General features: G+C 40.2%; 1 protein-coding gene and 1 pseudogene across 1 annotated transcript; one reads left to right on the top strand and one right to left on the bottom strand.

The window, feature by feature from the left end:
• The first annotated feature begins 70,206 nt into the window (after positions 1–70,206).
• Positions 70,207–71,150, top strand: LOC112310813 (ras-related C3 botulinum toxin substrate 1 pseudogene; annotated as a pseudogene).
• Positions 71,151–89,817: 18,667 nt separating this feature from the next.
• NDFIP2 (Nedd4 family interacting protein 2) lies at positions 89,818–140,901 on the bottom strand. The gene is made up of 8 exons (XM_024568813.4): positions 140,548–140,901; positions 117,382–117,547; positions 111,711–111,844; positions 108,315–108,408; positions 103,855–103,979; positions 95,110–95,176; positions 92,420–92,525; positions 89,818–91,327 (listed from the first exon to the last, which is right to left on the bottom strand). The coding sequence occupies exons 1-7, from the start codon at positions 140,863–140,865 to the stop codon at positions 92,422–92,424; spliced, it is 1,008 nt and encodes a 335-aa protein (XP_024424581.1). The 5' UTR covers positions 140,866–140,901; the 3' UTR covers positions 89,818–91,327; positions 92,420–92,421.
• Positions 140,902–144,179: the final 3,278 nt, after the last annotated feature.

Below are 144,179 nucleotides of genomic sequence, written 5' to 3'. Positions count from 1 at the left end.
ATATGCCAGTGGAGGAAGAGAAAAAAACAGATTTGAAAATATAATAAGTAAATTACATAGTACGTTGGAATTATAGAGCTAAATGCGGTGGGAAAATAAGTGGAACGAGATAAGAAGGTCGCAGGTGGCAGGAAGAGAAGTTCACAATTTAAAACAGGGCAGCCAAGGCTGGCCTCATTAAGAGGCTGACTGACGCTTTTCTCCTAACTGTGCAGACAATCTGCCGGAAGCAGGCATTTCTCCACACCCAAAGTAGTACAGGTAAGTGTGAGAAAAGTGCAGTGAGTGAAGGGCCGGGCACAGGAGATCAGGTTAGAGCATCAAAGACCTTAGGTCTGTATTAAGGCGTTTGTCTCAGATTAAGAGTGAGACCAGGCACCACTGCAGAACCTTCAGCTAAGCAATGACACGAGTGGCCAGCCAGGATGACCAGCTGCAAGGCTGAGAAACAGACTTAAGGAAAGCTGTGGGCACTTCAAGGAGACCAGCTAATGGCAATTACAGTAATCCTGGTAAAAGATTAGAGCAGCTTGTCAAAAGTAGTAGCAACAAGTAGGTGGGAAATAATCAGACGCTGAATAGTTTGAAGATATAAGAAGGAAAAGCGTCTCTCTACTGGGCCAAGAGAAACGTGAGCAGTGAGTGATGGAGGCCTTTCAGGTGATGGCAGAAGGCAATCTAGACGACCCACAGAGGGTCGGGGCCACCCTGTGAGTGACCTCAGTGGGCACAAAACATGCAGTAGACCAGTGCAGCAGAGACTCCAGCAGGCGGAACAGAGAAACCACTCACACACAGCTTTTGAGAACCTTTATTCTAAGTGCCTGTTTGCTGAAATGAATTGCAGGATTTGAAGTCCAGTATGATGCTCTTTGTCTTGAATTCTATAGCAAAACTATTGATTCAGATTCCCCAGTGGCAAAACCTCTGAATCCCATGGTGTTTATTGCAATATTTTGTCTTTTCCACTTTTACTCCAACCAGAACAGTGAGAGTATAGAGAAAAAGAAAAAATAAAGACCATAATAATAATAATAATAATAAATTGCAAAGCAGAAATGAAAAGCTTCAGAATACATATCAGCACCATTAAGAGTGTTGTTTGTGCCCTGGTTGGGTGGCTCAGTTATTTGGACTGTTGTCCTGTGCACCAAAAGTTACAGGTTCGACTCCTGATCAGAGCACTTACCTAGGTTGCGGGTTCAATCCCCAGTCGAGGTGCATGCCAGAGAAAACCAATCAATGTTTCTCTCTCCCTCTCTCTCTCTCTCTCTCTCTCTAAAATCAATAAAATCATATCCTCGAGTGAGGTTTGAAAAAAAAAAGTGTTCGTCACAGTCTGGGTTTTAGGTTCTATCTTTTGGGCTTCTTTTAAAAGATTCAACAGTTTCAGCGGCTTAAGGTTCTGACACCGTGGGCTCCCCCCTCAGACACATTTAACAGGTGTTCATGTTTGCGAAGTCCGTTCTCTCATTACCCATCTTGTCATTAAGACGAGGTTGCAAGCTTCACGAAGTAACTGGACATGAGTAGTAACACAACAATTCCCTGAGGGGACGTCCTCTCACGACACAACTTTCCCCTGGCTTGTCCTCCGCGCAGCCGGAGAGGTAGAGTCAGGGCCTCGTTTCTCCACATATTCACCGCCTAATGAAGGAGAAAAGAAGGGGGAGCTAGAAAAGAGGGGCAGAGAACACATTTGCCTTCTTCTGATTCCTTTTCCTGAACTGTCCAGAGACTGAAGTTTCAAATATTCCAGAAAGTCTCTCAGACAGATGAAAATGTAAGAATATCCTCAAATCTTTGATAAATTTCATTAAAATGTAAAGGATAAAGGGAGAGATTGTCTGAATAGATTTATTTCTATTTTCAGAATATTCTCAAAGCAGAAAACTTGTACATTTTTTCCCTCCCTCTATATCCAATTTAGTTGTCCAGTCCTGAATTAACATTTCCTTTCTTAACGACGCCTGATTTCTTTTCCATCCATGGTCTCTATCTTGACACCCCTGCTGCCCCTCTTTGCTCTCAGGTCACAGCGGTAGTCCCAGATCTGACTTTCTGCGTCTGGTCTACTCCCCTTAGCCTGGCTGCCAAAATAATCTTCCTAATACACACGCTCACTAGGCCACTCTCCTGGTCTGAAACCTTCCATAATTCCCCAGTGCCAACAGCTTTAAGCCCAAAAGCTGTACATAGCTGCCCCCTGGTGGCCACCTGCTGATTCACTGTGGATTCCAGACACCACTAAGGCCGCAGAGAATGGTTCTCACGCAAGATGGAACCCCTTTTTACATTCTAAAGAGGAGCAAAGGTGGGAAATTAGGAAGGTAGAAAGAAGTCTTTATTTTCACATCTACGGAAAGAGCACCCAAGAGGAAGAGCCTCGTGCTCCCAGGAAACGTCAGTCTCCGTGGATGGCGCCTTGAGCTGGAGCTGCACTTGCCGGGAAGCGTTCTCCGCTGTCTCCACCTTTGGGTACTACAACAAGGGTGGAATTTTCTGGACAAAACATAAATAAGCACTCCCTGATTTATAGTCTAAATGGTTGCCCGACTTTAGACAAGGTGGAGCAAAAGTATGTTTATAGTTGTGAGTACATGGAACATAGAGTTTATTCTTATATTATTAATTATTGTATTATTTTCCATACAAACCTACTTTTGTAAAAACCTTTTGCCCCGCCCTGTGTCCCAATAGCACAATGCTGTAAAATTAAGATTCCATTCTTAGAATGTAACAGAATACTTAATCAGAAAATAAACTTTTTAAAAAATACACAAAATTTGCATTTTAATTTGTGTATTAAAAACATAAAACCAAACATTCAGTGTCATCTTTTAAGTGTTCCTTTTGGAGGGATATTTTTTCTTTGAGTGGTCTGGACAAGCTAATGCTTCTTAAAATGTAAACGTAAAAGGGTTTTAAATGGAACCATTTCAATCTTGATTTCAGCTGAGGTCTTAGTACAAGAAAGTGCCACCCACTCAAACATTCAAAAATATAATTCTGCATCACTTTTGTAGACTCAGCTAAGAAAAGTGGCTAAAAAACTGGTTTCAAACCTACTATAAGGTATAAGAAGTTTAAAATTGGAGAGCCAAGAGGAATCGGATGACAGAGAGATTTCCTTACAGTGAACTGTGGCTGCTGAGTCTCCATCCACCCCCATTTGAGAATGGAGTGGGAGTGGTATTGTCTTCTAACCTCCCGCTAAACGATAAGGACTTTGCGGAGCCCTGCAGAGAGCTTAAAATGTGTTTCCTGAAGTTGAAGGGACAGAATAAATGGGCGTGTCTCCTTCACTTGAGTAGTCTTCAAGGACAAGAGTGTGATTGAGGCTGCAGAGTACAAGCCATAGTTTTAAAAAAGCTGTCATCCCTATAGACAGAGTCGCTGATGTGCATTTCCCACACACGAATGCGGGTCATGAGCTAGGAAGTGGCAAAGTCACCTAAGATCCTATGCAAGAGAGCCTCCTGGAGGGGCAAAGACACAGCAGAAAGCTCCTGGGGGAACTGCTGCAGGCCTCAGGAAATGATGAATACTGTGTTTTACCATGTATAATGCTCACTTTTTGACCAAATTTTTGAGGAAAAAATAAGGATGTGCATTGTACATGGGTACTACTAATTCTGTACCTATGTAAATGTTTTTAATTCTTTTATTTATGCTTATGCATTAAAAGTGTAACTGTAGAAAGCAATAATATCCACATGCAAAATAATACCCTGGAATATGATAATCAGTTTTGTTGTACCAAATTTCTCGTGCCTTGTTTCTGTTCTTGTGTTTTGTAATTATTTGTTACATAAAATTACTTGTACCATAATATGTTCCATAATAAATGTTAAAGTTCCTCTATAATACAAAAAAACACAAATATCTAAACATTAATTAATTAATTAAAACTAAAGATTTTTTTCCTGAAAGTTTGGGCCAAAAACGTGGGTGCACGTTATACATGGCAAAATACTGTACATGGTGCCATCCGCACAGAAGGTGCGTCCGTCCACATCGAGGAAACTCACATGTAAGTTCTGATGTGATGGTGGGGGATGGAGGGATGTCCTCAAAGAACCCAGCACCCCTGAGGTCTGCCAACGAAAAGTAAATCTGTGCCGTGTCAGAGACAGTCAAGAAAGATCCTCTCTGCCCTTTCCACATTCCCACCCCTGCTACCTCCAGGGAAGCCAGCCCACAGGCCAGGAGAGAAGAGCAGAGGCCCTAGGCATGGACACAGAGAACACGGTAACCATGCCCCCTGATCCCACTCATTTGACCAGACGTATTTCTCAGCTTAGACTCTTAGTGACTAAAAGTGACCAAAAAGTTATGAGTCTACTCTAAATTTCATTTGGAAGCAGGAAAATAACCTTTGAACTACACGAAAAATTAGGACAAATTGTCTTGAAAGTTCGCCAAGTTCATAAATGGTAAATACTGGTCATAGGACAGTTTTCATGTAATTTAATCAAATTTTTCTACTTCAAAATTTCCATGTTCTTCTGTTTAAATAAGACCTACTCATTTCAAGAGCAAACATTTTATAGTTGCTTGTTAAGTTATAATTCCAGATATTTTATAAGACAGGAATATACGTACCATAAAAGTATGAAAAGAAGTTCTAGTCAACTGAAAATCTCACTTTAATATATCTTAATTATGACTCATGCAGTGAACTTAAGATTGAGAAGTTTATAAAAAGTTATTTTTCACTGTCTTGGAATATCAGGGGTTTTGTTTTTTTTTTCTGTGTAAGTCTGACATACAGGAACAAAATCTGCTCAATTTATCTATACTTTAAGAAAATTCTCCTCGAGTCTGAAAGCATAAATCTCAGAGACTGGATCACTGCCACCTAAAGCCCTCAGTTAACTCTTGAACTTAGAATGGACCTCGTCTTAATAGCCTTGTAATATGACTTAATATGAGTTACGGTAGATTCAGTATCCCAACTGTAAGAAACCCCAGTCACCATTCAGGCTAGACAGTACCCATGTATCAATGATACTCAGAAGGCCACAAGGAGTTCTGTGGTCATTCCCTTTGCTCCTGAAGTTGGTATAATATTTAGCAACCACCTAAATGATGACTGCTAGGAAATGAGGACATAGATGGGATATGGAGAGATGTAAGTGGTGGATATTAAAGAGAATTATATGTAGCAGTTTACTTTTCACTCCATATCCCTCCCTTTCATCTTACCAAGACAAAAAAAAAAAAAAAATGGTTTCAGTCTACACGTATTTTACAGGATAAATATGCTCTTTTCAAATACGACTACTACTACATCTAGAATTTGTACATTTGTTTATCTACTAGACTATATATCATCTGCAAGTGGAAGGGATGACCTTTATTTTTTCAGCCATCCGAAGATGTGGAATATTGATGATGCTAGGCTTAAGTGTAGGTGTGAATAAGAAAGCTCACCATAATATAATTCAAACCAACAAACGGTAAGAAATAAGGATAAATAGGTAAAATGTAGCCTAATTATACAGATATTGCCTTCCATTTCTGCTCATCTAATCAAGAGATTAATGGGGACTCTATTTTCCCACCCATTTTAATTTTAAAAAGAAGAACAAATGAACGAAATATATGAAACAACACTTTACAGACTTTGGACAGCAAGGAGAGCCGGATAGGGCTCTTTGAGAGAAGGTACACGGGGTGAGCTCCACAGCAACCCTGCTCAGTCCCGTCTCAGGCCTAGAGAGAGTTTCCCAGTGAGGCCAAGGGAGAAGGAACCCAAACAGAGCTCCGCAGCCTGTCTGAGTAGAAGACCCCGAGTTGAAAATCAGGAGGCCGTGGCAACTAGAACTGGCAGATCGGAGTACTGTAGAGAAGAGAGGTGCAGAGAGAGCAAGCAAGTTCGCAAATCTGCAGAGGGTCCCCTTGCTCCCCTGAGAACCTATCAGCGTGCGGAGACGCTGCTACGCTAGAGGAAAAACCACCTGGAATCTCCCTGGAGATTACTCAGGGCTATAGGAAGAGTTCCTACTTCCACCAGCCAGAGTGGAAAGACCTCATAATACCGGGAGCATCAAGAAGAGTCCTCAGAAGCGTATTGCCGTAATAATGGTGCCAAATTAGGCATAGACTACAAGCTACTCTGGACCTGCCTAAGAATGCTTAAAAGCAAGCCTCAAAGGATCAAACTATGCCAACCAACTAATTGCACCCTAGATCAAAGCCCAGAATATTTAAAGTATTAACCTCCCCCCAAAAAAACAAAACCCAGTACCCACTCTCGTAAAATTCACAATATTTAGCATTTAATCAAAAAGTATCAGGTGTGTAAAGAGCAAGAAAATACAACCTGAGACAAGGGAAAAATAAACCAAATTAATATAAAGAGTCTTCAACATCATTTGGGATAGTTTGTATGTTTCCTAAACTAGAAGAGGTGGGAAAAAAAAGAATTTTAATGAAAGATGCAAAAATAGAACCTTAGTCACAAGACTAGGGTAAAAATCTAGAAATGAGGTGATAATGTCCTACTCAAGAGCTTCTGCTCTTGAATAAAGAAGATAGGAAATCTGCTTTAAATGGATGAGCCACAGGGCTTGCAAACCATGATGAGAAATATGTTTTAAAGCACCATTGTTTTGTAATTGATGTAACTTGGAAACGAATGTTATCATAAAGCAACAAAGCATAGGTAGCAGATAAGATCAGCCTTGGATACATTGAGTGTGAGGTCCCTGCAGGGCATGTCCAGTTGAAGAGGGGCCGTGTGAGACTAGGAGAGGAAGGAAAGGATGCAGAGGGCGGTGCTGACAACTCTGCCACCAGCCCATGACTGCCTTTTGAGAGTCACAAGCCTCAGGGCATGTGGCTTTGTTGCTATCCTCTACATTGTTGAGTCACTCAAGTTAAATCCAAAGAGGAAACTCTATTCAATAGAACAACCTTTATCCAAAAACTAGATTTGTAAACTGAATAATCTGTAATGCCAAGGGGACTTCCCTCTAAAATCCCCCTTCCAGGAAAGCCTGGAGACTTCATCCTTCCCCACTTCATCCTTCTCTAGATGCCTGCAGGCACAGGGATTTCTCTGCTCCAGACAACAGTCCCGCCTCCACTCACCTGTGCCCTTCTGTAGCTTTGCCTCCTCTGAGAGGTTCTCTACAGACAAGGCCTCAGCAAGTCCCATCTGGCCTGGGGCTCACGACTCACTTCTCCTCACCCTGTGCCACAGGCATTACTTCCAGTGCAGCAATTCCCCTCCCAAGTGTGTACGTACCTCTTGCACTCAACTAGCTCCACACAGCTCGGCTGGAATACCAAACCAGTGAACGGGCGTTTCCTCTCCGGGCCTTCGTTTTGCCAACCTCATGACTTGTGTCCAGCCCCCCCTAATAGGTAAATCCAGAAAAGTGACTGGCCCTTTCCCCTAAATGTCAGTCAGAGCTTGCTTTAATCATTATTCTCAGTTCAATACAAATTGCAGAAATAAAAGGGATAATGACATCCAAAGCATAGTTTCTCATTCACAATACTTCCTACAGAGCACACTTACATCGTCTCCCAGCAATTATCAGCCTGGATCAGAGGACTGTGGACTGTATGTATGAGTTTCCAAAGTAGTCCTCTGTGCTTCGTTTTGTGCATATATAAAAATATTCTTGGAAGGTAACCAAGGCTTCGCCATACTAGCAAAAGCATCTATGGCACAAAAATGGTTAAGAAACATAAAAAATTCTCTCATTGCAGAACTTGTATTCTTGGATTCAGTAACATACTTGAAATACTAACTACCTGTAAAGTCATAAGGTAGTCTGTGGGAAAAATGAAGAACATCAAGGCGTGTTAAGGCGTCGTCCTAGGCAGCTCACAGCTACTTGGGGAGATTAAGCCATGAAACCCATATAAACGCTGGGCATGTCGCTTTCTGCCACATCCCCTGTTCTATTTTCTTCAGAGATCTAACAATATTTGACATTGTCTCATCTGTTTCCACTTTACTTGTCTGTTATTTATTGTCTGCCTCCCCCACCAGAATTCCTGTCTTATTCCTTCGAAATCTCCAGACCTAGAACAGTGCCTGGCTCATAACAGGAACTCAATAAATATGCGATTGGTGCATATAGAAATAGGCAAACAATGAACACAAACACTAGAGCAACTCTAAGACTAAACCAGACACTAGCTATGCACTTGGCATGCCGCAATGCAAACACTGTTCCCGCTCTTCATTTCTAGATATCCATTTATTCCTCTCCCCAAAAGCCCACACTGAGAGAATCCACTTAACTTCTCTTCCACTCTTTCCCCTCCAGAGAGTTCCCCTCACCCCATGCTGCGTTCCCAAGAGTGATCACGCTCATCAGGCAGCTGCTGGAAATGTCATTCTTCTCCTAAGCCACAGCAGCTTCCAGAATTTCCGGTGGACAAAATGCTTCATCTTGTTCCACATACTTACTTGAAAGGCTAAATTAGCAGTGCAACACCAACAAGCGCATGAGTTCAAAGGAAGAAGGACCAGCAGGCCCCGGAGTTGTCGAGAAAAACTTCATGGCAGGCGTGTGACTTGAGCTGGTGCTTAAAGGGTTGGGTTGCGAGGAGTTCATACCGGGCCCTGCCCCGGGACGGGGCCCCATGCAGTACAGATCGGCATTTGTAGCACTCACTGGCTGACATACAAAACTGTTCAGGAAGGGAATTGGAGCCACTGTTTAAACAGGCCCAGAAGGATCCTCAGCACTGTAGGTCCATTCACAGCTTCAGTTCAAATAAAACTGAACTCTAAATTCTCCAGTCAACTTCATCACCTCTCAAACACTTATCCCTTCAGCAAACCATGGCATATCCCCTGATTTATGAAATCTTTAGAAGGTGCTAAAGGGCCTGGAGGAAGATATTCAATTGCAAATTCCTCAGTGCCTCCCTGCCCCAGGAGTCTATGATGACAGGAATACTAATACTTGGCACTCGACTAGGACTTCCCATGTAAGGTACCCAGAAACTCTTCACACAGATTATCTTAGTAAAATTTGGTTAGAATTTTGCATTAAAGATGCTTCAGGAAGCTTTCCTGCCCCTGTATCATTTCCTTAGGTCCCTGTATCATTTCCTCAGAGTACCAACCTATTTAACCTCAAGATACCTGAGCCTACAAGGATTAGAGTCACTCCTTTATGTCTAATGGGCCATGTTTTAAACACCAGTCATGTTCTGAAATGGGTATTCACATTAAAATGATAAGAGTGCTTTTTCAGACCCAGACAGGTCTCTCGAAAAGTAGAGAATGAGATCCTAAAGAAGTAAAAAGAAAGTGAATAAATTAAGATCGTGAGTAGAGAGTAGGAAAAAAGAGCATAAAAATTCCAGACCATGAATCGGGGAGAGTGTGAGACTCTTGGGCAGCAAAGCAGCTCAGTGAAGCCAGTGGAAGCAGTGAGATAAATAACCAAAATGAAAGAGACAGATAGTCCCCAAACTCAAGCTCAGCATGTTGAATACTGGTGTAGATGGAACCAGCCTATACCAGATCTACTGTCCAAGAAGGGATGGAGCCAGAAGATGCTCTAGCACTCATGTTCTTAGTGATAATTCTAGCAGATGTATAAGAATCTTAGCTGTAAAACTGAAAGATGAAGTCTGATGCTTCTATTATCTCATCAAAGCTCTTCTACGTGTACAGAAGAGAGGGCAGCAAATTTGCATTCTGAAATTATTTCCAAGGATAATCCTTACAAGCATGCTCTCTCCACTGTTTCCAGTCCCCTCGTCCTTTCTGCCAGCGTCTTTCCTTTCAGCTGCCAGTAATTCACATCTGCTTCTACCCTTCTCTGTGGTCTCCGCGTGGTCCCACCCACTGCCTCCAGCCCCATCGTGCATCTCCAGGGCTCCCTTCGTCTAAGTCCTCCTCAAGAGCAGCAGCTGGCCCTGACCTGAATTCACTGTTCCTCTGCTCGCCCGTATAGCAACTGAGCTAGTGGCACTGAAATTCATCATTGTCCCAAATGTATGGGCTTTAAAATTAATGTTTAATCCCTAAACTGTACCTCCAAGATAGACTGTATCTTCCCTCATATAATCTGTATCTTTCTCCATTTAGTAAGGTGAGGTATACATATTCTGTTCAAAGAAACATTATTATCATTTAGAGTGATTATGTGCCTACCAAATTATTCTCATCTATAGTTGTTTTTGCTCTGAATAAAAGACTCTAAATTTTACCCCTTCCATTCCATGATGTGTACCCCCAACTCTGAGCATCTTCTTTGGAAAATAAGAATCTCAGTTCTCCTCTCCAGACTTTTTAATTCTATGTGTTTAAAATTTTCATGAGAATATGAACAAAAACTAGAGCTTCTTTCCCAAACTGAGGATTTTCCATCAAGTCACTTGCCTCAAACAGTGAGCCCAGAAGAATGAAACATGTGTTTGGCCCAGTTTCAAAAGAAACACTGCTTTCCTGTTCCTCTCACTGCCAGCCCCGCGGCCAAGCGCTGATCCCCGGGCATCTGGGAAGTTTCCACATCTCACTTACTTTAGAGCTTAAGAGAAGAAATCTTTCTAAATTACCAAGTACTAACTGATCAGTTTAAGTGAAGTGCTGTCATTTCTTCATTAGACTATTCTCTGGTACTGGAGTTATTGCTCTCTCCCATCCCCCTTCATATTTCTTGCGTGTAGGATGCAAAGATTAATACAATAATATGATCACCTCTGTGAAATTAAACAAACTGCTTTCTTTCTTTTTCCACCAATAAATCTCCTTGTCTTACTGAGTTACACTTTGTCACTAAAACTAAAGATTCTTTCCTTAGAAATCCATCCAATTAATAATACCATGCTGTGTGGTGGAAGGGCCATTCAACTAAGAGTCAAAACACTTTGATTCTATTCCAGAATCTGGCTCTAATTATGCAATTCTCCTAACTCCACTGGGTCTCAATTTCCTCATTAGTACAATGAGCAAGGCCAACTATATGATTATCACACCCTGCAAACTTTGCTAATCACTCTTTCAGCATTTATTGAACACCCACTGTATGCCTACTGTCAGGTACTGAATATATTAAAATGCCATGGCCTCCCGGAGCCCACAGAGTGGATGAGACTTAAATATAAACAATTTCCATACAGTAACAAGAACCTGAGGGATACACTTAGAGGAACTCCTAACTTTTTCTGAAGATGGGAGCAGGGGTGTGTAAAAAAGACGACACTTGGACGGGGACTCGTGGAACGAGAGGTGGTCCAGCAAACGAAAAGGGGGGAATGAGGGCTGAGGATGGGAGAGTGCTGAACGTAGAGGAGAGCATGTGTGACAAGACAATACGCTGTCAGTTCCTGAGCCTTTCCCACGGCACAGACGTGAAAGGGAAAGGCACTTGGGGGACGGGCGAGATGTTGGCACTGGCTGGAACTCAGTGCAGGGTGCGGAATGGCAGATGAGCCACAGAGAGGAGCTGGGGCCGCACTGAGTAGAAGGCCCTGTGAGCGTCGGGATTTAGGCTTCATCCCTGACCAGGGGAAGCAGCACAGGTTTTGAAACAGGGGATCATGTCGGCAGCGGGGTGGACAGGGACTGGTGGCAGCAAGTCTGGCAGGGGCCAGACCAGGTGGGATTCTGCAAGAATCTATGCAATGGTCCTTGCTCGCATGGCTCAGTTGGTTTAGCATTGTCCCGTACACCAAAAGGTTGGGGGTTTGATTCCAAGTCAAGACACATACCTAGGTTGCATATTCAATCCCCGGTAGGGGCCACATAGGGGAGGCAACTGATGGATGTTTCTCCCTCTCCCTCTCTCTCCACCCCCCCTTCCTCTCTATCTAAAATCAATGAACACATTTATAAATAAAAGAACCTAGGCAGTAGAAGAGGACCCAGAATAAGACAGTGGCAGTAGGGACGTGGAAGAAGAACCATATGTGACAGACATTTCTCAGGTATAATTGGCTGGCCCTGCTGACCATTACATGCGGGTGTAGAGCAAGAGGGAGGAATTGGGAGACCATTCTGAGGGGGGTCCTCCTCATTAAGATGGCAGCAGCAGGAGGAGTTATGAGAGGCAAGGTAAGAGTTTCACCTGGGGACACATAGGGCATGAAGTGTCCACCGACCATGCGGATGGAGGTATCCACTAGGTAGCGCACAGTCAGGCCTGGTGTTTGGAAAATATATCAAGGTTTGGCCCTTAAAATGAACATTGATGATAGCATAAACTGAATAGATTATAGAAGTGTGTTCTTTGTTTCTTCATCCCTTAATGTTTTTCTTACATCTGCTGCACAGCGCTGGTAGAATTAGGGGCTCCAGAAACGCTCCTCGCTTGACTGACTGAGGGCGTGGGTGCCTACATCTCAGGAAACTCACGGGACTGAAGGCTGCTTTCTCTCGCCATCTGAAGAGAGACCTGGACATACAAATGGAAGTAATTCTTATCCAATTGGGCCATTGAAAATCCCTAAACAAAGCATCCTTGTCTAATGTTACAGCACAAAACCGTTTCCTAGATTTTTTTTTTTTTTTTAGAGGAAAGTATCCTTAGTTAAGAATTTAGTGGATTGAGGAAAATGATAGAGCTGTAGGTGGGTCCAGGATAATATACCAATGAATTGTGGTCTGAAAGTGGGATACATCTCTTCACTCAAACGCAAAACCGGGCATGTAAAATTGGTGCTATTTGCAGTACACGCACGTGGGCAAGGGTTGGGAAAGTGCAGTGGTTTCCAGCCTCAGCGTGACAGGTGTGAGCAATGACAGGTGAGAGTACGGAGAGAAACCGGCAAGACAAAGTTCTAGTCTGTCTGTCCTTCCCGGTGGGAAAGTTGACGATAAAGGTAAGAGGAACACAAACCTCCATACCATAGTTATGCTTGGAAAAGACTGGCTTCCTTATCATTGAAAATGCATTTAAAACTATCATATGGCCCAGGATTTTGACAAGCAATATAAATTTCTGTCTGGGTTCTTCCCAGGCATCTATCCGCTGGTAGTTGAAATTGTAAAGCCACAAAAATAAACATTTTTCCAATGTAAATATTTTCCGATGAAATATATAGAGTGAGAAGGATGAAGGGGCAAGGATGGATGAAGTAGAACACGAAGATGATCTCTTCAACTGTTTTACGTAACAGACTGCTTGAGAATCTGATTGTAGCTCTGGACCATCTCCCCAGGGGATAAAAAATGTTCACAAAAGCAAATGTTAGCATGGAATTTAAGGGGGTTCATGACTTTGATTCAAGGATTCCCAAGTCAAAGAGAGGAAGAGGACACAGATAACCAAGTTCCACTTCACCATTTTGCTACTAAAAATGGTAATCTTTCCAAGAATGCTAATAGTCAGTGAATGAGACCTCGTCTGTTTTATTTTGAGTTACCTGTCACTAAGAGGCCATTCTAGTGTTTCTTTTTTAAAAGTATATTTTATTGATTATGCTATCGCCCTAATGTTTCTATGCATGGTGAGAGAGACTCTTGAGAACTGGGAAATGTGTATACAACAAGTTATATGGAAATTATGTCTTAATTTTTAAACTGTATGTACATTCCTTACATGAGACTCCATGCATACACAACTCAGTGACATGAAATACTATAAAGCAAAAGAATAAACAAATTGACACCAGCTAGATAACATGGAAGAATCTCAAAAATGTTCTGCTACATCAAAAAAGGCAGACACAGAAGACTACATGTTGTGTGCTTCCATTTATTTGAAATGTCCAGAAAAAGCAACTTTACAGCGACAAAAGCACACGAGTAGTTGCTTGGGGCTGGGACTGGGAGTACATCATTTCTATAGACAGACTTGAGGGAACTTTCTGAGGTGACGGAAATGTTCAAAACCCAAACTGTGGCAATAGTTCTATAAACTTACTAAACTTCATTGAGTTGTGCACTTACAATGGGTAAAAATTCTGTTTGTAAAATGTACCTCATTTAAGCTACTTTTAAAAAGGTGTCTCCGAAGGCAAACCAGCACCTCAGCATCTTCCTTAGGATTCGGAAATGGAGCGCTGCTATCTGAATGCATCGTTCCATGATACTTGGAACGGACATTATGAAACCCTTCTGTACCCAGTCACTGCCCATCTGATGGGCTGTGTCCAAGACGTCGGATTACATGAACCCACTGGACTATATTTGTAACGGGAAAGGAGATTAGTCTAACAACAATCTCCCGTTAACTATCGTATTTTTTGAACTATAAGACGCACTTTTCCCCCCCAAATTTGGGAGGAAAATGGGGTGTGTTTTACAGTCTGAATGTAGCTTACCTGGCTCACTGAGGGGTGTGGGGGGCGGCAGTGAAGCGGGGTTTTTTTTTTCCTATTTTCCTCCTCTAAAACCTAGGTATGTCTTATGGTCCGGTGCATCTTATAGTCTGAAAAATACGGTACTCCAGAAATTATTGTAGCAACTTCCTGTGGTCAGGAGGGAATGTACGACTGTGGAATTGATACACTCAACAGATATTCCATGAGGATCACTCAACTGTGTTACCCCATGGAGTGGTTTGGCTTACGATAAATCGTTTTTTGTCTTCAGTAAGTATTCACTTAAGCAGAACCATCATCATTATGCCATTAGGTTGAATTTTAGGACTTAGGCTTGTTTTGCTGGCTTTGGTACACTTACATTTGGCTTTCTTAGGAATGAACCACAGACCATTAGTGAAAACAATACAGAGGCCTAGAGAACCATACCGAAAGTCTAAGTGCCCCAGATTCTTGCCCAGGGTTCCCTAAATTCATTCACGAATATCTCTATTAAAACGCATTTAAAAAGAAAAATGTCTGGAACTATGTCCACAGGAATCCTCTGAACTCACCTCATCTCCTCCCCTCCGTCACCCCCTCCTCCTGACACATCACCCCACTTAGGCACACAGCAAAACACCAAGACTATAACAATGTTTAAAGTGAAGCGAGATTAAGTTGTTTTTGTTAAAGAGAGAGGAAAGATCTGGAAGCTCCTTTTTAGAATTTTATATAGGCTTGGGTCCGCTCCTTTCCTACCTCCAAAATTCCGGTAAGTGTAGTAGCGAGGGGTGTTAGGGATGTATTGGCAATAGGGAGGCTGGCCATGCAAGATTCCGGCCTAACCCTCAGGTGGGCGAGGGCGAATAAGGGGATTACAGGTGAGGGTGAGGGGTCCTTTGAGAAATGCACCCAGTGGGAGGTGGGCATGGCTGGAGTGGGGAGCAAATGGAGACAACTGTAGTTGAACATCAATTGAAAAAAAGAAAAAAACGTGCCCAGATGAGTTTGCCTGAAGGAGTTAGGCGTTTCCTCTTTAGTACCCCCGTCACTTGGAAATAACTATTTTTAGTGTTTATCCTAATGTATCACTGTCTTTCTCCCTCACTAGACTAAAATCCTCAAAGATACAATTTTATCTTACACATTGCTCTATCCACAGTTTCTGGTATATATTCTGCCTTTCACATAGTGTGTGTTCTTTACAAACATATAGGATGAGAGTGTCTAATAAAAGTTTAGAAAGGCTATTATAGAATTTTTAATTAATAAAAATAATTATGTAGCGAAATGAATTTATTGGGAAATTTACATTGATTAACAACACATTTTACCTAGGAAAAGAATGTTCTCATTGGAAGATTTTTCATCAGATTTTGTGTTCAATATCCACATATTTATTTTTGTGAGCCAGTTGCATGTGTTAGTGTGCAGCGTGCTACATGCCTCTAGCACCGAAAGAGAGTCATGTGACCCCTGGGAGTTTCTCTAATTACTGTCATGTCAAAGAAACTTCCAAGCATGCCTTAGTAATGCTTACGTAAAATTCCTCTCTGGTCATTCTATTATGTCAAGTCTCAATGTAGGACTTGCTGGATGCAGTGTTTTAATTCTTTGTACTGTTCCTTTTACCCATAACGGTTGCCACTTGTTCTGCACATCAGTCCATCTGTTACACTGATATCCATGAGTGAAGTTATAGAATAGTTTTTCTTTAAAGATTAAAGGCATCTTAATAATGTTAAATATTCAGATCTGACAGAATACTTTCTAATTAGATACAATGTACTTTTGGAAAACAAGTCTAATAAAATGTACCCAATAAATATAAGTTGACAAATCAAGCCTGTGATATCATCTCTTACTTTGTGTAACTCAACATCACAACTTTCACCGGAAAGTTGAACTCTCACCATTGAAGAGTCACTCAAGAGAAGAAAATGAAGGGAAATACACCCAAATCAGCTCCCCAAACTTTTTGAAGCTAGCTTCTATTACATTTAAAGTATATTAAGAGAAGAGAATGTATTGATTAAATAAGTTACCACTAGTTATCTCATCACTGTTAAACAACAGGAAGGCTAGACCTAAAGTCAACTGACAGAGCTCCGTGGATAAATACAGAGCAGGGGAAGTGGCTGCATTCCGGTGACTGCCATCTGGTGACACCGTATTGGAAAAACAGAGATAAGGAACAAGAGAAATTATTGTGATCTGTCTTTATCCTGGATAGTGAAGAGGATGTTTACATCCACTCACCTTAATGACCACACATCACGAGTTCCTCAATATCTGACCTAAAGTAAACAGATCTCTATGATTTATTTCACCATATTTTAGCTTTCCCTGAAGACTCCTTTGAGTCTGGAAAGATGTGAGTGATGCTTAAGCAAGATGGGAGCTCACACGCGCAAGCGCACACGCGCAGGTAGGAAGAGAGCTGGGCTTCTGGTTCAAATGCGTGTTCCCTAAGGGGTCCGCAGTTGACAGCAGGAGAGAAAACGATGTCTCTCAGAAAGAAATGAGTTGGCTAAAATTAAACTAGCTTTGATAGAGAGCATGAGAGAGAGGGACTTAAAAGAATGCCTGAAAAGAATGCCTGAAAAACTGCCCACGAGAAACTCAATAACCACTCTGCTTATTTGTGAGGTGTCTAGGAAGCAAAAAGTGGGAAAAGCCACATTTGGGAGTTCCTTTGAAACTTCTCACATAAAATGACAATCATAGGTTAACTGTAACTGGAAGTCTTTTATTAAAGTACTTCATTTTGAAATCTACATTTCAAGGTACATGTAATTTATATGCTTTTTTCCCCCTAAATGTAGTTTTCGAAGAATTTTTGATGTCATGGGGATGTGAATGAATTTTTATCAAATTTTTTTCCCTTAAGACTGAGTAGGTAATAGGTGTTTTGACTGGTAAAGATGAACCTAAATGTATTCTAAACTCATAATAAATTTAATTAAGTTGGATTCTGCTCACAGCCAAGTTACTTCCCCATCCTTTGAGCTGATATATATTATTTTAATTCTCTGAAAAAAGCTAGGATATTGAGAATCACTACGCTTCCATTCATCCAACATGCTACTACTTTAGCAGAAACTTCTCTCTGCCTCTCTGAAAAACCAGCTTCAGGGCATGAGGGACAAGCTGGGGGTCTGTCGGGCAGCCCTGGAGTGAAGCCCAGACTTGTGTCGGCTACTCATGGTGTGGCCTGGAAAACCACTCCACTCTGCGTGGACTCAGTTACCACCCCCGCCCCCCTAGGAAGAGGAAAATAAACGCCCCCTCAGAGATCACTATAAATATAGATTAAATAACACTTCGAGTGTCTGCCACCCTTTAGACCCTTAGTTAACATCTTGCTTTCTTTTTCTTGTAACAGTGAAAAATAATACATTTTAACATACTGATGGGTTTTTATGGTTCCGAGATTTTACTGAGACTATATTAGACAGCGGGCAAAGAGAAACTGCCTATCTTCAAGGAGCTTATACTTCTACGGAGATAAGGAGTTGTGAGAGGTGAGGCAAGGTTTTCTTCCCTCACCCCCATCACCGCCCCCCATTTTCATCCTCTCTACACCCTTGGTAGGAAAAGACACTTTCATAATAATAATTTATGGAAGCCATACCTTAAAAAATGTCGATATTAGACAGTGAAACAGAAGCGAAATGGGATTTATGCTCATCCCTCCACACAATCAGAAACAAAACAAAAGCCAGCCCCTTAGGGGAACAGTTAGAGTCTGCCACACACAGAACTAAAAGGTTGTTCTCTCCATTTTCACGTGAAATCTAGCAACAGTCTGATGCCCTCCAAGAGTACTGGCTTTGAAAGAACTGGAATGCGACCCTTTGGCACAGACTCTGGGCTTCTCATGATGGATCTCAGGCACTGTTAACCATAAAGATACTGTTAGCCATTTCAAGGGCAGAGGACATCAACAAAAAGAAGGCAGAAGGAGGACAAGAGAGGATATAGTACATACTGCTCATAGACAGGTTGGTTCCCCTTCGGGGAATACTTGAGTGCTGCGGGGTTTTTCAGGAAGGGCTTCAGTTCTCCAAGTCCTAGTAGGGGTGGAAACAAGTTACATTTGTGATACTAACACCAAATGCTTCCTGCCAGCCACCATTCCGCATGCTTTGCATTAACTCGCAACTACTTTGAGAGGTTGGCTCTATTATTAACCCCATCGTACAAATCAAGAAACCAAAACTCAGACTGGTTCAGTGACTTGACCAAGGACACGTAGCTAGTCAGCTGGAGAGCTGGCCCTTGTAGGCAGGCAGTGAGGGCCCCGGGCCAACATTCTTAGCCCCTGTGCTGTGCAGTAAAGATGGTTAAGCTTGGCACAAAAAGTTAGGGGTATATATAATATACCCCCAATTTTGTGAAATTGTGTAAAGGGTATATAAAGCAAATTGAAAACATGCAAATGTTTACAACACTTACCTCGGAGAGGTGTCTTCTAGGTGGGTTTAGGTTTTTTAAATATATGTTTTGAATATTACCCAACATTCCTATAGATAAGAATAATTGACATTGGAAGTCATTTTTAAAAGAAACTTTATAATGATTTTATATACTTTATCTTAAAGTTCTTTACTTTGTAGCACCTTATTAACATAATCCCCAAATCTTAAATTATAAATGTCAAGATGGAGGAAGGGATTAATTCTAACAGCTTTTTATAGCCCAGGAAGTTGGGACAAAGAAAACAAAGACAGAAATTATTTATTCAACAGTAAATAACATACTGATGGGTAAACATTTGGGATATGACCACTAGTTTCTGTCAAATACTTATCAGATTTTTAAACTAAATACCTAAAAAAAAAAAAACAGAAAAAGTGAAATAAATATCTGAAACACCATGAAACTTAATGCAGAATTCAAACTAAAACCTCGGCTTCAGGAGTGCTAACCTAACAATGCTGAGTCCTTCCCAGGGTGGCACGGTGGACGCCCCGAGCGAGGCAATGAGGACTCTTTCACTGGAATAGTCCTGGGTTTCAGTGGACTGGAATGTAGATGCTTGAAGAAGAGACACTGCTCCAGATTCTCCTACGGACGCACATCGTTAGGTGTTGCGAGGTGCCACACCACACCACTCACCACCCGGAGCAGAGCCGCCCAGTGCAAGGTCGTTTGGCGTCCCCCTGATCTAACACGGTAGCCTCGGGTTACAGGCGGCTACTGCGCACTTGCAATGCGACTAAGATGACTGAGCAACTGAACTCCTAAATGTATTCAGTTGTAGTCAATTTAAATACTATCAGCACTGATCTAGAGCTTTTCCACGTACTATTGGTTTTCGGCTTATTTCTCCTTTGTAGATATGACATAAATATTTAAAAGATCAGTTCCACTATACTAATAGTTTCTAACATTTCCCATCCCCTCTCTCTTTCCCACTTCCTATGCTGCAAACGTCTAGCCCTTAAAATATGTAACATGGGTAAGTGCCTCCAAAATTATTCCATTTAGAAACAAGATTTATTAGAAATTCAGAAGCAAGACTGTCTATTGAAGGAAGGCTCACTTAGGGTCCTCCCTCCCAGGAAGATGGTACATCACCTTGGCTAAGCTCGAACCGGTGTCTCTCTCGTTTTTATGACAGCTTTATTGAGATGCAGTCCATATTCCATACACTTCACCGCTTTAAAGTATACAATTAGGTGTGTTTTAGCACGGTCACAAAGTTGTATGACCACAACCACTGTCTAGCTTTTAGAGTATGTCCATCGCCCTAAAAAACCCCTCACCCCATTCTCAGCAACCCGGCTCCCCACAACCCCCAGCCTGTGGCAGTCGCTAGTCCACGTTTCGCTCGACCCCTTGTCAAAGTGCCTCCTCCTTCAAACAACAAATCTGTACAAAGTAATCTTTGTGTTCCTTCCTTCCTTTTTTTTTAAATTTTATTTATCATTTTAAATGTCTGCTTTGCCCTGAATTTCTCCTTGCCTGCCCTTCTTAGCTACTCTCATGCACCTGGGCTCTCTAATCCATCTGCATTCAATGTGTTTTAATTCTTTTAACTCTGAGGCTCAGAGGCAACAGCCATGGCATCATCAAAATATGACAAGTGAGGAAACTAGTATATGCTTATGAGTCTGGGATTTCAGGAGTCTGGGACTTTAAGGGTCTAGGATTGGTAGGGAAAGTACAGGTAGAATGAGAGTATCTCTCAACCTCACTTTAGTAACTAACTAAATAGTTGTATTCCCACCATCCCCTCCCCCATCGCCATCTGGTACTGTTGCAGTTCTCAGCATCTAAATTAATGCCTGGCATATAACGCCCCTGCCATAAATCAACGTTGAACGAAGGAAAGAATAAACGTGTTCCTCTGTGATATGTTTATAGGTTTTTCCCGCCCATAGATCCATCCAGCTAGAGCATTATTTATTTTCTTTCAAAAATTGCCTAATAAATGGCATCCTGGCACTGAAAAGACTATATATAATAATGTAAAGACATACATGTCATCTGCAGTGTTTTTTCTCTTTGGCTAATTCCAGTGAATTCCCTGAATTCTTCTCTAAGGTGAACACCAAATTCTGAGAAAGGCTCTCATTTAAGTCCCCAGAAAGGGACAGCCTTTCCCTTTTTCCTCACAAAACGTGAAACGATAAATACCTTCATTTGTAATGTGTATTTGTTCTTTCATTAGTGTTCCTTGGGCCCCCTTTTTCCTCGTGTCCCCCTCGCCCAGTCTCCTGCGGTGTACAGAGAGGATTTGAGAGTCTCATGATGTTCTTTAATGTGCAGACAGGTGAGGGGAAGGAGGAGAGGTGTAGGGAGGGAGCTGCAAGTCTCCACACAGACCTTCCTTTCCATTCAAGTATGAAAACGAAGATAAAAAGCCAAACTGCAGACATACTATACGCGGCAGGAGCCAAGAGCTACCTCTCAGATTGGCAGTTCCAAAAGGCATCAACAGGAGTCCTTTTGGTAATTACCAGTTGGGAAATGTCATCCCATTGATTGTGACAGACACGAAGCAGCTGTGCTTTGTTGAGGGCGGACAGAGGCTGGGCCAGAACAGTAACAAACAGCGGGCCAGCTGCAGCCTGCACTCCGACTTCCTCCCCACAAAACTCTCCCGTTCAAGACTTGCCAAACACTGAAGCAATTAATCACACGGTAGAAATGGATCTAAAATGTCTGAAACTGCCTGTTGAAGATTAACTGAATCTATCATATTTCTAGCCTGGTTTGGGGGCAGGGCCGGGAGGGGCGTGAAGAGTGTCTTTTTATTGTGAGAAGATTCTCCGTCAAATTAATGGCAAAGCTCTCAGGCTGGTCATTCCCACTGTGGCTGAAATGGAGAGACTCTTCTGGCCAGAAATTCTTATCCTTAAGTAAGAGACAGGAAAGGACAGAGATCTGCCTTTATGAATTCCTGGTATAGAATCAAAGGTAGAGAGCTCGAGCCAGCGCAGGGGTCCCTGTAGCCTAAACAGCCGTTTGAAGAGCAGCTTTTAATGTATTCTGCCTAGTGTTTGTATAAAACAGCTCCTCTGAACAAACACCCGTCCTCCCCCCCAGCCCCCTCCCCCAACTCCCAGCCCAGGGTGGAGACTCCTAGTGCCTGTCAGGCCTCAGGAGCCACCAGGCTCACCCTCAGGGGAAGGGGTCTCCGAGCTGGGCCTGCAGAGCTGCTCTCAGCTCTGGAAACAGTCACACTGCCCTGGGCTGGGCGACTGCTCAGGACACATGCTGGGAATCAGACAGCTGCCCTGTAGCTGTGTGGAGCAAGTCACCCCATACGCCTCAGGCAAAAGGCTTTTGGTGACTCCAGGCTTGGAGTCGGGGGAAACAGGTGATGGGCATCTCCCAGGGTATCACTGATCTCAGGTCTTCAGCAAACCCCTGGGTATTTTTATATCCTTATATAGTCATTGTCATTAAGTACCTCAGACCCAGGTCTCCAGGGAAGCCGAAGAGATAGTCACTTCATAGAGAAAAATAATGACGCCTCCCCTCTCTAACCCTGGCAGCGTGTCATTTGACTCTCATTCCTTTAAAAGAATCATCACCGCATGATCTAGAGGCAAGTTAACTTCCTTCTATTTTAAACCATTCATTTATATAACACTGACTTCTGCCCAAGATGCTGCTGGTATTTGCGTTAAAAAAGCTTTGTTTACACGAATATCTTCTTAATAACCTAAGCACTTCTAAATAAGGCACACATAAATGATTCCTAAAATAGAATGAAAGACCTTTAGGTTCTTGGGGGTGGGGGGGAAGAGGAGAAGGTGCAAATATATTGGAAAGTGAGAAAAGCAAGAACAGAATGTTTTCAATGAGTTCAGGTCCTAAAAAATAGTCATACGCAGAGAGAAAATAATTTGGAGGAATATGTGTTAAATTGTTGACAGCACTGTCTCTAGGAGGAAAGATTATTGAGAACTTTTGCTTCCTACAGTTTTATTTCTGTAATGTCTGAAATTTTTATAACAGATCTTGGAAACTGGAAAAGGAAATTAAAATGAATGTAGTTACCAGGCAAAGCCAATCATCCGCCATAATTTGAGGACAAAGAAAGCTTGAGGGCCTCGGCACTCACCATGTGAGCCCCGGAACGCCAACAGCACCATCACCGTAGTGCCCCTTCGGGAAGCAGAATCGTAGGCCCCATCCCATGGCCACATTCATACCAAAGCGGGAGACGCACTGACTGCCGACACTAACGATGACCTTATTCACCTGCTGCAAGTCATTCCTTTTTATAAGAAACAATCAAAATGTTTTCAAACTTGAAATCTATGGGTATTTTATTTCATCGCTTGAACTAAGAGATGAGCAGGTTTTTGTAAGAACGGATTTTCAGCCATTCAGTGCGTGCACAGGGCTCCCATGGAGAGGGCTGAGGGGCTCCTCCCTTCACTGCAATAGAAAGTCAAGACTGAGTCCGTGCCTCCAGGAGGCCCCATGGCCAAGTAAAAGAGACAAGGGAACAGCCAGATGAAATCATAGGCCAAACTAGTGTAAACACAAGGTAAAAAATAAAGAGCCACAGTTAATCAAAACTTCGCTAGTTGGGTTATTTGGCTCAGTGAAGCACATCCAATAGTGTCTCATCACGCAGATGTACAGGAAGGATGCTGGAGCAACAACAACTCAGCCTTAGTTGGGACCATCAGGGAAGAATCGATTGGTGATGTAGAAGTAAAGAGAAACTGGGTGTGGGAAACCAGCAGTCATTTGGAGACTATGATATTAACAACAACAAAAGAACAATGGGCACCTTTATATTTTAGACAAGCCACAATCGATCTGAAAGTCTAAAATGAATACAGTTTAATTGTAGTAGAATGTTCTGAAAATAAATCAGTTGGTCCACTCATCCGTCCACAGTCCAGACTGGAGGAGAAATACTTGCAGAGAAATGTGAATGGCTCTCATGGGAGCTTTCTGTGATTTAAGCATTTTAAAAGGTCATTACAAACAACAAATTGATGAGCAGACAATCACAGGGTGATGACACTCCTCTTCAATACACTCACATTTCCCTTGGGGGCTGTGCACATATGAAAATAATATTTGCAATTTTATTCATAAATCCATCTCTAGCCCAGTGAGCCGAAGATGTGACACTGTTCCAGAGAGGTTGATCTGTGTGCCCCCTTGGGAACGGGAGACTTGCACGGCGCCCGTAAGAGAAAATGATGCCCTATGCTGAAGGGAAAGAAAAGGCTGGGTAGAAAAGGTGCTTTGAAGTACCATTACATGCATGACTTTGGCGGACAGCCCTGCAGGCTGGGGAAAGAGAGGATGCCCTGACCATTGAGGAATCCGGGGCCAGTCGCGCCTACAATCCCAGAGTCGGCCACACATCTGGAACATTTCAATAAAGGCCTCGGAGATAAGATTGACAGCTTCATGTCAGACACAATTAGAGGAATCAGGGTTTCAATCTCTGATATACGAGATGAAAGTAAAAGAGGACAAAAGCAGAAATAATAGCAACTCTTTAGAGAAAAGTGGATAGGACGGACATATTTGTGAAATAAATAAGAGATCCACCGGAGTCAGCCTCCTTTGAACCAGGCAACGTCTGAACAACGCTGACATTCCAGCACTTGAGTCTGAAGAATTATCTTAGCAGACTCTTCCGCCCAGGATTCCAGTCTTTACTATCTCTTATCATTTCTAAAAGGGCATTATCATAGCTAGTTAGTTGATTTTCATTTAACTAAATGGAAATATATGGAGGTCATGTTTAAAATATGGTTCTAACACATAGCTAGCTCTTTTCTCACAGAAAAAGGAAGAAAAAGGAAGAGCTTCTGATTTACAGATAAAAGACGTTGCCTCGTTAGAGTTACTTAATATGTGGCCTATCTCTCTTGGATTTAACTTTCAACTTAAAAGCCTTCCAATTTCTGAAACCAGTGGTGACTGGCTAAAACAGTGCAATTAAATGCATTAGTTTAGGTTTCATCTTTTTCAAGTAAAGATTTGAGACAGCTTACAGACAAAAATTGCATAATAAAATTAATAGAATAGAAATTTAAAGGAAAAAAACAGAACACAAGGAAAAGAAAAGAGAACATATACCCACTCTGTGCATAACTGTTCTCGTTACCATGAAAAAAAAATATCAAACATCTTCCTATGAAATGAGGCAGGAGAAGCCCACGCTGCTTTCTTTCTTTTGTTACTATTATGAACAAGGCAGCATCCACATTCATCTCTGCCCTCTCTGAAATCCTGAAGCACTGATTGTGCTTCTCAACGTGCTCCCCAAGACCGGCAGCACTGGCATCACCTGGGAGCTTGTTGGAAAGCTAGGCTCTCAGGCCCCACCCAGACCTTGCTGAACCAGGAGCTGCATTTTAACAAGATCCCCAAAGGCTCTGCATACACTGAAGCCTGGGAAGTACAGGTCTGTAACACTAACAATCACATATTGTTTTGTTTTTACATAAATGTTTAGTATGTACATACCTGAAACTATCAATTCCTCGGGGCAGAAACTAGCCGGTTCCCTTCTTTTTCCCATGACACTAAGCACACCAATAACATTGCAGGAGTTGAATAAAAAGCATGCATGAAATAAGCTAAAACTGAACAATCATAAAAGGAAAAAAATTAGACCAAGAGGATTAAAATCAACTCATAAAATTCCAAATTGTATGATAGATTACACATTTTCATAACTTGATACTTTAAGTAACATTAAAAATAGTGACTAATATTTATTACTTATAAGGTACTAACAGGCACTGATTACCTTCCTCACAGATCTGTGAGGTAGTACCACCCTCATTTTGTAAATGGGGAAACTGAGATCTGCGATTAAACTGAGTCAACTGCTCCAAAGCTTGGAACTCTGATGTAAACACAGGCTGTGCGATTACAGAAACCATATCCTTAGCCACAGTTGTCTAATGAGAGATTCTGATCCCTGGGGTTCTGAAAGATATAAAACTCCAGGACCAAGTCCTCAGACAAGGAGCTAGGAAAGTTCACAATGGATCAAGTGATTGGTTCTGATCAAAGTTAGTGAGTAGCTCGCATTTTTGAACAATTTTCAGCATGCTTATATTTGTGTGATTCTGTAAACCACAAGCCTGCAAAACACTTCATGAACATTCATCCCTGGGGATGCTGCAGGTATAAATTGTCTATACTGGCTTAGTGACAACAGCAGTTGTCACATATAATTCATCCTCTCTACAGCGGGAGAAACAAAGGCTCCAATGGGTCAAGGGGAATCAGGCGTCTCTCCAGGTGACATGTGGCACATCATTAAGATACCTTTTTTATCACGACCCACTACAGTTTCTCTCTCCTACTGGTGGAAAATGTGAAGAAAGGAGATAGTAGGTGTTTGCATCTATTCGTGTGGGTGTAGAACCTGTATAATGAATGTTATCACAGGTGAAGGTGAATGTACAGGAAGAAAGACACACGAGAGGTGGAGGTGGTGACCTGCAAGGGAGAAGAGGGTACATTCCTCCCTAAGGGCTGGAATTTTTTTTGTGCCTCATAATATTCCCAGTACCCAGCACTATACCTGGTACTTAAAAGGTATTTGATACATTTTATTGGATGAGTATCTACTGTGTGCTTAGCTCATAAGTATTCAAAAATGACCTTTTGAGCCCTCACTGGCTGCCTCAGTTAGTTAGAGCATCACCCCAATATGCCAAGGTTGCGGGTTCATTCCCCAATCAGGGCACACACAAGAATCAACCAGTGAATGCATAAATAAGTGGAACAGCAAACTGATGTTCTCTCTCTCTCTCTTTCTCAAATCAATAAGTACACTTTAATTTTTTTTTAAATCCTGTTGAAACTTTGCAATTAGACATATCAGGTTTTGAGCACCCGTCTTCCTAGTTCCGTGATTTTAAGTTGTTTAACCTATCTACACCTCAATTTCCTCATCCGTAAAATGGGCACATGATGCTAACCTGATGAAGTTATGAAGATCTAGGTAAGTTGCTTCATATGGCCCATGGCACATTAAGTGTCCAGTACATGTAGTTAGCGATACCAGCTTTCCAGTGACGTTAGTTTAGCCTGTTTTCATCCATGACGTCTTAGCCACGCTGCTGATTTTTCAGATGTATAGCTCATCAAGAACCCTGTACTGCCTGCCTTTTACTGGCAGAGCCAGGACAACAACCGGGCCCTGGGTCCTGGGTCTAGTCCTCCTTAGTCACAATTCACAAGATAAGATGTCTTCTCCCAATAAGATGTGAGTTATCCGGGTATCTCTCCATCAGAAAGCACCTCTTCCAGCCATACATAGCCCCAATGGGTGGGTGAGTAGGTTTCCCACAGAAACAACAAGGAAGACCCTCCAATGGTAGTGTGACCACAAAGGTCAAAGCTGCCCTCTTCATTTGTGAGGAACTATGTATGCCACGGTCACTGTGTAAGTAGGCCACTCATCCTTCTATAGTCTGGGAAAATCACTCCAATCTACTGCCCTCAAATTCAGGCCTTCTTGAGACTGGGTCCTTGAGTTCTTTACATTCACTTATCCAGGCCCTAGAGGACACATCTGGTAGACAGACCACGTGGGAACTCACGCCTGGTTGCACACTTTCATGGATGATGGGAGCAAGCAGAAATGAATCCACGCATCCAAAGGAAAAATTAAGCCCTATCGGAGATCATTTGTTCTATAAAACCTCAGATATTAAATATCCACCCCTTAGCAGAAACAATGTCCAGATTCCTGTTTGGACATCGATTCTACACTGCCTGAGGTTAAGGCACATTAGAATATCTTCTTAAATGGCCACAGGCAAGTCACTTACCACTCTACAACTTAGTTTCTTCATCTCTAAGATGGGAAAATAGTTTTTACCTGGGCCTGGCACAGATAAGTCTCTGTAAGTGTTTCTTTCATTATTTATTTTGGGACAAAGGAAAAGAGATAAGTGAGGTCAGTTTAAATGTAATTTCTGATTCATTGTCTATTCTTATTCATCATTATAGGCCCAGCACCTGTCATAATACGGGGCACAAAATATATGTTTGATAAGTATTTATTCAGTTAACAAGTATTAGATTCTTTGATTTTTAATGCATTTTAATTTTTAACTTTTTAGTAAATCATGTTGTAAATTAAAAATATACCTGTTGGATAGGCAAATAGATGGAAGTTGCATTAAAAAGAACGTTTTAACATAGTTTTGTAAATATTGAAATGTGTATGATGTCTAGAATTTGTCAAGATAACATGGTTATAAATAAAGTAATTGAGTCAATTAAAGGGAGGAAAAGAGACCAATCTCCCATGCAGAAAAAATTCAAATATTTATTCAGATACTCCCTCAAGGAGAGGAGGGTAGCTCCCTTCTCCATAGGCAAGGGGCTGTGCAGTGACTTCCCCAGCATGGGGAAAGGATGAAGTCACTGAGAAGTGGGAAAATCTGACAAAGATTACCTGGGCCAGGTGACCAAAGCCAACATCAGCAGTCAGAAACCATGTGGGCAGTAGGTCTCCTGGCTGCGATGTAACGAAAACGGCACTCTACCCTGCGGCCTTGCTCCCAATAGCGCAGAAACCCCGTCGAGCCACGAGAAAAACGTCAGACAAATTCCAAACGAGGGTCATAGACACAATGCCCAACTAGTACTCCTCAGATCTCTCAAGATCATCAGCACCAGTGAAAGTCTGAGACACCATCACAGCCTAAGGAGACATGGCAACTAAATGTAATACGGCATCCCACATGGGATCCTGGGACAGAAAAAGGATATTAGGTAAAAACTATGGAAATCTAAATAATGAACTTTAGTAATAATAACCTAACAACATTGGTTCATTAGTTGTAAAAAGTGCATTATACTAATGTAAGCTGTCAGTAATGGGGAAACTGGATGTAGGGTATAGGAGAACTGGACTATCTTTTAAACATTTCTGTAAATAAAAAGTTCTAAAAAAGTAAGTAAATTATAAAACTTATGGGGAAATGTAATGGATGGGGAAATAAATGAAACAAGAGTGAACCTAGAATTAATCATTTTTTTAATTTATTGACTTCTTAAAGGAGGGGGACAGAGAGAGAGGGAGGGAGAAACATTGATTTGTTGTTCCACTTATGCATGCATTCATTGGCTGCTTCTTGTATACACCCCGACTAAAGACTGAACCCACAGCCTGGCATATCCAGACAATGCTCTAACCAACTGGACTACCCAGCCAGGGCCAGAATTAATTTTTGAAGCTGGTTATGGGCACAGAGAAATGTATTACACTGTTCTATCTACTAAATATGTTTGAAATTCTTCATTGAAAATATTTTTAAAAATAAAGAACTTTCAATAAGAAAATAAGGTTAAGAAATACTATCCTAGACTATATTATCCACCACTATTCTATTTAAACATAAGTAAAATTACCAGCTACTAAGAAACTTTAGAAATAAAAAGTTTTGTTTTCACATACCAATTCAATATAAAGAATCATTTATTTATTAAACACTTTTCTCATGATAGTTACAGTTACTGCAGACAGCTGTGATTTCTACTGAAACAGTTTTGTGTATGTGTATGAATTTGCCAATGATAGGCATCTGTTCCTAATTAAGTTGTCTCATATTAATAATCTTGAGTAGGTTTACTCTCTGCCTTTAAGATTATTCATATTACTTTGCTAACTCTATTCACTACGCTTAGGATCAAGGCTGTGCTAATAAGCTGGTGAGTGTCTACAATTCCATAATCACCATAGTCTCCCCAACTCACGTATTTCATATGACTTATTACATAATGGATAACATGTAACTTTTTGTTAAAGTGGAGTTAATATCAGAATAATGATACTTGATATGTTAAATATGTTTTTTTTAAATGATCATGAAACAAGTATCTGCAAGATACTTTACTCTCAAAAAACTAGTCAAATAACCTAAATGCAACAAAATAATAATTAGCATAAGTGTACCTTCTGATAATGGTAGAAGCAAGCAGTGCATTTTATACACACAGGGAAACTGCAGCAAGAGAGGTCGAATCCAAACTCACAGAACTGGTGAGTGACAAAGCCAGATCTGTAAACGCAAGTCTGAACAAGGTTAAAGCTCAGGGTTTGTGAATAATATCAGATGCCTTTCTTCTGAAAGATTCTACACAAAGACCCAAACTGAAAAATTTAAGTGCCTTCAGCAAACCGCTCTCTTCCCCAGACAGAGACCCCGTGGGTCAACCCTAGTGCTCTGGCAATTATACGCCAGCAAGTCAGAGGACATGTACATAGCCTGGGTACTTTTCTTCTTTTCCCTCCACTCCCCTGTGCAACTCATTTTTCATTGTATTTATCAAGGTATTAATATAGTCACCCCCATACACCCCCATAACAATGGCACAGTTATGGGGGTATATAGGGTCGAGCTCCTTTCTTACAGTACAAGGGAATTTTTCTATCATTTCTCAAATGTGCTAGACTGATGGTGCACAAAAATATTGGCATTTGAAAGCCAGGTTAACCATATTTAAGGAACTGCCTGCAGTAAGAATTAACAGGAATGGCACAGTCTGTTCTTTCTTAATATTAACAATAAAGTGTCTAGACAATAGGACTTCATGCACCAAAATTCACCCAGTCACTTTAAACCTCACCTCTTTGCTTCGCACATTGTCATTTATTTATTCACAGATATTTGTGAAGCATACTTAAGGCCCGACAACACAGAGAGTGTGGCTAAGGGAGTAACTTACAAGCATAATGGCCGACTCCTATTTACACAGCTCACTCGGGTAGATGAGACATGGCCTCAGCAAAGTGAAAGAAAACACTTGGATGCAAATAACACCTCCAGCAAACTTCCTCCACCACGTTTCTGAATGGATAACACTGAATGCTTCACACCCGTTCAATGCAGGGCTGATGAACAAATGAATGCAACCATGCCTGTAAGCCCGGGAAGCTTTCTGAACTAAGGTACCACATACAGATGTTAACAAGCTGTGTCATTTCTGTGGGCCACCAAGAAGACTCTTCCTTTTGCCCTGAAATTATTAGCATAGCTTCTAAGTGCAAAAGCCAGTATTTTGCCAGGAGCCTCAGTAGCATGGAGGAGAATTCTCAGGAATGCTGAATTTTAATGCCATTGTTAACCCTCAGCGATTTTTCTTTTTTTTTTTTTGAAACTCTGCATGCTTTAGCTTCACCTACAAAAGACCTAACAGAGATTTTCTACAGAACAAACATCAGCAGAGAGAATAATTGGAAGGTCCTTTACAAAAACAACTGTTAGGACTATTTGGAGAGAGCCAGCAATGTACAAACTTGTCCCCACTTGCTGAGAAACCCGGAGTTGTTCTGTCGAACCAGCCTTAGTCACACAGCAGAAAAGCCTCCCAGCCCGGCTCATGACGGGTCTTGTCATAATTCAGCTGGAGCCACTGGTAAATATCCACCTGTCTATTACTCATTAATAGAGAGAGACAGGATGTCAGCTGTTTCCTTGACTTGGAGAAACAAAGGCTTTTACCACCTTCTGGCTTACTCTCAAAGTAATATTGGAAACAATAAAGCAGACAAAGGTTTTAAAAGGACAGGAAGATGCCATGTCAAAAATAAAAATAAATCATCGCTCCCTGATGGAAACGAAGATTACAGCCTTCAACTTGCTTTATGGGTTTTGATAATTCAACTTTTGTCAGTTTGGTCATTTTCTTAGATGATGGGGAAAAACACAAGTCTCCAAAATGATTTACAAATTAGGAACAGACACTTCTCCAAGGAGGACATACAGATGGCCCGTAGATTGGGCATTATTAAAAAATGCTCAACATCACTAGCCATCAGAGAGATGCAAATTAAAACCACAATGAGATATCACCTCACACCTGTCAGAATGGCTATCATCAATAAATCAACAAACAACAAGTGCTGGCAAGGATGTGGAGAAAAGGGAAACCTAGTGCACTGTTGGTGGGAATGCAGACTAGTGCAGCCACTATGGAAAACAGTATGGAATTTTCTCAAAAAATCAAAAATGGAACTGCCTCTTGGCCAGCAATTCCACTGCTGCAAATATACCTTAAGAACCCCAAAACACCAACCCAAACGAATTTATACTCCCACATGTTCATAGCAGCACTCTTTACCTAGCCAAAATTTGGAAACAGATTAAGTGCCCATCAGCAGATGAGTGAATTAAAACTGGTACATTTACACAATGGAATACTATGCAGCAGAAGGAAAGAAGGAATTCCTACCTTTTGTGACAGCATGGATGGAACTGGAGAACATTATGCTAAGTGAAATAAGTAAGTCAGAGAAAGACAAATACCATATGATCTCACTTATAAGAGGAATCTAGTGAACAAAATAAACTAATGAAAAAAATAGAACCAGAGGCATAAAACAATGGAAGAGAGTGGCAGCTGTAAGAGGGGAGGGGATATATGGGGACAGATTAAAAGAGGGTGAAGGGATTAGTCAAAAAACATACATGAGGTCTGTCCAGGAAAAGTCCAGCCATTGTTAATACAGGGAGAACAGTTTGCACAACATGGATGTGAACTGGCCGCCAAAGAGGGTGGACTGGAATGTGCATGTGTGAACAATGATGACTTCACTGTAGTTGTCAGTGGGTGTGGTAGACGCCATTGATTGAGCATGTGTACTGTGTGGACGTCACATGCAAAATGACTGAGCAAGTAGAGCAACAAATCTGCATCAAATTTTGCATTAAGCTTGAACATTCCTCCATGGAAACTATTCGGATAATTCAGAAGTCCACAGCTATGGGCAACTGGTGATTGGCGGCTTCATCACAACAACACACCTGCTCATGCCTCGTGTCTTGTGCAGAGTCTTTTGGCGCAACCTCAAATCCCTCAGTTGACTCAGCCTCCCCTCAGCCTAGATTTGGTGCCCTGTGACTTCTGGCTTTTCCTAAAACTAAAATCACCTTTGAAGGGGAAGAGATTTCAGATTGTCAATGAGATTCAGAAAAATATGACAGGGCAGCTGATGGCAATTGGGAGAACTGTGTGAGGTCCCAAGGTGCCTACTTTGAAGGGGACTGAGGCATCATTGTCCTATGTACAATATTTTTTGCAGCTTGTATCTTCTTCAGTTACTGTCTCTATTTTTCATATTAAATGGCAGGATACCTTCTGGGCGGACCTCATCATGTGAAGAACCCATGGATGTGGACAACAGTGTGGAGACTGACTATGGAAGGGGGTCAGGCTGGGTGGAGGGGGGTGAAGAGGGAAAAAGTGGGACAACTGGAATACCATAAACAGTAAAATATTTATTTTTAAAAAATGAGGAAAAACAAAAGTCTCCAAACTGATTTACCTATTAGGCAATTTTATTCTGCTAAAGCTGATAGGTGTTTTGATCTTTGGTGGTTATTAACCCCCATCACTGATACTTAGATTACACAACTGGTCTTGACTTCTGTTTGGGCAGCAAATAATTTATGTCATAATATATTTAGTTATGATTAGAGATCTTCCAACTTAAATTTTAAGCAGAAGTGCTGGCTGTCTTCAATTTTAATCCCAGAATGCACTTCCTGTATCAATTACACTAGTGGGTATAATATACAAACACGAAAATTCAGTAGTTCAACCCAACAGTCCAGGATGTTCCAGGAGAACAGAGAGCTCTCCACTACAGTGAGTCAAGAACCTGGGCTCCGTCCTTGGTGAGGTTCCCCCATTGCTTAGAACCATGTCATTACCTGCATTCAGTGGTGGCAGGGGACAAGGAACAAAGGCACAGTGCTGATCAGTTCCTTGGCCTAGAAGTGCAACATCACAGATGTGGCCTGCCCTAGAGGCAAGGCGACTCAAACACATCTGTTAAAAGATGGTGTGTGTGCTGTGGGGAATAGAGGGAAAGAGGAACCAGCTGAATGCACGGTGGCACTGCTGTGGCCCAGGAACGAGTGGATGGTGTCTAGGAAAATGGAAGCAGCAGCAGGACAGAGCTAAGACGTGTTTCAGAGGTAGAATGATAGGACTTGCCAACAAACTAGCTTTGAAGGGTAAGAGAAAGGGGGACTTGCCCTTGCTGACATGGCTCAGTTGGTTGGGGTTATGGTCCTGCACGCCAAAAGGTCGCAGGCTCGATTCCCGGTCAGGACACATACCTAGGCTGTGGATTCACTCCCTGGTTGGGGCGCACCTATGTTTCTCTCCCTCTCTCTCTCTCATCAATACACATGTCCTTAGGTGAGGATTTAAAGAAAGACAGAGAGAGAGAGAGAGAGAAGGAGGGATTACTTTTTGTCTTTACAGGCTTCTGGCTTTTGTAACAAGCCTTTAGAGATGGTGTCCTTTTCAATTGCTCACCTCACCCAGGTGGGAAAACCTGGCCGTGCTTTTTGAATTAGGAAGGAATGGAACTTGACCCATTTTATAGTGGCCATATTGCTCAATGATAAGATGCATTTTTTTTTTACCATATTTTAATGTTTCTGAAGTCAGGATGCACCTTAACATCAACATGGAAGGAAAGCTCCAGAGAAGTCAGCTGTGACAACATTGTCACCGCTTGTAAGGATGCGTGCGACCTTAGCCTAGGGTAGAAGGCATCTGCTCGTCACATCAGCAAGTCACCGAGGTTATTTGCACCGATTGCACAACAAACGGTAGGTTTTAGCATGTTTCATTCAGCATGTTTACATAGGGATTACACTAGAAAGCAGTCTAGAAACAATAAGGTATTGTATATGCAGAACACCATGAAATAATATAAATAAATAAATAAATAAAGCTGGAGAACACAATTTACCACAAATGAAGCACATACTTGACTGTGGAAAACTGATTGTTTTAACCTAAAACAATGAGCTAGTGTTTTCCAGCCTCTAAAACCTCAAAGGAGCCACAAGCAGATAAACTGGGGCTGAGGCGGAAAGAAGGATCATTGGGTTACGTATAAATGTATAAATGCCTGTCAGTACAGCAGGTAAGCTGTTTTCTTTAAGTGTATTTTATTGATTATGCTATTACAGTTGTCCTGATTTTCCCCCTTTGCCCCACTCCGCCCAGTGCCCCCCTTCCTCCCATCAACCCCCTCCTTAGTTCATGACCATGGGTCGTGCATATGAGTTCTTTGGCTTCACCATTTCCTATACTGTTCTTAACATCACCCTCTTTTGTACCCACCAATTAAGCTTCTTAATCCCTGCACCTTTTCCCCCATTCTTCCTGTTCCCCTCCCAGCTTATAACCCTCCAAATGATCTCCATATTTATGATACTGTTCCTGTTCTGGTTGTTTTGTTTTGTTTTGTCTTGTTTTAGACTCAGTTGTTGATAGTTGTGAGTTTGTTGTCATTTTAATGTTCATAGTTTTGATCTTTTTCTTAAATAAGTCCCTTTAACATTTCATATAATAAGGGCTTAGTGATAATGAACTCCTTTAAGCTTTACCTCGTCTGGGAAGCACTTTATCTGCCCTTCCATTCTAAATGATAGCTTTGCTGGATAGAGTAATCTTGGTTGTAGTTCCTTGCTTTTGAAAACTTTGAATACTTCTTATTAGTCGCTTCTTATTTGCAAAGTTTCTTTTAAAAAATCAGATGATAGTCTTATGGAAACTCCTTTGTAGGTAACTCTCTGCTTTTCTCCTGCAGCTTTTAAGATTTTCTCCTTATCTTTAACCTTTGGCATTTTAATTATGATGTGTCTTGGTGTGGCCCTCTCTGGGTCCAACTTGTTTGGGACTCTGTGCTTCCTGGATTTGTATGTCTATTTCCTTTGCCAAATTAGGAAAGTTTTCTTTATTTTTTGAAATAAGTTTTCAATTTCCTGCTCTTGCTCTTCTCCTTCAGGCTCCCCTGTAATTCAGATGTTGGCACATTTGGAGAGGTCCCCAAGGCTTCTTACACCATTGTCATGTTTTTGGATTCTTGTTTCTTCTGTTCTGGTTGAGCTTATTTCTTCATGTTCCAAATCATCAATCTGAATCCCAGCTTCCTTCCCTTCACTGTTGATTCCCTGTGGATGTTTCTTTATTTCACTTAGTGTAACCTTCATTTCTTCCTTTATGCTGTTGGCATATTCAATGAGTTCTCTGAGCATCCTGATCACCAGTGTGTTGAATCTGCATCTGATAGGTTGGCTATCTCTGTTTTATTTAGTTCTTTTTCTGGGGTTTTACTCTGTTCTTCCATTTGGGCCATATTTCTTTGTCTCCTCAATTTGGCAGCCCCCCTGTGTTTGTTTCTGTGTATTAGGTAGAGATGCTTTAACTCCCTTAGTGCACGTGTTAAGCTGTATGGGGCGGAGCCTCAGGTATTTGCCTGGGCAGGGCAACACACTTCACCATTTTGTGGCTCTGTGTTGGAGCAGGTCTCAGAGAGGGGACAATGCTGATGTCTGGCTTCTAGAGGTTTGCCTGGCACTCGCTCCATTTCCAGTCACTTCACTCACTTCCTGGATGTGGCTGGCACCCTTCCAGCTGTTCCCCTGGTGGTGAATCCCAGTGTGGGTGGGTTTGCATATGTTCTAAGTCCATGCAGGTCCATTAAATGGACTCTCCTGAAAAACCAGCAGTTTCTTCTGCCACCCCAACCCACAATGGTTGTTACAGCCGAAAGTTATAGGGCTTTACCTTCCTGGCGCTGGAACCCTGGCCTGTGCGGTCTGGCCTGGGCCTGGGATCGCTGGCTCCCAAGGTATCCCTCCCAATTTTTACCCACCACATATGAATGTGGAACTGCCAGTTCTACCACTGCTGCTGCCTCTCTGCCCCTCCTACCCATCTGGATGAAAGTGGCTTCTTTACATTTTTGGTCGTCAGACTTCCACACAGTTCGATTTTCTGACCGTTCTGGGTGTTATTTGCTTTGAGGTTTAGTTGTAATTCTCCTTGTGATTGCACAAGGACAATCACAATCTCCTTGTGATTGTCCACCTATGCCTCCATCTTGACCAGATCCTGGAAAGGAAGGTATTAAAGGCAGTATCGATTGCTCAATCCTAATGATCTTATTATAGAATTTTCAATGCAATGAAAGGTTAATTTGAGCCATTTAGGTAGTGAACATCTATCTGACTAAAACATGTAGCTAACTTTCAAATAAACCATGTGACTTCTAGTAAAATGAAATTCAATTAAATGTAGTAAGATGATAAGTCCAACAGATCACTTATATTTCTTCTGTTTTAGCAAGGAAAAAAGGGGGGGGCCTTGACTGCCTTGTTGAGGGGAGGTCCCCTCCCACCCCACCACCTCCAGTCCCAAAGAAAGCTCGACAGACATGGGGCATCTAACATCTAAACCCTACCAAATAGGCCATCAAGCAGGACAATGAGAGAGAGAAGCAACTCTTTGTATTTCAGGGGGTTAACAGAGCCTGATCTCCAGGTGGGTGAGCAGAGCTGACTAGGAGCAACCACCCCGTGTACAGTAACACTGGGCTGAGGAGCCGAACACCTGGCACTGAGAAGTAGCACCTTTCATCAGGCATGGCACTGATGTAAGCAGCAGCTTCAACAAACCATGCTGCCCCATGCCAGGAGCTAGGTGTGGAAATAAACAAAGGCCAACCAAATGAGAAAAGGCACAGGCTATTTGTTCAGACTTGCTAGAGCAAAGGAGCCTGCCACTGTCCCTTGTATTTTAGCAGAGACTCAAAGCCAGGCATAGAGGTGGGAAAGCTTTATAGTGGAAAAGAAGGAAGGCTTTGCATGTGCCCAGTTTGGAGGCCATTGGTACAGAGAGTTGGATTTGGCTCACTGGATGCAGGGCATCCTGTGTGGGCATCCTGTGTGGGCGTCCTCTGGTTATGGATACTTACTAGCTTTCTCTGGTTGGTCCTAATTCAGAAGCAGAGGCAAAAATTAGGAAAGCTGTTAGTTATTAATCAAGTCCTGGCCATTCAGGACTGACTGTTCCAGAGTTGTTTGACCGGGGGTGGGAGGGCAGTTCTGGGCTGGATGTCAGAAATAGTGGTCTGACTTCCTACGAGTCTGACATAAATAGCAGTAGGCTGGTTACCAGAGATGATTGGGTTTCTGGGCGGGTTGCTACAGGCTGTGGGGCAGACTTCTATTTTATCTATGGTCTGACCATTATCCATTTGTATATTTCAGTTTCCCATAGGGCTCTGGAGACCTTTCCCCCGGTGGGACCAGCAGGGGCTCAGGCAGAGAAGGTCCGTGCTTGGCAGCAGCACCACCTGACTTAAAAAGCAGAAGTTTGTAGCAGCCCAGTCCTACAGGAGAACAATGTTCGTGGTGTCACAAGGTCACAGCAGGAGAAGACACCTGTTGTGGGATTTACCCAGATGAGTGCTGAGTAAGTATTTATTAGAGAAGTACTGAGGAAGCCTAGAAATGTAATGCAATGAAACGTGGGCCTGCGCTGGACCAGGAGTAGGGCAGATGGGAGGAGAACATAATTCAGCAAAACAACTAAATTTTCGATAGGACAAAACCCCTAAAATACCATTTTACCCATCAATTTCACTTTCATTGTAACTTATGATATACCTATCAGTGTAGTTAAGCAAGAGATCTTTATCATTAAAAATATATATTTGCTAACAGGACTAGATTTAATGCATGATAACCTCACATGCAGTGTTCTTGCATCATACCCCATGGTTCTTAAAGAAAGTAGCATAGCTGGTGTATGTAGCTCAGTGGATTGAGCGTGGGCTGTGAACCAAAGAAAGTAGCATAGATTTACATACGTACTCTATTGTAAGAAAAATAATTACAAAAATGCCAACTCGGGAAATAAAAATGCTATCAATATTGCAAGACAATGCAGATGGAATTGAGAATTTCCTTGAAGAATCTGTTTCTCCTTAACATTGTATTTTAGTTGAGGATACCATTGATAAAAAAATAATTCCTTTAACATATTTTTGATCAATGATTATTTGAAGATGCTCAACCATTGATCTGGGTTGACCTCCCATGACCCAACACCGCACTCATGGTTTGCCCATCCTGAGCAAGGCACTGTCCATGGTATTCACTCTTTTTAAAATATTTGAATTCCATCTGTTACAACCGCTCTGCTATCTCATGAAGTGTTTTCTAGTAAGTGTTAGGACGCCCCGACACGATAGATATGATTATTCCCACTTTACTGGAATGGAAACTGAGGCTTAGAGAGGCTCTGAGACGAAATCAAAGTCACACAGCTAGTGTGAGAGCCAGTCTCCACTTTGTCTTCCTCCTCAAAGTTCTGGCCCTTCCTCCTCTTGTTTTCAAGTGACAGTCTTCCTTAGAGGGGGAAATAATTTAATCAGACTCTTTTATCAGATACACTAGATCACATACAAAAATGGGTACTGCATTTCAAAGTATTTATGTCCGGGGCTGATTCCCTATTTCAACTTGGAACTCTTAGGAAAATGGCCTGTTTATAGCTGTAGAAGACGATGCATCTCAGGCTTGTGATCAGTCCCCCTCCCAGCTGCAGTAAGCAGCTGCCTCTGTCTGCACGTGAGTTTAGGGGCATGAAAAGCCTCAGTGTCTCCCCAGATAACTCCGTCACCCACTGGGTGAAGCCTGAAATCCCCCCAATAAGAGCTTAATCCTTTTAATGTAAAAGTTTGATCCTGTGTTCAAATGGAAAACCCTGAAAGAAGAATAACAAAGGATCTGAAAGGAAAGTAGCTAGCTGGTCGGCTCTCGCTGCAGTTTATACTAATTCTCTCTTACCCCATTGTAGAATGCTCATTTATTCACATTTTTTCCCCTCGCCCTGGCTCCTTAGAGGAAAAAATCCACGCTAAGTTGTTAATATACATGCCTATGCTTAATGTCTTACTGGACCAGGGTAATTTGTATTTTTAACAGTAGTTGTCTAGAAACATCCTGATTGGTAACATTTTCAAGCCAATAGTAGAAAATATTTTTTTTCAGAGGTATCTTTCTATCCTGATAATCACTTTTTTAATCTCTGGAATCCCACGTATGGAATTGGAGAACCAATCAGGTTTTACATGGATACTTGTTTTGTAGGTCAAAAATACCTAGGAAATTTCAATATATACGAATTTTTCAAAAGAAGAATAGTGGAATTATGATGAATTTATTTAGCATGGAAGGCTTTCAAAAAATAAGTATTAACACTTCACTTACTATTCACTTAGCAACCATGAAGGATTATTTATTTCACTACCTATAACAGAAATTCCAAAAAAATCTTATTTCCAAAACACAGAACAGGAAGTTTGTGAATTTAGAATGTGGATGGTCTTGTTTACTTACAGGACCAAACAGAGAGCCCTAAGCCCAACCATTCAATTTAGTGCCTAAACGGCCCTAAACCCTTGTTCAACGTGCCCTTCACTTTCTGCTGCACAGAAATGCAGGGCAGGTGTGAAAAGAAGAAACAGCCCCATTCGTGCGTGTGTGACTGAAGCCTCACACATCAAAACAGTGTCACATTTCCATTTGTCATTTCCTCAAGGTATGTCACTCACGTAACATGTCCTTAATGCTTACGAAAGCTATTTGATAGAAAGCTTTTTTCAAAGAGGCAGAAGGTAGGATATACGAGATGTATTTTGCTTACTCTGTTTCTCTCCTGATGCAAGTGGTAGTGAAAACAGATTTTTTCTCACACCCAGCCTGTCCTGACCAGTATTAGAAGCAAAAGGAAAAACAAAAACACAAATCCATAATCACTCTGCTTAATCTTTAATCTTGATGTTGTCCCTACCCAATGGGTCTACAACTAAGAATATTAAGAGATATTTTTTTTAAATGGAAAGAATAAAGCAAAGACAGAGGAAGGGAAAAAAGAAAGAAAACAACATAGGTGTTTTAGAAGAGGATTGCACCTGCTTCCAGTAAAGCAAAAAAATTGAAAGCAGACCCTCTTTGCCTTTCCTCCTTCAAGTACATGGTCAAATGATTTGCAAAATGATTTGCAAAGAATTTTTGCCTTTCTTTATATATTCTCCACTCTTAAAGACTCAATAGCCTAAGCAAGTTTTTTTGGTTCATAGACTCACCTCCTGAGATTCTCTTTGAAAGACATTAACATTTGCCCACTGGGAATAAGACTGATATTATCAACTTAACAAGGGCTGTGAAATTTGAGACAGGCTGTGGGAAAATGTTGTCTCAACGGATAGTACTATATTTCTGTTCCTCTTTTCTGGGCCAGAATGTCAGAGAGATAAGTCTCTGAATTCACACGAGTTCCTTTCCCTGCCCCGGCAGCACACTGCCTGGCAGATGGCCGAGTGTGGACTAATGTTCTTCAGTAACTTAAGTGTGGGATGGAACTGAAGCCAAGTTATTATCTTCACTTTTTTTCTTAATCAGAGAAACAGCCTTCAAACGCATGACCCCATTTTTAAACAGTAAAATGTTTTTTCCAAAATCCTGGGTCATTTTAAGTAACAAACCAGGGAGAGACTGTATGTATTTATCCCTAAGCTATGAAGAGCATTCTATAAGAGCAGAGATTATTGATAAACTAATAGATATTTTTCAAGCAATATTTTTCCTTCCTTAAAAAACGTTTTTATTCTGTCTCATACAAACCAAATAGTATATAAAATATTATATATTTTTTATGTGGAATGTGTATAAAGAAATAAGCAATACTAATATATTAGAGGGCCCCTGGGTGCCCCTCCATGATCAGCTCTTCCCTCTCTCCAAGGGTAATCACCATCCTGAATGTATAAATCATTCCTTCTTTTTAATAGAATTACTTCATATATGTGGATCAAAAAACAATTTATTGTTTACCTTTGTCCATTTTTTTAATTTTACATAAACAAAATCATGCAGTATGCATGCTTACATTCTTACAATACATGCATTGCTTCTTTCACCCAATTTTTATAGATTGTTTCACTCAATATCCCTGGCTGGTCTGGCTTAGTGGATTAAGTGCTGGCCTGAGAACCAAAGAGTGATCAGTTTGATTCCCAGTCAGGGCACATGCCTGGGTTGCACAGGTCAGGGCCCCAGTAGGTGGCATGTGAGAGGCAACCACACATTGATGTTTCTCTCCCTCCCTCTCTTTTAAAATAAATAAATTTTTAAAAGATTCTGTCACTCAATATTTAAGGTTTAAGATCTATGTTCACACTTGTAGCTTTCATTCAATTATGTGCAGAGCTACAAAGCATGGTATAAATTCACCAAACTGTATACATTCTATAGTTGATGAACATTAGGAGTTTTTCTGGTTCTTGATTTTTCAGAGCTATGCAACTATAAGCATTTTTTGTACATGTCTTATAATGGTCATATGCAAGAATTCTTCCAGGAGTCCTAAACATGAATTTTACCTTTACTGTATCAGGCTAACCTGTTTTTGCAGAGGCTCAGCCAGTGAACTCCCCTTACCAGTAAGTGAGATTTCCATTGATCGTTACCTTTTCCAACGCTTGTACAGCTAACTGCATTTTTGCCAGGCTGGTAAGTGTTAAATGTCACCATTGAAGTTTTATACTTCATCTGAGTTGTGACTAATGAAATTAAACATCTTTTTGTATCTCTATGAGTCAGTGATACATCCTAGTCTTTGAAAGTCTATTCAAGTCTTCTGCCTACTTTACTATTGAGTAAATTTGTGTGTATTTGACTCTAATGGTATTTTCCCCTCTGCAATTGATATGTATCTCGATAAAGGTACCTTGGACTGTACTAATGTCCTATTTCTCTTTAAACTTTTACCCACTGATTTTGGCATTTGTCTTGCAATAATTTTTACTGAGATGATTGCCTAATGTGCTGTTTATTCTTCCATCATTCCTTCTACATGTCAATCTAAAGTCTCATAAAAAAGGCTTATTATTTATTGATACTTATTATTTATTGATATCCATATGAACTCATGAATATTTAGTTTAATCTATGGACAATAATCCAACACTATTATTAAATATTTTGTTCCTAAAATTCATCCAGTTTTGGCTTTTCAAGCTTATTTACTTTGATTCTTGTGTCCTTTTGACATTTTTTTTCCCCACTTTCTTTTTTTCCAGGTACCACAGGGCAGTCCAGGATTATCTTGGGCATTTCCTGCTCCAATCCTGTAACCATCCATTTCACTGAGAATGCCTAGCTCCCCGTATTAGAGGATGGTATTTGGAAACCAACATCTGGGTGCTAGGTTTGCTTAATGCTACTAGGATGCAATTGCTCTTAGGCCTCTCGGCAGGCAGAACTAGGAATATATGTGTACTCACTCACACTTGCACACTCACAGAGACATCAGTTTGTCGTTCCATTTATTCATGCATTCATTGCTTGATTCTTACATACGCCCTAACTGGGGATCAAATTCACAACCTTGGCCTATTGGGACAATGCTCTGTAACCAACTGAGCTACCCGGCCAGGGCCATGTACCAAAGAATTTTAGTAATCAGCTTATCTCTGCCTTGAGGTGCAAAGGTTGCAAATTGCGGCTCTAGAGATTCCTCTAAAAGGTGATAAGAACTGAATTCCCAAAGTTCTTGTATGCTGAGAATTGTTTTCCTACAGCCTTAGTAGTTGACAGATACTTGGTTAAATGAAAAAATCCTTGCCCTTCACTCTTTTCACTGATTTTTTTTTTTTTAATGCGCTCTCTTGTTGCCTTTGCCTTACAGGTGAGTTTTTCAAAAGTCTGATGCCAATCTAATTGTTTTGCCTTTCCAAGTTATTTTGATGTTTTCCCTTGAAAAGTTTGTTAATTTTATTTTTGAAACCTAGTAAGTTATTGATCAGTTCTGTGGGGGGTTATTACAATTGTGTTATCTGAGATAAATATATCCAGCCCTCCTTTCCCTTTCTGTCTGTCTGTCTGACAGTGTTATTGCACGGGCAGGACCACCGTCTTCATTACAGCCCAGGTCAGTCCCACTGCCTGTGAATAATCCTCCAACTCCTGGCTCTACGGTGCTGCCCTCCCAGTCACCCTGTGAGTCCAAGGTTGCAGAAGAACAGATTTCCCAGTTCATCCCTATTGACAGTAATTTGAAAATCCGAAGTCCTCTCTTCACTTTGTGCTATCTCTGTCCCTTCAGCCCATGCTGGTGTAACAGATATTTAATTTGCCAGTATAAAATGCTAAGACAGAGGGCAATAAATTAAAAGTATACTAAACACTTAAAGAGGTCATTAAGAACATAAGCAGTTTTAGGCTCGGATGTATAACGCATAATTTGCCCTTTACTAGCTCTGCAGACATGGGCTCCTGTAAGTTCTCTTATAATGTGGATGAGAGATGTCAAGGAGTAAACATATAAAATACTTCCAGGGCCTGATATATGGTGAAAACTAAATACATTTTGGTTATGGCCAAGGGTTTGTTGTTTTTCCCCACATGGCATTTATATTCAGCATGAGCAAGTTAATAAGAAAAGATCAACAGCAAGAACTGACCAAAAAGAAAAGAACTCCCAGCTATTTAGCCATGTGGACCAACATTTTTAAAAATAAATGTAAGTAGTGGTAGAAGTTTTCTTGCAAAAATCATAGTTTTTAGGTAAAAATCATCACCCTCTAACGGGTAAAAAAACCCACAGAAAATGCTGTACCTTTAGTTAGAAGTCCTGGCTCCTAGACTAGCAGCCTCCTGATGGGAGTGTCACACACCCCTCCTGGGGCTTATGTTCCCTCTCTGCCAAAGAGCATTCTGTCCCTGCCCCATTCTCTCTCTACAGTTGTTGTCATTATCAAAACAGACAAGATGCCCACGATGGATCACAGAATTACACACCTGAAACCTATACAGTGTCACTAACCAGTGTCCCCCAATTAATTTAAAAAAGAAAGAAAAATAGATAATGAAGCCGTCCAGAGGGGAAGAGAACCATCACTGAGCACTCACTGTGTGTCAGGGGCTTGAGATGCAGCATCTCCTGTAAACCTCTCAGGAACCCAGCGAGGGAAGTCACTACTGTGACTTATACAGGGTGAAACTGGGACTCAGAAAGCTGAAGAAACTTGTTTTGGGCTACCTGCCAAATGGTCCAGCCTGATTTGAATCTAGATGTATCTCCAGCTGACACATTTTTCTCAGGACACTGCACTGGAAACTACCATCCTCCTGGAATTGTCATTTCCTGGACCCTGTTCGTTAGGCTGAATGGGGCCGACCCGGAGGGACTGTGCCCTCCAAGCTCATGTGCTCGCTGAGCTGCAGGATGGGGTGAGGGGGGCAAAGCCAGTGCTGGAGGGCAGCCAGGGAGCCAGAGCCAGGGAGGGCAACATGGCCAGGCAGATAAATGCAGATACCCTAAAAGAGAACATCTGGATGGAAGGGCATCTGCCAGGGACCCAGAGGCAAGGAGCCTCGATGCCCAGGCAGACAAATCCATTTCAGCATCAGGGAACCAGCAGCAGCAGGTAGTGGGACCTCGGCCTTCGGTTAGAGATCACAGGACGGGAGAGGTTGTTATTATTCCCTATGCCTATTAGATAGTAGGTGCTCGATGAATAGTTGTGAGATAAAAAATGGGGGTCTAAAAATAAAACAACAGCGTTTCAGAACATTACTAAGTTAGTGAAGCTCAGCTATCAGAAGTAAGAGAGCATGTCCACCTAATCAGCAAAAATGATTTAGTGCTGTGTCAAGAAACCCGGTTCCAGAGGGACATCTTCTTGAAAATCAAAAATGGACCTTAGAATTCAGGTGAGATTAGACCTCAGGTGGGAGTCAAGTGACCTGACTACAGCAGGGAAAAGTCTAGGGGAGGGGGCGAAAAAAAAAATCAAGTCCATACCTTCCCTCAAGTTCACCTCATATTGCTTCATGGAAGTCCTTACCTGTCCTAACCCCATTCTGGCCCCCTGTAATGATTTTCTACCTGCAACCTCCCTGCTAGATCAGGAAGCATCGGGCATCCTGGCATCTTTGCATAGGGACTCTGAAACCATCCTCTATCTTCAGGTATCCAAATCTTCGTTCTCAAAGTTCACTTTGGAGGCAAGATCCTGGCTCTCAATTCCAGCTGGCTCCCTTGGAATTCAATCTGTGTTCCTGTGGGCTCAAGTTTCTGGTGGCCCTTCTATTTGTCCAAACCCAAATTTCATAACCTGAATCCCTTTGGACACAAAGCATTGACATTACTGAAGAAATGATCGAGGCTGCACCATGACCTCCCCTGACAGATAAGAACTTCCATGTTGAGGCCTCCCTGGGACTGGACCCAAGTCTCTTCCCTAATGTGAACAGTATATCTATCTCCAAATACTGAGAATACCATGTACAAACTGAGGTGGACAAATGAGTTGGATAACAGTGCTCTGTAAGGACATTTAACCAACAGTTATCCTCAGGACAGCAGGAAAAGAACCATTATTAAGTTCAGAGATTTGTAATTGTTTCTTTTATAATCTGAGCTTAATCAGTATATCTACTGGACATGTATCTATCCAACAGAAAATAATGAGTAAAATCAAGCATCATCTCTTATTTTAGCACCTGATACAAAATGCAAAAACTCCTAAAATATCAAATCAATCATAGCAATTTCCCATATTAGCTCAGAATGTGTCATAGCAAAGCATAACAGAACACTGAATTACTATATATTCTAAAAAGTGGGTAAAAAGAACCACTAAATAGAGAGAGCATAAAAGACAGATGTCATCAGTACGATTATACTTTGAATTTTGTTTAATGTAAGGTTAAAAGCAGCTTTTCTTTTGCCCAACTGTATTTTTTCATAGAGGGCCCTGACACATTTTTGCCCCTCAGAAAACTATTGAATTTGGGAATAAAAACACTAATAAAATACCTTTCAGCTTCTTTTCAGTTTCTAATGCACACTCTTGAGTTCATGTTGTGGTTATCAGGGGAAGTCTGTGGGGGAAAAAAGCTGAACAAAAATGCAGACCAACTGGCTTAACCTTGTCAGGCAGGGTAAGACCGGAAGTGCCATGTGACAGGGACTGACAGAAACAAAAACTGATGAAGAAAACACACTGAAGAAAAGACAGTGACAAAGTTCATGAGCTCTATACTCTACCATGGCCAAGTCCAGAGAAAACCGATATACGCATTACATGTTTCAGCAAATGGGTAAGTTCCAGAGCCTCTTTCAACCTTTCCACAACCCTGTTTATATAATCTTGATGACAAGCAATGAGGGTCACTGGGAGTAATAGCATTTCTAATTGTAAAACAATTACATTCTTGATGTTATAATAACAAGGGTATTACAGTTAAAAAACTGTACAGTGGACCATGTGTGGTCATAATGTAGAGAAAAAATGTTGAGCCCCGGCTGGTGTGGCTCAGTGGATTGAGCGCCAGCCTGTGACCTGAAAGATTGCTGGTTCGATTCCTGGTCAGGGCATATGCCTCGGTTGTGAGTCAGGTCCCAGGCTGGGGGCTTGTGAGAGGCAACCAACTGCATATCAATGTTTTTATTCCTCTTTTTCTCCCTCTCCTCCCCTCTGTCTAAAAATAAATGAAAACCTTTAAAAAAAATTGAGGACTACAGTAAAACATCTTAAAATTACTGTCTTTCAAACAGCAGTAAAATATGCATAATATAAAGTTTACCACTTCAACCATTTTTAACTGTACAGTTTAGCATTAAGTACATTCACACTGATATGTGCCCAATCTCCAGGATTCTTTTCACCTTACTAAACTGGAACTATTTTGTACCCATTAAACAGCAACTCTGCAGCCTCCCTCCCCCCAGCCCCTGACAACCACCACTCCACTTCCCGTCTTCCTATCGCAGTTAATTTGAGTACTCCAGGTACTTCTTGTATAAGTAGAATCATACAGCATTTATCTTATTGTGACTAACTCATTTCGCTTTGCGTAATATCCTCAGTGTTAACCCATGTTGTACATGTGTCAGCATCTCCTTTTTTTAAGACTGCAGAGTACTGCACTGTATGTGTATATACGCCTATCATTCACCCATCAGTGGACACTTGGGCTGCTTCCACCACTTGGCTGTTGTGAATAATGCTGCCATGAACTGGTCTTTCTGTTCCAATCCTGTAGTTAACTATGCCTCAGATCCACGTTCATGAAAAAACTACATTAAGCCACTCACGTTCCTGTTGCAGGGGAAGACTAACCACAAAAATGTAACATAATTTAATATTTTAGCAGAAGATACATTTTGAAAAGGCAGTCTCCAGACATTATAGTCCATGCTCAGAATGTTTTCTTTTTTTATTTAAGTGAAAGCTGTTGTATTATTGAAGAACATTTTAAGCCACTCTTTGTTAATATACTCAGTATCCATTGGTTAATATGTCAGCACATGAGCTCTTGATTCCAAGCAGGAGAGAGAGCTAACTACCTGTGTTTCTGAAAGACGACAAATCTATCACAACAGTTACCATTGTATCCTAAGGTTAACTGAGAATAAAGAAATAGATTCAAAATGATTTTTTTTTAATATAAGGACACACAAGGAAAAAAGAAAAATACGTGATTGGAAAATTCTAGACATCCAAAGACTGAAATGTAACAGTATCAGAACATGGATAAGCATTTTTTTAAAGCAAATTACAAATTTAAAAAAAAGGAGAAAAGCAATTCCTATTAAAGCAGGTACTCATATTACACTAAATCACCAAGGCAACTGTTGCAACGGCACAGTCATTGTTTTCTGTGAAGATCCGTGAAAAGGATCCCTGAAACCCTGCGACAGGATTCAGAGTAATAACTCCTGACTATCACATTCCAGTTAGCTTTGAAATTACTCCAATTCTAACCAACCCAGTGTATTTTTGTGGGTCCTAAAATTGACATACAATAAAAGGTTTGTTAAGAATGACTGTTATTAACATATAAATCAAATAATTATATTTGGAGTCAAGAAACTATTTTCTAACTGAAATGGAGATGGAGTCTCGACACATTTGGAAGTAGAAATCTGACACTGTTATCTTCAGTTGCTCAAGGGTGTGTGAACGTCACAATTTTTATTTCACTGTAACAGTCTGATCAACACTGACCGATGTGTGTACAAACACAAAATGCCAAGAGGCCACTAAAGGAAAGGAAGAGAAACATTTATTCATAGCTTTTCTGTACGAGGCACAGTACTAGATGTCGTTATATGTTTTTCATGTAAACCTTTAACAACTCTGGGTGGAGGCAATGAGGCAAGATAGTAAGAAGCTAGGAAAATTCTTTAGCAGGTGCAGTGGGGAGACTGCGACATATGCTGATTCACACTGGCCTCACCCAGCACCCTCACTCATCTGCCTCCTTCTGCCTTGCTTGACCCCTCCCTTAAGCATTAAGCCCTTAGGACGATGAGGTTCTGACCAACATCAAATAATACTAAAGGCAAAGCCTTCGGTCTGTTGACCACAGAGACAGAGTTTTGGTCAAACTGGAGATATCTAAACCTCAGTTGTGCATCAGCTTCAGGCCGGGGGGAAAAAAAAAATCAGCAAAACCAAACAAAGCAACACTGTGACTGGCCTCAGGACCAGGTGCGACGACCAATGACAACTTACCCTAGTGCCAACCAATCAGCAGAGACCACAACCCTGACACTAAAAGCTCATTTTGATGAAGCAGCATATTAGACACACCTGGAAAGCTTATGAATATTCTCCTGAAATCATCCCCTGAGACATCCTCTGAAATTCCTGCCTTTAGAACAGGTAAAAACCCTTAAGACAAAGGACCCAGTGTGCGCTGTCTCTCTAGAACATGCCCGTGCCTTCTCTCTTCAGGCATGTATCTTTGCTTCCCTTCTCCTAAGCTCCAAGAGTCCCATGAGACTTGCAACCAGGGGAGCAGCAGGCAGCGGCAGCTAATCCTGGGCTAAGCCCCTGAACCTGTCTCCAGGGCCCTTCTTTTGCCTCTGTAATACGTGTCCCGAGTCCACGCAGCCCAGCTGGCTCACTTCTTCCACCTCTGTGACTTTCTTTCTAGAAGGCCAAGGCAGCTCTCTGAGCAGCCTGATCAAATCTTCTCTTCAAGTGGACTTTCACTTCACATGCTAAATAAACTTCCTCTTGCACTAGAGTTCTTGGCTCTAGATTCTTGCTTTGCCAAACTCAAGATCCAAGAGCAGACATTGCTGGTAACAACAAGAGTAGCTCCATTTTACAAATGAAGAAACTGGGGCTTAGAGAAATTACGTAATTTCCGCAGGGTCACACAGCTGGTAAGTGATAAAGCAAAGTTAAATACTCAGTTCTATCTGAAGCTGAAACCCACTCTTTTTAACATGATCTTAAATTTTAAAAACTCTGCCCTGACCAGGCTCAGTTGGCACAGTTGGCTGGACATCGTTCTACAAAGCGAAAGGTCACTGGTTCAATTTCCGGTCAGGGCACAGGCCTGGGTTGCAGTTTGGGTCCCTGGTCAGGGCAAGTACAGAAGGCAACCTATCAGTGTTTTTCTCTCACAACGATGTTTCTCTCCCTCTCTTTCTCCCTCCCTTCCCCTCTCTCTAAAGATAAGGATGAAATGGCACACAGTCTCTTTGAGGGTTTCAGAGCAGTGAGGAGTCCCATTTCCGGACACATATCTAGGATCCAGGAAACAAAATATATTCTAGGATTCACTACATCTTTGAAGCCCAGAAAATCCAAGAAACAGCCAAGAAGAATCAGACCCATCATATCCTTTAAATTTTCATAGCTCAGCAGGTTCCTGCCCACTGAAAGCTAATACATCTTCCCCTTGGTTACATCTTAACGATGGTGAATCACTTTTCACTTCTTCCACCATGAGATTTTAGGCTAAGCAGATGGCCTCCATACTACCTGAGGTGTCCCCCATTTATTCTTTCCTTAATTAATCTGCAGGTACTTCTCATGCTATTAGCAGCTCTCTTTCCTAAACTCTCAACCTCCTCATCCTTAAAAATCTATCTGTGAGCCTCACAAACCAATGCTGCTAGAGAGTAATTGTTTTCAAACTAGGGGTGAGTGGGTAGGGTATCAGAATACGAGGGCTGGGTGGGTGAAATGTCAGAATTTCCTGTGTGATATTTTGAATCTGGACAACGCTGCCCCCATTCTTCCTCTCTCTGATGTCTTGATGTGTACCTGTAAGACACTCGCAAAAATTTGGGGGGAAGACATAACACAGGAACTTAAAAAAAATTATATCCTACCCTGGGAGAATGGAAATAGGTCAGAATCTGTAACAAAGGGCTTGAAACAGCCCCAAAGTTATCCTGATTCATTGAACTTGACGTACCAGTGGCTCCCTGGCTTTTAAATTTCACTACCAGTAAAATGTAAAAAATATTCTTAAAAGAAAAACATTCAAAATTAAATAGATTGGATTTTAAGACAATTCCTTAACTGTGAAAGATGTTAACTCCATGAAAAACCCCCTTCTTTGCTAGAACAAATGGAAACTTTCTGAAGCACATCACAGGAATGGCTGGCCCATACGGTCTATAAAGTGTAATTAGCACCTCACTAGTTGCAAACCAAGCTTCCTTCCTTCCTGCCACATGATCTTCACCATGCCTGCAGAGAAAGGACAGGAACTGCTATGTTCACTCAGGGATAAGGAAACTTCTGCTCTGAGTGGGTGAAATGTGATGCCTGAGGCAACATGATCGGGAAATGATAGAATCCAAAGTAGCACCCAAGACTTTTCTGTGAAATACAGAACTAAGTGTGTTTAGAAACATTTATAGCAATTTACAAAGTAAAGGTTGCCTGTTAAATCCAAAAATAAATTAGGGTTTGCACTTTGTATGTCTCAGAGTGTTTATTTCATTTTTCTCATAATTTTACTGTGTTCTAAAAAGTATTGGTCCACAAGAATTTGAAAAGGAAAAAAAAGTAATTGTTCACTGCAGAAAGTTTGGGAAGTACTGTTGAACTCTCAAATTCCTCCCCAAAGCAAATCCACCCCACATGAGTATGGATGAAAATCAATATATATTAGCAATTCCATATACTATTTCAAAATAGTTTATAAGTCATAGCAAATGAAAGGAAACATTCACAAAACATGAGGATGTTCTAACCAGCCTATAGAAGCGGCCCAGAATGCACAAAGAGGTAGAGACTACACTTGAAAAGAGCGGAAGGCCAAGGACAAAATCTGAACTCGCAGGTTAAATGTCACCATCGAGAAGGCAGGCTGAGTCTGACGAGACTTAGCTCCTGCCCCATGGCACACAGACAAACCCAGCCCTGCCGACCAAGACCCGGCACTGACCTTGTCAGGTGTCCTGTGGCTGTCCTCTGGTTTCCAGGTCATTCAAGTAAATCACCTCCCTCCTAGAGAACAGCCAGAGCCTCCCTGGTCACCGTGGGTCCCTGCACAGATCAGGAACCGTGTCCCTGGCACCCAGCTGAGCAGGCTTCGTGCAAGCCCATCGTGGTTTTGTGTGTGTGTTTGTTTCCTTTTGTTTGTTTTAGATAATACTTGAATTCAGGTTCAATACAATTCACAGCATCAAAACAAGATTTTTTTTATGTAATATACTTATGTTCTGCAGTTTACCTCTATGGTAAGTTGGCCCTTTAAAGCCACAACATTTATAACAAAGCTGTCGTGAACACTGCTGTAAATATAAATTGTTTCGTGGTAAGGGTTCTTTTCATTGCCTTAAGTTTCAGATAATTACACTCCTTTGTTCCGCCCAAGTAGCACTTTACTTTCTTTGGTATTTATGCATTCAAGTAATTGAAGATACTTATCAAGGCCTGTCTCTGCTGTCTCCAAACTAAGAGGAACCTATTTAATTCTTTACCCTGTCTCCCGAAGTCAGTCCCTCCAACCCCCTCACTCTTCTTCCTGTTTTCTTGTCTGAACTTTTTCCAAGAAAATGTCTACACTTTTCCTGGTCTCTGGCTCCCAGAACAAATGCGGTTTTCAGGTGCCATTTCATCAGAATCACTTCCCTACCCCGGGGAAAATCTCTTAAATTCTTCAGGTCCCCTGGGTCTTTCCCCCTCTTCCTATACCTAGGGTGGGTCTAAGGTATTTCACTGCCCAAGGCAAAATGAGATTTCTGCTTTTCTTTTATGCCTTGCAGTTGGATTCATTTCAGAAAAGTTCACACTCTCTCCTGCACCCTTCCCCCACTGTGGCTTCTGAATTATAGATACACTGTTAAAGAATCTGGCTCCAAGATAAATAAATAATTAAATCCGAGGCCTTGTGATTAGAAAGGTCACAGGCTCAAGGAGGTCAGAGCACAGAATCTGGCAATACACTTAATTTCTGCCCACCTTAGCATCCTCATCAAAAATAAGAATTTGTATATAAAAATGAGAAAGAGTGTTCAGAATTACTTGTATCATCTAAGGAGTTGCATAAAGTAAGGCTTTTTGTTCTTTTGTTATACTAATCAAGGGTTTCTTACAAAAAAAATAGGTAACAAAATGACTTGGCACAACACTGCATAAGTAAGAGGCTATGATAATCTGAATGTTACACTTTCTTCCTCTGAAGTTTTGAGAATCATGAAGGATCTGCTGTTCAGATGCATATTATTAACGCTGGCCTGTCAGGGAAGAGCCATCCGCACACCCAGAGTCTGCCTGTTGGTTCTCTCATTGCTCCTAAGAAGCAGACTTTGTACATACCTAAAAAACCTCACATCTCCAAAACAAAAGCATCTTTTTCAGTTAAAGTCACAAGGGAAAGGAATGTAGAGAGTACAGATTCTCAGACTCATCAAGAAAAAAAGTTACTTTTTCTGCAGGAAATTTGTAAATCAAGGTGTCTGCCACACCTCGCTTTAAAGACGTCAGACCATTTTACCGAACACACCCTATATTGTGCACTCTCGGCTCCTGTTCAAGAGGAGGAGAATTTCTTTTCCACATCATTTCTGACACACTCTTCTCCACCTTAAACACTCTTCTTGTCAGACTACTTGCAATTTCTGTACAGCCTTCTGCAGGATAGAGATTTAAACTCATTAGTAAAGGAAGAGCCACTCACCTTCCCACTCTCACGTAACGCTTGGACTACTGGATGCTTAGCCCAAATCCTGCTCCAGGACTGAACCCCCTATTGGGTGGTTCACGCCCCATTTATTGGGTGCGTTGAACGGCCAACGTTTCTCAGCTGTGTCTCTCTCCAATCATGGCCTTGCATAGAAGGTAGCCCCCAAGGTGCACGTTCCCACTCACTTTCGCCCAGTGATTGGTTAATTAAAGCCATTAAAGGCCTTAGAATTGGCTGAGGCCTTTGTAGCAAGTGCGCTGTAGTTTAATTTTCCCCCAACCTTGCTTCCTTCGTTCTCCGCAGAACGCCCGCACTCTCCGAGAAGCTTCCTACACCTAAATCTGTCTCGAATTCTACTTTCCAAGAATGAGGTGTGGTCCAAGGAAACAGACTCTGAAGCGGGGCTGTGAAAGATGAACAGCTGGCCTGCGGGCCATTAGGAAGCCCTCAGTGCTAAGGGGAGCGCAGGAAGTTCCTCGTGCAGGAGGTTAAAACTTTCACCAGTGGAGTTCTGGGCCTGTGTACTGACGCAAGGGAGTGCATGGGCTGATCCAATATACCAGGCATTCGGGTGGGTGCTGCTGGGGTCAGTCAGTGACTCAGGGGAAGACAATAAAGAGCTGAGAGTGATTAAGAGCCAATTAAAGTGTAAGTGTTCAAGCTGGGGGCCTCCTTAAGCAGTAGCATATTAAAAGATTCTCATCTTTTACAACCAAACAGCAAGAAAAATTTGGGAGTGACCCAGGACTTCATTTAAAAGTAACAGAGCTACAAGAGAGGTTGTATTCTCAACCTCAACCGACCCATTTGCTACTCCAAGGTCAGGGCCCTGATTGGTAAGTAGTGGGAACTTAAGATATAAGGTGGGAATATTTGAGTTGATACATGAAAATACCTTGAATGACCAGATCTTCCTGCACCCTCTGGGCCTGCAGACATGGCCCACTTCTCCCTGTTAAAGGCGAGGGACTAAGCTTCCTTTCCTAAAAAAAGTAGAGACTTCTGCCTTACAAGATCACACACAAAAATCATTCTTGATCTGCTCCCAACTCCAGACCAATAACTAGAATTCAGTTGAAATATAATCCCACTGAGGAAGTAGTGGGTCTGCTAGCAAAACTAAGATGTTATAATGCCGCTTAGGATGGCTCAGAGGAGCTTGGGAAGTGACAGCCCTCACTAGGTGAATAAAAATGCCAGAACTCCTATGGGTCATAGTGGAGAAGGAAGCAAAGGCCCAGAGAATGGATGTGCTCAGGTGGAATAAATAAATGGTAAGGGGGAATGAATGGATACACACGGTAATCATCTTACCTCTCCTTGGTAAGGTACATTTACTCGTGCTGACAGAATCTCTTTCCAAAATTCAAATCTGATCACATCACTATTATCACTTAGCAAGTAAAATCCAATTCAATTGTGTTAGATTTATTATTACACATATCTTTCTTATATATGCCTGACACATATTGCTACTCAATAAACATTTATTGACTAAAGCAATGGACCTACCAAGTTCTCAGTACTCATGTCTTCCCACTACCTTCTCTTCCAAATACCTGTCATTTAAAAGGACAGACAAAATGACTTTCTCACCATCCCTCAAATACAACAGCCATCCACAGCCTGTGCCTTTACATTAGCTGATCACTCTGCCTCAAATTCTATTTTAATATTCTTTTATTCACTCCCCAACAAATATTAATGAGTGCTGTGCACACCCTCCCTGCCAACTCCAGTTCTCTCTTTATGTCATCCTCTCTGAGAAGGGATTTCAGTCTTTCCCAAGTCAAGCATTCTCTGGGCCACCCACTCCCCTAGATTTCTCCCTTTGAATTGCTGTTTGCCAGCTTAGTACCTGCCTTTCTCAACTTCTCTGAGTACACAACTACTGCCCCTCCCCCATCTTCCCACACTATGTGGCTCCAACTGCTAATCACAGTTGATTAGTCACAGACATCACACATGCCCTTAGTCACAGAGGTGGACATGTGACCCAGCTCTGGCCAGCAGTGAATCTCCTTGCTCATGATGCTTGGTCCAAAGATGGGCATGTGACCCAAGCCAATCGGAGTCTTTCTCTGGGACCTGATGTACGGATCCTGTGAAGGGAGGAGCTCCGTCTTCCTTCTGGAGTCACCTGATGTAAAGCAGCCTCGGGCACTAACCTCCCGCTCTCACCACTGCGCTCAGGCAGTGCTTCTGAAAGAGGGGAAATGCAGCCGACCAGCAGGGGGACGCAGAGTGGGGAGGGCATGTCTAACCACGTTATTTTACGCGCTGAAGTCCGCGGGGCCAAATACACCCCTAGTCATTCAGGTAAATCATTAAAAATATCATTGAAGGAACACAAAATTTAAAAAAATACTTTCTAAATAGTATTGTCAAAACTTAATTCAAACATATTAAAATATCCCATAAATTACTATTGAGCCTCTACTAAGTGCTGGGCAGTCTTTTACATGCTAGGCTGACAGAAGCAAATACCTCCCTCTTTTCCTAATGCAATGCCACTTTATCATGCTATTTGAAATTAGCACTTACCTCAAAAAAACTAAATTAGCCCTTAGAATTTCATTAACTATATGTGTTTTAGAGTGATAAACCCAACCCTTATTTAATATATCTATGTTCTTGGTTATTGGGGTAATTCCTACTCTAATGTTAAAGCAAGTACTATCTAGAAATGGCATAGATATTGGATGAGGGATGTGAAAGTCAGCCAACCAGTAAATATAGCAAATGAGGTCAGGAATAAAAATGTATCCCGTATATATTTACCCATAAAAAGTGAGATTGATTCTTGATAAAGCAAAAATAATAACCTAAGAATCATATTGCCTTTCAAGGATCTCCCCAACTCTGCCACCTAAACTTATGGACGAGTTTTCCCTCGGACACGCTAGCATGGAGTAGATGTGCCAGATTGTAAAGTCAAGGGTCAGCATTCCTACTGCAAAGCATAAAGCCCAAAACTGTGGCTAACAGATTTAACATCCTCAAAGCTGTCATCTAGCCCAGACGGAATACACGGTTAGTGCCACCTCCTCACTGTGAACCCTGAATGTGAAACTTTGGCATTCCGCAATTAAATATTTCAGGTATAAACTTTTCCCAGGGCACCACATGATAAGGTCATTTCAAGCAAATTATTTAGCTAGACCTATGTTTGTTTCCCAAATATATCCATGTAGCAGACAGACTCATAGCTTTTTTAAACTGTAGCTATCTGGCTACTCACCCACCAGGCAGACAGATTCTGAACTGATGTATCTGAGATACAGCCTGAGGATCTGTATTTTTTTCAGCCCCCAAGATCACAGTGACGCAGCGCCAGATCCGAGATCAAGAAAGCAGCCCCGCACATCTGTCTGAATGAATCTCTCTTTTTCTCTACCAGTCGTCACACACACTCGGCTTTTCTTAGTGTTTACTGAGATCTAAAACTTCAGCTAGTGTTGGAGAGGTGGCTCACTTGTGTCATGAAGATACACTTAGGAAACGTGTGATGTGCTTCCATATCCAGGAATTAGGGAATTACAGGGTCTCAGAATATAACCCTTCTAAATGTCAACTGTATCTTATAAATGTTGTTGAGGATTGCGATGGCAACCATATTATGTTTAAAATCATTAAATTTTAGAACTCAAATAGACTTGGGAACTTCTTCTGTCTGACTCCCTTATTTTACAGATGAAGGACCCGAGCTATCGATGTTAATGAATTCCATTCACATGGCAGGTGAACTCTGAAATGTATATTTTAATGTCGAGTTTCCAAATTCTGCTTGGGTGAGCACAGCAACCTCTCCAATCACTGAAGCCCTTCAGTAGAACAGCAGCTGATCCCTGGAGTCCGGCAGGCCGTCGGGTCAGGAAATAAGCAGCTGGTTCCATCTGGAAAAGCCTCTCAGTTGGCAACCTTGAATCGTTTGCATCTGTTCAGATGGTCAGCTGAACTGATCATTGAGAAAAGCTGTAATTTGAAAAACAAGATAGGATTCCAGAAATCGAGTTGAAAAATCTTGACAAATTATTGTGTTGTGTTCCAGGATAGAACAGAGTTTTCTAAAACAGCATGGGTCACGACATAGTTTGTGGCTCAGGTTTACTTTCAGAAAATATTCAAGGCTTCTTAAGTTTGACTAGTGAATCTAAGCAGAACATGTAACTTTCTGATCATAACAAACAAAATTTTCAAAAGGAATACTAGTTATTGGTTTTCAAGAGCATTCTGCCCCAAATGAAACAAATGACATTCTTCCTAGAAATGCATACATGGGTTCATTCATATATGGTGCCAGTTTTCATTTTCTTTCATTTTTTAAATTTTTTATTGTATTTTTCCATTACCATTTATCCCCCTTATGCCTCTCTCCCCCCAGCAATCACCACACTGTTGTCCATGTCCATGACATGTCCTTTTTCCTTTTTGCTCAGCCCCTCCACCCCAACTGTCAGCCTACTCTCTATCTATGAGTCTGTCTCTATTCTCCTTATTAGTTCAGTTTGTTCATTAGATTCCACATATGAGTGAGATCATATGGTATTTGTCTTTCTCTGATTGGCTTATTTCACTTAACATAATGTTCTCCAGGTACATCCATGCTGTCCCAAAGGGTAAAATTTTCTTCTTTTTAACAGCCAAGTAGTATTCCATTGTGTAAAAGTCCCATAGCTATTTTATCCACTCATCTACTGATGGACACTTGGGCAGATATTGATTTGAGAGAGAGGAAGAGGGACAGAGGGTGGAAGACATTGATTTGTTGTTCTACTTATTTATGGATTCATTTGTTGATTCTTGTATGCGCCCCACTAGGGGCTGAACCCGCAACCTTGGTGTACTGGGGCAATGCTCTAACCAAATGAGCGATCTGGCCGGCCAGGTATCAGTTTTTACAAAAACAAGAATAAATACACAGCAAAGAATGCACTAGTTGTTCAAATCTCTCTTAAAATGGTTAATGCCTGTCTAACTGAGGACACTTGTGACTTTAGGTGACTTATAGTATGTCACTGTTTTATATAGCGACACTCCAGAGAAACATGTCATGTTTAGACTAAATTTGTACAAGGCAAGATTCAGTGTGAAACATATCCCAGATCACTGCAGACATTTTTAGCATTCATTTGAAGCTGGTCAGAGACAGAATGCCCACAACAGATCTCTACTGCAAGTCTGTAGGGTTGGGTTTGGCTATAGAACCTTAAAGCCACATTTAGGGAGCATACAGCATGAGTCAGCTATGCTTCAGACTGTGGGGGAAATATGGGTTCATTAATTCATCTATTCAATAATTTTATATTAAGCACATTCACTACAAAAACAAATTAGAAAGTTAGGTCTGCCACTTTCCATTGGTAAGTTAACAGGTTATATAGTATAGCTTTGTCAGCTCGATGTACTAAACTTGAAAAAGAAAGTGTATTGGTTCAGCCTGAATTTGACTTAAAGAAAGAAAAAAATATGCTCAGCTAATTATTCATACTATAGAAATTATCGAAACTTTTATTTAGAAACTCCAGTGAGGCTGCTGTCTGGGACTTTCTAAATAAGGAAAATAAATTGCACTCTGAGACTAAAATTAAAACCAGTATGTGCAACAGCTACAAAATCAACAAGCAGTAAGTGTGAGGGAGACAGGAAAATCGTTCAGGCCAGCACGATTGCAGAGGCCATTTTAATGTACGGTCAACCCGTTTTGCGGGCTGTGGACGACCGGTGTGAGCACTTTGAGGCAGTCACTTTTTCCCCATGATAGAGTCCTGGGGCCAGATATGGAGAACCCAACAGGAAGAGGTCCCTAAGCAGCTCTTTAACCAGCGCAGCCCTTTCCAGGCCCTGGGCTTCCCATCAGTTGATCTAAATGTTGAGTTTCATATAATATGAATTGATCTTCAACACAAAAATAGTGCATAAGGATTCAGGGTGTATTTTAAAACAGTGACATAATACAGTGTGTATCCTTCCTATCACTAATGTAGTGATTGTGTCTTATCACATCTGAAATTTCAAGAAACTAATTTTTTCCATGCCATCAAGTTTACTAGTTATGAATTCATGATTCATATCAGAAGTAATACATACTGTATTTAATTGTTTATTGATTGATTTGAGAGAGAGAAGAAGAGAGAAAGAGAGAAACATCGATTCGTTGTTCCACTGAGTTGTGCACTTGTTGGCTGATTACGGTCTGTGCCCCGACTGGGATGGACCGGCAACCATGATGTATCAGAACAATACTCTAACTAACTGAGCTACCCGGCAACGGCAAATACGTACTGTATTTAGAAAGAACAACGACACCTGCTATACCAGGAAATTTTAAAAACTAAAGAATGGTTTGGGAAAAAATTTCAATATCACATTGAAGAAAATTTTATTTAAATACATCAGAGCAAATATTTGAGTTCATGTGCTAGCATTTCTAGTTCAGAACTTCTTTTCAACTCTTTCCACTGAGTCAACTTTCTCATTTCAGAAACATCTCTCACCTTTCCTACAATGTATAATTTTCCTAAAGTATTCAGCTCTCAAAATGCCCGGTGTCCCAAACCTTCATATTAGGAAAAAAAATGGCAAAACACAAAGAAGAGTTAATCTAGTCATTAGAGCTTCTCCTTTTTCCCATTTACAAGTGAGAAGTATTTAAAAATAGTGACATATGGACAAAACCCTGTGTCATATTGCACAGCATAGAAAATACTTAGGACATTTACATCACAATGGTGTGTTACCTGAACACATTTAAGTCCCTTGTCTTCCCCAAAAACAAACAAAACGAAGCTTGAAAGAACTCACAGTAAAAGGCATCTTAATATCTTAATAACACATGAAATTACAAAATAATAATGAATAACTGAGGCAAGCCCAAATATGCTCACTGTAAATATAAGTAAACATAACTGAGAGTAAATCCTATCTTAACCTTCCTGAGAGGCAGGGCTAACCCAGAAAACACATTCACTTATATCGGTGCTTCGAATAGAAAAGTGGAAGCACATCGATTTCTTAACTAAAATAGTAAACATTACACATAGCATCCGGGATTTCATGTGTGGACACTGTGTGGCTCCATGGCTAACGTATTTGACAACAGTTTTCCAACAAATCCAGAAGTCCTCTCCCAACGACTCTTTTTAACATACCCGAGGCTCCAGATAACACATCCTGGAAGTGAAAACAAGGTCATATAGTAACAGTATTCTCCGATCCATCCCAGCTGAGAAGTGTAACCACTTCAGATTCCTCAACAAAAGAAAAGTCCCCAAGAAGAGCCTTCTTGGGTACAGTTTGGCGGCCACCACTCCCTTCTCTCTCCCTCTTGTAGGGATAGCTCCTCTCACTGCCAGGGCCAGAACCGGCAGCTACACCCCAGTAGCTCACGGGAGCGGTCATGGCCGATGACTGACAATGGCACTGCTGTTACTGCTGAGACCCATAAACGTCCAAGTCAAAGTCCCTTAATAACTGTTGATGTGTGTGTTGACTTCTGCAGAATTGCTGCACCAGAGGCAATGAATGAATCCATGGAGATTTTATTGAAAGTGTTTGCTTTAATGTGTAGGGAAGCTGTTATCATTTCCCCTTTACCCCAGAACCATAGCACCTGCATCCACCCGCGTCCACCCAGCAGACTGAGCCAAAAAGGTGGAAGTCATCTGCAACTCCTGTTCACCTTCTCCCTTGTATCCAACCCCTCATATCAACATCATGGACCAATATATCTCAACCCTGACAGTTCATACTTATACTTCTTAGAGAGCCTTCTTCCTGCTTGTCCTGCTTCCACGCCTGCTTCTGTGCCATCTGTTCCCTACACAGCACTCAGTTATCTTTTTAAAGATGATCATTACTGCACTGCAGTGAGAGAGAATCCAAACTCCCTCTTATGGCCATAAATCTCTGTATGATCTGGCCCTACCCACCTGTATATTAGCTTATTGCTCCACAACAAATTACCCTAAAACTCAGTGGCGCGAAACAACATTTATCATCTTGAAGTTTCTGTAGATAAAGAAGCCAGGTGCAGCTTTTTTAGGTCCTCTGCTTCAGGACCCTTCCAAGCTGCATTCAAGGTGTTGGGTAGGGCTGCAAGTCCTCTCAGCGCTTGACTGGGAGGGTCCGCTCCAAAGCTCACTCACACAGTAGTTGGCAGGATTCAGTTTGTTGTGGGCTGTTGGTCAGAGGGCTTCCATTCTTCACAGGGTATAGTCTAAAAGCCGCCCCTAGTTCCTTATTATTGATGCACAGGTCTCTCCATGGGGTAGCTTAATAATGCAGCTTGCTTCACCAGAGAGAGTGAGTTGAAAAGAGGCAGAGAAGAGAGAGAAAGCAAGAAGGAGTTTGCAGTTTTGTACAACATAACCTCAGAAGTGATATTCTGTCACTTTTGTCACACCCTATTGTTACAAGTGAGTTACTAAGTGCAGCCCACACACAAGGGGAGGGGATGACACAAGGGTGTTAATAGTTAGAGGTGGGAGCTGCATCAGAAGCTGCACACCACACCTGCTCCAAATGCCTAACCCCTCTCACCTCTGTTCTCCGGTCTCCAGACACACTGGCCTGCCTCCTGTCCTGTGAATACACTGCCCTTCCCTGAACACACCTGCAAAGGCTGTGATCACCCTAGAGTCCTTTTTGATCCCATATCCTGTTTTCTTTTGGACTTGGAACCAACTCATCAAAACAATCGCTCCTTCAATCCAAAATCAAAACCAAGCAAATCAAAACAAACAACAACACAACCACTTAGAGCTGGCCAGGTCAATGGGCAGATGGAGGATGAGTTCCCCAAAGTTGTGAAGCATCAAACAAAGAGCAGCCAGCGCCCTCCTTCTGCCTGGTCATGAAATTCATGTTGACCTCCAGGGCTACCGGGGGCCCTGACTGGGTCCTGTGCAGCCACGCAGCAAGAACTAAGAATGCAACAGACACATTTCAGGATGTTTCTCCCAAATTGACTATCTCCACAAATTAATTGATAGGGTTAATTTGCCACTAACCTCAAGTTTTCCACTTGTCCCCCAGGTACAATCAATTAAACATTCAAAAAAATACTGATCCCTGGAATAGAGGTGTTCACGTAAGTGCTGCAAGGGAATAATTGCAGTTAAAACAAGGACATCTCTGAGAAACAGGCACTCTTGAAATTTAAAGCACTGAGGAATCAAGAGAGTCTGGTTAGCTGTGAGAGGAAGTTCTCTACTTCACGGCAAGTCAGAGCGTGCAGAGAAGTCAGAGCCGTTTCGTAAGGTTTGCACGGTGGCTCCTTACAAACTGCAAAGACTATTTGGCCATCGTCTCTGTACTTCCCAAAACGAGGACAGCGTGAGGACAGCACCTGCCCCACATTGGCAAGGATGTTTTTACTACCCAGGGAGCTGACTTCAAGAAGGTTCAGGTTACATTTGCAGAATTTAAGACAAGACTGAAAATTAAGTATTTGTGTAGGTTGTCCTTTTGGAACGTTGGCGTGAGAGGGAGGCTGGTTAGGAAATGTTAATATGCTGCCTGCCATGGTATTCCCTGAACCGGGGGACCTGGCATTGCTCTGGGCTCCCAAGGCCACAGCAGGGTGCATTAATCCTTGGAAAACACAGTCACAGGATGCACGAGCAGAACTTACAAAGCACCGCGGTGAAACAGCAAGCACTGCTTTAGTCAGTATTTACAGTTGCTGTTTCCCAGCCAAGTCTCTTGGGACAAAAAGCAGACGGCATTGCTAAGATTCACCCACCCGCTCAAGCTCTCAGGACCAAGTATTCACGAGACATTATAAGAACAACTCCCCCCCCACCCCCGACCCATTATAATGTCTTCATTATAGTGAGTGACTTCAAAGATTTTGACCAAATCTAAAGACAAAACACTAAACTAAGGAAAAGTTCAAATTATATTTTTTCTATTTTCTAAGGACAAATTTGTCTTGAAAAGATAATCAAACATCTTCAGTTTTAAAATAAAAAACTGGACCCCCCCCCAAAATTTGAACAATATATTGTACCATACACTTGTGCCCTTTGATAGAAAGGCAAATATCAACTAGGATTTTGCTCAGTTAGCTTATAAATTTAGCTTAATGCTAATAATTAAACACATGGAATTTTTTAATTACATAAACTAAATGAAAAAGCAAATACAAGTTTAAAAATAAAACAGCAAAAGCTACAAAATTTCTGAAATGTAACGGTGGACAGGAAGGCTAGCCCTTACCAAAATCAAGTCAATTATAAAGCTACAGTTATTATAGGCAGCATGGTTCTGTGATATAAGCCTGCAAATAGATCAGCAAAAAATAAATTACAGAAAAATGTGAAATGTAATATTTGATAAAAGTGGCACTTAAAATCAATGAAGATCAAGTATTTTCCATTGATAAAAGGTAGGAGGACAACTGGATAGTCATCTAGGGAAAAAATTGGATTCCTTACTTCACTTACAATAAAAGAAATCCCAGTTCAATCAACTATTTAAACATGAAAATAAAGCATTTAGAGCATTAGAAAAAATACTGAAAAAATTTTAGGAAATCTTTGAGCAGGAAAAGTCTTTCTAAAACTGATACAAAAATCCAGAAATCATAAAATAAGGCCTTATATTTAATGATTTAACAAGAGAACATTTCTACATGGTAAATATATACATATATGTGTATATACCATAAATCGAGTCAAAACACAAGAACAAACTGGGGATAATATTTGCAATGTTTGTTAAAAAAATCTAATTTCTCTCATACCTGAAGCTTCTAGATATTAATGAGAAAAAACATACATTTAGAAACAGACAAGTCACAGAAGAGTAAATGCAAATGTCTCTTAAAAATAGAAAAAGATCTTCAATCCGAGAATAATTTTAAAATACTAATTAAAACTATGCTGAAATTCAACTTTTCATCATTGTCAGATGGCAAAGTTCAGACAGTGTGCGGACGCACAGTGAGGGCAAGGGCGTAGTGACCCAGGAGTTAGACCGCTGCTGGTGGACCAGGAACCAGCCCCACGGAACCAGCCCCACGGAACCAGCCCCATGGAACCAGCCCCACGGAACCAGCCCCACCTCCACGGAGCGCACTCGGCCTGCCTCATTTAGAACAGAAGTAATTTCCCTTTAGTCTTTCTTGTTTGCCTAATCTCTCAGGTTTCACACCCCTATCTAAAATTTAACGCGGTTACCTTTATCTCCAACATTGTAAGAGAATATGTCAACTAAATCCAAAGCAGATGTGTCATTTTTGAGATATTCGTTTTCCCAACGAACTCTTTAGAAGGAAGACACGCGATGAAGGGCAAGGAACGGGGAGCATCAGGCACTGTTTATGCGTTCACTCTGCAGGCCGTGTTGAAACCCTAGCAGGTCTCCTGAGAGCCTGCTGTGGGGCAGGTACTGCTGGAGGATCTATGGTGAAGTACCCACTGATGAGGACAGACACTGGTGGAGCTTAAGTCTATAAGAAAAACGTGTGATAAATGTCACGATTAGGAAATGAGGCAATCCTCAGCAGGGAGCTTCACGTAGTCGAGAGTTAACAAAAGTGAAGCTCATATATGCTTAACTCGGAGACACAGTCCACAATGTGATGATGGCCAGAGGGAAGGGGGGGTGGGGAGGAGGCAAAGACAGGAGGCGGGGAATGGGGGTATCTGTAATAGTGTAAATCAATAAAAATAAAGAAAAAAAATTTTTTTTAAATTTTTAAAAAAAGGTTTTTTGCCACCCCAAACGGAGCTGGGCAGGATGGACGCCCAGGCTTGGAGAAAAGGAAGGTTGGAGTGCAGTCTAAGCATAAAGGGTTTATGCTCGCAGGGGCTCTTTAGAACACCTGAGGGAAGGTCAGTGAACCTGGAGGGTGTGAGAGGGAAAGTGCTGAGAGAAGGCACTGGAAACGTAAGCATTAGCCTTAAGCCATGGGATCCCTGTGAAGGAATTTGCATTTTATCCCAAGGGCATTAAGAAATCATTAGAAGACTTCGAATAGGAGAGTGAGATAATCAGACTTCTAGGGTTTTCATTTGCGTGTTGCGCCATTTGTTTAATTGCAATGCGGAGCACCTGTCCGAGGGGAGGAGGAGCAAGGCAAGGTGACCAGGTGCAGTGCTCCTGAGGACAGAGGCTTGTAACCAGGTCTTGCGTTGTGACAAATGGGATCAGAGAGATCGAAAGGAGCGATCTTCCTAAAACTCTGATCTCATCATGTCACTTCTGTGCTTGAAACTCTTCAAACTTCTCTTGTTTTTCTTAGGAGAAAATTTCAAAAACTCTTGACCTGGCTTAAAGGGCCCTTTGTGGTCCAGCCCTCGCCCTCCCCTTGCACACTGACCACACCTGTTCTTTGTCTGTGCTAATCTCTTAGGACCTGAAGGTGAGCGCACACCACCTGCCTAGAACCTTCCTACCGGACATACTGTTTGGTTCACTGACCAATGAATGAGAGAAGTGGATGATTTAAGAGATATTTATGTGAAGGGATTAAGCAAAAAACAAAACTCATAGACACAGACAACAGTAGGGTGATTACCAGAGGGAAAGGGGGTTGGGGGGGAGGTACAAGATGGAATGGGGGGATAAATAGTGAAGAAGGAGACTTGCCTTGGGGTGGTGAACACACAGTACCCTATACAGATGATGTATCATGCAATTGTACACCTGAAACCTTATAATTTTACTAACTAGTGTCACCTCAGTAAGTTCAATAGAAAGGAAAAAGAGAATATAAAAATAAAATACAAATGGTCTTCACCCTCCCCACCCCCCAAAAAAGCGAGGTATGTAGGAAGCCCAATAAGACTTGGAGGGGAGACAGACATGGGACATCAAGGGTGGAACAAAGGCTTCTGGCTTGAGTAACTGGTTGGTTTATGGAACACTTGGGAAGGAGGCAGAAAAGATGGTTCAATTTGGCTTATTTTGAGTTTGGGGGGTTGCAAATTATCCGAGGGGACATGCTAAATAGGCCATTGGGTCTTAGTCCTTAACATATGCCAGATTCCGTGCCAGGCAGTTTCATATGTGTTATCTCATGTGATTAACTGAAGTAAAGAGTAGATAAAAAACAATTAACTATATGATCTAATTTTAAAGTAGGCTCTACAGTAATTATGTTAATCCAGACTTTGAATAGCCCATACCTATTAATCAGGGGAAATGAGCAATTTATCCTGAAGGAGTTAAAAATTGTCTAGTGATTTGAATCTCTTTATTTCCAAAGTATCCCTATGGTACAATTATGGGAAGATTTAAAAAAAAAAAAAGCATCAAAGCATTGGTGGATAATCTTATTCTCATGGAGCAATTTTAGCCTGTCCTAGAATATTGCATGATTAATCCTGGGACCCAGCTCATGTTAAATAAACGCAAGAGAGGTAAAGAGGAAGGTGTCCTGCCACCTGCACCTCCAACAGCACTCTTCATTCCATGTCACCTTCTACACCAGGGGTGTCCAACCTTTTGGCATCTCTGGACCACACTGGAAGAAGAGTTGCCTTGGGCCACACATTAGATACACAAACACTAACGAAAACTGATGAGCAAAAAAAGGGTCTGTGCCTAATTTTCGTGATATCCCCCACCACAGATATGCAAAAAGTCCTCACATAATAACCCTAATTATGCAGCGGCCCATGTGATCTTCTAAAGTCGTCAAGCAGGTCCCAAGTTTGTGATCACTAATCTAGAAAATGTACATAACTAAGTAATAAAATTCAGTATAAAACTAAGTACATTTTAAAGTAAATGTCGTAAGTAAATTTACGATTTTGTGGTGGGCCGCATTCACAGACATCCCGGGCTGCATGCGGCCGGCGCGCTCGCTGTGGGCTGGACACCCCTGTTCTACACCGGTTTGTACAAGGGCTTCCCCGTCCTGCTTTGAGCAAGGCATTAAAGGCCATATCAGTGACGCAGTTCTTCTACTTAGTTTTTATATTTTAAACTGATATGTCCAGGTGCAACAGAAGCATTCCAGAACACATTTCCACTATATCCTTCCAACCTTCACACTCCCCAGGGCCCCCAGCAATAGAACTAAGCTCTTAGCTCCATAACAGTTCAGAACAATGTTTCTGACAGTTGATCAGCAGGCAAGCACAGGGGCATCAACAGGGCAGCTTTCCTAAAACACAGGCGTGGGTCCTCAGCCCCGGATCTCCCGAGTCAGCATTTCTCAAGGTGGCTCCCAGGGATCCACACTTTTAAAAAGCTGTCCAAGGGCTACTTATTCACACTAAAATTTGAGAATCTGGATCATTTCTTTTAGGGAAAGTAGGTAATTCTCATCTTGCTGTCAGAAATAGTTACAGAATACCTCCTCACAGAAAAGCAAGATACCAGAACAAGAAATACATGAAATACATAAATAAACCCTCAAACGAGAGATTGCTTGAGCACTGTGAATTGGACTCCGTGAGACCAGTCTTTACAAGTTTTTATCCACCTGCTGTTGTTACAGTCGCTGCTGGGGGGCTCAGTGGCAACCGTTTTTACACAGACCTACTAAACACCAGATACATGCTCACTGATTGCAGAGAAAGGGGGAAAAGCAAGCTAATTGAAGGGGTTACTTTATAATTAAGATGTTTTGTTGAGAGGAGGGAAGACTCATGTTACAGAGTAATTCCTAGGTTATAAGGGTTTTGTTTTTAGATTTTTGTTTCCTGTTTTACTTAGTTGTTTGTCTGGCTTTTGGTAAGTGCCTTTCAAAGAAATTTCCTAAAAGGAACGGAATCATTGACTCACTCAATTAAACTCTCATTTATTGCCCACAAACCTTTATCCAATTCTACCATTTCACATAAAGAGATAATCTCTTTATGTGAAACCTCTTTATAATCTCTCATATATATGTATATATAAATACATACATTTAATATTCAAACCAAATAGGGGCATTCAGTGTAGTTAAAACTCTTGTTTTCCAAGGTAAATAAATATTGTTATTTGTGAGAGTGGACAAATGGAGGCATACAAGACTAAATCTCTACTTAATCTGTATTTCCTATATTTGAAATAGAGAAGAAAAAAATCATTTCTGTGGACGTTTTTACTCATAAAGCTGCTTCTTTTTAAATTCACATACTAAAAGGTTAATTGTTAAGTACTTTTCTTTTGCAAAATAAATAGAAATTTCTATTATCCATCAATTAAACATAGGTAAGAAGTAACAGACATTGAACAGAAGAGAGATACATATTATGCATGCAAGGAAAATTAAAACTTGGGATGTTGGGGGGTGCTGTGCTTTGATGTACAAAAGAACCATTGTTGATGAGGGACAAAACCTTCCCAGTATGGAACAGAGATAAAAAGGAGGGAGCTTCTAGCAGATCAAGGTCAGCTGAGACCTATGAATAACGTAAATGCTATTAATCTAGTCCCGACCGAACGGCAGGAGTTCAGCAGGGTATGGTCATGTGGCAGAGTTCGTGGCAGGAGTGTTTTATGTCACTTTGTATTAGATAATGAGCAAATTCATCAAGATTCCTAAATACTATCCAAACTGGCACAGAAGAAGCTTTAAGGAGCTTGAGCAAGAACAAATCAAAGAACCAGATCTGAGGCTCAGAAAGGTAATAGGGATGTTCAAACAGGGCAGCGAGTTTAGATATTTGCAGGCATCCGTACAATCTCACTCTGCAGGAAATGGCGTGAGAAAGGATTTCTTAGTTGGATGGCTAGCAGCTCTTTATATATAACGTCGCCTCCCTCATTATGTCCTAGTTTAATAGTTAGAAGGCACGCAGACAGTAATACCTTAAAAGGCTGTTACTGGAAAATGGGGAATTCTTTTTCTCCAATGACTAACTTAAAATACAAAGTAGTTGCTTTTCCTTTCTTCAGGGAAATTCAGTATAAAATCACTGAGTTTCGTTATTTTATTTTTCCAGATTCAAATCTACTGAAATGCTTGAGATCCCTTTCATCTAAGTCTTATTGAAATATAAATTTGTTGATATATATATATTTACATTCCAGATGCATACCTGATTATAAGGAATTGAAAAAGTGAAAACAAAAAAGAGCTGAGAAGAAAACAGAAGACCCATGACTGGTGATAGTACTAAATCAACACAAAATAGAAGAAAACAAAGGGAAGAGAAATAAGACGATAAAAAGTAAAGAAATACATATATAATATAAAGATGAACTTTTTAAAGTAGACTACAAAGTAACACACTGCTAATTGAGAGATTGCATTTCCGTCAGCCCAAGAAGGCAGAGATCCTTACACAAATGCACCGCAAACTCATAAAGAGCAAGCACCCTAGAAGATTGGTCTATGGACATCTTAATATGTTTTTTTTTAAACTTAAGGTACTTTATTGTGTTTTTTTCCATTACTATTTAGTCCCCTTATACCCACCTCCTTCCAGCCACCACTACACTGTTGTGCATGCCCATGAGTCCTCTTTCCTTTTTGCTCAATCCCTCCACTCCCTAATCTCCCCCACCTTAGCTGTCATCCTGCTATCTATGAGTCTGTCTCTATTTTCTTTGTTAGTTCAGTTTGTTCATTAGATTCCAAATGTGAGTGAGATCGTATGGTATTTGTCTTTTTATGACTGGCTTATTTCACTTTGTATAACGTTCTCTAGGACCATCCATACTGTCTCAAAGGGTAAAATTTTCTTCTTCTTTACGGCTGAGTAGTATTCCATTAAGAACATCTTCATTTGATTGCAGCTGGCAACATGTACTGCACACCTGCCACTGAGATCCTACTTCAACTATATTCATTCATCTATTCAACAAATATTAAATGCCTTGAATATGGCTGCAGTGAACAAGACAGACATAATACCTGCTCTCATAAAGCTTGTGGATTGAAGATCTATGTTGATGGCAACCACGTGCCCACTGCTTCTTGCCTCAGTGCCCAGCCACCGGCACTGTGGCCCATGGAACGGCCCAGATGCAGGCCATCGAGTGTGGGGTGGTGGGAGGCAGAGCTGCAGTTAACACTTGCCCCCTGGTCCAGTACACAACCAATGCATCTCCTGGAGAGGATATCCTCAGTGCCTTTGGCAACTGTTCTGCCAGTGTCATCGTAGATGGAAACCGGGGAGTCTGGACCTGTGGGACGCTGCTGGACAAGATTAGGGCAGATTATCTGCAGACAGATGTTTTCTTAATTTGCTTTTCTCTTGTGAGTCCTGCGTAATTTGAAAACTTTCCTGCCAGGTGGTACCCTGAAGTGTGACGCCATTGCCCCAACATTTCCATCGTCCTGGCGGGGACTCAGCTTGCTCTGAGGGGTGATGAGGACACCATTGAAAACTGAAGGAGAAGCTGACACCCATCACCTGCCTGTGGGGAGACTGGCATTGTAAAACACCCGGAGTACTCGGCTCTCACACAGCCAGGCCTCCAGACAGTGATTGATGAAGCTGTTCGAGCTGTTCCCTGCCTATCTACCGCCAAGAAGAGGAAGAGAAAAGGCCTGCTGTTGTAAATTCATGGGCCCTTCTCACCTGCTACCCTGTTCCCTTGGAAACTTTATACACTTTGCTCAAAAAGTGATGGAGCCTTTCCCTCTTCGGGTGGCTCAGTTGGTTGGAGCATCGTCCTATACACCAAAAAGGTTGCAGGTTCCACCCCCGGTCAGGGCGTATGCGGAAAGCAACCAGTCTACTTTTCTCTCTCACATCAATGTCTCTCTCTCTCTCTCTCTCTCTCTCTCTTTCTCCCCCCCCCACTCTCTTCCCCGCCCCGCAAAAGTCATAATAAAATATATCCTCCGGTGAGGATTTTAAAAAAAAACAATGGAGCTGTTGCACTCAATGTCAAGTTTTTGTTACAGATTATTTATTTCCATAAAACCATTTTGGACCAATCAGTAATTTTTAGGTTTTATTTGTTTAAAGTGTAAGAGTTCCAATTTTCACATTCTATTAAAATTTAGTCCTAAAATGAAAAAAAAAGAAACAGAAAGATTTACTTGGATGGTTATCGTGATTTGAACAGTGCTCTCCGATAACCCGTGTCCATCCATAACCTCAGAAAGTGATCTTAGAAATAGCGTCTTTGTAGAAGAAGCTAAGGATCTGAGATTGAGTCAACCTGGATTTAGAGTGCGGCCCTAAATTGATGACCAGTGTCATTAGAGGAGCAGCTGCAGAGAGACACAGACAGAAGGCAGTGATGGGAAGAGGGAGACAAGTATCTACAACGACGCATCTACACTCTAGGGAACACCGACGGCCACGAGGAGCTAAGAGAGAGGCAGGGGACAGTTCTCCCTCAGAGCTTCCAGAAGGAACCCGCCCTGCTGACCCCTTGATTTCAGACCCCCTGGCCCCCAGGACTGTGAGAGAATAAAGGCCTATTGTTTTCAGCCACCCAGGGTATGGTCATTCATTATGGCAGCTTTAGGAAATTAACAAAGCGGTGCAGAGTTCACGCAAAACTCAGCGCCCAGACTGCAGGTCCCTTATCATGGTGCCACTGAACAGGTGAGGGACCGAAACACGAGTGTGGGTTTGCTAACAGGTGCACAAACTATTAGAGTGGGAAAGGACTTAGACATCGTCCAGAGTCATCCTATTCATTTTACAGCCGAAGAAGCTGATGCGACCCGGCTCTTGGCCTCCTTTCTCCTTGGCCTCAAGCGCGATGCAGATGGTCTGTCCTATCTCAGGCAGGAAATCTCTGTCTGGCTGACACCCTGAATGATTCAGCTGGATTACCAGGGTGGGTGGGGGATTTCTTGCCAGTGATGGAAACTTTAAAATCCATCTAGTCGACAGTTATAACCTGCTCTGGAAGTCATAATTTGAGAAGCAAGAAATATGAACACCCGTCCTTCAGAAACAGAGTCCCAAATATTATATGCTATATTTAAACTGTAAGGAAAGTAAAAACTAGAATATTTTTTTTGGTTCCTTGGGTTAAAACTAAAGGCTCAAAACAAGGCAAGAGGAAAAGAGACTGCAGAACAATTCCATCAGTGGCATGTAAAACAAAGGCAGGACCTGGCTATCTGGCTTATAACAGACCAGTTCTCCTACTTAAAATAAATAAAATAAAATCATAAAATAGAAAAGCAATGCAACACACACACACCTGCTTAACGGTGTTGAAAAACTATGAAAGTAGCCCAAAACTTAAGGGGTCAAGACCCTTGAAAGAAGGAAAAGTAATTTAGAGTCTGGGTGGAAAGTGGCTGCTGATGAGCAGAGAAACTGAGCAATATTTTGAACAGTCTCATGGGACAGAAGAGTCAAAAATGGGGGTTCAAGACTATCAGGGGTCCCAAGATAAGAGAAGCCAAGATCCTGGAGAGAAGGGAAAAAGAGGAAAATGGGCCTGGTAGAGCAGCCACTTTTTCTCCTGAGACGGTCATCCATTCATCTGTGGTACAGGCCAAGACACGGAGAAGCTGATCCCAAAAGAGTGTGCAAAGAGGCTGAACCCACTGAACTGACCTACTGGCAGTCTCACTGTGCTGGGGAGACGTTTTTGAAAAAAGAGTACAGGGGCCACCAAAGTGGGGGCCGCCAGGCAAGCACTCAGGGTTCCACCTGAGAGTTCCCATACCTTAGAAGTAAGGGCAAACCCCAAAGAGTCAAAGCCTTGGACTGAGACTCACACTCATGTCAGTTTGCTCCCTGTTTGAATTACGGTGATTTGCTCCTCTACTAACTGCCTTCCAGAAGCTAAATAATATCCTTTCTGGGAAAAAACAAAGGGAACACCATCTAGAGTTCCTACAGTTTTTCACGTACGAGGCCCAGCTTTCCCTGGAAGATTGTGGGACACACCCAGGGAGAGGACTAAGAGGGAAAAAAAGACACAGTAGAACCAGACCCAGTTGTGGTTCAGGTATGGAGATTATGAGACCCAAACTTTAAAAGAAGGGCTGATCCCTCCCCACCCTGCCTTACCACCACCACAGACAGTTCATAAAGGACCCCAGAGAAACGTGTAATGCGTGAAATTAGAATGAGACCTGGCTAGAATCATGGCAACTAAGAAACGAGCTTTTCCTCTGAAAGCTGTTGTTCTGTGTGGAGAGGCCTTTTGTGAAAGGCGGGAACTCAGACCATTGCCCCAGAGGCTGATTTCTTTACCCCCCTAGTCTTTGCTCACTAAAGCCAGACCTCCCAAAACTCCTGGGGTCTTGAATTGTTGCACAGTACTTGAATTTTTGTAAACAATAAAGCTGAGTTGTGTGAGGATAGAATATAGGGTAGGCTCAGTTAGTTTTTCTAGTTCAGGTGAAGAACGGGAGGCTCAAAATGTTACCGAACAAAAAACAGGGCTTCGTCTGCCTGCCACCGCAACAGCCAGACTTATGAGGCAGTTGGCGGTGAAAGAGGAAAGGGGTTTAATGCAGATGCTGCACGATCTGGGAGAACGGTGGACTCCCCGTCTCAAAGCTCATCTCCTCTGCAAAACCCAGACAAAGTCCCAGTGTCTTCAGCAAGACCAAGACAAAAGACAGTGCCCAGAGCTCCTGCTGCATTTCAAAGTACCGTCCTTTGGGGCCTGTGGGCAGCTGCTAAACAGGTCATCCAGGTAGTTTAGCTTGTTCTCGGCTGCTGCCATTTCAGGCTCCCTCCTGGAGTCCGTGGTCCAGGTGGCCACTAAGGCCACAAGGGGACATATTCCTGGGCCACAGAGCACGTGAACACACGGCAAGTGCTTCATCAGGTCAGAAAGAGAGAGACTCCCTCCTGGAAGCCATGGGCCACAGGGCCCCTGGAGAGGACAGGCCAGTGCACCATCTGAGAGCAGGTACCGAACCGTCAGCCACAAACAAGAGTTTTCTTGTTCCCCTGGGACGATATTAGTTTTGGGTGTGGGGCAGCCCGGGTGCTCTCCCAAAACAACCAATTAACTTCCCACACTTTTGAGTTTCGGGTCGGTCCACCTCCCTTCTTTCCTTCTTTCCCAAGGCTAGAATGACATGCCTCTCTGGTCCAGCACTTCCCCCTGCCCCATTTTGATTTCTATGGCCCATGTGCCTGCCTTCCCCTGGTCCCACCCCCAATCTGGTACTGGAGGGGTGGGGGGGACTTCCCCCTTCTGCCATCTCCGCCAGGGGTGAGACTCCTCAGGCTCCAGCTGTGAGTCCACCAGGAACAAAGATAGGACCTGAGTGTTTCCTGTGAGCGGCAGAGTCTGACACAGACTGTGGGAAGAAAGAAAATGGAGTTCCCACGTAGATTTAATTAATATCCCTGTATTTTGTCTAATCAGAGGTTAAGGGAGGACACAGGACAGGGGGCTTTGAGGATTTTAGTTCCCCCTCCTATCTTTTCATGCCCCCATGCTAGTGAGGTTGCAAATTAAAGGATCAGTAAAAGCCTTCCATTACTTAATTCGGTGTACTGTCTTTGGTCTTTTCTCTCTCATTTCTCCTTCCTGGGATCCCTCCCTGAATACTGCACTTTATCCTCTCCCCTTAAGGTGTTGCAAAAGCTATGCATGCTGCCCCTCCCTTTCTCTAAGTCCTGGCACAGGACTGTCCCTGAGGTCACAGCTTCTGGGCCCTTCTAGTGTGCACAGGAAACAAGGAGGGGCTCAGCTTTGTCCACAGCAGCACCAGGCATGCTCCAGACGAAGGGAGAGCTCTGCCCCTCGCAAGCGCACGCGGGGGGCGAGCTGCGCCCTGCATCGCACCGGGACCAGGAGAGTCTGCTCCAGTCACCACGTCTGTGCTGTGTTTTCCAGCTGAAAACAGTTTCCTCTCTCTCTCTCTCTCCCCTTCCCGTAATTGCTTTTAGTGGGGAAGCAGTTAATGCCATATTCCTCCGGCTGGCGCGGAGGTTTCATTTTTTCTTGGCACCGTTTTCTCCCCGGAGACAATAGCAGATTGTTTCTAGTGTGCGCAGAAGGATCCTGTTCTGGCAGGCAGGCCTTCAGTCAACAAGCCTCACATCCTCTGCAAAGAACGTGCATGTGCCGTGTTCCAACCTGACTTTCAGGTGTCTTTTATAAAGACAATCATCCTAATAACAACCTGCAACTGCCTGAGGAACTTGCACAAAACTGAAACCAAAAATACTCTGAAGAGAGTCTGAGGGAGAAGCCGAGAGAGAGAGGAAGCCTCGAAGAGCCGGGGAAGGAGGCCACTGCAGAAATCCTTAGACCAAAATGCTCCCAACCTCAGACTCTCTTCGTGTTACCTGATTAGAAAAAGCCACTCTTTTCCTCATACCTCTGACCTGGTTAATAGCCTCAGAACGGCTCGATTGGGTAATCTTAACTGCAGCAATCTCCCCAGATGAGGAGGTTTCCTGGCAGGAAGAGAAGGAATTTAAAGCGATGCAGAAATCCCTACTGGGGCTTCAGGGTCTGTCCTAAGCCAGCAACCACCCCCTGAGGCCACAGTTGCCCCCACCACCCACTGGTGGCCGACATCACCTCTAGGAGAGGCGGGGCTGGGGGAGGGACACACTATTCAACAAGAAATCTGAGCTAAGAGAAACAATTACGAAGACCTTCAAACAGTCCCGGTTCATAAAGCACAAAGCATGTTGGTCTACCATGTCTCAAAAATATATGTGAAGACAGATTTTACAGATAACAAATTCATCAAGGTAAATCGACTTGGTAGAGGAGGTCACAGGAATAGCCAATAACAAAGCTGGTTATTTTTTTAAAGATTTTATTTGTTTATTTTTAGAGAGAGGGGAAGGGAGAGCAAGAGAGGGAGAGAAACATCATTGTGTGGTTGCCTCCTGTGCGCCCTCAACCAGGGATCTGGCCCACGACCCAGGCCTGTGCCCTGACAAGGAATCCAACCAGCAGGCCAGAGCTCAACCCACTGAGCCACACCAGCCAGGCCAAAGCTGGTTATTAAAGTAAACTTTACAGGGGAGAAAAACAAATGTGTCATGCAGAAGATTTTCAGATAATTTATGGAGATGCTCTGCCCTCCAGGAAGTGGGACAGAACCTTCCGCTCCTTCTGTGCGGGCTGTACATCGTGACCGCCTTCCAAAGAGCAGGGCACGCAACGGCGGGGGAAGCTCCTCAGTGGGCGAATCTGGGGAACGCAACCTCGGGCAGCGAGAAAAGTAATATCAACCGTGGTGAGTTATGGGGAGAGTGTGCACCTTTGATTCGATGTGATGACAATGGCACTTCACCTCTGGCCTTCCTCCCCCAAGCCCATAACCTTAGTCGAATCTGAGCAAAACACCAGACAAACTGCAGCTGGGAGACATCCTACACAGACCTGAGCAGTACCCCTCCAAATGTCCGGGTCATTCATCAAAGACAAGGAAAGTCTAGGAGCCGTCACACCACCTAGAGGAGCCTGACAGACACGATGACTAAAGGCAACGTGACGTTCCAGATGCAATCCTGGAGCAGAAAAAGGGCATTAGGTAAAATCTAAGAACATCTGAAAACAGTACGGACTTCAGTCGAGCATAACGTTGCAAGTGGTTTAGTGATTATAACACCTGTCCCCGACCAGTAGGTGTTAGTGGCAGGGGAGCCTGGCTGCTGCGTATGTGGGAATGCTCTGTAGTGCCTTCTCAGTCTTCCTGTACATCCAAACCTTTTCAAAACTTAAAAGTTTACTTAACTAAAACATCAAGTTTAGTTAAAAGATCATATAACTAAAATATCAAATGGTGCTCTCTCTCACCTACTTACTATTGCTCAGGCTCTTTTCTCTGTAATTCTCGACCTTTTCTCGACCTTTTCTCCCCATTGGAGAAAAAAAAGACAATAGAGGAGGAGGAAGTGGAGGGGGAGGGGAGAGGGAAAGGGAAGGAGAAGAAGAAAGAGGGGGAGGAGGAGGAGGAGGGGGAGGAGGGGGAGAAGAAGGAGAAGGAGGAGGAGAAGAAAAAGAAAGCACAGATGCTATCATCATGTGTGGACATAACAGAGAAGAGAGGTTTGATTTATTTCTTTTTATGATCCTTAATTTTAAGTGGACACAGCACATGGACAAGTTATATAAGTGTGCTCGATTTCACCACAACTCCACATTACCAGCCATCACTCTTTTATAACACTCTATTATAAATTGTTTATATCTGTTTCATTCTTTACTTTTGCATTCAAATGCCTTGTGGAGGCCCTGGCCAGAGAGCTCAGGTGGTTAGAGTGTTGCTCCGATGCACCAAGGCTGTGGGTCCAATCCCTGTCAGGGCACAATGAGAATCAACCAATGAATGCATAAATAAGTGGGGGAAAAATTGATGTTTCTCTCTCCCTCTCTCTCTCTTTGCCTTTCTCTTTCTCTCCCCCCTTCCTCTCTCTCTCTAAAAAATCAATAAATAAAAAAATAAAATGTCTTGTGGACTTACTGGCAATAACACTGTCAAGTCCAAAAGCTCAGTTCTGAGCACAAGATATAAGAAATTGTGAAAAATGTCTTTTGCCACAATATAAAGTCACCCTCGGTAGACATATAACATATATTTTTATGTAACACAAATTAAATCTTTAAACCATACCTCTTTAACTAAAAGTTCTCTCCAATTTTAGCAATAGATATCACACAATACAAATATTTAGAAAGGTTATTATACTTAATATAATGATATTTTGATTATCAATTAATAGTTATGGGATTAGTATATGTAATATTTTTGATTTGTTCAAATTATTTAACCAATGTTAATTTTCCTTAGAAGACTTCATATGGATGAATCCAGTCATCCAAGTCTTTATGTCATGTTAATATTTGCAAAAAAAGTTAAAATCTAAACTCAAAGTCACCTTTTAAGATAATCTGACAGTGCTTTCAGGAAAGGCATTTCCTTATGGAAACCCAAGCCTGTGCACTTTAGGTGCTGGGCAGCAAACAGGCAGCTCACACTTCACTCTGCACACTTGCGAATTTTATAAATAGGACTTTATGAGTAAGACATTAATGATTTCTTCCATCTGCCTAAGTAGTAAGTATGCTTACAGTCCCCAGGGAATAAGAGAGGACGGTGAAATCAAAAGTGACAGAACTGCAGTGAGGAGTTTCACCAAAGGATGGGAACTGGGCCACTAGCCCAGGCAGCTCACTCCAGGGAACAGAGCAGGGCACCAAAGGGTGCGCATAAGGCCTCTCCAAACCCGTATCATTTCATTTAAATAGCGTTTTACGGAATTGGCAGAATAAGCCATGGAAGAGTACCGTGGAATCTTTCATAAATGTGGAAACAGCCACATTTATGAGACAATGCACAGACTAGTCATTCAAAGCAGCTTCACAACTTCTGCATTAGATCGATCACACTGTGTGTGTTTTCATAACACCTTATTTTGGTGAAGCTGAGTTTTCAGTGACTTCTGTGATAAGGAAGGGAGGAAGGGAGGGAGGGAGGGGGGAGGGAGGGAGGAAGGAAGCAAGCAAGCACCACTGAGAGATCAATATGGAACAGGACACAAGGATGGTGGTGTTGAGTCTGCTTCCGAGGTTTGAGAGGTTGTGTAGTATCCAACAGGCGCACACATGTCATTGGTGAGTAATGGTGGATGTCTAAGAATTAGACTAAAAATTTATTTTTTCTTAAAACAGGGATAAGGGGTGACTAACCATCCTTGTGAGCTGACTTCAGAACGTGCACTGTGATTCTGTTGGGTGTGTTTTGTACACCCCTGCATATTCAGTCGGGGAAATAGAGGCCAGTACCCAATCCGGACCTGCTCCTTCTCTGCAGAATACTATAGGAAGGCCTTGTTGCCTAACGTAAATTGTTTTTTTTTCATTAAGAGAAGATATCGTTACAGGTAGAAGTTAAAACACTCTCTTACTTTTCGGTTAGAGAAACCAATCTAGCAAAAATGATGGAAAGGTTTTAGATAAGCATCTGAAATCCAAAGCTTTCGAGACTCCACTCAGGGCTGCTCTGAAAACCTCACCAAATGACTTTACAGTGAGCCAGTTACCCAAAACTCCTAGCCTCTGTCTTTTAAGTTCTGAATTCCTGGAAGAGAGAATCTGATTGGCTCAGCCTGGGTCAGGTGTGCACCTTTGGACCAACGAGCTATGGCCCTCGGGCTGTGGAAACATCACAGCTGGAATAGCGCCTCTCAGGTGCGGGTGGAATGCTCTTCTCTAGAAGCAGGCACAGGCATTCAGTAGCTGGGACGTTCATTTTCCCACAAAGGGAGAAAAAGCACGTCTCTAACCTATCGGTTACTCTGAACCAACGTCCTCCTTTAAATTTAGTTTTGTGTTACAATATTTGTCTTTTCCTCCACAAAGGAAACTACTGTAACAGCGCTGACATTTCTGTTACAAGAACGCTGTTAAACTCTGAGTTGGAAGCCCTTCCAAATGTATTAAAGCTTGATGAAACTAACCTGTAAGATGAACACCTCTCTCCAAAGGTTGACATTTAAACTTCTATATGTGAGTATTCTAAGATACTTCATTTTATTTGAATGTGTAAGGTTCTGATATAAAATTTTGACCAGGTCTTTATGCCAATAGCCATGTAAAGACATTGAATCTCATAGGTTGTAAATTCAAGTGAAAAAAACTTTATTTTTCTACATCTAAACTTTTAATTTTTGAGCCATTTCATTAATTACATAAAGTTAATGCTTGTCAAGCAGAATTTCCACGGCCAATTTGGGACTTTTTTTTTTCATCCCTTCTCTATTTCTCCAAGACTGGATCTGCGATTCAGAACCATCTGTAACTTCCAGGCATAGGGAGGGGGGTCGGAGGCCATCGGGACCCGGTTGTCACCTGCTAATGCTGGCATTTCCTGCTGGTTCTCATTTACACTGGTCCCTAGCATGGACATCTCAAGTCCCGTAGTCCCACGGCCCTATATAGTCCCATCTAGTCCGCAGTCTAAACTCCTTTGCAGTTTCTCAGCGTCTCTCTCGTCTTAACCGTGAGACTCTGCAGGGCAAACAGCCCTCTCTGCCCGACCCTGTGCCCACCATGATTCCGATCCCTTCTTCCTTTTCTTTCCGAGTGTCATTATGCACCACTTGATCCTCACTGCTACAATTAGGTAGGCGCTGGCATTGACTGAGAGGCTTCTTTTTTGTTTCATCTTTAGAAAATTTTAATGGGAATTTATTTGAGTCAAATTGACAACATGCTAGGGAGCAAGATGTCATATGCTCCAGAAAGTTTTTATGTCTAAAAATGTCCACGTAGGCTAAAGCAGATACTGTTTTTCTTTCTCTTTAAGTCAATGTGCCTAATTTAGTTCATTCTGAAATCACTGTACGGTCAGCCTTCTGTATTCACAGGTTCTGCATCCATGGATTCAACCAGCTGCACATAGAAAAGAAAGGCGTACTTCAGAGATACTGAGGGCTGGTTCCAGACCAGCTAGTCTCCCTTTCCTCTATCTTTTCTGAAGTCCGTTTTATATAATGTTCAGGTATACATCTAACAAGATATGTACAAAATCTATATGAAGACAATTATAGAACTGTGATGAATAAAATCAAAGAATTACATATTTGGAGAGATGGCCCATGTTCATGGATAGGATGAGGCAATATTAAGATGCTGGTTCTGCCCAACTTGATCTACAGATCTAATGCAATCCCAGCTAGAGTAGACTTTCTCATATTTGGTGGGAATTGCCTTGAAAGCAAAATATGTGGGCTTGAAGTTAAATGGACTTTGAACATAAATTATGGTCATATCAAAATGGTACAGTTTATTCTGATTTTGTTGTAGGTTAAACAAAATTGGTTAAAGGATTTCAACTGAGGACTCCTGTTGCTAGGAAATGGAGTAGACATACGTTTCCTGTTCCTCTTACTACGTACAACTAAAACCCGTTTGTGTTACATTCTGCATCAAAATTTTACCATAAACTTTGATAAATTGTTTTCATTTACTTCAAAATATTTGTAAATCTCTCAATATTTCTGTGACTTCTGTGTTATTTAGAAGCGTGTTGCATAATCGCATATTTTGGCCTTTCCCAGTTACTTTTCTCTTACTGATTTCTAGTTTAAATCCATGGTGGTCTGATAACAGACATTTAAGGTGTGCCCTGTGGCCCAGAAACTATTTTGTGGATACCAATTATATCCAGTTGATTGATGGTGTTCTTGAGTCCAACTATGTCCTTAATGGTTTTCTGCCTACTGGAACTGTCCAAAAATCCTCCTCTAAGAGACTTCAAATATAAGAATTCAGATAGCCCTGCATCCGAGTCATGTATTATCAATGATGGCTAATGAGACATCTAGTCAACGGCACATCTAATGGAATGTATATTGTGAGTTTCTCAGCATCCCAACAGATCACTTCCCTTCTGCACCTGGGTTATGTACGCATAAGAAATAAAACAAAAGAATGGCACATGCAGAACTAGGCTATTAACTTTATTACTAATAAAAAGATTGGAAGATATAGCTCAGTAAAATGAATTCCAGAACCAGGCAGGAGTCCCCCACCCAGGTAGTGCAACCGTGGCTGGCTTCCGTGGGCAGGGAAGAGCTTGCCCTGGAGAACAGAGCACAGGTGGATCTCCTGTGTGCTACTAGTTCCTGAGAGGAAGAGGAGACGCTGAGCAGACATACCCAAGGACTTACGTTTCAGATTTACCCATCACATACATCCGTTATTCCCATGGAGACGAGCTAATAAAGAGGAGGGCAGTCAGGAGTTAATGCTAATTAAATTCCCACCAACATCAAAACTAGAGGAGGAACTTCCCATCTTCCAACAGGACCTTGAATTTTTAAAAACAAAGAAAAACTCTAGTGTAGTAATATGTAAGATACTGGCATTATTAGAAAACGTGTCCTAGAATTTGAGGACCAAGGATTTGCCAAATGTAGATACATGGCTGAAGTTAATACAAAAGATGGAGTTCATATTGTAAGTAATTTCTCTTCCAGAACTTTTTACATTTGGTTTTTACTCTTGACTTCGGACAATGATAAATGGTGAGAGAGAGGAGGGGGAAAAGGAAGAGCAGGAAGTGGGGTGGGGGAGGAACAAAGAGAAAAGGAGAGGGAAAGGAAGGAGGTAGTCTCTGCTAACAAGCAGGTGTAAACAGTCCCTGACTTTTTCCCTCCATCCTTCCCACGTTCTGCTCCACAGACTTGAGAGGGTTGTTGATTTCACAATCTGGAACCTTGACAGGCAAAAGTGTTTGTTTCTGTAGCATTTCTTTACACTTCTTTTTAACTCTTCTGGAAGCAAAAAATTTTCTTTCTGGGGGAGAGAGTTTGGGGTGGGGAAATGGTATTTCTAATATTAAGGGGAGCATGGAGCAGCAACTCAAAATAATCTCTGCAAGCGCGTTATTGGGAAGTGTCTGTGCAAGGCTTTCCTGGCGTGGACAACCAATGAATGCCAATGCCAGGGTCGTTTGTCCTGCACTAGACCAGAGGGCAGAACTCCCCGCAGGGGCGAGAGGAGGCTGTGTGTGTTCTCTGGGCCTATATGAGCAGCAGGGTCTTTACCTAGAACCCTCCTTGGTGCAAAAGAAGATTTTACTTCTAAAAATAAAAAGAAAGTTCAAGTATTCAGGAGCTGGCATTGTATTTAAAAGGAAGTGCCTGTCACCTGGCGTTTTTGTTTTTGCCAAGAAGAGATTTGAAAATGGCACCCGCTTCCCCTGGCAGTGTTTCACTGATGGGCAGTATGGGTAGCACTGAATAATCTTTGAGGTAGCAGTTGAAGTGTGGCTGCTGACATAGTCACTAAACCCATCACTAGCAGCCATTGTTGGGAAGCTAGTCTCTCTGTGGGACTCACAATTGGAAAACGAAGAGAATGAAAGCGTGTCAATAACGCAGATATAAACACACTGCTTACACAACGCCACTGTGATGAGTGGACAGGCCATCAGTAAGCCAAGTGCAAGGACCCGGGTCAGTCCGTAGCCCCTCTGTGGGCAGGTAAGGCTTGCAACGCTTCTTTCTCACGTCGTTAACTTCTGAGGCCTGAGCAGCCTTCCTGACAATTCTGCGGAAATGGATACTTATGCCTACGTGTCAGTTTAGATGGCTCCCAAATATCGGTAATTAAAAACCTTACTAATAATAACTAAGCAAATAAGAACTTATTTTTCTCATTGAGCAGAAAGTTGAAAGGAGGCAGGTCCAGGCCTGGTGTAGTGCTCTGTGATGTTAGGGAAGATATTCATCCTTAGTCTACCAACTGTTGCCTCAGTGGCACAAGATAGCTGCTTTAGCTCCAGATGCCATACCTCGGCTCAAGGCAGGAAGAATTTGGGAAGAGGAAAGGAGAGCTTCTGAATGTCTGTTAGCATAGCCAGGGAACAGTAATCGCCACATCCTGAGACACAATTTTGGTTCTGAACCAAGGGAAATTAATTTTACACCCAGAATCATCTTGGTCTTTTCTAAACCCACACAGGCTGGACGCTGTCAATCCCAAACCCTTTCCTCCAAATAACCGGGTTCCAGAGAACTCCTCACCAAAATGTAGGTGTAAGATCATAAGTCAGGACATTTAAACGCTGCAAATATCAATTCCTGGAATAGCCCCCAAAGGCCTTGAAGCCCCAAGTCACCCCGTCTAGAGACTAAAGAACCAAGGAAATAAATGATGGTTTCCCAGGAGAAATGAACTACATTGGCAAGAAGAACTACTCTCTCCTGAAAGCTGTCCTGTGGGACACAGGGAAAAAGGCACACCCTCTCCCACACTGTACCTGGGACCAAGGGCATGCTGCACCAAGAACACTGGGTTATCCCAGTAAAAAAGTTATATGGAAAAAGTCTGTAAGAGTAACAGCAAACTGTTAATAGTGGTCCCCCTGGAGAGAGAAAGGGGGCCGGGAGACATGTGAACAAGGGATATGGAAGTACACGGAGATCTCTGTATTTGAGGAGAAGGGTGGCTATACCGCGGCTGACTTCTCAAGTTCGTAGTATCTGCAGTGATCGAGTGAGCAGCTTACAAGGACCCATGAAAAACGCTGGACTGGACTATCTGAAAGGTGCTTGCTGTGTGTAAGGCTTGCTGGAGGCTACAAAGTAGACATGGGTCCTGTCTTTGAGCAGAAGCGAGGAGTCGGAAATGCAATGACTGTGACGCACAGAAGAAAGTGGTTGAAAAAAGTGGCTTTGGTGACGTGTTGACAATTACTTCCTTCTGAGGAGGATGAGGGAGGGCAGAGCATCATGCGAGAAATGGCAAACTATGACACATTTAACATACTTGGACATTTCTACTTTTTGAACTGGTTCTCATGCTGCCTCTAGTGAAGGATGCCCTGGTTGTCCAGAGTTCAACCGCTTGGACACCTGGCCTTTGTTCCTGCCTCACACTAGCACATTTTCCTGTTCATAAATCTTCCTCTGTTAGACTCAGAGTGAAAGGGCAGAATGCACTTTACCTATCCTGGTTCACGCAGAGACAGTCACTAGCACCGACCCCATCCACCCATCCATCCAGCTTCTCCAGTGCTGTGTCCAACGTTGGGGAAGCATGCAAAGCTGAGTATGATTTATCTACCACTGAGGACAGCAACACCAAAGTCAATGACGGTGCCTGACAGAAACCATGCACAGGGCTTTGGGCACAAACAGACCAGAATCCGAGGTGAGAAAGGCTTCTCCAAAGACTTGGAACTTAAGCTCTTGTGGAAGGTGGAAAGAGGAATCAGGTAGGAGAGGAGTTATCATGTGGAGGCAACAGCATCACCCCTTTAACCGGCACTCAAAAAATTTCATTGACCCAAACTATGATCAAGGCGGAGTCCAGGGGACTTAACTCTTCATCTAAGTAATTCCCTTTCCTAGTAATAGATATTTTTGAAAATAAACCCAAGATTAAGACCCCATGATTACAGGAGAAAGCTGGTGAAGTCATTTATCCTAGAATCAGAAAACCTGCCTGCCAACTTAAAAAAAAAAAAGTCTACTGATTTGAGAGAGGGAGGGAGAAACAGCGACTGGTACATGTCCCGACTGGGGGTCGAACCCACCACTTTTCGGTGTATGAGATGTTGCTGCAACCAACTGAGCCACCAGGCAAGGGCTGACAAGTTATTTTCTGATCACTTCCCAACCAGAATTTTACTGCCCTTAGCAAAAGCAATGAGTCACCAATCATCAATTCACAATTAAACTATGAAGGACTGGCCCTCCAACTTTCAACCAGAAGAGACGTGTGAGCTTCCTCCCTTCCTACCAGCTGAGGTGCATTCTTTACTGCTTGGTAAACAGGCAACTCCCTTCCTCTCTTTGCATGACTACATCCCTTAAAATCAATTGCCATCTAAGCAATTTTTACTTTAATTCCACTTGCCGCAGAGAAGATGTTAAGGAGCCAAGGCTAGGTCCACATGATCCTATTATAATCACGCTTTTCAGAGGGGGCAAAAATGCCCATGTCAGGCCAGGGCTTATTCTAAGTCCTGGAGGCATCTGCAAACACAAACAGGCAGCCTGGTCAGGAAACACACTCAGCAGAGATCTAATGAGAATGCCTAATTTTTTCTGTTGTGGCAATCTCACCTAATCCTGAGGTACATCCTTTGCTTCCCCCAAAACAGGCGAGGAAAACTGAGGCTTTAGTTAAGCAAATCGCCTCAGCTTGCATAAAAGTTGAAATTTGAGTCCAGGGCTAATCTGACTCCAAAACCCAGTCTTTCTGTTACACAAAGCTGCCTCTCTTAGTAATCCACAAACTCCTCAAGCACAGAGATGGGACGATGCTAATGGGAAGGAATTACATGGGTTTTTTTTTTTTTTCAGGTGAGAAAAATCACCTCCATGATAATCCAACTCCATTTGCTTTACAGGATTGTGGGGAAAAGAGCTGACTTAGCACAAACAGTTCCATTCTGTCCCGATTGTATGCACACTGGTGACACAGCCTGCGGAGACATGTCACATGTATAAAGACATGAAACTGGAAGGGCTCTCAGTCGGAGGTCATAAATAGAGCACTCAAGAAATGCTCATTATCTCTTCTAAGATCTGCTTTATGTGCCTTTTCCTTTCCCTGCAAGACCCTAACATTTGTAACCGTCTGTCACGTGTATGCCAGGAGCTAGATCTCGAGAGGACACCATGAGAAACCAATCGGCTGTTCTACTGAGACCCAAATCCCAGAACCTCAGGCTGTGAGAAGCAAATGGGCTCTCATGGGCACACGTATTGCATTGGAACCTCTGGAAATTGAAGTGGGATGTTCATTTTCCCCAAACTCTAGCTGATTATGATGCACCATACTGAATGACAGCCACAGCTCGGGGGAAGTCCTCAGAATCATTCAATCAAGGATTCGTCCCAGGAGATCCCATAGGATTAAGGAGATGTAAGACTCAAATCTTTTAAAAGTTTGTAACTCTCAATGAACTCACCCTACATAGATTTTCTATAGTCTGCTCATCATTTAAAAAATCTGGATTTAGGAATTGATACTTCACACTTATTTCATCACCACCTACTATATGCCGATCAGTGGCCATCAATGCTTGCTGGCCCAAGTATTTAGAGCCCAAGTACCACAGATTGCAAGCCAAACCAAATCATTATGCAGGAATTCAAATCACTGAGAAACCAAGTGTGATGCAAAAGGAATAATAAATATATTTCTACACGAGTTATTTACATACATGGACTATTCTTCAACTTCTGAAGAGTTCATGCTTTCCAACAAGGTTATTTAAAACTTTCCCTATTAGGACAGAGAGGCTGCCCTCCAAATTTCTTCTGAGCTCTGAGCAAACTTTTGTTTTACTTACTGATCTTGCTTTGCTCCTGGTAAGGCTGAAAAAAAACCACAAAACTAAAGTACATTCTAATGATAGCCTATGTGCCTTCTTGTGTCACTGAAGGTAAAGTGTTGATTCAATTTAAAAACGCCAGCCCACAAAAGGCATGGGGAAGTAATCAGATGACTTTTTAACAGGCGTGGAGAGAAGGGGAAACAGCTTCTAACGTCCTGTGAACCAGGAGTGTGTGACTTCAGTTTACTATAATCTCGGCTGTTAAAAGGGTAATAATACCGTCTCTTCTATTTAGCTAATGGACTTTTTAATGGTTTTTGTTAATGAAAGCTAACCTGAAAATATCAAGAAAGTAAAGATAAAACAAGTAAACATGTAAAGGACCCAGGGACAAAGCCAAAGCAGGAATTAACAGTGGGTGGGGTGGGAGGAAGTGGTGGTAGGAAAATGGAGACAATTGTATTCGAACATTAATAAAAAAATGATTAAAAATATACTACTATTAAAAAAACAAGCAAACATGTTGAGTTCAAGATAAACATTACCTTTTTAACTCTTGTGAAATATAAAATAAGCTTTTTGCTTTCTAAAAAAAAAAAAAAGAACCTTGAAAGTTTTTACACTTCAGGTCTCAGGTCCCAAATAAGAGTACCAGTCTCTAACAGCAGGTCTTACCTATAGTAACCACTGATCTTTTGAAAAGTAGAAATGAACATAAATTATTTTCTTAAAGCTGGTTTTCTTGTATTTAATCTAGTATGTAGCCCTAACATAAACCACAGTGACAAGTTAATGTTGCACCCTCCAACCTCAGTACATGCCAGTTGTTTTCATCACAAATCTTGAGTGGTTTGCCATATAAACATTTTAGGGAGGCCAAAGTGGTTCTAATATTTTGTGAATCCAACTGATTTTCAAAAGGATGCATCGACAGGTTCACATTTCCACATCTATAGAACTTTATTAACAATAAAACACATCAGCATATTTTATATATGGGCAAGGACAATCCTATAATAATAAATGGCACATCATCATCTAACTGTTGAACTTTATCAAGATGAGGTTTTAAAAAATAACACTAATATTCCATACGACTACTTGAAGAATTAAATAATAAACAATTGAAATAACATGTAACAGCAGTTGAAAAATATAAAGCTCATTGTTTACTATTTATCATAAGCTAGCATCACTCAAATACAACAATTTCTATTTTTAAAAGAAGATACTACGCACGTCCCACGAACCAAACAAATGATGTGGCAGGAGAGGCTGTGACAGGGGTAACTGGCTCCTGCCCTAATACCCCAGTCCCCTTTCTCAAAGGGCAGGCAGCTTAGGCAGTCGCTTGTCAGTCCAGTGCACAGTTACATATGCGGTGATCATATAATTAATCCTCCAAATTAGGCAACTTGAGAGTGAGAAGATGCCCCGTTATGCTGAGAAAATGAAATAACCAAGACTGTCCTGAGCAAGCTCAGGATGCGTGTCAATTCAGTGAAATACGGTATCAGATGCACTGTCATTACTTCTGTGTTTTAGGGGGACAGTACAGACTACTTGAAAAAAATTAGGGAACCTTGAATTCTTCTGCAATTGAATTTTTTGGACTCCACTTTTACTGTTAGGAGAGGTTCTACTGGAAATATTAGTGATTACTGTTTCAACGGGTTGGAAATCATGAACAATCTCAAAGGCATGGGATGTATCTTATAGACTCAAAAAAGGGGCTAGGTTAGTATTTTTTCTAGTAAACAAAGATGTTCATTTTTACTGAATATAACAGATTTGTCTTTACTTTTAAATTTCTAAAGTCTATCCTTAACACAGAAAATATATTTTTATCTTAGTATCAGTTTATATAAACACATAAAAGTGGATTATCTGGCCATAACTAGCTTATTCAAATATAATAGAAATAATTTAATAAGCTTTTTTTCATTAACTTCCAAGCCCAAGTTCACATTCATTCAAAAATTTAGATACCCTAACAAGGGTTTTGATTTTCCATCTTTAAGGCAGAGAGCAAAGGTGGGTGTGTCCCCAAAACACACCAGCAGCTGTTCTATCCAAGCTCACAAGAAATGAAGGGAAATATGCAGGATTTGGTAAATCTGTAAGAAGGTGTTAAGTTTTTAAAAATAATATTCCAATTCCCCTGCTTGGACGATGAGATTTAAGGCTACGATTGAATTACAGAGAATTAGGTAACATACACACTTGAATCATACAGTGGAGGAACAAAAATCAAAATAAAAGTGACTTTCTGATGTTGGACCAAAAGTGACACATCCATATTCAGAAACCAAGTCTAAATAACACAAAAATTAAATGCAAGTCTAGTAAACTGATATTTAATATCTAATCTAATAATTTTTAATTAGCATGCATCATAGCTTAATTCAGTTCAAATTATTAAAACATAGTATAGGTCTGCAGGAAATTACTATGAGGTAAAGAAGGGATCTAGTATGAGTTTACATTTCTTATAAGTATATTCTAATTTTAATTAATTCCCAAATCAGGCAACAAAATTAAGTATTTATTGTTTTCTTTACTCCATGCTATTGTTTCTACTTCAAGGGGTGTAACACGGGCACTTAAATCAACAATAAAATTCGATGTAGGGGAGGAGACTATATAAGGGCAAACAAAAAATAGAAGGCACAATTAGCAAAAACAAAAATGTATGTTTTATTATAAAGACAATGAAATAAATCAGAAAATACAGATAAATACAAAAGAAGCTATAAAGCATAATAAACTTTTTTCCAGAAATGGAAAAATGTCCCTGAATACTTTTAGGTCTATCTTTTAGTAGTAGTCAGTGTCTAATAATAAACAATTTTATATGTTCTATTTAGCTGTATTAATTGATTTTTCAGTTTAAAAGATGAGATCATTCTGATCTTTTTTAATGTTGGTATTCGGAAGCAAAGATATAACGGAAAAGAAAAGGAAATGAGACATAAAATGATTTGCAAACGCAGTAGCTTATGAACGTGACGTAGACTCCGGCTGTAGTAACGGCGGCACACACTCTCGCAGCACCAAGCACACCCCGGGCCCACACTCCACAGACATTTCCATAATCTGAAAACATATTTTGCATATCATGATGATTTTCACAAGTTAGTCCTACAATCACAAAGCTAGAGCTATTAATAGCACAAGTTTTTATTGGCTAAATTTAACAAACTAAATATCTAAAACCTACTACAATGATACTGAAAAGATACTTTTATTGGCTTTTTAAAAGACAAATGCAAATGAGAATATCTTATTCAAAAAATTAACTTTCAAAAATGTCATAAATGAAATAAATACATCTACTACAATCGTTTCCTGTAAGAATCTCTGAGATAGGCAAGGCTAAAAACCACGCTTCTCATTGGAAGATCCCTAACACTGGCATGTCCCTTAAAATTTTTTTTCTTATAAAGGATATGTGAAATACCCACATTTTCTTAAAATTTGTCCTAAAACAAACTATCTTTAACACCCAAATGTTCTGTATATATTAAGTTACTTATTTTAAAATTAATGAGAAGATATCTAGACACAATTTCTAAAGAAAACAATGCAGAAAGTAATTTATGCCTGGTTATTTACAGAAAGAGTTTTGCTAAATGATGTAAAATCACATTCAAAAATCTGACAAAGCTTTTCTAGTAATCAGCACTGCAGTTTCCAAAAAACTTTACAACAAAGGATGTTTCATGAGTAGTCACTAGATGAATCTAAGAGGCAGGAACTACAGCATTTGACATGGTTAATAATCTCAATTTTATTATACTAAACGTCAGGTCAGAAGTCAATGGCATTTACATGCTAGAACACTGTTGATCACTCAACTCTTTCAATTATACCAAACACTGATTAACCAAATGTGAGTGGACTTCACTGCTGCAGCTTCATGGTGTCTTTCATGTATATGCAAACCTTTTAAAGGGACACATAGGCAAATGCACGAAACAAATGAAATATAAATATTTAAGAGAATGAACAGAAATGGCTTTTAAGCATAAACCACTCTGCCATTCAATTTTGAAGCTCTATCTTTTCTTAACTAATTTGTCTTCTGTTATTAGTAGTCTTCTATCCTATTAAAGTTGTAGGTTTACAAGATGATCTGGAAATTTCACATTGGTGTAAGAAAGGAATGTCTGGTTGATGTAGTCTAGAGACAAAGAAAGAATTAGTCTTAAAATGTATTAAGTTGCATTTATCTAAATGATAATACAATAAAACCCCATTTTATAGCAGTATTATATCAAGTATACAATCTTGTTTTGATAAAAATGACAGAGTAGAACATATCAGAATATATTCTAAAGCTAAGGAGATCATATAGAATAAGTAAATTATGAGCTTACATAAAACTCATATAAGTTAAAAATAAAATTGAAGCAACCAAATCACAAACTATATATACAATTTTTTAAAAGAATATACTTAGTATATGGCAACCTTGAAACACTCTGTACTCGTAGATACATCTTGAAGTATTTTACTAGGTATTTTGCTGTTCAAATACTTTAAAAGTTCAAATCATTTATACGTACGAAGAGTATGAGATTTGCTTTAACAATTAGGATACAAAGTAGAGATATGAGGTCTCTGTGTGAAGATACCACTCGCTGCACAGTAAATAATGGTATTACTATATACACAGCCCCCAGAAACTCACCGGGTAGCCAGAAAGACCACCTCTGCTCATTTCTTTATATTTCCCTTTGTTCAAGTTGCAGCCTTCATTGTCGCTGCAAACGGTCACACATTGAGAAAACATAGCAGAGCTTCTATTTTTTCCCTACAACTTTCATTCCTTGATCCCATTTGTCAAGATCAGTGCATGGCACACTGTTTTTCAATCACAGATTTATTTTTTGACCTTTTAACTAGATGTCTATGTGGATTTCACGTTGTTTTATGCAAAATGCTCATTCCTTCTGTGTAAGGGCTTTGTCATATTTTGTTTTAAAACCTTCAAAGTTTGTGCTAGTGGTTACTTCATATATATCATGTGGTCAAAGATTCAGTTTACTCATGTATTTAAAAAATTAAGATTTATGAAATTCAATTTTACAAATCTAAGTTATCTTTAACAGTTCACAACTTATTAAATTTCAGTAAGCTGACTGCTCACAGTACAAAATGTTAAATTTGCTCAATTTGAGTACATAACATGAGTACACATTAAACATTTAATATGTACCTGGGGAATCTGAATAAAGGAAATAAAAAGAGTTAATATATTAATATCTCTTACCTCTACAATAAGAAGAAATACCTTGTTCTATGAGCAGCTGCCATACTTTCAGACATGTTTCTGACTTTTAGGTAATTAACAAATCCTCTGAAGAAAAGGAGCAGGCCTGAAAAGGTTGAAATAATACAGATTGTGTTCTTACAAAGTAAGGGGAATGATATATTTAAAGCAGACAATTATAAACAGGATCCTCTTGGTTTAAGAAATTTATCTGTAGAATCCCACTCACTCCATAGTATATTTTACACTAAAACGATAACTCCATCATGGGGAAAGATGATAAAATTTTACTGCCACCTGAAAATTATTTCTATTTATTAATCCTAGATATAGCTAAAATAAAAATTAAATCCAGTCATGAAAATCCAGAATTACACAAAAAATACATATTAAATGATTTCTTTAAATAGCAAAGTTACCTAATACACTTAAACCGATTCAGCTCCTAGAAATCCCATTTTGCCAAATTTTCAATTAAGGTAGCTACTAAGCAAACTAAGACATGTTTACTGTTAGAAATTAGTGTTTGAGACAGAATGTACGTGAGTTAATGCTAACAACTGTGGGATAAAACTGATCAGCCTGTCCAGCAAAATCAAGTGCCTGTCATCAGTAAAATCTGTATTTGAACATACGTATAGTCTGTAAATAATTTTAATTATTCGTTCATATTTTTAAGTAATAAAAGACTAAATTATGATAAAAATTAAGAAGAATCAGGAAAGAAGACTGGGAAAGCAGCCCCTCTAGTAATTTCTTAAATGGTCTGGGATATATCTCGTATCGATCTCAGTGTTCTCCTCAGTAAAACAGCATTTTTAAGCAATAGCCATTTATATCACAGGTATCCTTAATAATTATTAGCTAAGTATAAAAAGCAGTAACATTATTAGTAGAATTAAGCCTTTAATATACTTAAACACACAATTCTAAGGAAAACATTTATTAACTCCAGTAAATTTTTAACCAGATAACTGGGGGCAAAAACAAAACCAGGAGATACGCAGGCCGCAGCCTTCCTCAAGGGGAGGAAGAGGCCGTCGGGCTAAAATGCAGAGTCCCAAAGTAATCAAAGCACTGAGACACAGGAAGACAGAAGAGCTATGCAAACGATGACTTAAATAAGTGGTACAAATTTCAGCTACATCTGACCCCACCTGCTTCCCATATCCCAACTCCTTCCTTCTGTGACTGTCACTCCGAATTCCACCCCATGTCCTTCCAGGTGCTGTTCAAAGATAATGGACATTGTGATCCAAATATACAAGTATTATTGAATCGTGTAAACCAAAATTACTTGTGAAATCCCTTCTTTTGTCTATGAAGCTGCTCTTTCTAAGACATATTTTGTTCTGCCCAGGCATTTTCTAAAATAAGACAATTCATATCTAGAAACCAATCACTCAGCAGCTATTATTTCTGAGTTCTACAGGGCGCTCAAAGTTCTTGAGTATACATGAGTAACACTTTTACATGGGTTACATTTCCACATCCCCCTTAGTGCTAGGGTGTGGCTCTCATGTGAACCTGGCACTGTCCTCTGCATTCCACTCTGCCCCACAGTTGCCTTTCCAAGCTTCCTCGATCTCTTCATTAATTGAGGACATTTGCTTCACAGCACATGCGAGCAAATGTACTCAATTAATATGCTTAACTACCTAATAAGCTTTATGTTTTTTCACTTTTAAGTAAGAAACTCAACTGGAAAACACAGAATTCAGGCAGTCAGAATATAACAATATAAAAAACTGGCTGAAGCCTGTATGAGCCTTACTCCCCAACAGAATCACACCAGAACTTCACTATAATTATTATACAAAGAATTCAGAATCCTTAGTGACCTTAGCTGGTGACCCTAACTGACCACTATGAATTTGTGTCTCAAAAGATCCTAAAGGTCCAACAGCAGGACTACATACAAACTCAAGAGAAGACTGCCACCTACTGAAATGCTATTCTTTTCTGGTACAATTACGCTACTAGAAAAATGTGGGCTTTTAAACCTATGTAGGAAAAAAATGTGTACTTCATATCAGTAAATAAATCTGAAATGTGGGTTAAGGGTATGATGTGATTTTAAGATTAACTTAATTGTCATATATCTAAAGTAAAAAACACAAGAAAACAAGAACTGGATACCCAAACTTCATCAGTATTAACAAAAAGACATTCCTCGTAAGAAGGCAACGACAGAAGTCCAGTGATCATTAGGTATAAAGCCTTTCCTCATGCCTGGCAGATTAATGATTAATCTGGGACACATTTCAAAGGTGTAAGAAATGTTTCCACGATCCAAAAATAACAGAATGACTAGAACATCAGATTAACCTATTTTCAACCTTTTCTAAAATTAAAAGAAATTATGTATATTTTCAAGATAAATAACACTATCACTTTTTAATCATATTACCATTTTCAGGTTTTGTAGTATTCATCAATTCTCATTAAACCAGTGACTGTTTAAATTGAATGGCTCTGGATTTTCAACCTGAGAAACCTGGAGTACTATGTAGAATGATCTGAATAGCTGAGATGACGACGTAAGTGTTTGGATATGAGAATTTTACAATAGAATATTTATTGTCATGTAAGTTGTAACACAATGTATTTACATCTTATAATTTTAGAAAATACCAAAGTTAAACTAAATGCAAATTAATCAAAGTGAAATGCATTAAGAATAAACTTACCAAGTACAAGAAATATCCACCAAAGCCAATACTGTCCATTGAAATATCCAGTAAAATAATCAGAAAACTATGGAGTGAACATAAATATATTAATGATATCTGTGTACCTCAATTTAAAACCTGTAGATTAGCATCAATTTCAGAATAATTTACCTCAAATAATCTTTAGCACTTAAACACAGCACAAGAAGAAAAACAGAGAAAAAATACTTTATGACATACATATAAAATTATTTGAGAAAAAACCTTTTATACATAACAAAGTATTTTGGAAACAGAATTCAGTTTCCACCTGCTTCTAAGAAAAAAGGCAAATCCAACACTTTCTCATTAACGAGTTCACATGTCAGTTTTTTTTCACAGTCTCTCAACGCGATGACCACCATTCCAATCCACTGCAGCTACTGGAGACATGAACACCAAAAGCCATGTTAGTTCAATCTTATCAGATGGGTATGTTCTGCTGACCTCTAAAAAAGAGCTTCTGACCTTCCGTACACCCCTTACTGTTAATCACTGCCAAGAATACTAGGCATGTAAAGACCCCGACTCTTTAGTGACTTTTTATTTTCAAGCTGATGCTCCAGCATCAAGTTCCCAATGGTGAGCTGAGAACAGCTACGAGAGCCTAGATCGGCGTGTCAACAGCTCTCGTTAGTGGCCGTGGTGGGCAGTCTCATCCTCTCTGTGAGATAAGAGCATGAACAAGCAGATGGAAGGCAGGGTTGATGCTATTGGACACGGCACTTTTCCTTGATTAGGCTCTAGTCATCAAGATTGATTATTTTAAAGTTTTTTTTTAAATCAATCTAATTTTCTTCAGAGATACTTCAGATGATTCTTCCCTGTAATCATTTAGCATCTGAACAATGCTTCAAATAAGTTTTTTGAAGTGTTTACTATAAAATCTACTCTAAAACTAGTAAAAATTGGCTTGTTTTATCTGTATCCGTTGGTCTCCAAACTGAATCTGATTTAACTAAAAATGATTTTGTTCAATGCAGATTTGTCCTCAAAACTGAAATGAATTAAAAGTATCCATTTCCAACTTTATAGGTAATTACCTCCAACTGTTCATTGGTAATTTCCATAAAAGACTAAAATCCTACAGTTTTTGTAGTAGCAAAAATACGAATGAATTGTAAATAATGATACTATTGAGGAACGATATATACTAAAGATTATCTAAATCTGCTTTTTAAAGCCTTTTAAGTATTTTAAAAGGGAGTATCTATAATTTTTAAGTGAACCATAATATAAATTCTCAGAGTTTTAGAAATTTCAAAGCTTAAAAATTTCCTAGTACTGTTAAAGATGCAAATCGTGCCTGGCTGGTATAGCTCACTGGATTGTGCACAGGCCTGTGAAGCAAAGAGTCACAGGTTCAATTCCCAGTCAGGGTACATGCCAGGGTTGTGGACCGGTCCCCAGTAGGGGGTATGTGAGAGGCAACCACACATTGATGTTTCTCATCCTCTCTTTCTCTTTCTCTTCCCTTCTCTCTAAAAATAAAATAAGTAAAATCTTTAAAAAAAATACTGAAGTGTTTGGGGGCATCCATTGATGAGTCGTATTTTTTTTTTTTTTAAAAGATGCAAATCGCTCATATGCTAACACCTGTAAATATGTACAATGGAGGGAGAACTAGAAAAACTGGGAAAATATAGCTTGTAAAGTAGTACTGAACTATACTACTTTTACTCGAGAGATTAATAATTAGAAATAAAAGGTTTTCATATTGGTTTTATAGACTATAAGATAAAAAAAAAATAAAGAGCCAAAGCAATGTATTTTCAACTTTTTAATTGTAAAACATATTTAATATATAATGTTACATGGCAAGAGGCAATAATGTAACATTATATATTGAGTGTTTTAAAATTAGAAAGTTAAGAAGGTATTGCTTTGGTTCTTTATTCTTTCCCCAATATATTTACCAAAAGCTATTCTTTATTTACTTCTAAGTAACAAATATAATTACCTTTGCCCTGAAGTCAAAAAGAAAGACTCATTATGTAAAAAAATAAGCTTCTATTCATTACTGAGTTATCAAAAATGTTTTAAAATACTAAAAATCAGGGTTGAGTCAAGTTGTTTAAAAAAAATAAGTGAATCAATCAGATATCAAAGTTTGGAAAAAATAAGTGAACTAACAAGAATTTATCTGATTTTACTTTATTAATATAACACCAGTATTTTATTGTTTACATCCTGCCAATTTTCAAAAAGACTTGTTTTTAATAAAACACATATGTATTTTAAAAGAAACAATAAAAACATCAATGCCTTAGGCAGAAATAATATCAGAATCTTGGGCTAAAGATATTCACACTAAATCTGAGGTTCATGGCAACTCAGAAACAAAAAACAAAGCAGCAATATGATTTACAATCACTTATTGGCTCATAAAGGAAACAGCCAGGCTTTCAGGAGGAACCTCTCTCTCAGCACTAACCTCCAAGGAAAATGTGTTGCTTGGAGCACTATAATAAAAGTCAAAGTACAGAGGCAGTGCAGAATTAGGACAGGCACTGAACTGAGAACGAGCTAAAAACACAGCACTCGCACCCTTCCACAACCACGACAAAATTATAACTGAAAAGCAGAACAGCCATCAGTCAGAACCCCCTGAAATTAAACAGAATCCTACAATTAAGGATATAAAAATGAAACCACACCGACACCGGTAGGAATGCAGGAGAGAGGAACAGGCTGGTTCCACTTCCAAGAAAGCTGAAGGGCTATCTCGGCTACAGAAGCCCCCCCTGAGAAGTGAGGGGTCCCTGTCCCACACCAGCACCCCTCCCAGCCCAGGGTTCCAGTACCAGGAAACGTCCGCGTAACTTCTGGCTGTAAAATCCAGCAGAGATGAAGGCTGAGGGAAACGGAGGGCTTCTAGAGTACCCGGCAGTTCCTCTTAAGGGGCTCGCACACAGACTTACTTGGACTCACTCCCTCTGAGCTCCAGCACTGGGGAGTTGAAAGGCACCAGGGACATACAGGGAAAACCTGAACTGCCTGGCATTAGGATGAGAGCTTTCTCCCAGACAGAAGTGCTGGCAGAGGCCACTGTTCCCTTTCTGAGCCTTTCTCCCACGGAGCTGGCAGCAGGATGCCATATATGTCTCCACCAAAACTCTGAGAAATTCCAGTCTTTAAACTTAAGTTCCCCATCTATCACATTAACTGCAGGTGATTATTAGACAGTCTAACCTAGGGTTCTATGACAGAATTAGGATCTAATGCCCTCGCGGCATTGATGGAATATAATGGACTAATTTCTTTTGTACGAATCTAGAACGATATTAGAAATTTACCAACCTTAAGAGAAATTGATTAAACAGTCCTCAAATTATTTTGAGTTCTATGACTTTGCTGAGAAATACCATTTGAGTAACAGTAACTAAATTTACTACTAATATCACCAAGGTTGGACTTAGCTCCAACTCTTTTGAGATTTTTTCCCTAACTTCTGCAAGATTCTCTCTTTATCTCTGTATGTTCCGTAACACCTAACAGATTTATGTTTATGGTGGGAACCCACTTCACATTTTTAAAAATAAAATTAGAACAAGAATCTGTCAGAAGGCAATTTTTATAATGGCCTGAATTTTAATCATCCTAGAAGAAGCTAATCCACAGGTCCCAGCCAAGAACCAACTTAACAAAGGATGTGAAGGATCTATATACTGAAAACTACAAAGCATTATTAAGAGAAACTGAAAAAGACACAATGAAATGGAAAGATATTCATGTTCATGGGTTGGAAGAATCAACATGACCCTATTATCCAAAGTAATACACAGATTTAACGCAAGATCCTCATCAACATCTCAATGTCATTCTTTAAAGAAATGGAACAAAAAACCATCAGATTTGTGTGAAACCATCAGAGACCCCAAATAGCTAAAGCAATTCAGAGAAAAAAGAATGAAGCCAGAGGTATCACACTACCTGACTTCAAATTATACCACAGAGCTACAATACTCAAACAGTATGGTATTGGCAGAAAAACAGACACACAGACCAATGGAACAGATGTGAGCCCAGAAATAAAACCACCTGTTTATGGGCAAATAATTTTTGACAAAGGAACCAAAAACATACAATGGAGTAAAGAAAGCCTCAATAAATGGTGCTGGGAAAATTGGATAGTCACATGCAAAAGAATTAAACTAGATTACAGTTTGTCCCCATGTACAAAAATTAATTCAAAATATATCGACCTAAATGTAAGATCTGAAACAATATATTTCATTGAAGAAAACACAGACACTAAACTTACGGACCTTGGTCATGATTTTGACCCCAAAGGCAAGGGAAGTAAAGGCAAAAATAAGTGAATGGGACTATATCAAACTAAAAAGCTTCTGCACAGCAAAAGAAACTGATAACAGAACCAAAAGGCAACCAGCAAAACAGGAGAGATCTGTAAACAAGAGCTCCAACAAGGGATAAATAGCCAAACTATATAAAGAACTCATACAACTCACTATCAAACAAAAATCCAATTGAAAACTGAACAGAGGACCTGAACAGACGCCTCTCCCAAGAAGACTTGTAAACAGCCAACAAATATATGAAAAGATGTTCAACTCCACCAACTATTAGGTAAATGCAAATCAAAACTACAACATACCAGTCCAGCCAAGATGGAGGCATATGTAGCTACACTGTGCCTCCTCGTACAACCGAAAGAAGAACAACAAATTTAAAAACAAAAAATAACCAGAACTGCCAGAAAATCGAATGTTTGGAAGTCTGACAACCAAGATGTTAAAGAAGAAACATTCACCCAGACAGTAAGAGGGGCAGAGACAAGCAGTCAGGGCGGAGAGGGCACGTGGCGAGGCACCGGCTTGCAGAGCTGGTGATCCCACGTTTGCATGTGCATAAACCGGAAAGAACTGGGGAGTGAGACAGACCGTGCAACCCAGGGTTCCAGGGCAAGGAAGTAAAGCCTCAAAACCTCTGTTGGGAAAAACCTGTGGGGGTTGCAGCAGCAGCGGGAGAAACTCCCAGCCTCACAGTAGAGTTTGCTGGAGAGACCCACAGGGTCCTAGAACATACGCAAAACCACCCACCCGGGATCAGCACCAGAAGGGCCCAATTTGCTTGTGGGTAGCGGGGGAAATGACTGAAAGTCGGGGAGAGTAGAGCAAGAGGCATTGTTCCCTCTCTGACCCCTCCCCCACATACAGCACCACATGCGGTGACATGGGTTGCCCCATCCTGGCGAATACCTAAGGCTCTGCCCCTTACTACATAATGGGCGCTCCAAGACAAAAAAAATATGGCCCAGATGAAAGAACAGATCAAAGTTCCAAAAACAGAACCAAGTGATGAAGAGATAGGCCAACCTATCAGATGCAGAGTTCAAAACACTGGTAATCAGGATGCTCACAGAAATGGTTGAGTATGGTCACAAAATGGAGGAAAAAGTAAAGGCTATGCAAAGTGAAATAAGGAAAATGTATAGGGAACCAACAGTGACGGGAAGGAAACCAGGACTGAAATCAACAATTTGGAGGAGACAGAACAGAATGAAGAAACAAGAATTCAAAAAAATGAGGAGAGGCTGAGGAACCTCCGGGACAATTTTAAATCTTCCAGCATCCGAATCATAGGGGTGCCAGAAGAGGAAGAGCAAAAAATTGAAAACATTTGAAAAAATAATGAAGGAGAACTTCCCCAATCTGACAAAGGAAACAGATTTCCAGGAAGTCCAGGAAGCTCAGAGAGTCCTAAAGAAACTGGACCCAAGGAAGAACACACCAAGGCACATCATAATTACATTACCCAAGATTAAAGATAAGGAGAGAATCTTCAAAGCAGCAAAAGGAAACAGTTACCTACAAAGGAGTTCCCATAAGACTGTCAGTGGATTTCTCAGAAGAAAACTTGCCAGCAAGAAGGGGCTGGAAAGAAGTATTAAAACGTCATGAAAATCAAGGACCTACATCCAAGATTACTGTATCCAGCAAAGCTATCATTTAGAATGAAAGGGCAGATGAAGTGCTTCCCAGATAAAGTAAAGTTAAAGGAGTTCATCATCACCAAGCCCTTATTATATGAAATGTTAAAGGGATTTGTGTAACAAAAAGATCAGAACTATGAACAGTAAAAAGTCAACAAACTCATAACTATCAACAACTGAACCTAAAAAAAACAAAAACAAAAACAAACTAAGCAACAAACATTTAGAACAGGAACAGAATCACAGAAGTGGAGATCATTTGGAGGGTTATCAGCAGGGAGGGGGAGAGGGGAGAGTGAGGGAAAAGGTACAGGGAATAAGAAGCATAAATGTTCAGTACAAAATAGACGGGAAGGCAAGAATAGTAGGAGCAAGAACTTATATGTATGACCCACGGACATGAACTAAGGGGGAGAATGTGTGTGGGGGAGTGCAGGGCTGAGGGGAATAAAAGGGGACAAAGGGGACAACTATAATAGCATAATCAATACATTTTTTTAAAAAACTACAATATATCACCTCACACCTCTTAGAATGGCTGTTATCAGCAAGACAGGTAACAAGTGTTAGAGAGGCTGTAGAGAAAAAGGAACTGTCATTCACTGCTAGTGGGAATTTAAACTGGTACAGACACTACGGAAAGTGTGGTGGTTCCTCAAAAAAATTAAGACTAGAGTTACCATATGACCCAGCAATCCTTCTTCTGGGTATCTACCCAAAATACTTGAAACCATTTCTTCGCCAAGATATATGCAACCCTTGCTCAGTGCAGCATCATTCACCGTGGCGGAGACGTGGAGACAACCGCACGGTCCTTCGATAGAGGACTGGATCAAAAGGACGTGGCACGTATACACAATGGAACACACTCAGCCAGAAGAGATGAAACACTGCCACTTGCGACAACATGGATGAATCTTGAGAATAGCATGCCAAGCGAAGTAAGTCAGAAAAAGCTAAGAACCATATGATTTCACTCATATATGGGACATAAAACTGAAACGCATAGACAACAGTAACCAAAAGGGGATGGGGAGTCAGTAAAGGGCAAAGGGGGCCAAATTCATGGTGGTGGAAGATGATCTGACTTTGGGTGACAGGCACACAATACATATACAGATCATGTACCACAGAAATGTGTATTTGAAACCAGTATGATCTTATTAACCAATGTCACCCCAATAAATTTAATTTTAAAAAAGAAACACATTAAATCCATAGTTTTGTAATGAGTAATGTTTTAATCAATTAGATAATGTAGGTGCATAACTGAAGTGTCTCAAACACTAAAGAGAAGCTGACATATTAGGTTTGTGATTCTACTGAAAATTTGAGGAGGATTTGACATTCAATTAGAAATCAATGTTTAAATAAATGTCATTAATACGAAGTACATATTTTGTTAATTGTACATTGTAGCATTAAATGTGTGGGTAACTTTTAAAAAGACTTAGTAAACAATAAAGGCACTTTTAATCATTCCCCTAAGCCTTATCCTAAGGAAATTAGGAAAAAAGCTTTATAAAAAGCCAAAAAAGGCCTTCAAGAGGCAAAGGTAAAGAGCTGGGGAGATTATGCTAACAAAAGTACTGGAAAATTCCTGCGATGGAAGGGAAAAAAAGGGCTCATCCACGTTGTCTCCCTGCACAACCATGCACATAAGAGGTGACAGAGGTGACACCCAGCAACAACAGGAAAATGAGAAGGCTCAGAAGGAAGGGGGGGGGGGGCGGGGGGGGGGGCGGGGGGGGCGGAGAGGTGGGTTCTAGCAGCCACTTCAAAGGCCTGTATTTTACTTTTGAGCTCTTAGGTTAAAGCCCATGATAATTTTCCTAAGCAACAGAAATTTTTATGTGTAACCGATTTAGAAAGGCCTGCGTTACATAACAGTATAATGCAGGTAGCTATGGTTTACTGAGCACTTACACGTGAACTAGGCATGGCATCTTAATTATATTATTTCCACACCTCACAAAAATCTTGAAAGGCAGCTATTATCAGCTTATTATGAAGATACTAACACTCAGAAGAACTTAAAAACAAAGTTAGACCACTGATATAAAAAAGATGAAATCCCAACACGTCTTCTGCTTTCAAAACTCTTTCACACGGAAAGTCCCCCCGTAGCATCAGGGGATATGCCGAGCCCTACAGGCAGGGTCCAGAAGTAACGCGTGCTTGGGTGTGGTTGGCAGGGTAATATGGGTGGCAATAATTTACAGTGTTAATTTGAACATTTCACCTAAAACGCCTTATGGTTTGTTTGAGTGTGATATTGTTATGTTACAGAATTACATGCTTATGATTTTATAATAAAAGATTTTGTAATAAAAAGGGGGGCGTTATTTGTGCTGGACTCTGTATACTATGTTTTTTCCTATAAATACCAACCTAGGATAAAGTTTAATTTATAAGTTAGGCACAGAAAGAGAACAATAATAAAAAAGAACAATTACAACAATAGAAGTTGTGTGAATGTTTGTGTCTCTCAGAATATCTGAAATGCTCCACTGAGTATTTTCGGACCATGGCTGGCCGCAGGTAACCCAAACTGCAGGTAAGGGGGACTGCTGTACTAACGAGCTCTCATATAAACCCAGCTGAAACGTTCACACCAGAGATCACTATAATAATTAAGCCCAGAAGTTAAGGAAAATTATCCAAATAATTGAATTCATACGCGTAAAATGAACATTCATGAACACACGGGAAACTTCACGTACTTTAATCCTAAAGATCAAAGTGAGGGAGGTTATCAGGACACTCACCCTGACAATGAGGATCCACTTGATCAGTGAAAGGCCGAACCCACAGATGGCACCATACCTTCCGGCTATGGTATTGGTGATACAGAAGGACAAACAAAACCCGAGCCAGTTGAAAATAAATGCCACTAAAAGCAAGAGAAACAATTATTTTAAAAAACCATATTGGAAACAAATTGAGAGACTTGATATTAATAATTCTTCATTGTGCCTGGCTGGTGTGGCTCAGTGGATTGAGTGCTGCCTGTGAACCAGAGGGTTGCAGGTTTGATTCCCAGTGGGCACAATGCGGGCTAGGTCCCCAGTGGGGGGCGTGAGAGAGGCAACCACACATAGATGTTTCTCTCCCTCCATTCCCCTCTGTCTAAAAATAAAGAAATACAAATCTTGGGGAAAAATCATCATTGCCTAATGGTAATAGCAATTCCCTTTCTTTTTTGACTCTGGACCAATTAAGCCTTTTTTTATAGACTATAGTTTACCTTTTGCAAATGCAAGTCACTTACTAGACATAAACAAATATGTAAGCTTGCTTTCTCATCAGTTTCATCAACAGGAATCAATTCCTTAAAGCTTATCCCCAATGGATGGAATATTTTTTAAGCCAGTTAAAAACCAGGTCACAATGCAGCTTCCATGTGATCCCACCCAAGAAGCCCAGCCTGAGCTAGTCAACCAATCTGCCAAAATTAAAAATGAGCTAAATGAATTACGAAGGCAATTCCCAGATCAGATACCGTTCACTGCCTCTTCCTCCTCTCTAACAAAACCCACCTCTACAGACTCTACAGGGAAGGCTGAGTCCCATACTTAGCCCCAAAAGGTGGGTCCCAAGTAGTCTGGGGAAAATCACAGGAGGTCAAAATTCCTTTCCTATGATTTTTAAAAATAGGACTTCTGAAAAACATTCCTTGATTCTTAAAAACACAGCAAAACACACCAAAGGGAGGGAGGATGGAATACAGGTTAAGTAACTAACAGTGGCTCTAAAATGATCACTGTTGAAACTGGGTGATGGCTACATGGAAGAATTTAATATACTATTAGCTACTTTTATGTAAGAACAAAAGAAGGAATGCCCTCCCCCCTTCCTCTGGATGTTTGGACATAATATCTAGAACAGCTACTAGAATCCTGCTGTCGGCCTGAGGAATAAACCCTTTCTCAAGTGGGGGATAGTGAAGAAAAGCAAAGGAGAGCACAGCCACAACACTGATACTCTCTGTGCCTTCCCTCGGCTCAGAGGGCTCATCCAGGCCTTCTTATCTTGTGAGATAATCTCCTAACTATTGAAAACAGTTGTAGTAACAGGTTTCTATTACATGTAGCTGAAACCACCCTGATGTAGGTCCCTGAGATATAACCAGAGTGCCCTACTTGTACCCAACAAATCAGCATTGTCAAAATAACAACAATAATAAAGCTTCTAAAGATCAATTTGAGCCTAGGTTTGGGTCTGTTCCGTGCCCATCCTCTTCCCCTACATATCTCCAAAGGACACGAAGTAAATTACCTAGAGAAATTCTGATGTTTCAGAATTCTGAAGCTAAAGAGGAAGCATAGTAGGATAAGATGAAATGACAGAGCTATTTATCTGAAACAATTTCCCTATTCTAATAATTTCTTCCTTCCTAATGCTATCTGAAAAGTCTCAGCTTTCTTGATCATTTGTGAGAAGCTGTATTTAAACATGGAATAAATTTTGAAATAAGACCTGTATTTGAGTGGTAGTGTATTCGCTTACTAGATATGTGACCTTGGACTCAGTGCTGACTTCCCTGAGTACTCACTTTCCAAAGTTGGTAAGAGTCTGGTTCACTGCTCACCAGTCAGAGGTTACATTTCTAAATACTCTGATTCTTTTCAAAGGTACAATTAACCTAATTAATTCTCTTTAATGACGAGACCTTCTAGTTTAAAGTGGAAATGATGCAGTGATCAATTATTACCATATCACTGAGGGAAGATTCACACAGGACATGAAAGGCTCAACCTTAGGAGAGGAAGTTTCTACCTGGAGCCCACGACATTTTTAAGTGCTAGAGTACAGGGTCACTTTCACAGACTGCCAATTACCCAGTGAACAAAATCTTAACTTCCAGTTTCTAACTGGTAACGCAATTCCATTCCCTCAGAGAGAACACCTACAAATGTATGATCGGAGACTGGCAGGTTAGACTTGTCGCAGGCATTTTGCAGTGACACGTCAAGGGATCATGAGAAGCTAAAACATTATCGGGGGATACATACATTTCTTTTTTACATTTTCTGAACATGGACATGCAATTTTCTTACCATATTTAGGTGTAAAATTATTTTAGGGTTACATGTGGCAAGAGACAGAAACGTAGATATTGAAAACAGAGAAAGCAAGAATTAAACCTACAAAAGGTTTTAACTGAAGTGTTATAATTGATATTCACTGCAGTTTTATTTGTCCAACTTATATAACCAGAAGTGCTTAAGTTATAAACCACATTAAAGAAAATCCATTTCTGAATCTTAGGAACAGACAACAGAACAGAATTGAGGTAACAAACAGCTGCTAGCTAGATAGTTTAAGGAGTAGGGCAAATATAGGAAGCTGCAATTTGTGCAACAGCCACTAGATGGCAGTGAACACAAATAAATCTATGCTCATTAAAGTAAATAAACTCAAGCATTGGCCTAAAGCAAGTCCACCTGAAAAAAAAAAAATGTAAGGAAATAAAGATAAAAAATAATTTATAATTATACTCTTATAATATTAATGCAATACTTATAGACTATTAAATAGTATAAAAATATAAATTGTAAAAGCAGAATTCAGTCAAAATTTAGTGTCAGATAATTTACATTAAATATATTAACTGTAAACTTATGTTTACATTAATTAATATGCCACCAGTGGCCAAAAATAAAGTTAATCAAATGTCTAGTTTATCATGCATTTGCAACACTGTGACATTGGTGAACTGTTTTCAAATCTAAAAACATAAATTAAGAAGAAGATAGCAGGGCTTAGTGAACTACAGAAATGGAGAAATAACTAAGCTCTGAGTCAAATAATTAGATGGTATCAAATAACATGTTTTTATTCCTAAGAAACAGGTATTTATACTACACACAGTACAATAAATTTAAATTCTTTGCTAATTAAGGAATCAGTGTTTACATGACTCTTGTAATCAAACTATGTGGGAAGTGTGCTATCAATATAAAGGGTTATCAGCTGAACTATTATTAAAGCAAAAAAAGCAAGGTTCAACAGATTTAACAGTAAGAAACAGTAGTTATTTGGAGCCAAAGTGTTCATTAATTTCCTTTACATAGTGTCTATCTAACACTGTATTTAACTAGACACTGTAACAAAAACCACGAGATTTAAATATTGCATTACATTAGCTGGCACCAACATGAATATAATTTAGTAAATTTGAAGGGAAAAATATAACTGCCAGCTCATTTGCCCACCCACTTCTGAGAGGTCACCTACTTCTGTTCTTCAGAAGATACAATAAAACAAAGGAAGCAGGAAACCATTTCAAAATGGAAGAAGTCAGTGATTTTCCAGACTCCAAAGTAACTCAATTCAAAAAGAATGTATTTCCCCTTTTTAAAGTTGAATGTGGTACTTTAAATAAGTAAACTATTCCTCGGTTTTATTATCAAAATAAATCATAAGTTATTAAATTAGCATTTGATCACAGAAGGTATGAAAACTTGATCATTTAACTAAGTTAAGGGCAGAAAATAACCATATCATAAACTAATAAATTTACTTACATGAATACTAGGTTTCCAAAACAGATTTTAAGCGCTTTAAAAGTTTGTTGAGTTTCAAAATCTTACTTACTGAGTTTACAATGTGTCAATTAGGAACTGAAACAATAAAGACTATAACATAGTCTCCACCACTCAAGTTATCTTAAACCTATTTTACAAGTCAAATATAAAATAAGAATTCTGCAAGATGGTACAAAATATAACAGGTTTCTGGGCTTCTAAATACTCACCATTCCCTCCAAATAAGACTTACACTTTCATACTTAGTGTCTCAGATCACACTGTTCTAGCTGCCCAGAATATTTGCTTTTCCAACCTCTCTTCTGGTTTAAAGACACTCAAATGGAAGTCCTCTGCCTCAAAAGCAGAATTTATAATTTCATTTCTATATGCTCCTACAACACTGAATAAACCTGTAGCATTTCTCAGGCAAAACCTTATTTAGCTTAAACATGCTTATATATCTCCATACAATCAGCATCTAGCATGACTACAATACCTAGTTATCTGATACGTATTTAATAAATTCCAGGATTTGTATTGTAACATATCATCACACTTAGTTAGCTAGTATTGGGAACAATTTATATTTTTAAACAAGGATGACACATGCTAACAATATTTGCCTTTCTTCCCTGTCTAATACACACACCCAACATATGCAAATATACACAGTTCAGAAAGGAAAGATCACTTACTGAAAAATGCCAGCATGAAAATCCCATCATTACCCACTCTGAGCTGGTCTGCATCACTGAAGTCATCTCTTGGTGGACACTCTTCCTCCTGAATCTGTGAAACATACGACATTAGAACAGCTCACTAAATGACAACTTTATTACCTTAAAAATAAAGAATTTAAATAAAATCTAATATCCTCAATTTGTTGTATAGTCAAAATACAAAATGTGTACAAATGTGTAGGAAGTGTTAATTTTTAAAGAGCACCCTTCAAAAGAGTAACTTTTGAACATTCCATGGAGGAATGCTCAAGCTTAACGCAAAATCTGATGCAGGCTCATTGCTCTACTCACTCAGTCATTTTGAATGTGACGGCCACACAGTACACGTGCTCACTCCACAGTGTCTATCGCCCCCACTGACTAGCACAGTGACGGCATCACTGCTCACGCATGCAAATTCCAGTCCACTCTCCTTGGCTGCCAGGTTACACTGGTATCATGCAAACCATTCTTGTTTTATTAACAATGGCTGGACTTTTTCTAGACAGACCTCATATATATATATTCCCACTTATGATAAATAGATTAAAGATAATTCACTGCAGCAACATTAATAAAAGCAAACAATTAGACGCAACATAAATGCCTATCACAGTGGACTATTGTCAGAGAGAATTTTCCACGAGTCTCTTTATGTTTCTGCATGGTTCCAGGTAGAGGCACTGGCTGCCCCTCTTCTGTCCTATCTTTCCAAGGATGTTTATATAGCAGACCGCTCTGCTATATAAACAGTGTCTCTGTCCAGAGCGAAGGGGTGGGCATGCTTCTTCACCATTAAAAAACGCCAGGTGCCCTAAACTCAGGGCTCCACAGTGCGTGGAGGAGGCATCACATGAGGGTCTTCGTGTTGCCCTGTGGGAATTAAGGCAGGAAGCTGGTGTGAAAAGATGCTAATACTGTGGTTGCAACTACTGATGTAAATAATAAAGTTTTTGTGTCTGACCCAACATTCACAAAACTGACAAGCTAATCAGGCAAGGTGAAGGTGGTGAAGTCTCAGATCATTCACAATTCTTGACGGACCAATAAAATAAAGTTACCGAATATCTGATGAAATTCAAAAAGTAATGTAAAATGTTTTAAAGAAAAAAGAACAAGCATTCTTAATATTCTCATGATGATCTCCCAAATGTATTAAATGAAAATCATTTGCATAGCACAACACATTTATTTATATAAATACACTAAGACATTAATATATTTGCTTGTAAATGTGGAGAACTTCTCTGAAAGTATACTCAAAACCTGTCATCACTGACTGTCACTAATATTCAACAAATACTGACGAAATATCCATTCTACAGAAGACTTAACTTCTTGGTATGTGGGATACATGTGTACAAAAAACAAAGATGTTTGCCTTTCTGGGACCTACATTCCACTAAGGGGAATGAGACAACAAAGAAAGACATAATAAATAAGTTATTTATACAGTTATTAAAAGGTGTAAATGCTCTGCAAAAAAAAGGGGGTGAGTTTAGGAATGCTTGCTTGAGGTTACGGGTGACAGTATTAAGCATGATGGTCAAGAGGCCCCGCTGAGATGACACCTGAGCACAGACTTACAGGAGAGGGAAGCGTTAGCTACACAGACAGAAGGAGTAAGCAAGTGCCTCACTAGGACCTTATACACAAGGTCCTAAGACAGGATGACAGCTGGTGTGCTGGAGTGGTTCGACTACCATGAGAGAGAGAGAGAAACAGGAATGGGGTCAGGGAGCCCACTGCAGGACTTCATATTTCACCGAGTGAACTGGGAAGTCTCAGAGTTTTGATCAAATAAGTGGCATGACCTGATGGTATACACCTACATTATCTCCATGTTACACAGACATAACCTCAGTTGGGTGCTGATGTTTCAGTTTTGGGTTAGTACTCAGAGACGTGTCCTGCCCAAGATCATATAATCAGGTAAGTCAAGACAGGAGTTAAATCCAGGAAACTAATGTTCTTTTCATCCAATCATGGTAGTTTTACTACATTTGTTGTTTTCCAGAAAGAAAATGTTTTTAAAACCGTATTGCTTGCATTTGGGCAAAGAGTCCTTAAACTCTGCATACATATCCTAGGCAATTCTCTTATGGTAAATGCATATTAATAAATTGTATATACTCCCAGGTTAATTCAGGAAATAAACATTAAAGTGTAGCATGAGCCCTGCCCCCAATAAACCTGTCGATGTGACAGCAAGGACATAAATATGTCACACTCTTTTGAAACACCAGTGCGGAGATTTTATCATAGCACATCATTTTCAAAAAGAAGACATGTGCACAAAGATGCTCCTTACATGGTTAAACCAGAAAACACACACGCACTTGAAAATAATCCAAGTGTTCACTAGAGAGAACTGACCACTAAATTAGATTGTTGATCCCATGGAATCTTATTCAACCATTAACATAACAGAAACGTACTCAGAGAAAATGTTTAAAAAATAAAAATGGCATCTGTCTAATACTTTCAAGTACATTAAACACTGATTTAAAAATCCTACAAATGGGTAATGAAAAAATACAATATAAAAATAAATAAATAAAAACCCTAATATTGGTAAACACACCAAGATATTTTAAAACGAAAGCTGTAATAGAACAACTCTGGTATTTTCTTCTTAATTCCCCACATTGGGTAATGTAAAGAAGCATTCATTAGCTGTCATTTATTAAAAGCCAGTATGTCCCAGATAATAACTATGTGCTGGAAATGTCCTTGTCCTAGAGTTGCTCACAATGTATCAAATGCTAGTTTTCATGTCAAAAGACAAGTTACACACAATTTAAAGCAAGTTACAAAAAATGAACTCTACCCACTACAAGGTTATAAAATGAAACTGATAAACAAGAACAAGCCATAAAAGTTTCATAAAGTGAATTCTTTGCAATTCAAATATTTTTCATAGAAATATTAAAAATGAGTTCATTTTCATAAATCTATGTAATTATCCCATAATATATATGCAACCCTACACATGAAAAATAGAAAAAATAGAAAAATAATGTCTCAAGTATGGCCACTTTTCCTGTGAGAATAGATTCAGGAAATAGGCTTCGCTCACCCAGATGAGATTCATTTACAAGTGAATGCATGGCCTCACATCATTTTCATTGTACTCTGCTTCACTGTGCTTCACAGATGTTTGTTTTTGTTTTGTTTTTTTTTAACAAGGGCAAGACCCTTCACCAACAGAAACATTGTAACTCACTTTATTGCAACACTTGCTTTACTGCAATGGTCTGGCACAGAACTTGCAGTGCCTCCAAGGTATGACCATATCCAAGTGCTACTCAGACCTTTTATATATATATATATATGCCTGAGTACCCTCAAAAGGAAATAGAATTTTCTTACTCTTTGAGATGTTTCTGCTGCTGCAGCTGCCATTGCAGCAGCTTTTGCTTTCTCAGCTTCATCATAGGTAGGAAGAGAGGTAGCAACACTGTAAGGAGGTGGCACAGGATAAAATTCACTGTAAACTTCTGTATCTGAAGAAAACAAATTTAAAAAGGATAACCATTACAAGGAACTACTTGATACAATTTTTATAGCCAAAAGTATAATTTAATTATTTAAAACAGGCCACTAAAGGCTATGACTGCTATTGTAGCCCTCTGTTATAAGCAATATAACATAGAAATTACTACTACAATCATATATATAATTTTAGTCCTATATTATAAAGAAAAAGGACAAATATTATTTAAAGGCTGATAATAAAGCAAGCATCTTAAGAATAAGATTTTGGAAAGGAGTGCAAGATAAGAGGTAAGCAACAGTGCTATCCTCAAATAATTTAATTTACTTGCCCATAATCTCAAAACATAATGAACACATAGTACTAACCATTTAACTTGCCACTTTATGTACATTAATGTTGGCAACTCAGAGGTTCAAAAAGTTAAGTGATTTGCCTGTATCACACAACCAGTGAGTGGCAGAACCCTGGGATTACCTGACTATAAACACTTTACTCACATAAGAAGCTAATTTTTCTGCATATAAGAGGTTAACTTTCTACACATCAGTTTTAGTAACTGCCCTAATCTCATCATCAAACTCAGTATTTCCCTTTGCTAAAAGACTGATGATGTTTAACTCGTTTACTCTTATCTCTTTCTCCTCCTATTTCTCCCCATTGACCTATTTCTTCAGGTTTTCTTTTTATGAACAATCCCTCTGATTTTTAACCTTTTTAAAATATGATCACATATATAATAATAGTAAGTAGAGACTGCTTATATTTTTTAAATTCCAGTTATCACTTATTGCCAATGCAAGTAAACTGATACAGGTCAGTCAGCTGACTAGACTTAGGCCAGAATTACTGACATGAAAAAAACAAGCACATTCTAAAAATAGTACATACCACAATATTTGATATTACTTCTGTGCTTTCTTCTATTACAACTACAGTGTTTATACCTTCTACATTGGTTCATAATATTCTCTATCATCAGAATTTCTTGAATTTACAACACAAAAACACATTTTTCCTATTGTGTTTGATGTACACAGGTTTTAAAATAAGTTTTTTTAATGCTATTAAAAGAGCAAAGGATCTGAAGTTAGGTCATTTCTAATCTAATGAGAAAAAGTAGCAGTAACAATGTGATACTGAATGTTATCTACCAGAAGGCACAAGAATCATAAATTCTTAGAAAAGACTAAGTATTAGGATGTAAAAACACAGTAATTAGTTAGGTAGACTTCTTTAGTTCCAAAGACTACAGTAGAAGCAAAATTTAAGTGAAAATAATAGTTACGAATTTTAAAGCAGTAATAGTAAAATGATTTTTAAAACTGGAACAAAGACCCATTATCCAAGGACATTATGGTTTTATGTAACAACAATAGATACATAAGTTTTTGAAAAGTTTTAACATCAAAGAAAGAAAAAATATCCCCACCAGTAATAGATGAAAAGTCGGAAGAAACATTAAACTTCAGGAGCTTAAGTTTTCACTTGCTAATTTTACTTATTTTTCTTCTGTCTTTTAAGGCAGTGGTTTTCAACCAGAGGATTTAAAGTCTGGGGAGCTCCAGCCCCACCTCCTCTTCTTAGATTATGTCACCTCAAGCAAATCAATTAAACACCATAACGTTCCACTTCCTAATCAATACAACTGACTCAGCAAGGCTATTACTTTCTGCAATGGGATGAAACAGATGGGCATTCTAGAGGACTCTGTGAACTATGAAGCATTACACAAATGTCACCTGTTATGACATTGCTCTGAGATGTACGAAACCAGCCCTAAAGTGACCTATCAAAGAGCACAATGTCCACAAAAAACTGGCATGCCCCATGCTGACAACATAACAACGGGGGGATCCAAGATGGTAGTGTAGCTTGAAGCTACACTAACCTCTTCCTAAGACCAAACTGGAATTACAAATAAATTACAGGAAAAAAAATCATCCCGAACAACCAATTTAAGACTAGCCTGAAAGAAGCCACGTCACCACATTGAGACTGGCAGGAGTGCAGAGGCACGAGAGGGCTGGCTGGGCTCCCACGCGTGGCGGCTAAAGTTATGGGGAGATGTTCCAGCAGCCGCAGGGGTTCCCCCTGAGAAGTGTGGGATCTAAATGCCAAACCAGGTTCCCCAGCCTGGAGCACCAGAACCAGGAAAGGTGCCCACATAACACCTGGCTGTGAAAAGCAGCAGGGTTTCTGTCCACCAGGGAGAGATGGCTAGAGAATCAGACACCATCATAAAGGACTGACACACAAAATTTCATTTGCATCCATTTACCCTGGGCTTCAGTTAAGGGAGGACAGAGTGGACTAGAGACACATGAGGAGAGTCTGGGCCTGGTGGCTCTGGGGAGAGGTCTGAAGGGTCAGCTACCAAGATCCTTGTGCTGAATCATAACCCGTACTGCAATATGCTAGGTGAAATAAGCCAGCCAGAGAAAGACAAATACCATATTATTTCACTCATATGTGGAATCTAACGAACAAACTGAATGAAGAAGCAAAATAAGGACAAGATGCATGGATAGAGAGCAGGCTGACAGCTCTAGAGGCAGGGTTGGCAGCAGTGGATCAAGCAAAAAAGAAAAAGAGCCCTGGCTGGTATGGCTCAGTGGATTGAGTGCTAGCCTATAAACCAAAGGGTTGCAGGTTCTATTCCCAGTCAGGGCACATGCCTGGGTGGTGGGTCAGGTCCCCAGTAGGGGGTGCTCAAGAGGCAACCACACATTGATGCATCTCTCCCTCTCTTTCTCCCTCCCTTCCCCTCTCTCTAAAAATAAATAAAAAATTTTAAAAAAAAGAAAAAGAAAAGAACTCACGGACACGGACAACAGCGTGGTGATTGTGGGGGGAAGAAGTAGAAGAAGGATGCAGATGTAGAAGAAGAAGTAGAGAGGGAATAAATAGTAATAGAAAAAAAACAAAATAAGTAAATAAATAGAGAATGACTCAGAAGCTGAAAAAAATTACACCAATAGTTTTCACTAAACGGAGACCCAAAATTCTAGAAATAGTCAGTTCTTATACTCCATTATAGTTATAAATGGCCGTTTAGCACAGCTATAGAAAATAACACAGTAATCAGAGAAGATTCTAGGAATAACTGAATATCTAGGTACTAAGCTTAACTTGTTTTACAGTTAGAATTTATTTAACACTAAAAATGTCACGCTGCATTATCAAAACTCTTCCAGATAATAGAAAAATGAGAAGCTTTTCAATTCATTTTATGTTGCTTCCATAATATTAAAACCAAAATCATACATCTAGTATATAAAGTAAGTTACAGACCCCACTAATAAAGCTGCAAAAACATTAAATAAAACGTTAACAAATCTATATCCAGAAGAGACTAGAATATGAAGACAAAAAGAATTTACTCCAGGAATACAGAGATGGATTAAAGAAGAAATCTATTAATAACATACTTCATTACATCAAAAATTGAAGGAGAAAAAGCCTAACTTTACGACAAGGTACCAAAAAGATGACTCCAAGGTTTCCGACCTGCTGGAGGCATTCACTGAAATGGAGAAGAAAATTATCGAAGGAAAATTTTGGTGGTGGAGGAAAGGGCACTAGGCAGTGTGGTGGTTTTAAATATTAGCTTATCATTTGAAACTCCTCCATACAGAGGTGGAGACATTTATCAATAGTCTTAAATAATGAATAAATTTAGTGACTCATTTCTAACAAGCCAAATGTGGCAAATGTGACACTGTGACTTTTGAGGCAATGTCATAAAGTGATTTAGCTTCCATCTGGCTGTCTCGCAGAATGCTTGTTCTTGGAACCCAGCCTCCATCCAGTGAGGAAGCCCAGGCCACAAGAGGCCTGACCAGGTGAGGGTGAGAGCCACATCGGAGGCCCTAGGCAAAGCCCGAGTCAACCACCAAACGTGTTGACAAGTAGGAAAGCCTGCAGGACACCTCCAAGCCCAGTCACCATCAGATGAAAATCACATGGGACCCTGAGAGAAAACTGCATAGAGCCTAGTCTACCCCCAAAACCATGAGAATTAATAATAATAAATTACTGTTACGTCACTCCAGTAAGTTTGAGGTACTCTGGCACACAGCATAGCAATGGTCATCACAAGAAAGAGATTGCAATCTCACTCTTAGTGTCTTCCATCATTCATACACATCAAGCATTAATAGATACTTTTTTTAATCTAGGATAGCAAATTCACTGTACTATGTCCTCTGGAAACTTACAAAATAATGAAGAAGAGCTAGCCCATAATAAACTTTAGAAAGCACCAATCCAGCTGTTAAATCTTATAGCCAAACAAATAAAATTGATATAAATCAACATAAAAACTGCATCAAACTGGGTGCTGAACAAGCACATTAATCAAATGATATTATATACAAACAGGAGTAAGCCTTTATTAATTTAATTAGTGAGAACACCTTCATGGAGATGATCTTCACTAATTACATGAAAAAGCAAACAAATGTGGTGTAAAAAATACTGGGTCTTTTACATATCCCATATGGTCTAGATAAAGTCTGGACAAGCAAAAAGGATGACCGGAGAAAGCTAGCATGACTTTGAGAGAGGAGGACGACACTTATCATAGAGTAAGAGATAAGAAAGACGATACACTGTGATGGAGGCTGTTCACATTAAAATTTTTTCAGTAACTGATTTTTAAAATATTTCATAATAAATGTAGAAAATATTTAGAGGTTATTTATAATAGTATACAAGATCGTATTTAAAACATTATAATGATTCAATTAGTGTTACTGGGGGGGAAATGCAAACTGTGGCCTGAGAAATAGGTGAGGGTAGCTCTTCAGAATGACTGAAAGGATAAGATGAGCAAGGAGCAAGCAGGAATCACTGTGTCCAAGAATTATTACCATGTGTACGGGACAGTATCCCATACACACCCTACAGCTCTGGGAACACGTACCACATTCTCACACTCCCCATGAACACCTTATTTTATGACTATATAAGTAGACACACACATACATATACATATGTATGTATACATTTATTTATATATGCACGTCTGTGTGTATATATATGTTTGTTTATTTCTTCCAAAAGTTATATGCTAGTCCATTGGGAATAGATTCTAGTAAGCATAAGAAAGTTTAAATAACTACACTTTTAAATTAAATTTTTATTTATTTTTAAATTTTTACTTACTGATTTTAGAGAGAAAGGAAAGGACAGAAAGAGAGAAAGAAACATCAATTTGTTGTTCCCCTGAGTTATGCAAGCACTAGCTGATTCTTGCATGTGCCTTGACCTGGGGATCGAATCTGAAACCTTGGCATATCAGGATGACTTTCTAAACAACTTACTACCCAGCCAGGGCTCAATTAAACTTTGAAAAGAACAGTATGAGACAACTAATGTATAAACCGTCCTTGGGAAAACATTGTTTTTAAAAAATCATAAAACCTCTTAAGAAGCTCATTAATAGACAAGATTATTGCACAAAACCATACTGGTGAAAAACAAATGAACTAAAACCCTACACTATTACAAACATCACTAGTTGTCTCCTAATAAACACAATACCTGAAGTTGTAGGTACTTCCACAGTAAGACTACTGTAAGGAGGCGGAGAGGGGTCCGTGTCGAGCACTAATGCTGCAGGAACGGTCCGCACGGTCTGTGCTGTTGGGGCTGAAGCGGACGGTTGCTCCACGGCAGGTGATTCTGAATTATCCTCTTCATTGTGAAGCTAAGAGAACAAAGGATACAAGAAATATTAATGTGATTCTGTTTTTTTTTTAATTTACACTTATTTTTAAAGGTTGTTTCAGGCAAAGGATCATTTTTTAGCTGTAAAGAAAGTAAAATAGCATTTAAAAAGATGAACAAAAAATTTTAAAGAGACCTAATCAGTCAGTAAGAACTTTAGAATTTTTAGTTTCTTTACAAAATGAAGTTCAAATTGTTAAGAATTTATAAAGAAAAAATATTCATGATTACAATAGATTAATTCAATCCCAAGTAAATACTGTCTACCATACATCAATTACTGTCTATTACAAAGAAAAGTAAAACCCTAATGATACAACCACAACACCAAGTCAGCACGAGATGCCCTGGCTCCTGACCAGCAGCACTCGGCCCTGGTGTCACAAAGCGTCTCCCCTGTCTCCCACTACAAGGTGCCCAGGAGAAGTCCTGATGTAGTCATCTGTCATGGTACTTTCAGCAGGAAAATGTTAGACGAGCAAGAAAAGGCAAATAAAAATAGAGTACAGACAGACACTAAGCAGTATCGACTAAAACAAATTAACAGTAAAGGCGTCAAAAAGAGTAAACCACTTTTCCAATCTACGATTAATGCTGCAAATGCAGATGAAATATGCTAAAGAGAAAAATCCTGTATCACAAAACAGCTCTCCTCTAGCTCCTCACACGTTAAACTCCTTAATCCATAAATGTGCTCCCCAGAAAGACCTACTCATTTTTAAAGGCTGTCACGACTTATTCAAATAACTAAAATAATTGCAAATACTTTTGCAAATGACCTCAGAAACAATGCTCTGGAACTAGTAGAACATACCAGTTTATTTCAAGTGCTCTACCTAAATCTTCAGTTTCACTTTACAAAATTGTAATTTATAGCGAACATCTGATACATGCCAACGGTAAAACCCAGTGACGAAGTCAAGTCTCTGCGCACTGCAGCACAGACCTTCCATTTCACTTTCTCATTCACTCGAAAGTGTACTCACTCTTTTCACTCAGTATTATTTTGTATCAATTTCAGGTACACAGCATTGTGGTTAGACAATCACTTTACAAAGTATTTCCCCCAATATTTCCAGTAACGCCTGGCACCATACATAGAGATTACATTACTGACTATACTCCCTATGCTGTACTTTACATCCCCGTGACTATTTTGTAACTACCAATCTGTACTTCTCTACCCCTTCACCTTTTTTGCCTAGTCCCCTAACCTCTCCCCCACCCCTCTGGCAAACATCAGTCTATTCTCTGCATCTATGAGTCTGTTTCTGTTTTGTTTGTGCGTTTATATTGTTCTTTAGGTTCCGCATATAAGTGAAATCACATGGTACTTGTCCTTCTGTGACTGACATTTCACTGAGCATAATATTCTCTAGGTCCATCTGTGCTATCACAAGTGGTTAAGATTCATTCTTTTTCAATGACGCCTCAGTTCCCCTCAAAGTAGGCTCCTTGGGACCTCATACAGTTCTCCCAATCACCATCAGCTGCCCTGTTGTATTTTCCTGAATCTCTCTCATTAGTGGTCTGAACTCTCTTCCCTTTCAAAGGTGATTTTAGTTTTGGGAAAAACCACAAGTCACAGGGCACCAAATCTAAGCTGTAGGGAAGCTGAGTCACCTGAGTGATTTGATGGTTCACCAAAAAACTTTGTACGAGATGTGATGTGTAAGCAGGCACATTTCATAATGAAGCTGCCAATCACCAGTTGCCCATAACTGCAGCCTTCTGAATCATCCAAAAATGAATGCTACGGCCACACAGTACACATGCTCACTCAACAGCATCTACCACCCCCTCTGACTAGTACAGTGAAGTTGGCAGTCATTGTTCACACATGTGCATTCCAGTCCACTCTCCTTGGCTGCCACGTTATATTGATGTCATGCAAACCATTCTCGTTATATTAACAATGGCTGGACTTTTTCTGGACAGACCTTCACATATGGTCTCTGACTAACCCCTTCACTTTCTGACTATATTTAATACCAAAGGACATAACTGGGAAGAAAAGTTGTACTTGCAAAGAGATCTATTTAAGCTCAACAAAAGAACTTTTTTAATTTTTAAATTAGAACTTGGTCATTATCAGAACACTAGTTTGTGTGGGGTGGGGCAACAAATACTTTAGGAAGACGTCAGATGATTATCTAGCAAAGGCTACTATATAACTAGGATGAAAACACACTGTTTATCCCAGGACAGTCCCGCTTTACACCTACTGCTGCAGGGCCCCACTCAATTTAACACTCTCTCCACCTCTTTCATTCTCAAAAGCAGGGGTCCCCAACCCCCGGGCATGGACTGGGGCCACACAGCAGGAGGCAAGTGGGGCAGGTGAGCAAAGCTTCATCAGTATTTCCAGGAGCTCCCGATTGCTCACATTACCACCTGAGCTCTACCTCCTGTCAGATCGGCATTAGCATTCGATTCTCATAGGATCGAGAACCCTACTGTGAACTGCACAGGCAGGGGATCTAGGCTTTGCCCTCCTCATGAGAATCTAATGGCTGATGATCTTAAGTGGAGCTGAGGAGGTGATGCTGGCACTAGGGAGCGGCTGCAAATGCAGATTATCACTAGCAGAGAGGTTTGACTGCACAGAGACCATAATAAATCTACTGCTTGCAGAATCATATCAAAACCCTATCAGTGAGTGGCAAATGACAATTAAGCTTCATCTGGTGGCAGGCTTTATAGTGGCAAGTGAGTTGATGTACTTAAGCTGGTGGCAGGTTTTAAGTCAGAATCTGACACTTATTTTAGTCTGCACGTGTCCTGCCCATTATTTTATTTATCACTTCTACCTGAGGGGCCTCTTTCCTGCACTGCGCACTTGTCTCAGTCACAGTTTTGGTAAGCCCACGTGATAACCCTAGCCAGCCAAAAGAAGTAAAAAGGAAATGTCACTGAAGTCCTTCTTTGCCAAGGGGGAAAGACCCAATGATGAGACACAAGAAGACTCTAAGACTGCCACAAAAAGAAAGGTGTATTTAAAAGAAAACCCTAAGAATTCTATTTAAAGTACAGGTCATTGCAACAGGTGATTCACATTCTCCGAGCAGGCTATGTATAGTGTGTGGCGACTGGCTATCCATCGAAGCCACGAAACTGCTTCACCACACAGAGACCAAGCACCCTGCAATTAAAAAAAAAAAAGCCTTTGGACTTTTAAAAAACAAAAAACGTGAACATGAAGAACAGAAGCAATTATTGAGGGCCACCCCTTCATCAAATGTGTCTGCACTGAGAGCATCATTCTTAGTGGCTAGCCACATTGCTAAAGCTAAGCAGCCCTTTACTGCTGGTCAAGAGTTGAGCCTGCCTCGTGCTAAGGACATCTGTCGCAAACTTTTAGGGCAGGCTACAGTTCAAAAGGTGGCACGTGTTCCTCTTTCAGCTCACACCATAACTAGATGAACTGATGAAATAGCAGAGGATATTGAGGCGCAATTGTCAGAGAGGGTTAATGAGTCACTGTGGTACGCAATCCAGGATGATGAGTGTACTGATGTTCACAGCAGGGCAACAGAGCTTGTTTTTGTGCAATGTGTTTTTCAGGAAGACGTGCACGAGGATATGTTATGTGCACTTTTTTGCCAACCAACACCACAGCTCCAGAGCTATTCAAGTCTCTGAATGATTACCTATCAGGAAATCTGAACTGGTCGTTTTGTGTCAGCATGTGCATGGAGAGAGCGGCTGCCATGACTGGACGGCTTTCTGGTTTGACTACTCGGGTCAAAGAGGTTGCTCCTGAATGTGAGTCTATGCACTGTGTCATCCACAGAGAAATGCTGGCAAGCTGAAAAATGTCACCTGAACTTAACGCTTCTTTTCGCGGGATGTGATTAAAATTATCAACCACGGTAAAGTACATGCCCTTAACTCATGTCGGGTCACTTAGTTCTGCGAAGAGATGAACGCAGAGCACACAAATCTTATACAGAAAAGTGGCATGGCTTTCTAAAGGTAGCTCACTGGACAGTTTTTGAGTTACAAGAGCCACTCCAGAGATTTCTATGAGAAAAACAGTCACCAGTGGCAGCACATTTCAGTGACACAAAATGGGCTGCACAACTTGCTTACTTGTGTGACATATTCAACCTACTTGATGACTAAGTCACTCCAGGGGAGAATGCCAACTGTGTTCAAGTTGGAAGATAAAGTGGCTGCATTCAAAGCCAAACTGGAATTATGGGGGTGACAAGTGAACACTGGGAATTTTGACATGTTTCAAACATCAGCAGAGATTCTGAAAGAGACTGAGCCAGGACCACCTTCTCCCAGCTGTGCGTGATCACCCATCTCAGCTTTGAAAAGAGTTTGAGCATTACTCCCCAAGCACAAAAGGCCCCCACACTTGAAAGGAACGGATCCACGACCTATTCCTTACTGTGAATAAGCCAGGTGAATTGACTTTGTGCTAGACGTTGAACTGCTTGAGGCTGCAAATGACGGTGGCCTTAAACATACGTCTGAGACAACTTCAAATCCCCACACGTTGGGGATTAAAGTCAAGGCGGAATATCCTGAGATTGCCACAAAAACACTGAAAAGCCTGCTTCCATTTCCAACATCCTATCTTTGAGAAGCAGCATTTTCTGCAGTGACAGCAACCAAAACAAAGTCACGGAGTACACTGGACGTAGGCAGCGCACCTCAGGTGTCAGATACTTTCTCAGTATCTAAACGCTACATGGTAGGAAGGTACAAAAATGACAGGGACGTGCTGCAAGGACACTGGGACAGACGGACGAAAGAGTCAAATCTGGAATGACCTGAGCCTCAAAATAAATGATGATGATGATGTAACATTACAATCAATAGAATAAAATAAAACCCATGAATTCCTGATATAAATAAATAAATTGGAGGCAAAGAAAAGTTCTTCCTTATAGAATTATAAATAATAAATGTAGAATGGATGACAGAATTAGGAAATCACCATTTGACTCTATTAGGCAATAATAACCAATGATTCTAAACCCACTGGGTGAAAATATATTTAATCCTAACCTGAGGATATGTTTTTTATTGATTTTTAGAGAGAGGAAGGGGGAGAGAATGAGAGAAACATCCATCAGTTGCCTCTTTCTCTCCCCCATCCGACCCCTTTCCCCTCTCTTTAAAAATAAATAAAATCCTTAAAAAAACTAAGATACTGAGAGAGACGATAATTAAGCACAGTATCTAATTATGAACTAGATTCTGATCTTAAAAAGGGGGTTCTTTATTATAAAAGGCGTAAGTAGAGAAAGTGATGAAATATGTTGCTACTTTACAATGTTTCATTGTTAACTACTTTGATAATCGCACTGTACTTTGAGAGAATGTCTTTTAGAAAACATACACTGAAATATTTAGATATAAAGGGATAACATGTCTGCCATTTACTTTCACATGTTTCAGAAAAAAATAAAGTGTGACCTTGGCCAGGTGGCTCAGTTGGCTGTAGCACCGTCCTACACACTCCAGGGTCTGATTCCTCATCAGGGCACACACCTAAGTTACAAGTTCGATGCTGGGTTGCGGTTTGTGCAGGAGGCAACTGACTGATGTTTCTCCCTCACATCGATGTGTGTGTTTGTGTCTCTCTGCACCCCCCTTCCTCTCTAAAATTAATAAAAACATATCCTCAGGTGAGAATAAAAAATGTTTAATACATGCGTAGTGTGTATGTGTGTACATATATTATATATAGTATATGTGTATTATACTATATATAGAGAGAGGGAGAGAGAATGAATCACAAAGCAAATGTAATAAAATGTCAACATTTAAGGAAACTGGGTGAATGCTATAAAGGAATTCTTTGTACTATTTTCCCCACACTTTTCTATAAGTCTAAAGTTATTTTAAAGTAAAGTTAAAGCAAAAACAAAATACATGGTAAGGAAATAGAAACCTATATTGTATAAAAACAGGTAACTGAAAACTCTACAATCCAGCTTCTAACAAGTTCCACTCTATTGCTGAGAAGCCCAACATGATCATTAAAAACCTCTACACCTTCAGTCACTTTACAAATTGATTTTTCCACTTTTAATCAAAATCCAGTTTTTCTTGGATGGCACACTCCACTCCACAAAGGCCTCTCAAACAAGAATGTTAATCCTTGCACAAAGCCCCCTTTATCTTCGAACACGAAAACAGGGAAGATTTTCTGGAAGTTGCCCATTCTAGATCAAGATCCTCTCTTAAGTTCACACTGCCTATAAGCCCACCAGACCATCTCTTCTCCTGATCTGATTAATATTTGCAAGGGCCCAAACAATCCCCAGTGAAGAAGACTTACAAGCCAGCTCCATACCCCCATTATTACCTCCTCTAACTTAAATCCTACTATATATAGTACAAGATGGATAAACCAACTTAACACCTCAACTGTAAGACAGGAAGTAGTAATAACATCCAGAGTTGAATGGTCCAATAACTAACATCAGTTCTTCCCTGACCTGATCTAGAATTGCTTCTACCAGAAAATATTTTTTTTCTACATTTTACTTCCAGGTTACAACCTCCAAGCTTTTATCTTTCTCACTCCCTTGCCTGCATCCTGTCTTGTCCATTCTTTGGGCCCTCCATTTGCTGCCCCCTGGTTACTTCCTAGCCAGTGTCGCCTAGACTATGCAGTGAAAAACCTGCATGACACTCACCCTCCATTTCCCAGTTCCCACACCCTCTGCCACATCTAGCCCACTGAGACCCAACCAGAGACAAGTCTACTATCCCCTGGTAGAGGGAGGAAAACACGTCGGTAACTGTGTAGACTGGTGCCAGTACAAATTTAGTTTCTGATCCCAGCCGGGCTGTCAGAACCAGTCACCACCATGGTGGGTGTCTCAGCTCACTGCTCTCCTACTCCCCACTTCCAACCATGAAACTTTTCCTACTTCACAGAGGAAAACAGGTTTTCAAGCAAAAATTCCTCCAACTTATCTCCCCCTGCATCTCTAAATTTATCATTATGGCATCCAGCCTAACTTATATTCTTTGCTCCTAAATGCCAGACAACTGTACAGAGAAGATTCTGCCTCCCAAAGGATCCTTTTTCCTTTAAATAACATCTCTCCTTTTTCTCCACTAACTTCTTTCTCTCTACCCACATATATACTCTATTCACGCCATACTTAAAAAAGAAAAAATCCTGCCCCCCAGCTAAATTAAAACTTTTTTTTGGTACTTTTCAAACTATTTCCATCCCTCCCTCTTCCCTTCAGTGACAAACACCCTAAGAGAAAAAAATATGTCTCTGTCATCGTTCTGTGCGCTTCCAATGCTCATTTCCTCCCTAAGCCATTACCACCTGGCTTTCACTTCAACAGCCTCTCGTTAAGAACATTCACTGACCTTCTTAATTGTTCAGTCCAAAAACCTTTTTTCAGCCCTCACTCTACCAAAAATCTTTAATACATTCAACACAGTTGAGTGTGTTCTAAATGGTTTTTCCTTAGAGAACTATTCCCCTCTGCTTTTCCTCCTACCTTTGACTATTCACCGTTCATTTTATAGGGACCCTGATTTTCCTCTGCCAACTTTACTCTTACCTAACACTGAATCCAGAGCTGTGGAGACTGCCCCCAACACACAGACCAGAGAGAACTAAATGGGATATAATTGGTTTCATTTGCAAGGGCATATGCCAATTAACTCCATATAACATTGTTAGAGTTACAATTACAAGCATTCATTTGTCATCTAAAAAATCAGTATGATGAACTGTCTTGTTTGTTTCATTCTTTTAGATGATCAAGTAGTTGCTATACAAGACTGGAAAAGAAGATAATTTGATGCCAGAAGATCTAATTTAAGATACAGATCTACCACCTCCTAGCTGCATAACCTTGATTGGGTCTTTCAGTCTAATCTTTCTGTGATGCATTCATTTTCATTCAGTCAGTCAGTTACCAACCAGTCACTCAACCAACTTTACTAAACCACTAATATGTTGTAGCTACTGTATTCAGTGCAGGAAATAGATACAAATCCCAACCCATCAAGCCCTAGAACTTTAAGCTTCTAACAACTAGGAGCTCAGAGGCAAGGGCTGCAGCACGGGGAATAAAGGAAAATAAAAGTTTACATATTCTATTATAGGTAAACCAGGGAGCCAAGAAGGACCAGACCTGAAATAACACCTTTCTTTAGAGAAAGTTCTGCTCTTCTTCCCTCAGCAAACAGCGATGCTAAGAACAGAATCCCCAAGTAAAACTAAATACAGTAGTATCAACTACCAGGACATGCTGTTGTTGATGATTCACCCAGGAAGCAGAGCAAATGCCAAGATGCCATTGCAGGCAACAGTTGAAGGGCTCATCCATCAAAGTGTTATATGCCAAAACAAGCCCTCAAAAGTTGGCTGATAAACATGTACACGCAGGCTGAGTAAGTTCATGAGCGCAGCAGCCAAATACACAAACACACACACATTCTCTCTGTTTCTCTCTCAAAACGTTAGCAATCACAAGCCCATATATCTTTATTCCTGTATAAATAATACTTATTTCTTTATTCCTGTATAAATGATACTAATTCTCATATTAAAATGACCACTATAATGCCACATTTCTAAAAGTACTACAAAAGTCAACACAAAAACAATGTTACACCAAGGTTTTCCATAAAATTTGACAGGACTGACATTTTCCACTAAAAATTTACACAAGTGAATTCCATTACTGCATTGGTTTGCACTGGAAGTAAACATGCACAAGACAAAAATATATTGTAACTTGTGCCTCTGAAGAAATCACAGCAAAAATAGTATTCAGAGAGAAGCTGAGTAAGTAGTTTTCTATAGAATTCAAATTCTAATTGTCAGCACACATAATAAAACAAATTTAGCCCTGGCTGGCGTGGCTCAGTGGATTGAGTGCCGGCCTGCAAACAGAAAGGTCGCCGGTTCAATTCCCAGTCAAGGCACATGCCTGGGGTACAGGCCAGGCCCCCAGTAGGGGGCGTGCAAGAGGCAACCAAACAATGTTTCTCTCCTTTTCTCCTTCCTTTCCCCTCTCTCTAAAAATAAATAAAATGAAATAAATAAATTTACCAATTAGTTTTGGAGGAGGAAAAAACCTAGCAATCTAAGTTGTAACTTTACATTTTGAGAGACAATTTTGCTTTAAAGAGAAACCATTAGTTAGCATACTTAAAACACTGAAAATGACATGGAAGTATTTCATTACACATTAATTTTGCTTTTAACAAGGGCAATGAAAACAGGCATTTATCGGATAAACAGAAAAAACAAAAATACTGGTACAAATATTTGGGCCTATTCAAATATTGAGCCTATTCTATCACCAACAGTGGACTAAGAATAAGCAGCATACTGGTTAAGTACACAGGCATTGGAATAAACATTTCTAGACCCAAACCTAGGTTCCAGCACTTATTCTGTAACCTCCCAGAGCGTCATTTTTATGATCTATAAAATAGGACCTACTTTCTCATTTAGTTTTTATAAAGAGTACAAAAATGAACACCTGTACATACTCAGAATATCTGATATAGTAAAAACCCAATAAATGTTAGGTTTTTTTTAAAGCACTTTATATGTATCATCTAGTTTAGTCCCTAAATAACCCTCTAAGGTGAGTAGGATGGAACAAACTTTAAATAACTGAATTGACACATCTAGTTAAGGGCAAAGAAATATTCAAAGAAATATTCAAATCAGGTTTTACTGTCTCTAAATCCAGACTTTCTTTTCTTTTTCTTTTTTAATTATGAGAGTACATTTATTATAGCTGGGAACAGTGAAAAAAGGAAGGGCTTAGGATAGAAGCAAAAGGAGACAGCTTAAGTGGGGCTCCTTTGGCTCTCCAAAAATGTTACAGGAAAGAATGAGCTGAGGCAGGGCTGTTTTTAGCTCACTGAGAGGTCAGAGAAAAGGCGACAGGTTCAGGGGGTTAGCCCAGGACGGGCTGTGGCTGCTGGTGCCCACTGCTCCCCTGGTTACAAGTTCCGTGAGACCCCTCAGAGTTTAGGAGATGCACCCCTGCAGGGAAAAAAGAGGGGAAAAGGAAGGGCACGAGCTCGCTCGCTAAATTCAGGCTCTTTCTACTTCAAGACGCCTCCAATAACAATTTACGTGTAGTTATCTACCCTGCCACAAGATTACCTTCAGGATTACTTCTGATGCTGTAAGTACACCACACACACATCTTTGAATTTACCCAGCTACTTTTCTTCAATGCTACTACTCTAATCTAAGCCACTATTATCCCTTACCTGAACTACTGGCACAGCTTCCTAACTAAACTATAGACACTGACATTCGGGAGGCCCTCCAGGAAAAGGCTGGCCTACCAAGAAATAACGCAACACTGAAGCCCACCAATCCTTAAGTCAAGAGCACACAAAGCACAACTCGTAGGACCTAAATAGGCAGAGAAGAAACACCCAACTTTATAAAATAAAAATAAAAACATCTCCAACAGGAAAGAAAGACAAAACAAAAATATCAGAAGAAAAGTTAATGCAAGGAGTAGAAAAACAAAAATCTCAAAATCTACAATTAGCTCAAGTTCCAGCAGGACAGTCCTCCCACTGACCGCAAATATAAACCTGGAACAAAATACACGAAAACAACTACCTAAAGCATTCTGAACTTTTAAAGAAACCAGGGATGTAGAAGGACGTTAAAACCTTGAGAAAAGCAACCTGAACGGATGAGAGTTTCTCCGTTTTTTGTTTGGTTTTTTTTTTCCCTTTTTCAGCTTTGCTCTGAGGCAGAACCACAGCTAAGGAGAGAGACCGCAACTTAAGTGGCTAAAACCCCAATAAAAAACTTGCTATTTCTAGCCAGAGGAAGGATGGAATGGAGCCTGGGCAGGACAGAAAGTGAAGGGCAATCACTAATCCTTGAACGATGCATGTGTAGGACTTACCCAAAACAGATTAGTAAAGACCCAAGAAATTAAGCTTAGATTTGAACCACTCAACAGTATGTGAGACAGTACTTAGAATCTAAAGCTAAGCTGACGGCCTCTAAAACAAAGTATCTATATCCCCCAGAGCAGCACAGCACAACACTCAGAAGACGATAAAATCCAAAATTACTAGAAATACAAAATACTAGGAAATATAAATCACTCTCCAGGGAAAAGACAATCAAGAAATGCCAGTTCTCAGATTATAGTTACAAGAATTTTAAAGCAGCTATTATTGCTATTCCAGGAAGCAAAGCAAAATCATCTTGAAATCAATGAAATGACAGAGAATCTCAGTAGAGAAACGAAAAAAGAACCAAAGAGAAATTTTGTAATGAAACAAAAAACATATGACATAAAAAACCCAACAGATAGGATCCATAGTACAATGAGGATGACAGAGGAAACACCCAGTGAATTTAAATTGATAGAATTTAACCATTCTAAAGAACCAAAAATAATTCAAAATTAAATAAGAGCTACATGGACTTTTTAAAAATTTAAAGGATTAAAAAAAAACCACAACCATGTAATATGAGTCTCAAAGGAAACAAAAAAGGAGACTAAAGCAGGAAAAAAGCTGAAGAAATAATGTCCATTAATTCTTCAAAGGAGTAAAGGAAACAAATTTATAAATTCAACCTCAGCGAAGCTAAAACAGAACAAATTCAAAGAAAACCACACCTAGGCACAACAGAATGAAATTTCTAATAATGAAAGACTTCAAGTTATTGAAAGCAGCCTCAGAAAAGCAATATATTTAATACAGAAAAACAATGATTCAAGTAACTATACCTTTCTCAGCAGAAACCATGGTTGTCCGAAGAAAATGGAACAATATCTTAAAAGGCTGAGAGACAATAAGCCAAAAATTCTACATTCACAATGTGTACCTATATACTGGAAGAATAAAGGCAAAATAAAGATATTTCAGATAAAAATAAGGTAGGAGAATTAACAGCTGATCTGCACTTTAAGAAATGGTAAAAGTAGTTCTTATGGCTGAAAATATTCAAGAGAAATGTTTCTTCAGGAATGAAGACAGCATGGGGAGTGATAAATGTTATATATAAAAGAACTTTTAAGTTTAAAAATGTGTTACTACTTAAAAAACTAACACTGTTGGGGTTTTGAATGAATGCATACATAATGCATATGACAAGGGTAAGGTCAAGGTGGGCACAGGGTACAGAGACCTACATGGTTACCAAGTTCTACATTTTATATGAAGTGATGCCATTAATATTAAATATACAAACCTAACTTTGCACTCTTTATTGTCATAGTACATCACCAAGATAAACATAATGGATCATAAAACAAGACTAAATAAATTTAAAAGGAATGAGATTACAGTGAGTATATTATCCTACCACAAAATAATTAAACTTGAAATGTTAAAAAGATTATCTTAAAAAAAATCCCAAATAAATGGAAATTTAACACACATCTAAGTAATGTATGGTTCAAAGAAGAAATCCTAAGAAAAATCAGAAAACATCTGTACTGAAAGCAAAAATGCAACATATCAAACTTTGCAAGACATAGCAAAAAAACTGTTCCATGGATGTTATATTAGGGAAAAATGATTGTATCAGGGGAAAAAAATCTAAAATCAATAACCAAGATCCCACCATTAGAAGCTGGAAAATAAAAAGTTAGGTAAACCACAAAAAAAGGAAATAGTAAACAAATGTGGTAAAAGCAGAAATCAGTAAAATAAAATATAGACATTTAACAAAGCCAAGAGCTATTCTTTGGAAAAAATAAACAAAATTGACAAAAATGATAGCTAGACCATTAAAGAAAAAACAAATGAGAAAGCAAATCCCTAAATGAAAAAGGGGTTACCACCAGAAGACTTACAACATCAAAATGATAACAAGAGATTATGAATTTGATGCCAACAAATTCAATACCTTAATTTAATTTTATTTTTTTAACCCCCAGGCATCTTTTCTTACGAAGTCTACAGAAAATATTAGGGGGTAATATTAGGGGGTAAACCAGAAGCAGGGAAAGATTGAGAATTCAAGAAATCGAGGCTCCACATAGCGAAGTGATGAAGGCACGTGCATCAGGCCTACAGAACAAACAGGACAGATGGAAACAGTGAGGGCGGAGGGCTCCGGGAACACTGTCTTCAAAGAACAAAATTAAGTAACTGATAATTATCTGACACATCTGACCATGCAAAAAATATAGCTGAAGAGCAAATTCTGAAAAATACCAAAGGATATGCAAAGAATTAACAACAGATACACAGAAAAATAAAGACTTAAAAATTAGGTGACTCCATGAAAAATTTAGTTATACAAAATACACTACCTGACTCAGTCATGAACAGTTTTTTCATATCTGTAAAATGTAAACACTAATTTCTGATTTAACTAAAAATTAGATGCTTTTCATATATTCAATCCTCACATTAACACTATGGGGTATCTATTCTATCCTCACTTCATACATGAGGAAGATAAGGCACAGAGAGGGTAAGTAACTGACCCAAGGTTACAGTGCCTATAAATGACGGGCCATGATTTGAACCCAATAGGTGAGACTACGAAGAACATGACCTGAGAAGGGAAAGCAGGACATGTAAGCAACAGAAGTAAAATTAATAAATCAACAAGTAGCTGAAGATCCATATATGCATATATTAAAAATAGAGTTAAGCCCTGGCTGGGTAGTTCAGTTGATTGGAGCGTCGGCCCATATATCAACACCTCTCAGGTTCAATCTCCAGTCAGGGCACACATCTAAACTGCCCATTCAATCCCGGGTCAGGGCACGTACACAGGCAACCAATCAATGTTTTTCTCTCACATCCATGTTTTTCTTTCCTTTCCTCTCTCTCTAAAAGTCAATAAACGTAACCCTCTGATGAGGATTTTTTTTTAAGTACAGAATTAATGCCGTTCAAGAGTTAAAGATTGCTTTCTTCTGAGGAGAAAGGCTTGGAGGACAACAGGGATGGAAAAGGAAACGGCTACTTCTCATTGCTTGTCTTTCGGTACTCAAACTTGTGAAAGCACACCTGCATTACTTTGATTTAAAAAACATATATATGCACATACACACTGGTGAAAGAAACCGTGTCCAAAAGCTGAATTGGGCCCAGTGAGTTACGATGAACTGTGGTTCTGGACAATCAGCAGGGTTCACTTACTACCTGGGTGACTACCTGACCCATGCCGTACCATCCGTACTCTCCAGGTCTGGTGTCACCATGAATAAAAGTTAACTACAATGAAAGTTCTGTGTCCCAGGATCTTTGGCTTTAACTCGGCTGACAGCTTTCCAAGTAACAAAATAAAATTTGTCCTTTAAGGTTTGCTGCATGACCTTACGCAGACTCTCCTTTGGACCATCTGCTATAAAATTAGAAGGCTAAAAAATGATCACTAACTGCACTTCCCTAACATCTGGAGACAGTTTTTCCTTCTTCCTATAGGTAGACCAAATAACCTAACCATGGTTAAATATCTTGCAATTGCAAGCGACCAATCAGATGAGGGATTACATAATACGAGAATTCATCTAAACAGATTCCTTGGCACAACTCTAAAAGCAAAATGCATACCCTAATTATGGATATCAAGAATATCAACACTGTGTGAGTTAGCCAAGACACTGCTACTGTTACATAATAGAACTCTAGAGAACTGTTCACTTTATAAACATAATATACCAGTAACCTCGTGCATAGTCTGGAAATCATTCAGGAAAGGCATTCATTTATTTCTTCAATAAGTACTATTTACTATGCACCTATAGCGGGCCTAAAACTATATTATATACTGTTATAAACAAGACAGCGCCAAACCCTACTTCCCACTGAGTTTACTGAATACACACCATGGAGTAAGGACAACGACAGGTTTAAATGTACAGTGTTAAAAGAACCCAGAACTTGGCACTAAAGGGTGGGAAATGGAGGTAGAGAGGCAAGAAGGTGAGGAAAAGTTTTCTGAAAAGAACATTTAAACAGATCTGGATAAAGAACAGATATTAGTCCTGGTGGAGGGAAGGAGAAAAGAGAAATTGGGAAGAATATGTTCAAAAGACAGAAGGCATGAGGACCATGGTTTGAAGTGGGAGATTAAGAAGGGTGGGGCAAAAGAACAGAAAGTATTATAGTTCAAATATTCACAGCTCATGAATAACAAATCAAGCAAGGGATGAGGTAAGCAGAGGCTTGTTTTGTTTCTAAAAGTTATAAACAAAAACTTAACAGGGTCTCTAGGTTATTTCAACACCCTCCCCTTTTTGGGGAAATCACACGCACACAAAAAGTCGTGCTCATATAAATGAAAGCTCCACCCAAGTGAGAATAAATGCTCTATAAAAACTGTCACTGTCGGATTTCTTCAGTCCAAGATCCAACCGTAGACAAATCCTCAGAGCCTCGAAGTTAGCGCAGAGGTAAAACCCTTTCGGTTTATTTTCTTATTATCAAAGCCTCTGCCAGACAGCACAACTGCTTTATATAATGTAATGGGCAATCTAAACCACAGCACATTCCTAAACTTTTAAAATATTAAATTGTTCATGTTCACGCAGATCTTAAAAGCAAGCAAGTCAAAATCTTGAAATAATCTGAGAGCAAATCTTAGACCACTGCATTGCCCAGCTCGCATTTAACATTTACCCACAACTCCAGGTAAGTGATCAAACTTTTGAAGAAACCGTAACAACATGGCATGAAAACAGACATAGGATGATTTACGATCACATGGTACATAGACTAGACTCAATTACAATGATCTTGTCAGCAAATTTACACTTCATAAATGTAAGCAAAATGTATTCCAGTTATTTAAACGTAACGTTAAATGTGCTTGTGTGTGTGTAAAGCACTTAGCAGAGTTCTCAGCGTATTACTGACATAATGCAAAGTCGTTATTGTTCAATTACTACTACACTAGTATTGACAAAATGTATTATTTATTCCATCAAACTGCTTCATTTTTTTAAACCACCTATCACTATCTGAAAGTATGCTTATTTATTTATCTGTCTCCTCCACCAAAGTATGAGCCATGAGACAAGAACTTAACTGTCTTGTTCACCAGCACCTAAAACAGGATTTGGTAGAAATACTGCATAAATTATTATATACACGAGTATGTAAGTGAATACATGAGTTATAGGGCCTTTGTCCTATAGTTAATCGATGATATCTTAAAAACTTCTTCCATACATTAACTTAAGCATAAATCTCACACGAGGTACTTAGAACCCTGAAGCACCTGTGAGAAAAAGCACCAGTTTAGAAGTACAAAGACATACAAAAACATGATTCCATATATTAAGTTCTCTAATATGGTGATTATCAATTTTTCCTCTGCCTTGATGCTGATGACAAATGCAAGAAATTCACCACGCCTCCTTCTTCCAATTACAGTCTGGAAGTTTTTACATTAAAGAACAGGACTGTATGAGGGAACAAAACAGAAGGGTGTGGTACAGAACCTTAGATGAGAAATAAACCGGAAAAAATTAAACCAGAAAGAGAGAATACATCATAGTTGAATAACTAATAATAAGTAGGTCCTGGACTCTATCACTTAGTGCATAAAAATTAAGGGGGGCGGAGATTGCTAAGATAAGGCACTGTAAAATATAGGAAGGTCAATTAAAGGAATATGTATGTTTAGAACAGAAAGTTATACCTCAAAAATCCAATAAGCCCACAAAAATAGCTAAAATTAAAAAGACTAACTACACCAAAATTTTGGAAAGGTAGTGGAGCAACCAAAACTTTCATTCAATGTTGGTAGAAATGCAAAATGATGCAACTACTTTGGGGAAAAGTCTAGTGGTTTATTGTAAAATTAAATATACTCCAACCTTATTGCCCAGTAATTCTACACAAGAGAAATGAAAACATGTCCACAAAAAAAAATTTTCTGTAAGCCCTGGCTGGTGTGGTTCAATGGATTGAGCACCAGACTGCAAACCAAAGGGTCACTAGTTCAATTCCCAGTCAGGGCGCATGCTTGGGTTGCAGGCCAGGTCCCCAGCAGGGGCCATGTGAGAGGCAACCACACATTAGTGTTTCTCTCCCTCTCTTTCTCCCTCTGTCCCCCTCCATCAAAAACTAAATAAATCTTTTTAAAAAATTGTGTAAGAATATTCCTAACATTTTTATCCATAATAGCCAATAATTGAAACAACCCATAGAGCAATGCATAAACTGTACCATATCCATACAATTTATACAAGAAAATAATATTCAGCAATAAAAAGAGATGAGCTACTAATATACACAATAACATGGACCAATCTCCAAAACTTCATGCAGAGCAGGGGTGTCAAACTCATTTTCACCAGGGGACACATCAGCCTCATGGTTGCCTTTAAAGGGCCAAAATAATTTTAGGACTGGATACATTTAACTACTCCTAACTGTTAAGGAGTTGAACTTACATTCAGCCCTTTGAAGGCAACTGCGAGGCTTATGTGGCCCCCGGTGAAAATGAGTTTGGCACCCCTGGTGTAGGGTGAAAGCAACTTTGCAGACAAGATGCTATTTATATGATTCTAGCATAGACAACACTAATTTGAAGTGCAAAAAATCAGAATAACGATCATGTGGGAGGCAGGAATTGAAAGGCAGGGGCCATGAGGAAACTTTCTAGGGTGATAGCAATGTTCTACATGGCAGGTCAGTAAAATTTTTCTGTAAGGAGCAGAATAGCAAATATTGATTCAAGCTTTTCAGACTGTGCCTCAAATACTCAGTCCTGCCACTGGAAATGAATGGACATGGCTGTGTTACAATAAAACTTTATTTACAAAACAGAAGTTGGAACTTAGTTTGCTGATTCCTTTTCTATTTGAAAGTTATGTGGGTTATACAGGTGTATGCATTTATCAAAACTCATTCAACAGGCAAGTAAGACGCATTTCACTATGCATCAGGTTGACCCCAAAGAGAAAGAACCATAAAGAAATATTAAACTCTAGGCTAATGATAAGCATGCAGTTTATAGTGACATACACATATATCTGCAACTTACTTTGAAAGTATCAAAAAATAAGAATTGAGAGATATACAGTAACACAAATACAGAACTGTTAGTAACTGTAGACCCTACTAGGTAACTGTACAATCTTTCAACTTTTCTATATATTTGAAAGACTTAATATTAAATGTAGAGGAAGGGGGAATTCAGTAAGAGGTCACTAACATGACTCATGCAGTGCACATGAAAGATACACTGGAAGATGGTCAGATGAAGGAAAAAAGTAGTAAATAGGCTATCACAATAGTATATGCCATAGAAAGCATCGACATGTAAGAAGTACAAAATAAGTTCACCAAGAGAAGTCAAAGAAGAGTAGAAAGTTTCTTCATATCAGGAACAAAGAAGGAGTTTCAAGGAAAAAGTTTAGTGTCATGTAACAAAAAATGAAGTAAAACAAGAACTGAAAAGTATCTATTATATTAAGCAATGGGCAACCTTGATGATGTAAAAAAGGTGTGGTAAGAATATAAACCAGATAAAGAATATTGATACGTTCAAAGGAGACAAACAAGTGAAGATCAAAGGAACTAAGCTGGGCCAAGAAAAGAAGGCAATAACTAGAGACCAACATACAGTAAAAGACTACAAACCTTCTTTAAAAGGGAAAAATCACTGCACTTAAAAATCAACATTTATTATCTAATCCAGAACATGTTCTATTGGGCAAGGCAGTCCACCATGGGCCTGAGTGGCCCTGCACACCCTTGTTGAGTGTGGCAGTCTACAAAGCTCATCTATTTCCTGATACTGAGTGAATTCTTGTAATAAGCCACACAGGCAACACAGAAGGTGAAGGTTACCACATGTTAACTGCGCTCCCAAGGGAAGGTAACTAGCTTGCTTGTTGTTTGCTACATTGTCTTCTGCTTGCTAAAAAGTGCGGGGCCCTGCCCCTGAGTTCCTCAGCTGTGACCCACTAGTGCATCCATCTAGCCCCATCACCCTCCTGGGTCCTGGCTGCAAGGAAAACCTACACAAATATGCTGATGATCATGCAGCTTGCTATGCTCTGAGTAATAATCACATCATCTGTCTCTGACCTGGGGAGTCTCCTGTTCTCTGCCAGCAATCATGAAACATTGACATACTAATTTATTACCTTGTAAATATGGTAAAATAAAATCTTAAAGACTTTTCACAGTTCTTGACATGGACAACAAAAAACTAGTTGATATTCAGGTTCTAAATAAAACAAGACACAAAGGTGGTAATCAGCAAAAACTGAAGTATTTTCAATATTTTATAATTTACATTATTCCTATTTATTTTTCATGTGCCCATCTCTATATTTGTATCTTTTACATATATTACATTATATAATTCTCATAATAATACCAATGAAGTAGGTACTAGTATGAGAAAATTGAGGCTTTAAGGCTTTAAGTAACTAAGCCAAATTGTAAATAGAACATCTTAAATATAAGCCCAGACGACTTTAATACATTTTTTATTTTTATAATTACTAAATGGTTTATTAACATTTGTCTTTTTATTTTCTTTATTTTTTTTAAAGATTTTATTTTTTTTTTAGACAGGTGAAGGGAGGGAGAGAGGGAGAGAAACATCAATGTGTGGTTGCCTCTCATGTACCTCCAACTGGGGACCTGGCCCAACAACCCAAGCATGTGCCCTAACTGGCAATTGAACCAACCATTTGGTTCTCAGTCTGGTGCTCAATCCACTGAGTCACACCAGCCAGGGCTTTAACACATTTTTTAACCATTAATAATCAACCTCCTTCCCAGCTGATTTATCAAGAGTAACTCTAATTCTCCAGATTAAAGAGCAAAGTTTAATCCCCAGTCAAGGCACATACAAGAATAAACCAATGAATGCATCACTAAGTGGAACAACAAATTAATGTCTCTCTCTCCCTCAAATCAATTTTTTTCTAAAAAAAGAGCCAAGTACCTAGATCTTCACAGTGTGAATACTTCATTATGTTCATAGAAAACTAAAATTTAGAAATATTAACATAATCTTAAATTTTTCTTTAAAAATCTGTGGCCAAGGTGTAAGGAGAGCTAGGTTAAACAAATTCAAACCATCATCTTCAGAATATCTCATGGTTTTAATATGAAAATATGTGTTTTATTATGTTAATATATGTTACAAATCTTCTAAAACTATCATCATCATTCTGGAATAGTTTGGGAAACTACTACTAAAATATACAGTGCCAATTTAACTTCTACATAAAATAGTACCTTTGAAATCTTAGTAGTCAGCTTGTTACAGGCACATAATCCTTTAAAATACAGATCAAAGTTAGAATGTAGCCTAACAGCTTCAAGCCACGTCAACTACTTCATAGTTCAGCAACATCGCTCATTTCCTACCAAACAAAACTGAATATCCCATAACACAATGAAACTACCTATCGTCCCAGCCTTTTCTGAAATTAGGTAATAAATCAAGGCTTTTTGTAGTTAGCCACTGCTTTACTTAACAAAATTCAGACCCATTTAACATTGGAAAGGAAGAGACCACAAAAAAAGCAATTTTCCACAAAAAACTTGTGCATAGGTTAATGGTAGTTAAGTCGATCTAATAATGGTCCTGAGCATCAATAATAACTTTCCAGTATGGAAAGCTAAATTTAAACTCTCTCAATATGTGACAAATTAACACTGCATACCATTTCATCCCTAAGCATGCCTGCCTGTCCCCAACTTTACAACTGAAATTCCTCATTGCTCAAGTTTATTAATCTTTCCAGAGTTTATTTTTATTTTTTTTAACTGAGCAAAAGGAAACTACACAAGTTGTGGTCACTGTGTAAGCCACAGTTGCAGATTAGTCCCTAGATAAATACTTTACTGGAAACCAATTCAGCTGCTTCTCTGGCATATACCTAGAGTTATTGATTAGGCCATTTCAACAAAACCAGGTGAAATGAACATGTAGTAACAACAATTAAAATCCAAATTTAACACGTTGCCTTACAAAGAAAACAAACTGAGGTCCTGTCCCACCTCCTTAAAGTCAGTAGTTATCTTCAGAACTGATTTCCCTCTGCCCTGAAGGAATGCCTCCACCCATTCAAATATGGGAGTCATCTCCAGTTTGAAAAAAAAAATAAATGATATTGTCCACGTATTTTGAAATGAGTTTTAGAGGGGAAAAAAACCCTTAAAATTAAGAAAGCAAACTTCAGTATTTTGGTATTAGAAATTTTTTTTAACTAATAATTAAGTATTAACTAGTCATAACCACTGAAAGCAAATGTAACAATATAACGAATTATTGTACGGCACAGCTACGTCAGTTAAAAATGTTCTGAGTAGTGATTTCTGTATGAGAACATGGTTAATTCTGATAAACAAAATCCCCAAAGAGAAAGAATTCAAATCAGTTAATGCCATTCAGGAAAACAAATAGGAACAGGACAGAACAGGGATTACAAAAAGGAACCATTCCCACTGGTAAGAATATTCAATATTTACTTAATGCATTTTATTTTTGTTATCGTCTGCAAAAGTAAGAATACCTTTATTTTTTATTTAAAAAATAAATAAAACAACCAAACCCATATACACTGAGAACTCAAAAAATTCCTTACACATTGGAAGCAATATTTTCCAAAATGCCCTGGAAAAAAAATGATAACTTTCCAAAGATTTCAGAACATGGATCATTTGGAGGTTTTTACAGGATGTAAACCAGATTAAATGGAAGGATCACAAGCTTAAGCCATAGAAAAATTCAAACTTATATTGAGATTTCAACTTTCAGTAGTATTCACACTTGTCAAAATGCACTTATTAATTGAAATTCTTAGTTCACAGGTAAGTTTCAAATATGCAAATAGATTTTCAAAGGTGAAATCTCCACTAACATGTATACATTTGTAAAATGTTACAAACAGTACTAATAACTGCCCATCAGCTGGAACAAAACAGTGAACTATTGCTGAGTCCATCTTTTAAATATGGGTTCCAATAACACCACGAGAAAAATTGAGGGGGGGGGGGAAGAAGAAGGTCCGGCACAAATAACGCCCCTTTTTATTACAAAATGTTTTATTGCAAAATCATAAGCATGTAATTCTCTAACATAACTATCACATTCAAGCACACCATATGACATTTTAGGTGAAACGTTTAAATTAAAACTATAAATTATTACCCCCACATTACTACCCTACCACTCAAACCAGGCCTTATTTCTGCCGGACCCTGGATATTAGAAAATTTGACACTGAAAATAATAGAGGTACACTTTTCACTTATTTCAACATACAAAGGTTTATACTGCTAAACTGGAAAACTCTGTACTTAGTGAAAAACCATTCTTTTAAACAAGATTAGCATTTTTCTAGTAAAACATCCTATTTCCCCACATGGTGGTAAGAAAAAAGTGGGGACAGAAAAAAAGAGTAGTCGCTTTCAGTATGTACTAACAAAATGGAAAAGGACAAAATGACAAGGTTAACTAGAGCTCAGAGGCCATATCAGCATCACGACTACTCTCTACAGTTCTACAATTTGTAAACTCCCCCTCTTTTTTTTTTTTGGCCAAGTCCACATCTGACCCTGCGTAATGCTTACATCTCCTCCCCCTTCCCCCACTCCATTTATGATGGCGATCACCTTCCCAGCAGGTATGTGAACTCCGTACCATTTCCAGCAGACAATCCAGTGGAATGTCTCAGAAGTGTCTGAATCAAAGAATGAGGAAATGATCGAGAAAAAGTGATAAATAAAACGTATGTTTTAATGAAGTGGATGCTGTACAGACGGGTCCAGGGTGGGGGTGGGGAGCTGGAAGATGGGTCGGGAGGGAAGGGTCTCCAAGAGGTGCAGAGACAGGCTCCCCAGATGTGAAGAAAGCAGGTCCGGCCAGAAGAGCCACCAAAAAAAAAAAGGAAGAAAGAGAAAGAAAATAAAAGCCAGTACTTCCCCTCCAGGAATAATCCAAGAAAAAGGACTCTAGGGGGGCACGGTGGGAGACAGTCGAGGATCCCCCAGAGGCGCAGGAGGCCGGGGCGGGGGCCAGGAACTCACCACCTGGTAGCGGCCAGTCCCCGGCTGATGATAATCCATCCTGCCCGGTTCGGGATCCGGCTGCCCAGCCGGCGAGTCCCCTAGATGCTCAGCCCCCTCCGTCACCCCTGTCGACGACGACGTCGCCGCAGGGTCCCTTCCGCCTCTGTTTCTGCCTCCGCGGTCACCGGGACAGGCCGCTTCACTTCCTGTCGCTCCCGCGGCAGCCGCGGAGACCTCCGCGTCAGCAGCGGCAGGATGAAGCTCCGGGGCTCCGCGAGCGCTACTGAGCATGCTCGGGATGGTCGCGCATGCCTGCTTGGTCCTCCGGCGTCCCATCCGCAGCGCGAGTGGAGGGGGCGTTGGTTGGGTGGGAGGAGATGGAAAAGTAAGACTAATCACTGGGAGCTGTGTAGGTGTCAGCCGGCCGAGAGTGGGCGGCGGCAAAAGGCGGAGGGCGGAGATCGCCGTCCTTGATTGGTCCTTTCTCTTGTGCGGTTTTCGCGCAGGCACAGGCTTGTGCACAATCACTCCAGGCACAAACAGACGTGGAGGAAGGAGGGGACGCATTGCTAGGACACCTGGGGACCTGCCACCTAACCAGCATTTCCCCTTATTACTCACCAGGCCTAGGACAATGCAGGGAGATCCATCTCTAGGACATTTATAAAATGCTCATCATCAGTAAGATAAGAGCTATCTTGAAAATATTTTTTTTGTTCTTGTTTTCCTCTTGGCACTAAAAGATGTAAGAATCCAAAAAGGACTCTTCAGCCATACTCATAACTCACCATGGAAAGAGGCCTCTACAGCCCTAGGTTACTGGGAGGATATAAGAAAATTATGAAGTGATAGGAACTATTTTTGTGGTTATACATTAATAATCCAAAGATTTGACAGCAAGGAATCACTTAGTGTGTAACGTAAGACACTCTCAGTACGTGGTTAACCACACGTGACCCATGTCGGCATAGAAATGTCCAGACTTGTAGACAATTTTTAGAATACAATTTTCATCTGAGCCTAATTGCTGACATACGCCAGTTAACAAGTTCTCAAATATTTTGGAAGGTTATAGTTTTGCGGCTCCTTTTATGCATTTGATATTAATGAGGGGACTTAAAGAAAATTAGAGAAAGCAATGTGGGGATTGGATTACTGTTAAGATTATGTGCTCTCTTGATGGTTAATAACCCCTTTCAAGGGTGTTACTTCCGGTATTTCAAAGGTGTGTTAACCTAGATGTACAGGAATAATGGGCAGGGCTGGCTTAAAACCTTTCACTAAAGTTATATGCCTGGGTGTTGGGTACCCACCATGACCTGCCCAGTTAGGAATTTATGGTCAGATCACCCTGTGAGGTTACTTTCCATAGAACCCTTTTCTTTTTTAAATCCACACCTACTGTGTGTGCATGTCCCACAGGGCACAGAGCATGTTTCTCTAGGGAGCAGAAGAATGTGATGGGAAGCATAGGTCCATGACCTTTTTAACCCAAAGACCTGCCTTCCATAAGCTGAAACCACATTGTGAGCCCACGTGATTTAGCCCAGCCATCTTTTTTACTTTAACTCCTGCATCGCCAAAGGGGGTTTCTGGAATGAAGAAGGCCGAAGGATGAGCCGGATTACTTGCTTAAATTAGAAAGAATAAGATAAAGACAAACTTACTGAGGCTCAACAACCCCCCCCAAAATTAAACCTTCCTAATAGTTTTATTCAAAGCGTTCATCAGCTCTTCCTATCTTTGCCATCTTAACATAATAAATAGTGGTAGAGAGCATTAATAGACTAACAATATTAAGAGGTAATAATATATTTAAATTTCTTTAATTTCTTGCTTTCCTTTGAGCTCACTTAATATATTTGATATTTAAATAAACATAAGACATTTATCATTTTACTGTATAAGAGCTCACCCTCACAATTTCACCCAAATGGTATCACCTTTCGGTGATCAAAACAACAGTCACTGGTTTAAAACAACGTTATTAAGAAAAATAAAAAGAGCATAAATCATTTTGAAAAAACCTAACAGCCAATGTCAGCAGAGTGAAATTAGATTTCTACATCACTTATGGCCTGTATGGGTTATTTAGAGCTTAATTTTATATGTGCTTTTATTTTCATTAATTATTTATATGTCCATTTGCTTTTCAAATAGACGGCTGCTCTGGACAGAGGCCATTTTTTACACCCAGCTCACCCAGAACAGTACTGAGCACACAGCAATGAACACCAAAGACCTGACCAAAAGCAGACATGCTGAATCCTGTTACAGTTATAGGCTCTTTCAATTTTACCCTCCTCCCAAAGTTTGTGAACATTTTGCTAATCTAGAGAACAGGTGAAAAAAATTGAACAAGAAAGCTTTTTTTTTTCCCAACGGAGGAAGAAGAGAAAGAAGCAAAAGTGAAGTAGAATGACACCTAACAGGTATTGAACACTTCTCAAGCTAGGGACAGCATGCGTTATATCATTTCATCCTCACAGCAACTCCAGGATGTCAGCACAACTGTAATCCTTGTTTAACTAATCAGGAAACTAAGGCAATGAAGGTTGAGGAACCCGTCTAAAGCCAAATTTCCAGAAAGTGGTGACACTCCAGCCCCACTACTGTGTTGAGCACCATGCTATTATACACCCCCCCTCCACCCCCACTCCCCAAAAGCGCTTGTTTCTTTCTGCCCATCACTACTGTGGAACTTGTACAGAAGACCAGAAAAAAGTGACGCATCAAAAAGAGCCAATCCGACTTTCTTAAATCCCACCTTCTTGATCTTTATTTAACAAATGATTCTCATCTTCCCCAAAAGAGCCATTCTGAACTCCTTTTGCCCATTTCACAACTAAGGCAGCTTAACCTATAATGGGCCATCACAAGCGAGGCCCAGAGTTGTCCCACTAGGAGCAATTAATGCTGGATGAAATGGGAATAGCAACAGTCTTATCATTTTAGACGCCTCGCTCGACATCCAATATTTTTAATCCCTAATCTGTTGGTGGTTACCTCTCTAGTTACCTAAGGAATTGATGGTGGTGTACCACTATAAATTACCTCAACTGGAATTTTAGAATTTTAGTGCACTTCACTAACACCTCTTGTTCAGGCCTAATTAGTTTTCATTTCCAAATACGCAGCCACCAAAATTTTACTATTGCCACACTACAGTGCTGGGGCAGACGTGGAGATAAGCAGACTGATTTCCTGTCAAGAAAGCACACTCTACCCAGCAGCAAGGAGTGTGATTAACCAACAAACTCCAGCCTTTCTGTAAGGGTTTCCTTTAGCTTTCAACCTGAGGTCATGCTATTTTCTGGGCGGCACTTGGCCATTGACTGAGCAGGTAAGGCTACAGGTCTAGCCACTTTTGCCTGACACTGGACCCCTTTAAGGGGCAATCTTTGTTTCAGAGGTCCCTGCTGAACTGGCAGAGACTTTGTCAGCTCTGCAGTATGTTGTGACAACTCTCCCTGCCCAAACCTTTCTGCTTTCACAGATGTTAACCCCCCCAGTAAAGTTGTTAAATTTGTAACTTTATTCCAGCATCTGGTTCCTGGAGGATCTAACCTACATAAATACCAAAATGTAAAGTGATAGAACATTATTAATATTATCAAAATTGTGTTAAATGACTATAACTTTTGTCATAG

The sequence above is a fragment of the Desmodus rotundus genome, chromosome 13 (genome assembly GCF_022682495.2).
Source record: "Desmodus rotundus isolate HL8 chromosome 13, HLdesRot8A.1, whole genome shotgun sequence".
NCBI lineage: Eukaryota > Metazoa > Chordata > Mammalia > Chiroptera > Phyllostomidae > Desmodus > Desmodus rotundus.
This window is presented reverse-complemented; position numbering and strand designations above follow the sequence as displayed.

Excerpts from the sequence above, each read along its gene's own strand:
- NDFIP2 (XM_024568813.4), bottom strand. The coding sequence starts at position 140,865 with ATGGGACGCCGGAGGACCAAGCAGGCATGCGCGACCATCCCGAGCATG. Across the intron at positions 117,548-140,547 it reads GGACTGGCCGCTACCAGGTG|CTTCACAATGAAGAGGATAA; the intron begins GTGAGTTCCTGG and ends TTGTTCTCTTAG. Across the intron at positions 111,845-117,381 it reads GGAAGTACCTACAACTTCAG|ATACAGAAGTTTACAGTGAA; the intron begins GTATTGTGTTTA and ends TGTTTTCTTCAG.